General features: G+C 45.7%; 1 protein-coding gene and 1 long non-coding RNA gene across 3 annotated transcripts in view; one reads left to right on the forward strand and one right to left on the reverse strand.

Annotated features, from left to right (window-relative positions):
• Positions 1–16,061: 16,061 nt before the first annotated feature.
• On the reverse strand, positions 16,062–69,906 carry Ak4 (adenylate kinase 4). Its single transcript, XM_038333157.1, has 5 exons — positions 69,668–69,906; positions 35,580–35,699; positions 20,777–20,949; positions 17,939–18,057; positions 16,062–17,393 (listed from the first exon to the last, which is right to left on the reverse strand). The coding sequence occupies exons 1-5, from the start codon at positions 69,750–69,752 to the stop codon at positions 17,279–17,281; spliced, it is 612 nt and encodes a 203-aa protein (XP_038189085.1). The 5' UTR covers positions 69,753–69,906; the 3' UTR covers positions 16,062–17,278.
• A 69,836-nt stretch (positions 69,907–139,742) lies between these two features.
• LOC119817787 overlaps positions 139,743–144,179 on the forward strand; it is a 14,251-nt gene continuing 9,814 nt past the window's right edge. The window contains exons 1-2 of one of the 2 annotated variants that reach the window (XR_005285942.2): positions 139,743–139,880; positions 141,059–141,400. This is a non-coding gene — a long non-coding RNA (uncharacterized LOC119817787). Of the gene's footprint in view, positions 139,881–140,104; positions 140,416–141,058; positions 141,401–144,179 lie in introns of those variants that run through there. The other variant, XR_005285943.2, reaches the window with a different exon arrangement.

Consider the following 144,179-nt stretch of genomic DNA (forward strand, 5'->3'; position numbering starts at 1 on the left):
CTAAGTACTCTGTCTTTGTCTTTTGGGAGCAGCACAATCCTAGCCACCCCTGCCTACCTGCTCAACCTCTGCTTCCTCATCTGTGAAGTAAAAGTAGTGAGAAGTTCTTGTAGTAATTTACTGCACTAGGTGTACTGGATTATGGGCTCAGATTTATAACAGTAGCCTTTTATAATGCCATGCCCCTTAGAGAGGCAGTGGCAGCCTGTATGCCATTTTTTGTTTTCAATTAATAAATAAATGTGCGTGTGTGTGTGTGTTTGTGATCACATGGGAAGGCCTAGATCTGGGATAAGGGTTACATCCTCCAAGCTCCATGCTATAATTCTTCCTTTCTTCTATTATGCCTAAACATCCCCATTACTCCAGCCTGGTCTACAAGAGCTAGTTCCAGGACAGGCTCTAAAAGCCACAGAGAAACCCTGTCTCGAAAAACCAAAAAAAAAAAAAAAAAAAAAAACATCCCCATTACTACCCACCCCCTTCCAGAAGATTGTAGCACGAATAATAAAAACTCAGAGACAGATATTGGAGTTCAACCTCAAAATCAGAAAAGCAAAGCAACTAGCCATTGGCTGTTACCTTTACCTCAGACTGAAAATGGGCAATCCCTGCCTCCACGAATCCTCAGATTGAGACTGCAAGTGAGGCCTGTCTCCTCCCATTTTATATTTCTCTCTAGTTCTGGGGTTAAAGGTGTGTGTACCACTGCCTGGCCTCTACAGTTAATTAGTGCGGCTTCTGGGATTAAAGGTGTGTACCACCATTGCCTGGCCTGTATGACTGACTAGTGTGTCTGTTTTGCACCGATCTTCAGGGAAGCTTTATTTATTAAAACACAAATAATAATATACCACTATAAAGGATTCCAGGATAAGAACTATATCCTAATGTCACTCACTGCCAGTGCCTCTGAAGTCACTGGGATCAATAGCATCACATCTTCTGGATGAATGTAATGCCAATAGGAAACTATAAGGAACAAGCTGAATACAATCCCACCCAAATCTGCTTTTCAAGACGATGTTCTCCAAGCTCACAAGATTAAAGGGTGTGGTGATTTGAACGAGAATGGCCTCCATACATTCATATATTTGAATGCTTGGTCACCCTATCCACCCAACCCTTCCCTCACAGTTAGCAGAACTGTTTGGGAGGGATCGGGAGGAGTGGCCTTGTTGGAAGAGGTGTGCCACTGGGGTGCCCTTTGAGGTTTCAAAAGTAATGTGGGATGTCTTTCTGTATATATGTTGCTTTTATTGGTTGATGTTTTGGACTATGCCAGGGAAGAATATAGCTAGGCTGGAAGAGATAGAGATAGATAGATAGATAGATAGATAGATAGATAGATAGATAGATAGACAGATAGATAGAGAGGGAGAGGGAGGAAGTAGGCAGAGTCAAAGAGAAGCCATGTAGCTGCTGAAGGAGGCAAGTGCCATGGAGCTGCCCAAGAAACAAGAGGTAACAAACCACAAGCCTCGTAGTAAAATATAAAATAATAAAAATGGGTTAATTTAAGATGTAAGAGTTACTTAATAAGAAACCTGAGCTAATAGGCCAAAAAGTATTATAATTAATATAGTTGTTTCTGTGTGATTATTCGGGTCTGAGCAGTCAGGAAGCAAGTGAGTGGTCTCCTATTACACAAAAGACTCACACCATCCCCAGTTAGCTCTTTCTCTACATCTCTGACTCATGATTGTTATCTCAACATGTAAGCTCTCAGTTACTACTCCAAAACTATGCCTGTCTGTCTGCCTTCCTGCCTGACATCATATTCCTTTCTATGATGGCCATGAACTTGAACCTTCTGGAAACGTGCATCCCCAACTAAATGTTAGTATAAGCTGCCTTGGTCATAGTGTATCTTCACAGCAGTAGAAAAGTTACCAAGACAAAGAGTGACGAGCATATAAAGCTCCACACCCAGGACAGCCTAAACAGTGGTAGCAGGTGTGCAGAGAGTGTCGCTTCATAAAGAAATTCAAACAGCTGAGCGCTCCTTAGAGACTGGCATAAACATTCAACAGAACTTTGAACTGAACAAAATAAGATAGATCATGAGATCGTTAATAAATTTGTTGATTTGAAGCAAGCTGTTGTATTGTTAGGGGATCGATTAGAAATACTAAAGGAACAGATAAAATTAAAATGTGATTGGAAGGTTACAGCCTATTGTATTACACCTTTAAAGTTTAATGAAAGCAAGTATGACCTGCAAAAGGTTAAGATGCATTTGATGGCTCACCCTAATCCTTCTCAAATGGTTTATGATTTACAGGAAGAAATTTTTGACTTACTTACACAAGATTATAAAAACAAAAAGATAGAGAAGAAGCTGTATTTACTGTAGGAATCCATAATTTTCAGCATAAACGGAAGGAGGGTCTGTAGGGAGGAACTCCTACCAAAGACTCTGGGGCTTTGCTAGCCTGCTAGCCTAGACTAATTGGTGAGCTCTGAGCCAATGAGGAACCCTGTCTCAGAAGGTATGGATAGTTTTCCTGAGAATGACACCCAGGATTGCCCTCTGACCTCCACGCGCACACACCGGCACATATGTGCATACATTTTAGGTCCGGAGAGTTGACACAGGGATTAAAAGCACATGTGGCTCTCCCTGAGGGCCCACATAGCCACTCACAACTATCTGTAACTCCCATCCCAGGGAATTTGATGTCCTCTTTTAACCTCCACTGGCAGCGAGCACACATGTGATGCATAAACATGCATGCAGGCAAAACACATACACATAATATAATCAAATAAATCCTTTTTTAAAAGTCATGCAAGGCATTCTTTGCTATGATATAGCACATGGGGCTTTTTCATGATGTTGATTTTGTTATTAATAGCACAGATTATTGACCGAGAAATGGATTACATCTATAGTAAGAAAAGCGGCACCAAAATATTGAGCTCACTTTCTTGGTGAAAGACTTAAAGGCATCCTGTTATATTTCTCTACATGGTGTGAACTTTATATACTAATCTGTATTCCTTTTAACATCACATAGACAGCTTTTCACTTAGTAAAAAAATTTTTTTTAATTCAATTATACAATAATTGATACACCAGCACATTAGATGACTACAAAATAACTAAAAATGGGGAGGAAAAATGATAATGTAGCAGAAATTCCTGTTCTATAATGACAACATCAAAAGAGAATATAAGTAACCTCAAGTATTTCATGAAGTTAGTGACATAACCCAGCACTGCAGGACCGGCTGAGCATACGTGATGCATGAAGCTTAATCCCAGCACCAAACAAATACAGTTCCTTAAAGTAGAAATAATTAATCTAAAATTCCTTTTTTGACAACATTGCAAAAAACTAGAAATTAATAGCAAAGTTGAAATAAAAAAATAGTCCCTCTCCCATGGAAACTATTCTGGCTAGAACCCTCATTGTTTCGGAGGTTATTGCCTGTTCTTTGAAATGGTTAATATGGTTACTTTGGAATTACTAATTATTTACTAAAAATCGTAATGACTTCAACGAAACAGATTGCCTTCATTTGTTAAAAGTCCCTCAAAATAATTCCTCCATATTAAAAAAGTTTACAAATGTCATAAGAAAGTTAAATTATGATCTACATAAGGAAGGCAAAAACACCCTGCTGGAGGCTTATAAGGAAGCAAGCTCCCCATGCACTTTCTATGCACGTGTTTCCCACAGACAGAAGGTGTGTTGTTATTTTCTAGTGTTTTGTCTCGGAGGGACCACATGAAATGAAAAAAATAAAAATAAAAAACTACCAGGACAGGCTCTAAAAAAGCTGCAGAGAAACCCTGTCTTGAAAAACCAAAAATAAAAATAAAAATAAAAATAAAAATAAAATAAAAAACTACCTTCATGAGCTCAACCAAAAAAACATAAGCAGGCTTTTGTGACTAACGTTTCAATGCTGCGGTGACAAAAGCAAGTGTGTATTCTCTTAAATATTTCCATAATTATGAAAAACTATAAAACGTCAGCACTGGGAGCATGTTGTCGTATAGTTGAAAATGAAACAAATTTTCATGCTTTGAATATTTTATCCCAAAGACAGTTTTAAAGATCTTTTGCTTTACAAGATTCAACATTAAATGTTGCAGGAACACTTCTGCAACCTCAGCTATCAAGAGGGGATGATGGGAGAATGGCGAGCTCCAAGGTGTCCTGGGTAATTTAGGCAAATTTTGGAGGGAAAAAGAAGCTAAAGTAGAAGAGAAAAGAATAAAGTCCCAAATCCTACAGCGTGGATTGAGTACACCTTCTGGAAGAAACCTCAAACGAGCCATTCGTGTGTTCCTGCTCAGTGTGCTCGGCTTCTACAGAGTCCAGCACACACTGTGACCACTGCTAGATCCTTCTCAAAGGGCAAGCTTTCTCTCACTGCCTCATCACGGACCCCACAGATGCCAGGCCAAAGTGGTCAAAAAAAAAAGGAATTCAGATTACCATTTTCTTCTCTCCAGTCCCTCTATGTAACCTTTGTCTAATTCATGATACCACAGTCCACATTCCTAAAACTGTGCAGGCAGACACATTCATTTTTATTTAAGGAATTTAAAATTAGATAACATGCTTAAATCTTCATAACTTGAGCCTTACCTTTCATATTCATTAAAACACTGTAAGACTATTCAGACCTGGCTATTGAGATGGTTCAGTGGTTAACAGCACTGGCTGCTCTTCCTGAGGTCCTGAGTTCAGTTCCCAACAATCACATGGTGACTCACAACCATCTATAATAAGATCTGGTGCCTTCTTCTGGTTTGTGGTGATTCGTGCTTGCAGGCTAAATAAACAAACAAACAAACAAACCTTTTTTTAAAAAGAAAAAAAAAGCACTGGCTACTCTTTCAGAGGTTCCAAATTCAAACGCCTTGCAAGCAACCACATGGTAACTCACAACCATCTGTATAGCTCCAGTTCCTAGGGATCTGATGCCATCTTCCAGCCTTCAAGGCACGTATGTGGTACACAGACATACGTGGAGGCAAAATATTCATATACATAAAATAACTACTATTTATTAATATTATTCAGACATAGATCTAGCAAAATGTCTGCTCTTCCAGCTGACTCAAGTCCAGTCCCCAGAGCCAGATCAGGCAGTTCACAACTGCCTGCAACTCCAGCCCCAGGGGATCCCATAGCCTCTTTTGGCCTCAAAGGGCACCTGCATCCATGTGCACACACCAGTACATGGTCACATACACATAATAAATAAATAGATTATTTTTTACAATATTATTCAGGCCAAGTATAGTGGCACACACCTTTAATCCCGGCACTTGAGAGGCAGAGGCAGGCAGATCTCTTGAGTTTAAGGCCAGCCTGGGCTATAAAGCAAGTTCCAGGATAGCAAGGGCTACACAGAGAAACCCTGTCTCAAAAGAAAGAGAAAGAAAGAAAGAAAGAAAGAAAGAAAGAAAGAAAGAAAGAAAGAAAGAAGGAAGGAAGGAAGGAAGGAAGGAAGGAAAGAAAAAACCCACTAAACTATTCAAACACAATTTACTGGAGATCTGTGTGTTTATTGAAAGAGAAGGGCTGGACTGATTACACTGACCAAAGGAAAATCAAGCCCAGGTATTATATTATTCAAACATTTTCAATATAGCATCATATCCTTATTTCCATAGTTAGCAACTATCTGCCCTATTAAGTATTATCAAGTAGGACCTCTGATATACCAGAGAGCAGGACAGTTGAGTCCCAGCACTTCTTTCTGTGGGCTCTAGCTGCTTGCAAACTTGCAATTTGCATGAAAGACTCATGTTTCCACAAGAATTGGCATCATTGAGTTGGAAAGATCATCATGTTTCTGTATGCCTCATCACCTTCTGGGTACTATCCAGCAGAGCATACTGGCAAAAACTAGCGCACCATCAGTTGCCGCTAAGGGCAGAGTGACACTAGCCACGGTGTGGGTGGAGAAACAGAGATTCAGATCTCAGTGAGGATACAAGATAGGAGCCAGGCCTCTCCCAGAAGCACATCCATTTCCAGGCATACCCCACTCATCCCACTCATGGCCTCCCACACTGCTAGCTGTGGGAGACACCCCAGTACCTTAAACCATCACTGAACGGCTCCATCACACCAAGGTGTAGCAACCAAGGAGATTTCACAGGCAGCTCCACTCCTGTGACAAAAGATTGGACCAGTATTCCAGCTCTGACCACAGCTATGAACCTCCACGAAGATTCGTGGTGTCTGCACGTTTCAAAAGTCTGGACCAATGGCTACAAGATTGCTGTATAATCACGGGCTGTATAAACCTGATAAATCTGAATTCAATCCCTGGGACTCACAATAGGAGGAGAAAACTGACTCTTGAAAAATGTCCACCAACCTCCACATATGCACTGTGGCTTATGAACAGCCAACCCCCCCCCCCCCCCCCCGCCACACACACACAAATAAAATGTTTTTTTTTTTCTTTTTTCTTTTTTTGGTTTTTCGAGACAGGGTTTCCCTGTAGTTTCTAGAGCCTGTCCTGGAGCTAGCTCTTGTAGACCAGGCTAAAATGTTTTTTAAAAACAGTTTTAGCCAAAAAATTGAAACAAACAATTATGGGGGAAATTTTAGCTATTGGCTCTAGGTAAATAGATTCAGGAATGTTTTAAATCTGTAGATTAAAAAACAAACAAACAAAAAGAACTAAACATTAATTTTGGAAAAAAAAATGTTTTAGATTGAAAAAGGTATAAACTGCCAGGGATGGTGATGGTGCCTTTAATCCCAGCACTCTAGAGACAGAGGCAGGCGGCTCTCTAAGGAGTTCTAGGCTCTCAGGTCAGTTGTGGTAACAAAGTGATACTCTCCAAAAATAAAAGCAAAAAATAGTAATTTTATTTCCTGTTATGATACTGGGTACTGACTACTAACCTCCTCACCATCACCCTTTTTAAAAATGTTATTTTGAGACAGGGTAAGGCTATATTACCAGGCTGGCTTTGTCCTCACTACGTGGCCCAGACAGGCTTTGAACTTTCAAACCTCCAGAGCAGTTGAGATTATAGTTGTGTGCAACTACCTGCAGGTTTCTCAATCTCTTAAAAAAACTGTTACAGTTTCTATATTTAAATGAATAAAATGCCTGAATTTGCCGATGGTGGTGGTGCACATCTTTAATCCCAGCACTTGGAAAGCAGAGGTGGGCAGACCTCTGTGATTCTGAGGCCATCCTGGTCTACAAAGTGACTTCCAGGATAGCCAAGGCTGTTACACAGAGAAACCTTGCCTCAAAAAACAAAAACAAAAAAAGCATAGATTTGCTTTTTAAAATGTCTACCCTGTATCAAGAAATACAACAAAGGTGCTTTAATCTAGAATAGGAACAACATGATCAAATTCCATCCTAGCTTGATTTTTTTTCTTTTCTTTGCCTAAGTAAGTCAGAAAACAGGAGTTTATTTTCAATTTTGGACTTGTACATTTTTTTCAAAATAGAGCATATTCACGGTGCTGCCTGTAAATAAACAGAAGCATTTGCAGCTTAAAAGATGCTGACCCTATAAATTTGACGCTGGGTAGACTTCCATGTCGCAGGTATTTCCTATGCGACCTTACTCTGGGTGGTGGGAGCCACGTCAGGTGTCCCTCCTTATGAAGCCCAGCACTTTGGGGCCTCAATCCACTTCCATATATCAAAATGGAAAATCTAATTTCTTACGGCTTTCATTGTCCTTGTATACTCTGCCCGTGTTTCGGAATTATTTTAGTTGCAACTGCTGTATACCTGGGTTTTTGCTTGTTGTTTTGTTTTGTTTTTTGAGACAGGGTTTCTCTGTAGCTTTGGACCTTGTTTAGACTTCTTTTTTATAGTTTCAGGAAGTTTTCCTGTCCCCCCCCCCCCTGCCCCTTTCCAGATTTCTCTTTGGAAGCACTTTCAGAATTGGAACACTGAGAATCCCTTGGGTTCTCTGAATCACCAAAGACGATGAAGATTGTGTCTGTCTGTGGCCTATCTTTTCTTAACTTTAGATTTGGGGAGTGGCTCCCCACACGAGTCACATCTTGGCAAATGGTTTGCTAGCTGCATCTACCTCTGCTCTTGACTCTCACACAGCTTCTTGACTTGAGATCACTCGCTCAAAGCCACCACGGTGCTCATCACGCTGAGAGGCTGGTTCCTCGTGAAGAACCAGGGGGCATTATGCTCCTACCTCCACTGGCCCCTGAGAGAAATTCTGCAATCGACAGCAAAACTCTCATCTTTAGGAAAGAAACCTCCACCATGACGACTGCTCTTCCTTCCCTTTGCTTCCACACTGACACCGTTTTGTCTTTTCTAGGTCTGGTCCCACTAACTGTCTCCCTTGCTCACAAACCATCCTGGCACAAAGGGAGCTGATTCTCTTGTCTTTCACTTCGGCATGAACTAGTTGGTCTTTGTCTGTTCTTTCTCCAGTTTTTTTTTTTCTTTCCCACACCATTTCTACTGGTCTGCGACCGCTTTCCTTTTGTCTCTTCAATTAATGAAACTCTGTATACAGCACAGTTCTCGCTGTGCTCGCTCCATTCAGCTCCCAGCTTCGCTGATGCTTGTCATCGGGTAGTAACAGAGTCCCAAGTGAGGCCTTAGTGTGAGTCGAATGTCTGGAGACTACTTATCCATAGCCCTGACTATTGAAGGTCAGCGAGCTGGAGGTTTCTGTCCTTCAGTACTAACTATCCCACCGCTGTTTTGCCTGTGTATGAATTGCTTGGACTGTGCGCAGGACCCCAGAATTTTCCGTTTCTTGAAGAATGTTTTAACGCTAAGCATTCTGAGTTCAAGTGATATATAGGCTCAGGGGTTTTAAACCTATTTTTTGCTTGTTTTTAAAAGATACATTTATTATGCATACAGTGTTTTGCTTGTATTCCTGCAGGTCAGAAGAGGGCCCCAGATCTCATTACAGATGGTTATAGGCCACCATGTGGTTGCTGGGAATTGAACTCAGGACCTCTGGAAAAGCAACCAGTGCTCTTAACCTGTGAGCCATCTCTCCAGCCCAGTTTCGTTTTTCAAGACAGGATTTCTTTGTGTAACAGTCCTGGCTGTCCTGCAACTCACTTTGTAGACTAGGCTGGCCTCTTACTCAGAGTTCCGCCTGCCTCTGTCTCCCAAGTGCTGGGATTAAAGGTGTGTACCACCACCGCCCAGCTTTTAAACCTATTTTTTATAAGGGATATGGCATTATGAATTTGAATGTTAATTTTGATTCATGGGTTTTTCTTCTTCTGGAGGATTCGATTTTAAGTGTGTTGGGTCTTCTCCATCCCCTATAGCTGTTTTGTTTTGTTTTTTTCTGAACATTTCACCTTTTTATTATTTTAAACCTATGAGTTTTCGTTTCCCATGTCCATGTCTTCTTTGTATGCCTTGTTGAATTTGGACTCCCTTGTAACCCGTGTAAGTTACTTCTTAGGACCTTTGTCTCACTCTGTGTTGCTGTATCACCTCTCATTTACAGCTTCTTCATCGTGTCCTGCTCAGGACTGCATTTCTGATTTGTGGTGCTTTTGTCTGTTGTTGCTTCCCTGGTTGGTTCGTTACTGGGGTGGTGGAGTACAATTTCCTTTCTGGACTAAAGTTGGGTCTTGGATGGTCCTTATAAGCTATAGAATCCTATTTTAGACTACCGATTTATTTCCTCTTAAAAGTAATTTTGTAGGGCTGGAGAGATGGCTCAGCGGTTAAGAGCACTGACTGCTCTCTCAGAGGACCCAGGTTCAATTCCCAGCACCCACATGGCAGCTCACAACTGTCTGTAACTCCTGTTCCAGGGGATCTGACAACTTCACACCAATGAACATAAAATAAAGTTAAATAAATCATAATAAGTTATTTTTAAAAATTGTAGAGTCTTGGAAAGATGGCTCAGAGGTAAAGACAACACTTGCTGCCAAGCTCAAGCTTGATTTCAATCACCCACATGATGGAATAAGAGAACTCTAAGACAATCCTGCTGACTTGTCTTCAGACTTCTACACTTGAACAGAGGCACACACACACACACACACACATACACACACACACACACATTCATTTTAATGTGCGGCTAGTGGATGCTTTTTCTGCTTTTTCAAAATGTTGTTGGAGTTTCCTGCACCAGGTGTTTCTACTGCAAGGATGAAGCCTTACTCAACAGCACCCTCTCCTGTTGGTGCACTGAAATATTTATTTTTTATAGTGCTGTTCATTAACTTCAGATCTATGTGGTCCCAGGTCCTTGAACATGCTATGGAAACAAAGCTACAAACAAAGCTACATCCTTAGGTCCCTCAAATACACTTCTTAATGAACAGTATCTTTAAGTTTGGTGTCTTAAGATTCCATGGAATCTTTGTTCTATGGGTTTTTATATAAATCCTATTTAACTGTTTCTACAAGGGCTCCAGAGCTGGTACTCATCTCTGATATTTATTTCCCCATCCAAATAAAAATTTGCAGTATTGTGTCCTAGCTATATATGAGTTAAATACAATTTTATCCTTTTGTTGGCTTTATTTTTTTTAAGGATGTATGGACTCAGATTTAAGTAGCTATTGTTTTCAGAGTCCTCATTTTCTTGCCCACACTTGTACATACCAATATTAATTTTTAGGCAAGACTTTCATGTGGAAATTACATTATAGGTCTAGTTTATTGGGTTCGAACTAAAGAAACTATTTTTTTTTTCTTCAGATAAGACCAGGGTCAGGGAGATGGCTCTGAGAGTAAAGGTGCTTGTTACCAAGTGAGTTCGATCTTTAGAAACACAAATGGTGGGGTGGGGGGAAGAGACCAACTCCACTCACAATATACATAATGGTGTGTGTGTGTTGTGTGTGTTTGTAGGGGAAAAGATCAAAACAAGTAAATGAGAAAATAAGGGGGAAATTTAAATGGAGAAAATGGCTTTCTCAGGTCTAAGCAATTTCATCCTTCCTTCTTCTCACTCACAGAGTATTGTGGAAAGGACTTATGACCCATGTATCCACGGTTGTTATGTTTGTCCTGCAGTCACGATGAGTCATGTGAAATGGTATACTTAATGGTGTTACAATCAATGGACTGTTGGTATATATAGACCATCTCCAGAGACAGTGGCTGCTCTAGCTTCATAGAGCTGCATTTGGCATCCATCTCTATTCCTGATTACTCCTTGTCGGGCAATTGTGTTCTCTCCAGATTCATAGCCTTAGATGGCGGGATAGAGAATGTCAGCACCTGATCAGATATGAGAGAATCCTCCATGGAGGCTTTCCTGGCTTGTTAAAGGGACTACCCCCAGGACCCTGGTCGGGAGAGAAGCCTGACAGAGAACCTAATTGCTTAGTTCCTCGTCAGTTGATTTCTTACCATCTTGACCAGGACCCAGAGTACCAGGATAACGGGAGTCAGAAAGAGGAAAAAGAGCTGAGCGGTGGTCAGTGAAGTCCCTTAAACCACTGACTGACCGAGTGGACAGGCTTGACCAAATCCACCAGTCTCGGGTCATCATGAGAAACTGCTGCGTGGCCCACTGCCTGGCATCAGACAGCCCACCGTATCTCCCATGGCATCCACATCTATGCTCACACTTAGTCACCAAGACGACTCTCGTTCCTTTATCGTCCTCTCTAAAGTCTCAAATTGGTCCACAAGGATCTGCTGCTACTTGGCCAAGTTAAAATCTGAAATGGCAAATACGGGCAAACTACAGGTCTGAGGCAAGCGAACAAGTGGGCAACGACAAGCCACAGGAAGGGAGTGGCAGCAACAGGTTAGCAGCAGTGGTTCCCTTTTGTCGGAGGTCATCATTCCACTGTCTCGTGCTCCTCCCCATTTTCTCACCTCGCTCCTCACTTCCTCCTGGGAGTGGTTTCCTTTTTCTGCTCCTGATAGTCTAATCATCCCCTTAACTGAAGTCACTTCTCAGTTCAGACCTGAGGTGGGGTGACTTTCTGCCATGCAAACTGGACATAATTTCTGGCAGGCATCTTATGCTGTCTCTCACCAGCCAAGTGCAAGGCCTGCCTTCCCCAGCAAGCCTTACCTGTCTCACATGTGGTCTCTGCCTCTCGCGCACACCCAAACCTCCCCGCACACTCTACCGCATCTGCCTAGACGTTCTGGCAAAACTCAGCTCAAACATTAACCATCCCTTGGCTTCTCCTTAGCTAAGAGTTCTCTCAATGAATAGGTTAATTGTAATCACGCATGCTCTCCAGACAACTGGGAGAGTCAGGGGTGAAGATTTATATTTGTATCCTTAGACTTTAATGAAGTTTGACAAGATAATCAGCAACAACTGGATGGCAAATCGCACTCCTGTGCCCAGCTCCCTTAGTCCTCTTAGGTTATGCCATCCTACAGTAATAAACCCAATCCAGAGCCAGCAAGATAGCTCAAAAGGCAAAAGTACTTGCCATCAAATCCCTAGGACCCACATTGCAAGGGAGAACTGGCTCTCACACATTGTCCTCTGACATCACTGCAATGCAACAAGTATTTTAGAAACTAAATTAAAAGTCTCTATAGTTTTTAAAAACCAATTTTGGGGCTGGAGAGATGGCTCAGAGGTTAAGAACACTGGCTGCTCTTCCAGAGGTCCCGAGTTCAGTTCCCAGCAACCACATGGTGGCTCACAACCATCTGTACTGAGATCTGGCGCCCTCCTCTGGCAGAATGTTGTATACATAATAAATAAATAAACCTTTTTTTAAAAAAAAAAGCGATTTTATTTTCAGATACTACTCGCCCAGTATGGATGGGGTGCATCATTGCTCTGAGTTTTCCCTTTTAAGAGTCCCAAGGCATTGTTCACCTCACTACGGTTTCTGACTCTTCCATAGTCAGCTCTGAAGTGGCACAATCTGTCTACCCTCAGTGACGTCAGTGAGGCAAGTGTCCAAGTATGAAGAAGTCCAGAGAGAAGGGCTGTGAACTCCTCCACCAATGAGGGAGCGTGGGTGTCTCAGCCATCTGACAACCTGCCACATAGCCATCCCATTCAGATGGCCTTCCCCTGCCCTTCCTAAGGACATGCATGGGTTTAGAACTTGCTTCCAGCTGGTTTCAGCTACTGGAAGGCCCCCAAGAGGAGAAGGCCATACCAGGGTTGCGAAAGGCCAGTAGGTACTTCTTTCATGGCCCAAGCTCCCACCAGACAACATTACAAAGGGCTCTGGCTCCAGCTTCTGTAAGAACAGAACTAACGCCGGGCAGTGGTGGCGCATGCCTTTAATCCCAGCACTCGGGAGGCAGAGGCAGGCGGATCTCTGTGAGTTCGAGGCCAGCCTGGTCTACAAGAGCTAGTTCCAGGACAGGCTCTAAAAAAAGCTGCAGAGAAACCCTGTCTCGAAAAACCAAAAAAAAAAAAAAAAAAAAAAAAAAAAAAAAAAAAGAACAGAACTAACGAGTAAAGGGCAGGTCAAACAAGGAACATGAGGGAACATTAACAAGCCAATAGCAGGAAAACGAACAGGACCAGAAGCATAGCTTGCCACCGCTACTTGGTTTAGGTTACACTCATTGTTTGTCTCGTTTACACATTAGGGGCAACTGTGGCTAACAGAAAAGCCATCGCGTGGCGTAAACAGCCGAGAGCAAACTCCTGAAAACTTTGTGTATAAACAGCCACAAACACTAAAGGAACTGAATGCATCAAGCAGAAAAACGTTTATTTCTATCAAATTGAACACAAATCGATCTTCAAGCAAGATAACAACAAAATAAAAGCCAAATAATACAATGAATACTTGGGATAGCATATAAAGAACACATTCAGATACTCTGAATTAAGCATATATGCCAAAATCAGGGACACCAACTGTCACACTAAAGAAAAACAGGCCTGGCGGCTCCTGGGAGACTTGAGCCGTTTTCCACTGGCCAGTGAAGCGAAGACAGGTGGCACTGGGTTAGAAGAAGACAGCCGTGAACTTTGGGAGATGACAGTGAAATGCCATCATAGCGCAACAGAGTCCCCAGAGATCTGCCCACCTCAAAAACAATAAACTCAGCCGGGCGGCGGTGGCGCACGCCTTTAATCCCAGCACTCGGGAGGCAGAGGCAGGCGGATCTCTGTGAGTTCGAGGCCAGCCTGGTCTACAAGAGCTAGTTCCAGGACAGGCTCTTAAAAAAGCTGCAGAGAAACCCTGTCTCGAAAAACCAAAAAAAAAAAAAACAATAAACTCAGTAGTACACATTCTCAAGCTAGAAAAGCTTTGAGCCCTAACATCGCTTGCAGTTTCCAAAGACAAAATTTTCTTCCCTTCTGATCCCAGAGAGGTAAGGACCCTTTCAAAAGCTCAAAACAAGGATCTTGTGCAGGACACTTGTGCTTCCTATAGTTTTCTGTCACTAGAGATACAGTCGATATGAACGCTATCTGGGCCTGTCTCCTTCACACACAACTACATACAGAATGGCCAAACCGTGGCGTGCCCAGGCCCAGGTGATGGCATTTATTCTGCCAAGAAGTGTGCAGTTTACCACACCAGAAATAAGGAATAGCATTTATGGATAACTTTCAGGTTTTAACAGATGGCAGGTTTTCTTCATATGGGATTTTCTTCATGGCTTCTGATACCTGAATTGAGGCCAGTCAGCCTGGGTCCAAACCCAGCCTTGTAATTAGAGGACTCTTCTGGCAAGTTCCTTTGCCTAAGCCACTCCAATGATGTCTGCCGCTCTTCCTGAGCCCACAAGCAGAACGGGGGTGCTTAGGGTGAGACAGACAGCTAACATCCAATAAGTCTGTGGTTTCTGAAGCAGGAAAACCTGGGGGTGGGTCATAGCTGTACTGTTCACTTGTATCAAGAGCCTGGGCAAGACTTCCTTAAACTGGACTCCTTGTTCATAGGAAGGATTGGTTGTGTCTAACTCATGGGATGCTGGGAAGAATCACCAAGATGCTTTTAGAGGCCCTGAGAGTACATAATCCACTCAGAAGGCCTCTTTCATAGCACCTTTATGTCATATTACTAGAGGAACCAACATGCAGGGTTCCCCCAAGCTCTAAGCAAAAGAGTGGTGGGAGGCAAAGTGAATGAAGAGCTGGGTGGAGCCTGCAAATTAAGGTCAGACTGGAATCTCAGAAACCACCCAGACTCTTGGCTTCTATCTGAGGGAAAGGCATGCATGGATGGGAAGGACAAGATGCTTCTTTCATTCTAACTGTCAAGGTATTTTCGGTATCAATGCTCTTTTGACAAAGTCATTTTAAAGAAGAACAGGCAAGTCTGGTGCAGAAAACCAGATGTCCTTTTTTTCGGCCAATGAACATGAAAATCAGCAAAGACCTGGGAAAAGACGTTTTTTGCCTCTTCCTGGTCTCACCAGCAGACAGACACTCCTGACCCCTAAGTGTCCCAGTGCTACCTACCATAGACTACTGAGCTTGAAATGCAAACTGAAAAAGATCAAAAAACAGAGTTGCAGGCAGCGACCTGCTCACACCTCAATCTTTAAAAGAGGTGAAGAAATAAGTTGGAAGTTATTTTTCCCCCCCTCCGAGTTACCCGAAATTCCTTTAAGTTTCTACTTCCCTTGGTTTGTGGAAACAATCTCAGGATGATCCTTCTCTAGACAGTTTCTCATGCCCGACCTGCCTCCCCTGGACTTTGGATGACCAAGTGTCATCCAAATGCAAGCTTCCAAAGTAGTCGGCATCAACATGACAGCACCCACATGGTCACAGGCCTGAGCCAGGCATTTCCACTTGAGAGCATGCGGAGGGATGCTGCTCTGCAATCCTATTAAGGCAGCTGAAGAACACGCACAGGGGAGGGCACTGAGAGGAGCCAGAGTCCAGGCAGTACAGTAAGGAAGACAGACTCATCAGCACACAGAACAGACAGCAGTGAACGGACCGGGGATCCACAGACACCTTCCGAATGTGTCAACACCACTAAAGTGCTACGCCCGCCCCAAACCCTGTCCCCACAGACTATGAGATGTCACACTAAATCACCAGTAAGAAAGGACACTCCCTGGGGACAGGCAGGGGGCAGGGCACCTTAAGGCAGCAGGAAGAAATGTCACCTCTCTTCCCAGAGAAGAGTAAGAATTATACAAGGTGGCCAACAAGTCTGGACACCAGGGAAGTCTTTTAACAAATGTTTTATTGACATGATGATCGACAGAATATTAGCATCTTCATTTCTGGGCTTTGTGGCCGCCTACAGACTGCATCTTTGGAATAGGAAGAAACCAAAAATCTGTGTTCCCACAGTGGTAAAGCTGTCTTACTCAGTGCAGGTGCAATGTGCATCCAGTGCAAGATGCTCCAAGCCCCCAGGCTTGCTCCCTTTACTGACTTCTTGCCATCTGCTTGGATCACTCCAAAAAAAAACCACCATTGTCAGCATTATATTTAGCAGCACGTTCAATATCCCACCTTGCCTTGAATAAAGAAGCCAAAACGAAACCATCTCATTAGTCCAGTGATTTCCACATGATTACTACTTCTACACAGAAGAGACGATCATCTCACATTTCCTTAAGTGAACATTCCCCTTGGTGTTTTGTTTGTTTGTTTTTTCTTTTTTTTTGGAAAATTCCCCAAAACTTTAGGGAATTATTTTTAATCGTTTTTAAACAAGAAAAGGTACAGAGTGGGTTCAAGACAGTCAGAGCAGCTGTCTCACAAGGTGAGCTCTCTGCCTGGCTCAGTTCCCATGGTTCTCAGTCTGTAGAGAGAGGAGATTAGAGGGATAAAGGCAGAGACTATCATGTTACCGAACAGTTTATGAAGAGAGCGAGCAGATGAGAGAGGGTGCAGTCAGCAGAAACTAGGACGTCTGAGATCAGAGGGTGAAACAGTCACCGTGGAGAAGCAGTGGCCGTGGAGAAGCAGTCGCTGAGCGCGATTAGCATCGATTCAATTATCATCAAGGAGGGTATGGCGGAGGACAAGCCAGGACCTCAGCTCTCCAAGTTCTCAGGCTGACAGGGCTGTGGTCCAATAGCCTGTGGAAGGCGCACGAACCAGAGATTCCACCACCATCGCGTGCAAAAAGATTACAGCAGCAGCGCATGGCTGCAACCCATCTAGAGTATGGGCTCAACACCGGTGGAAATCCAGTCTGGGCTCACTTCTGCCCCTGCAGGGCTAGGGCTCTATGTTCTTTCCAAAGGCAGGAGGAGGAGGGTTTCTTCATGGATGCTTTCTACCCACTAGGTTTTCCTCATTACTTCATTCACTTAAACTAGAAAAGATGCTGCAAGCTATCTCAGCTAGCTTCTAATTTGGCCAGGGCACCAGGACTACACGCATGATTGAGTGAACGGCCGCGTCTTCTTGGCTCTTCCAAGGGCAGGCTCAGTATGCTTCTTTGGATTGAATAGGTGCAATCTTGTTTGAGAAGAGTGTGTAAACGTAGGGCCATATTTTGTTCGTCTCCGTCCCAGAGAACTGGTGGAGCACTCCGCGGCTCCTGGAAGGCAAGCCAAATAAACACGGTTTAAGTTGTTAAACATCACAGGGCAGGCAAAGAGCCGAGGTTAAAGCAGGCACCATCCCCTGGTCTGTTTATAGTTTGACAGTCACCCTCGTCTACCTGAATCACTTACTTACATGAAAGAATGTCAAAGTATCTAAGGCAATTAAATAAGATATTGAGGGCTGGGGTGGGGGGTGCGTTCAAGTACAAAGATGGAACACCTGCATAGTATTCATAAAGCCTCAACTCCAGCTGCCAACCCCCCCAACCCTCCTCATCCCCACCCCCAAAATTAGAAGTCCAGACATAATACAGAGATAACTGGGTTTAAGCCCTCACGTTCTAACGGGTTCCTGAATAAAGATGCTGGACCTCACCTCCCACAGACCACTCCACTACTTCCTCACCTTCTGGGAGGTGTGGACCTTCAGACACATCTAGCTGGAAGAAGCATTACCTCGCTCAGCCCAGAGATCCTCCCATCAGGCCTATGACTTTCTGGCAGAACCCTTCCATGGACACACTAGGCACACACTCACTTGTACAGTTCGATGACGGGTTTTGCCGCATCCTTGTACCGTCGCAGCTTCGCAGCAACTGCTTCGGGTTTATCATCTTCTTGTTGGACAAGAGGCTCACCAGTGATGTCATCAACCCCCTAAAACATCAGAGTGGCCATTTCCAAGGTCAGAACTTTCTTGTACAAGACCACATGATCAAAGTGAACTCCAATCACATCCACAACCCCAGGCCTGGGGCTTCACTATGCTGGCCTCATGTCCTGAGAAGGGCACTAAATCTTCCTTGACTATTCCCATCTTTATAAACACATGCCGGTGCTACAGCTAAATGGTACTTTTAACACTATGTCTAAATTCTGGGAATCCTCCCTAAACATAACTACATAATGCCATGCCGGCCCCACTAAATATTCCTCAAACTTTCTTTTTTCCTTCTAAATTCTGGCTTCTTATGGTGTGTGGAGGGGGGTCTGAGACTCAAGACTCAAACTGGGGAGCGAGCAAGGTGGCTCACAAGTGAAGGTACTTGATGCCAAGCTTCATGAACCTGGACCCAGAAGGAGACTCCTGCAAATTGACCTTAGTCATCCACACTTGTGCCACGGCACCACACAAGTATGTATCTGTATGAACATGGACACAAACAAGTAACTGTGATAAAGGGGGCAAAAAACAGGGAAAAAAATTGGTTCTGTATCATCTCTGTCAGCTTTCACACTGCTAAGGAGCAGTCTCTGAAGCCAATGACACACCCTGAGGTTTATCAATAGGCCTAATTTAAATACCCAGGACCATGGGGTATTTTAATTAGGGGACAAGCATTTTAAGAAATGAGACATTTACATATATAAAAATTTCAGTGGATGTGGTTGCACATGCCTTTCATGCTAGCAGAGGCAGGTGGCTCTGTCTGTAAGTTCAAGGCCCACCTGATCTACATCGTTAGCTCCAGAAGAGCCAGGGATACACAAGCAAATTTCCTTTTTGGTACTTTGAATCCCCTAGGAAGCACAGCGACCTAAACACAGCACAGTAGGAGCATCGAAATTCTGCTCCCAAGCCCATGTCGTCCTCTCTAGGGAAAGCTGCAGAGTGAATCTGTCAAAGGCAGGCTAGGGAGGATCTACAAGGCTACAGCAACTCACAGGGATACCAAGAAGCTGCCCGGGAATTTAAAACACGCTGTAATCCTGCTGCAGCCGGGGGCCACACTGATGACACATGACAGTACACACCATTATCACAGGTGGAGTGTCAGCATGGCAGAAACGCGGAGGCTGTGACTGATCTGCTTTATGGATGGCCACAATGCTTAAAGTAGCAGCAAACACAGTGCTGCTTCCAGAAGAAAGAGAAGGACACCCGGGCAGCAACCTCCCTCTACCCTGGGGAGACACCAGTGGCTGGTAGAGTTGGCCATTCACTTCCACAGCTGTCTCTGGAAACAGCATTCACTGTAGTCAGGGCTTTGGAAAGGAACACTCTAGTAAGCAAAGCTTTTCAGATAGTGTAAGAATTGATGAGCATGTCTGAATAAGGCCAGGGGAGCCTTCGAGATAGGCTTCTGTTTTTCTGTCTATGCTTTCAAACTCCTTTCTTCTCTCCCCTTTTATTTTCCTATCGCCATATCTTGGGGTACACTTCAAAGGCACCCTGTCTACCCAGCCACTCAGAAGGTTAGGACCAGCCTAGTCAAAACAATGAACCTGGGTCTATGGAATAAGTGAAAGACTGAATGAGCAAGCCAGTTAGCTAGGGTGGGGTTCTCTAATGCTCGTCATAAATAAACTGGCACCATTAAGGACAATACTGGCACAATGGTGATCAGCAGTGGTGATACCACCTTAAAGTGGCTTTTCACTGTTTCCATCTGCATTCACGGCTTTTTCCATATAAAGATTTGATACCATGCTACCTATTCCAGTCCAGAGATAACAGGCAGAATTCATGCATTAGTTCAATCAGTCATTATCAGGGAGTCAAGAGGAAAAAAATCAACAGAAAGATAATCACAAGTAGCCTGAACCAGACATGGGACGCACACCCAGAATCTCTCAAGCCTTTGGAAGACTAAGGCTAGAGAACTTTGAGTCAGAAGCAGCCTGGGCTACCTATGGGGGGTGGGAGGGTTAATCAGGAAACAGAGGTGTACCACTGTGGTAGGATTCTTGATAAGCGTACACAAGGGGCTCAGGGGTTCTATGACCCCCAACATGGAAGGGCAGAGAAAACTCCATAGTTATTCTTCTGACCAATTCTGTAAACCTAAGACCACACGGACACAGTCCTACAGATGAACATTCCTTTTATTTGCTTTTTTGAGCAACTGCAGACACTGGAACAAGCGCCATTCTCACAAATGTACATTGTCGTGTGGCTCTACAAGGGAGAGCCCCAGCACTGAGTCTGAGGTCAGTCTAGTCTACATAGTGAGATCCAGGACAGCCAGACCTACATAACAAAGACCCTGTGTCTCAGTCAACCAACCAACCAACAACCATCAATAGCTAGGTGTAGGAGCACACACCTTTAATCCCAGCACTCAGAAGGCAGAAGCAAGCAGATCTCTGTGAGTTCCAGGACAGCCACGACTGTTACACAGAACACTGTCTCAAAAAGCCCCACCCCAAAAGATAAACAAATAGATGTCAATAGTTTAATAAAAGTCATGAAATAAAAAGAGGAGGAGGCCACTTCCCCAGGTCACCAGCAAGGCTGCCTTGCTAAGTCTTTAGTCCTAGCTCTCCCCTTGACTACGACTGAATCTCATCTTTGTCTATGCTTCTTGGCTATATAGATTTTATTTTCCCTGAACAGGATGCTCAAGTCCCCTACCCAGCACGCAGTCTATCTTACCAGCACTTGAGGAGGGTTGAAGTCCAAGTTATAGACTCTCCCGCTAGAAGGGTGAATCCATCTTTGGCTCAGACGATCTTTAAGTGTTTCAAAAGGGATATTCAGACTAATCACTAGGTCCACATCACAGATTCTGTCCAAGGCTTCTGCCTGTACTAACGTCCTCGGGAACCCTAAAGGCCAAAACAAAAGATCAATTGCAAGACACCGTCCATTGAGTATGGGGAATATTAAAATCTACACAATCCAAAAGGAGCTAACTAATAATTTGTAACTACCTCTGTAAACATGTTCTTTCATAGCCCAGATCACATGCGCGGTCTACGAGTCATATGATTCAGAGCAGACAGCACTGAACTGAATGAAAGCCACTAGCCCACCTGGGGCTAAACTTTGCCTTGAACAACCAACCCCATGTGCTGTTGAACAAGTTGTACTTTCTTCATTTCTTCTTCTGCTACAGGGAGAGTACAGACTCCTCCTATCTGGTGCCTTCTAGCTTACAGTCTGTTACCACAAGTAACTGCAGGTCTGTCTTTGAAATCCTGACTCCACAGGCGCCTTTACCCAGATAATCACCTGGCACTTTACGTGCCGTGTAACCTAACAATTCCATATGGCGCTCTTGAAATATGCCGGGAAAATGGTTGCAAACTCTCATGATTCCAGTATTTGGGAGGCTACACCAAAGAGGGTCGTGAATTCCAGGCCAGTTTGGGAAATAAGGGAGACCCTGTCTCAAAAAGAAAAGAATTTTTTTACCTAAAATATCTAAGCCTGACTAAACATGGTAGTACACACCTTTAAACCCAACACTGGGATTGGCAGAACTTTAAGGGTAGCATGGTCCTATAGCAAGTTTCAAGCCAGCCAAGGCTTTATAGGGAGACGATCTTTAGCTAAGCTGATTGCAAAAATAACTAGTCCTTTGAAAATGATTTAAATGCTGCAAAAATTATAGATCTGTCTGCTTTTCTAAGTGTGGAAAAATAACAAAATATAAATCTGGGCTCGTGGGCATTGTCTTTTTTGTTTTTAATAATAAAGTATGAGTCTCAGTCATAGCGTTGGCAGTGGCTATGGGACAGGGAAGGCTAGCTTGCCTTTTTTAGTTCATGCCCACTAAACAACAGTGGTTAGAGGGGACAGACCTTGAAGAGACTCATCAGGACAAGTGTGGTATCCTAGACCAAAGGCCCTGGAAATATTCTGAGCCTCCACAGACATCTGTCACGGGTACTGAAGAGCAAGCTGTCGCTTTGAGTAGACGTAAAGGCAAGGCTTTGTAAATGCTGTTTAACTACTTCCAAGATTTTCAAAATGGAATTCTTAGCCTCGGCTTTATATTCAGCTTTAGGGTTCAGACCAGGTCTTAGGGCCTGGAGGTGATAGGTGGTAGGTGGTGCCTTCTTCATACTGGTCTACATCACTCTCTCAAGCTGGTCTGAGCACAGCAAGTCATTTGGATGTGATTCTAACATCGCAGGCTGCCGAGAACACAGTGAGGGAGAGCATGGTGAGCCTGGCTCTATAACCACTGGCGGCACATGTGATTTTGAAATGAACAAGTTGAAAAAGAGTACAGTGTGAAGACCTATGGGCCAGGAATGTCTGTGTGAACGAGCTATTCATAGATGCTAGGAGCCGTGCAGTCTAGTTTCCAGCCAACATATGAATGCTTGTCCAGCGGGTCTCCAGGTGAGGCAAAAGCCCACATATAGGGACAGTCTCAGTCAGCAAGGACCAGTGGCCTTCGGGACAGCCCAAAATACTGCTGGGACCATGCAGCCTGCGTGCTCTCTTCTCTCTTGTAATACTGATGGTTCTCTTGTGATACTGATGGTTCTCTCGGCTGTTCTACTGTCATTTTGTCAATCATGGAACAAATATGATCATTTCTGGGAACCCCAGTTTTTTCTCGAATATTTCCCTTAAAATTCTTCGGGAGCTGACGTTTCTCGGGTTTCTTGTCTGGGGGTGCCAGCTGTCTCTTCAGACCCTGGGAACTGTTCTGATTCAGTGCTGACAGGATCGGAAGCAGATCACCCCTATTTCTGTAAATATGTTTTGAACGATATTATTCTTGAACATGTGTGCCCTATGTTTATCACCCTTAGTTTTGTAAAGACAGGATGTACCCGGTTCAGTGTTGGGCCAAGCTAGCAAAATGATGTGTTGTTCTGGGTTTAAAGATGTTTTGATGTAAAAACTGAGGAAAACATATGTGGCATATTTGTTTTTGCCGGAGGTTAATGTTGAAGGATGGCGGAAAACCGAGTTTGTTAGTATGGGAAAATATGTTTGTTTCTGATATGTAAGTAAAGATGGCTGGAGCTATTTGGGGCCAGCCGCTTGTGTGAAACCCATCTGGTGGAAAGACACTCCGCTTCTTCACCGACGCCCCTTCCCCAGCTCAGGATCTGAACCCAGGCTGCACCTGGACCACAGCAGATAGAGACAGAGGGAGGGAGATTAAAGAAATGCATGCATTTTGTTTCTCTGTTCTATATAGCTAGCATTTGATATTTATTTGACCCCAGTTCCCTTCTAGATAGAGATCGACTCTGGGAGCTGAATGAGACTCAAACTCCTAGAACAATGACTGAATTGTTAGGATATTGGTTTGTGAAAAGACCCCCTATATAAATTCCAAGTTAAAATATGAACCATGAAAAATCTTCAAATAGAAAAATCCGTATCAGTCAGGTGGTGGTAACTCATGCCTTTAATCCCAGTGCTGGGAAGGCAGAAGCAGGCAGATCTGTGTGAGTTCTAGGACAACCAGGAGTGTTACAGAGAAACCCTGTCTGGGGTGGGAGGGGGGAAGAGAGGAGAGAGGAAGGGAGGGAAGAAGAAAAACCCATATTTAAGAGAAGACATTTCTGGGGGTGTGGAGAGCAACTCAGCAAGAGGGAGGCTGTGAGATCCTGGACTCAAAACTTGTGTTTGCACACGCATACACACACGAGGGAGAGAGTGATGGGAGAAACAGAAGGAGGGAGAAAGGGAAAGGAGGGAAAGACAGACAGGCAGAAAATATGAATCTGACTGAACAGGCTACTACTCACAATGGTGAGCCCAGAGAACCGCGGACCCAGCGCGGTACTTACCCCACTAAACTCAAGATGCTGACAGACCCTTATGAGACTTGGGTGGTGCCTATTTCTGAAGTGCCCAGAACTCAGGAGATGCCACCTGGGCAGAATGGTGAACGTGGATGGGCTGCAAGTGCACACTTGGTCAACAGGTGGCAGCATTTACAACTTTTCCATGCATAGAGAATTACAACCGGGCAGGGAGGGACGCTGACCCTGTGGTCAATGTCTAGGAGGAGCTGGGGGGAGAGGGGGCTGATGTGATTCTCAGGTCAGTTTGGTGATAGAATAAGGCCAGGCCTCAGAGATAATATCAGGGAAAGGGAGAGAAGATTACCTGCGAATGTTTGGGGGGACAGGATGCTAGCTGCACCAACAGGCCTGTCCCTCAAACCCTCAAAGATTTGTGCAGGGCAGTGAGAAGTGGCTAAATTCCTTCTGGCCGCTGGGATTTGGCATCTGGTACCCCTAACCATGCCACAAGCCTGAGGCGGGCAGCTAGAGCAGGATGCCACGGCAGCAGCTAGGGGCAGAGGCGACAGCAATGGAATCAGGCTGCATCTGTTTTTCTAACTTGGAGTGCAGGGACAGGGAGGTGCACAGCCAGGCTCCACTGCCGTTCTCAGGAAAAACAGGACCTCTGCCTGGTGGAAACAACTGGACAGGTCTGCAAGGCCACTAGATGTAGCGATCCTGTTCCTCTCTGAGAGAGAACCATCACAGCTGGGCTCAGTTCCACTACTCTGAGAGAGTTTCCCAGTAGAAATGTATGTCAACCAACATCTGCCCGGGCTGGCTGGCACCTTGAGACTGGTCCCTCCCCCCCCCCCCCCCCATCAAGTCTATAGTTATTTCCGCCCATCCCAACGGGGGGGGAGGGGCTACTCCCAGTTATGAGCCATAGGGACCAGCTACGGCAGGAGGCAGGTGGCATTCTCCCAGTCTTACCTAGCAGGGAGTGTAAACTGTTCACACTAGCCCAGAAATCCTTAGGAACCACAGGGAAGCTTATGTCACAGAGGGGGCCCTTTTCTCCTCCCCTGTGTGACTATCCCGTGTTTACCTAGGCAACCTCTGGAGCCCTTCTCATTCCACCCTTAGGAATAGCGAAAAGAAGAAGTAGTAGCTTAGAAAGCCAGCAAAAGGGCTGTGGGCTCTGCTGCGCTGAGCACTCTAGAACCCTACCCCCAGGACTCTAGAACCCCACCTCCCCCCACAGCACTCTAGAACCCCCACACACACCCCCGGCTCACTGCAAGGGTCCTGGGAGACATGGAGAACTCTGGACTAACATCCTATCCTGCATGTCTGATATTTACATGGTGATTCCTAACAGTAGCAGCGTTACAACTGTGAAGTAGTGACTAGGGCTGGGGTCACCACATGAGGAACTGCATTAAAGGGTCGCAGCCCGAGGAAGGCTGAGAAGCACCACTCTAGAACCTCAAGTACTGGGATACAAGAGATGTGCCCTAAGGGGCCCTGCCCTTAAGAGCTGATGAGGAAATGGCTGAGCAAAGAACTGAGAGAGACCAATGCTGGAGTGTGTTGGGCGTTGGCGGGGGAGGCTTTCAAATTCAGAAACTGTAAGCTAGACAGCACAAACCTATATCCCAGCCCATGAGAGGGTCCTGGTTCACTTAGGATGGAGAGGATTTATCATTTGGTTTACATGTTCCCATTATTAAAGGCAGGAGAATCTCTGAGTTTTGAGGCCAGCCTGGTCTACAGAGAAAGTTTCAGGCCAGCCAGGACTACACAGAGAAACCCAGTGTGTGCTGTGTGTGTGAGGGTGGGGGTGGGTGTGGGGGTGGTATTTTTTTTTTTTTTTAAAAAATATCCCATTATTGAGAGCTCCCAGGGCAGGAATCATGGAAAGATGCTTACTGACTTGCTCCCAGGACCACATTCAGCCGTCTTTCCTAGATTTCCCAGAACCACCTGCCCACAGCAATCAACAGCTGTGAAATTCCCACACAGACATTCTCCTCGGCCAGTCTGAGGGACGCCGTTACTCGGATGAGATCCCCTTCTTAGCCATTGTGTCAGGCTAACAAACAAACCAGCACACAGAAGCAGGAGGACCAGAGGTGTATGTCATGAAGCCAGGTTATGAGACCCTCAGAAAGTCTGCCTCTTCAAAGGGACCTTGTCATAGAAAGGCGAATTCTTGGAAACTGAGATCTCCTGAGATCCTCTGGGAAGGGTCTCTGCAGTTTAACCTTAGTCCTTGGCCGTTATTTCTATCTATACGCACGTTGGTTTGCCAGGGTGTGTGTGTGTGTGTGTGTGTGTGTGTGTGTGTGTGTGTATCCCATGCTTGGCGGGTGCCTGCAGAGGCCATAAAAACTCTTGGATACCCTGGAGTTAAGAGATGACTGTGAACTGTCTTGTGGGCGCTGGATACTGAATCCAAGTCCTCTGCTCTTAACCACAGAGCCATCTATCCAGCCCCAAATCTTTGTTCTTAAACCAGTTACTCTAATACCAAACCCCCTTTCCCCAAGGAAAGATGCCCCTGTGAGGAAGCAGGAGCTGCCATCTGTAAGCCCTTGTATAAAGGTTCCTCTGTTTAAGAACCCTCTGTTCTCTGTGCACAGACATGTTGGGGACAAACTGGTCCCACTGTATCTCAAGACAAGGGGACAAAAGATGTCACCACAGGCCCATTCATTCCTGCACTTAGGAAACCAGCTGGCCGAACATCCCATGAGGCCTCAGTCACTGGCTGCAGGTGAGGTCTTCCTGAGACAGAATGTTCAGAAGCCTTAGCTATGTAAAAGACGACTGTAGATGCTGACGACCCCTCTATGCTGACGACCCCTCTATAAACACAGACACGGTGTCTGCCTACACTGTGGGGGGAGGGCAGGGAGCTGAGAAACCAAATAGGCAAATAAACATGATGCCATGTGATTCTGACAAGAACGAACCAGACATAGTGACAGCCCGATAACCCCAGCTATCAGGAGGTGGAAGCAAGATTAGGAGTTTAAAGTCACCCTTGGCTACATGAGAAAATCCAAAGCCTGTCTGGGCTATATGAGACTGAGACTCTCAAAAAAATCTGAGTGTTGGGGGGAAGAACCAGAGCACAAATAATATTAATAACATTAACACATGCCTACAATTTAACCAAACATACGTCCAGAACCCCTTAAGAGTTCCATGCTTGTGGGCCAAGTGTGCTTGCACATGGTAGCACATGTCCTTAATCCCAGCACTTGGGGAGGCAGAGGCGAGCGGATCCTCTTGGTCTACAGATCCAGTTCCGGGATAGCCAGGACTGTTCCAGAAAAACCCTGTCTCAAACCAACAAATTATTTCCATGTTTGTAACTAATGTTTATAAAACCTATACCAAAATCAGGCCTCTTTTATGGATGGGAAAAAATAAATCAAAAGTAGGTTGGTTGTCAGATGGTGGTGGTGCGCGGCTTTAATCCCAGCAGGGGCAAAGGCAGGTGGAACTCTGTGAATTCGAGGCCAGCCTGGTCCTCAAAGTGAGTTTCAGGGCAGCCAGGTATAAACAGAGAAACCTTATCTCGAAAAACCAAGAGAAAAAGGGGAAGAGGGGAAAAAAAAAAATCAAACACACAGAGCTGCGTTAGTTACTCGGAAGGCTGGCTAAGGCAGGGCAATAGAGGCCAACCTGAGCAACTTCACAAGTATTGGGGAAAGAGCGTGTAGCTCAGTGGTATGGTACCTCCTGAGCATCATACAGACTGGCTGTGAAGAAGAGTGACTGCCATCCCAGCACTCGAGACAGAAGGAGTCAAGGCCAGCCTCCACTGTAGAGGAAATTGGGAACCAACCCAGGATAGAGAAACACCTATATCAAAAAGAGGGTCAGGGGATAAAGAGAAAAAAAAATCCAATGTCTCTTCATGCCCCCGTTGAATGGAACTCAACAGTTATTGCCATTTAGAAAACCACTAGCTGGTCTCACTAAAACTAGACTCACACCCAGTGAAGCTCTGTGCTTTACCTCAGCATACTATGTAAATGGAAATAAAATTATTTATTTTATTCATAAAATTATGATGATATTTAAAGGTAGAATTTTGAGGACCAAAGTGATGGTTCCGTAGTTAAGAGCACTCCATGTTCTTCCAGAAGACCTAGCTCCCAGTATCCACGTTCGACAGCCTCCTCAAGCACAGGCTCATACATGACATACACTTAAACATACAAACGAACTTAAAAGATTTTTAAAAAAAAAAAAAAAAAAAAAAAAGTAGAACCAAACAGGACTTGGCAAAAATGATCTGATCGAGTCAGGTGGCGGTGGTGGCACACACCTTTAGCTCCAGCACTCGGAGCACAGAGACAGGCAGCTCTCAAGTTCAATACAGAGTGAGGTGCAGGACAGTCAGGGCTGCAGAGAAACCCTGTCTCAAAACCCCCTCCCCCAAAATTATCTGATCGGTTTTTATACATAAACTCAAAGGTGTAACCGTCTGGGTGACAATATCGTGGCTTCCTACCTGGTCACAAAAATAACCACGAAATCAACCAAACCCAACAAACAAAATCTGATGGCTGGGATTTGTATGACCAGGGTTCCCTAAAGGTTCATTCATGACTTTGAACAGCTGGTCCCTCGCTGACAGTTATTTGGGGAAGTTATGGAGCTTTTAGGAGGCAGAGCCTTGCTGGAGGAAGGCTTCACCTTTCTTGACGCCAATTCCATTTAGCTCCTGAACACGGATGTCACCTCGTCTAACAGGTCAGCAGCATATACATCTTGCACCCCTGCTGTGTCAGAGAGCTTAAGTGTGCATTTATGCTCTGTGGGTGCACACGTGTTCTTGTATGCACACGCTCTAGTGGCTCACACACATAGGCTGTAGCACACCGGCACTCTATTCATTGTGGGTTCCAGGTGCTGGGGTACAAAAGAGCTCCACAATAGCCTGGAACGGAGTATCACAAAGGTTTATTTATCTGGCAATAAACTCACAGAAAAGATTAGCTATCTGCAATCCTTTGCATGTGCTGGGAACTGGAACCGAATCCACAGCCACGGGGACTGCACAAGCTTCTCATCTGCATGCCGAAAAGTGGGCTGGTATCTTAAAGGAGCCCCCACAGCATCCAGATCACACTGACGTCATCAGGCTTTGCGTGCATTCACCAAAGGAGTCATCTCACCATTTCCTTCCTCAACACGTTTTCTTTCTGCTTTACTGTCCCCAGACAAGAGCAGAACACACCTGTATTCGTATACTTTAGAAATATGCAGAACCGCCTTATTAAACACGTGGAAGTATTCATACGCTCTCAAAGCAGGGCTGTCCTCTATTTACCCAATGGCACCTCCTCAGTAACCACCTAACCACATTATCACACATCTAGAATCACACACTATCACAGGGCGACGGGAAAACTGCTCCAGGAACTCACTAAAAGATGTGAGGAGACGGGGCGTACTGTTCGTTCTTAGGAGTCATCTGTGGCCCAGTGGGGAATGGCACTCTCAGAGGTTGGCCTCGCAAAAAAAAAAAAAAAAAAAAAATACAGAGGAGAGGAGGTCCAAGCCAGTCTAATCTACTAAAAACAACTCTGCCAAGGCAGGGTAGAACTATCAGCCCCAGGACCGCTGCTCCGCTTTCTCCACATGCCTCTCCTTCCAAGGCCTGAGTGGGTGGACAGGCATGCCGGGATGTCTCAGGTCTGAGATCACTCTCCAGGAACACAAGCAGCCATGGCAAGCAGTGCATTCAAACAGCCTGTCTTCTGGGCAGAAGAGTGAATGCATTAAAAACAGAATTCCCTTTGGAATAAGCGAGTTTGTACTGCTCACGAGGAAATACAGTCTGTTTAATACAACTTCGGCTTCTTAAAATTTGAGTCTCGTCCCATATGTGGGGTTGCAAAAAGTCTGGCAACAGAACAAGTTTCTGAATTCAAAGTCAAGTGTGTAAGGAACCAGGCAACGTGTGATCTCACTGCTGCCCTTCACGTTTCACACTGCACAGGCCAGGACGCTCAAGGCCAGCAGCTGAAACACTCAGCTGTCAGATGCAGGGCTGCTGGAATGGAACTTAAGTCATCAGCTACGTAATGAGTTTAAGGTCAGCCTAAGCTACATGAGGCCCTCTATCAAGACAGGGGAAGGGGAAAGAACGTTACTTTTCAGATACCAAGTGTGCCAACACACCCAGCAAAATGCAGTGTTTTTTACCACAAACACAGGTCTCCATTCTAAGAAACATGATGATGCTGTTTGTAATATGACATACCCCTAGTCCTACCACACAGGAGGCAGAGGCAGGAGGCTCTCTGTGAGTTAGAGACCAGCCTGGTCTAGAGAGTTCCAGATCAACTAAGGCTACACAGACCCTGCCCCTCAAATAAACAAATGTGTGATTATTACCAGCAAAGGTTTGTCTGTATACCTATTTTAGAATTTCATGCCTGTGATGGTCAAAGGACAACTTAAAGGATTTAGTTCTGTTCTCTACCGTTGGGTCCAAGAGATCAAACTCAAATAGCTAGCTAGCCTATGTATCAGGGACCTATACCTGATAACACACTCAAAGAGCTTTACACACCTATTTTACAAACTTACATGCCAAAGGTAATATAAAATCTCAAGCAAAAAGGTGTCAGTTATCTTTATCTTGAATTAAAAGACTTAAAAAATATTTTTCAAACTGCCAAGAGTGTTTTCCTTGAAAACTAATGCTATGATTTGAATGAGCCGAGCACAGTTCCCAAAGGTCCATGTCCTGAGACTTTGTAACCAGGAAGACAAGGTGGGATCATGAGACAGCTTGATGGGAAGACACAGAGGTGTGTGTACCTTCCTTGGAAGTGATTACCATGGTTCTTGAGGATTCCAGTTAATTCCCATGAGACTTGTACAACATCAAGGAGTGTAGCACCCTACCAACTCTGGCTTCCTGAACTACATCATGAAACCTCAGGCCCTGTGTATATGGGCTGTTACTGAGATGCAATCGATCAGGATATGATGCAGGCGAGGGGGCCCTTGCTGCGCTGTTCCCCACACCTCAGACACTGACATCCCCAGCTAGTGATGTTGTTTGAGATGATACACATGTGCATGCACACACGCACAGAGAACCTTCCCTCACTTCCATTTTGCTGTCTTGCTTTGTGTCTTACTGCTCAGTTACTGCCATGTCTTCCCCGCCATTACGGACTCTGGAGCCCTACGGAGTCTTTCTTCCACGGGCTGCTTTTGGTCAGGGAACTTTATCAAAGCAACAGAAATGTAACTAATACACCCCCACACACAACTTCTAACTAAATAAAACCTTTTGTTTATGCACTACTCATCTTAATCATTGCTTTATCAATGAAAGTTGACCAATGCACCAAATAAAAGTCTTTTGAAAACCAACCCCAGTAGCTCATATCTGTAATCCCAGCATTTGGGAGGCTACAGAGAGGATTACCATGAGTCTGAAGTCATCTAAGCGACACAGTGAGACTCTGCTTCAAAGAGAAAAACAAAATGGGTGTTTCTTTTCCAAGCGCAGTGAAAGGTAGAACGCTGAACATGACAAGGATGGCGCTGGCCAGGAAGAACACAACACCACCCCCCACCCGACTTGGTGTTCCCTTGGCCTGCATCCACCGCACCGATTTCCGCCCACAGTTAGCAGGATGCCTCTCTGCAGCCATATGGACCAAGACGATGAATCATCTGTCATCCAGAATTCCTTCTAAGACAGGCCTCTACACATCCAATCACCTTTAGCACACTCAGCCAGCACGCTCTCGGCTAAGCACGACCACGTTCCCTGCAACATAAGGGGTCTAAAGTAGAACGTGGGGACCAGCAGCCCTTACGCCCGCGCTGTGCCAAATGGACAGATTCCAGAGCTTTGAAGAAAAATCAAAACTGAATACGACCAGATGGGTTTTCAGAAAGAAAAATGAAAACCGAATCAGTTGGGAGACTGACGCACTTCACTAAAAACAGGCCAGCGCTGCAAAGGGACCAGCTCTTCTCTGAAGGAACAGCTAAGACAAAAGCAAGTGGGAAGAGTCCCTGACTGCCTGAGATTCTACAACTCTGCAAGGCGGAATTTTGAATGCTTTTCTTTTTCATTTTTCACAGGGTTTCTGGCCTCCTTGAGATCCACCTGCCTCTGCCTCCCAGTACTGAGATCAAAGGCGTGCACCACCACCATCACCAGCTTTAAAGCTGTTTTTGAACTTCCTACTTCATGTAGTAACCTACGAAAAATCCCAGGCCCTGTAAACTAGCCACGACAATTACTAATAAAACCTGATGGCATTTACTTAAATGCCACTCCTAAGCATTTTGCTTCCAGTCATTCATTTCGTCCTTAAACTCTTTCCTAATCCATCTTCCACAACAAATCAAATGCACAGAAAAGTACGGTGACCCGCCCAAGGTGACACACCGCCAAGGGGGGGGAAGAGCTAAGATTCAAGAGGAGCAGTCTGGCCCCAATACCCTTTAGCTGCCTTCTGAGAGGACTTTAATGGACGTATGAGCTCTAAAAGTACATGAATTTTACTTTGCAAGGCTTGAGGCTTTATGATTGAAGAAACTAAAGTGAATTACCGACAGGTACCAGCAAACCTAGAGCTCATCCCAAATACACAAAAACTGCTTGGGAAATGGGTATAGTGGTGCACCCTAAAGTGCCACTGCTGGGGGTAAAGCGTCACTCAGCTGTGAACCCCACGAGACTTGCCAGGCGAATGACGCCAACTGATGCAATAGTGGTACCCCAGTTACGGGGGTGAGAACCAGCTGCTTTCTGGTTGGCTCTGGGGTTCGATCTACAGGAAGGAACTTACGTCTGGCACCGTCGACTTGTTCAAAAGCCTAGTGGGGCAGTGACTGCTGTTTCGCTAAGTGGGCATGGTGTGTTTTGTCTGTCAAACTGACTCTTAAAATATTGATGTTTAGGACCACAGGCTAGTGCTGCCATCAGGTTTGGTCAAAGAAGCTCCTGTTTGCCATGTTTGACACCTAAAGTAGAAGCCGTGAGCTGTTCAAAGTGCTAAGAATAAGTGACTATTTAGTATTCATCCTAAACAGAGCATCCGTGTAACCAGCCTACCCACACCCATAACCACATCCACAGAGGCTCAGAAAACACCACAGAACTGCAGTGTGCCCTGGCTGCTTTTATGTCAACTTGACACAAGCTAGAACCGCCTGACTGGAAGGAACCTCAGTCAGGAAACCGTATCCATGCGGGCTGTAAGCAAGCCTGTAGATCATTTTCCTAATGACTGACACAAGGGCACCCAGGCCATAGGCATGGTGCCATCCGCATCAGCTCCTGACTCCAGGTTCCTACCCTGACTTGTTTCTGTAATGAACTGGTACGTGGAAGTGTAAACAAATTGCTTTTCATCATGGTGTTCAATCACAGCAACGGAAACACTAATTAAAACGGGGTAAGAAGTGTAAGGGCGAGAAGAAAGGGCTGTGGATTGTGCTGCCTTCTAGGCATAACATGGCCTTTGCACCTCTGAACTCTTGGCAGTTGCCATTACTTACACAAGACCTGCCTAAAACTGGGTCCTCTGGAACCTGTCCTGGAGAGGTTGACAAGGCTCTGTGACTCCCTGAGAACTCCCAGGCAGTGTAGTGGGACTGCTTCAGGGGGAAAGACATTTTTCTTCCGTGGTACAGTGCCTGGGAAGTTGCCCAGTCTCCTATAAATAAGCCCTCACCCATACTCCTTAATTAAACTCACTGGGGCACACACACACACACACACACACACACACACACAAATAAAACAGAAAAAGAGAATGGGGACTAGGTGGGAAAGGGGAGATGGAGTGAGACAACGGATGAAGAGCAGATAAGATCAAAACATGTTATGTACAAAATTTCATAATGAAACTCATATAAATAATATATACCAGTAAAGGTATTTGAATTCTCCCTCCTAATATTAAGATGCTTTTCTTGGTTATTTGGTCATAGTGACACACAATTTGTATAACACTCAGAAAATCAAAGGGACTTTGCCTGTCCCTTGAAAGCTCAGAAAACACTAGGCTAAGCCATGCCCCACTTATTCTGGAGTGACCCTCCCACTCAAATCCATATTTTCCAAACCACATTTTTCTACCTAGGGAACATCCATCGTCTTCCTTATATCTTATGTGTGTGAATGTTTGCTTGCATATTCACATGTAAACCATGAACACGCCTGATGCCCCAAGGCTTGGAATTACAGGCTCCAGAGGGCTCGCTACCATGTGTGTGCTGGGAACCAAACCCAGGTCCTCTGCAAGAGCAAATGCTCTTAACCACTGAGCCCTCTCCAGACCCCCATTCACCTCCCAAAAAATTGACCATTCTTTCATTCTCGGAGAACCATAAAACATGTGTTTTCTCTTACAGTATTTGTAGCTAATTTTTTTTAAATGTTTCTTTACACAGCTTACTCCTTTCCTGAGACAGCTATTAGCACCTTTTAAAAAAAGGTGTCTTAAACTATTTACCAAAAGGGAGGTCAAATAAACATCTTTGAAGACACATCCCTGGGTAAAAATTCAGAATGGAATGTAGGTGGTTATTTTAATCTTTGCTCTTTGGGTGCCCACTACCCAGCTCCCAAATAAATACATGGCCACTTATTATTACTTATGAACACTCGGCCTTAGCTTGGCTTGTTTCTAGCTAGTTTTTCTTAATTTAAATTATCCCATCTATCTTTTGTCTCTGGGCTTTTACCTTTCTCCATTATATATATATATATATATATATATACACACACACACACACACACACACACACACACACACACACACACACCTTTCTTCTTACTCCTTAGCTGGCTGGGTGGCTAGCTCCTGCTGTTTTCTCGACTTCTCCCATCTTGTTCTCCTATTTAGTCTCGCCGCCTGCCAGCCCCACCTATTTCTCCTGCCTAGTAATTGGCCATTTAGCGCTTTAATAGACCAATCAGGTATTTTAGACAGGCAAAGTAGCACAGCTTCAGAGTTACAAATGCAACAAAGAAAGAGACATATCTTTGCATCGAGGAACAAATATTCTACAACGTAAGTGAATAACACATCTTTAGTATTTCACAACAATGGAATGGCTGGACCATAAAAATACTATACTGCCTCACAAAGGCCCCACTCTGTGATCCTGTGGCCTAGAACCTGTAAGCCCGGAGTGGCTTACAGCCTGCTGTAATCACCTGCCGCAGCCTTCCAAGTGCAGAGATAACAGGTATCCCCTGGCTAAGGCTACCAATTTTTTTTTTGGGGGGGGGGGGAGGGTTCAACACAGGGTTTCTCTGTAGCTTTGGAGCCTATCCTGGAACTAGCTCTGTAGGCTAGGCTGGTCTCGAGCTCAGAGATCCACCTGCCTCTGCCTCCCAAATGCTGGGATTAAAGGCATGCACCCCCCACTGCCTGGCTAAGGCTACCACTTTTATAATCACCTTCCTGTTAATCAGTCAAGTGAAAAACAAGAAACTCAGAGTTGGAATTTGTACAACCCCAGTGAATGAAAATGCCTCTTAATTTAAGATGGTACCCAGTATAACCTTGTCATGCTTCTCTTGAGTCAAAGCTTTCAAGCTAATGGTCACCAGGCAGAAAATTAAGATGATATCACACTGAGTTCCCATGTTGTCAAATTATATATTATCATAAACTGTAAAAACTTACGAGAGTAATCAAGAGTACTGAAATCCAGCCTGCCCACTACCCACTCACCGTCTAGCAGCCAGTGTTCGGTGCTCCGGGTCTCCAGTTCTGACACCATGAGGCGTGTGATCACATGATCTGGCACCAAAAGACCTTTTTCTAGGTACTGCTTTGCCGTGTCGCCAACTTCTGTTTAAAGAGGGGATGAAAAAGAAGCACTCAAGAAGGTTGCCAAGATGGGTGGACTGGCACAAGCCTGTGATCCCAGCGCTGAGGAGGTAGAGGCAGGAGGGTCAGAAGCTCGTTATCCCAGCACCTGGAAGGCAGAGGCAGGTGGATTCGTGAGTTCCAGACACCTGCCTAGTCTATGTAGTGAGTTCCAGGACAGCCAGAATGGCACAGGAAGACACTGTCTTGAAAAAAAAGAAAGCCCAAACCTACACACCCTACCCGACTCCCCCCTATAAAAACAGGTATTCATCAGGCAGTGCGAGAAGTCTGAAGAAGGCTCAACCATTCCCTGGGAGACCAGAGGGAAAGAAACCATTTCATTTAGCATGTGACTTTATTCACAACACCGGGGAAATAGAGGCAGGTATATTTCTGGGAATGAGGCAAATTCCAGGCCAGTTAGACCTGTCTCCCAAAAAAAAAAAAAAAAACAAAAACCCACAGAGGAAGGCATGACAGCCCACACCTGTTATCCCAATACTGAGCAGACCAAGGTGGAAGGATCAAGGGTTTAAATAAAATGAGGCTACGTTAGAAAGACCCGTCTCCAGAACTTTAACGCACACTGCACACGTATACACATTCACGCACGCGCGCGCGTGCTTCTTTTCCCGGGTCACAATAATCAGATGACATCTAGTGACAGCACAGCAGTAATGGTGAACTTAATGGGGATATTAATGAACTGCCAAGTTTGTAAAAGGATGTGAATCTTAAAACACACTTCAGAGAAAAACAATTTCTTGTATATAGGAGCCTTTACATAAGACTGGCAAAGGACAGGGTGTTAAACCTACGTATTTCTAAAAACTGAACATTTTCTACAAAAATGAAGTCCTTTGCTGACCAGGGACCTGAACCACTGAGAGCCACATATGCAGGGGCATTAAGTTCTTACATAACACAAAACCAGGTAGGCGACATGGCTCAGTGGTAAAAGCTGCCCGCTGCCAAACCTGATTACCTGGGACTTCAACACCTTGGGACCCACGGGGTAGAGAGAACAGACACCAGCAAATTACCTCCTCCCTCCACGCATGCCATTGCACACACCTGCACACTAGGATGGATGTCAGATGACTGAGCAGGTGAGCAGACAGGTAGGTAGATATCTAAGAATATTAACAGTGGGGGGAAATGCCAGAGAAGTATGGATAAAGAGATAAACAGAATGAGTGGAGTATCTCAGAATATTATAGGAAAGTGCCTGGGAAGCATTTTAGCCCCATTCTCCCCTTGAATTCGCATAGATCCATTGCATCCCCAGCTTGAGTCTGTATTTCTATCCTCAAGTAAAGCACTGAACCACAGGCTGTGGAAATCTTGACATCACTCAATCCATAATTTAGGGAAGCTAAAAATGCAGGTCCACATGAGCTATCCAGCCCCAGTTGATACGGCTCAGGGAACATCCTGGAAGAAGGGAAACAAAGATTAGAGCCACGGGACCAGAAGTCTGCTGTAAGATTGTGCCTTCCAACATGACAACTATAGCCATGTAATCAATAATATAGCTAATCAACACAGACGGGGAAAACTCTTGGAGCTCCACACATAGAGTTACAGACTGATGAGAGAGAGAGAGAGAGAATTAAATATTCTCCAACTATTTCTCCAATGCCAAGTGGTCAGCCCTAAAAGCAAATACATAACAAACAACACAAAAACAGACTCGATGGGTTCTATGTATATATGCGCTCATTCTTTTCTTCTTCCCCCTTTTTAAAGGAGACAGGCAGTCTCTATGTGGCCCTGCCTGGCCATCCTGTAACTCGCTACAGAGCCCAAGTTGGCCTCAAATAGAACTCAGATCTGCCTGTCTGCCTCCTGAAAGCACCACTACTCCTGACTATGTATTTGTGTGCACGCGTATATATGACAATAGTAAAAAAGCCAGGAATTTAAGGGGGGGGGGTGGAATATAGGAGGTATTAGAGGTGAGAGAAGATGAAAGAAATGATTGAATCATATTTTAATTAAAAATAAAACACAGGCCCAAACCAGATACGGTGATACGGTGGCATATGCCTAACCACAGCTGTTGGAGGGTTAAGGCAAGAAGATTACAACTTGGAGGCTATCTGGGCTACAGAGACTCTGTCTCCAAGACAACCAACTGCAGCACGGTCAAGGCATCCCAAGCCTAGAGGTCAGGTAACATGCCAGCAGAAGAACCTATACTCAGCCGTACGCAAGGATGCACTTTGTAAGGTTTGTAGCTATGGGCGCCTGAGACGGCTCAGTAGGTGAAGGCACTTGCTGCCAGGCTTAACCAGTTGAGGACCTGAGGGTCCCTAGGACCGAAATGGTGGAAGAAAAGAACTGATTCCCACAGCTGTCCTCAGACACACCTCGCCACGGCAGGTATACACATGTATGCACAGATACAAATTTTGAAGGAATCATTTGTATAACTGAGAACTATGTGGTGGGTGACACTCTGAGTATACAGCTGTGAGGAAGAGTTCCGGCTTACTGACGGCAGCGGAGAAATTTATTTCCTGGAGAACAATGACATGGTTAGCTGAGGACCTGACCACAGCACTATGCTTCAGGTGACCCACGTGCTGTCCTAATGTCCTCACAAACCTCCAAGCATTGGCATGATTCACACACCATAAAATTTACACTTTATGGCAAACCACGCTAGTGTTGAACAACTGTTACCAGTGCTGAACTAAGACTTTAGTTCCAGTTGCTACTGCTCTTTGCAACACACCCATGGCCTTGTATCTGAAAGGTGAGCACTCCACCTCCCACTCCACTGCTGGTGGACACTGGCACTAGAGCCTAATTTCAGAAAGATCCTAATCCCAGAAATAAGTTCTATGCCTGTGAGCAACCCCAATTCCCTCACTCCAGTACTGCCTCCCTCTAAAGTAACTACTTTCTGACTGTTTACACACTCACACACACAAGTGTGCACACCCAGTGAGAAGGAAGCAAGTAGGGGGAGGGGAAGAAGCAGAAAGACAAAAAAGACAGACTGAGACTTGGTTCAATATTGTACCTTCAGTGTTCATGAAAACTTGGTGCATGTTATGAATGAATGAAAACCCTGGGGATTGGGAAAAGTAAATTCTACTATAGCAGAACGGAGCTATTAACCCAAAGGCACAGCTGAGGCAGGTGTATCCTGAGTTCCAGGCCAGGGAGGAGAAGTGATAGGGCTGGAGATCAAATAAAGTAGGTAGAATGTTTGCTCAGCATAAACAAGGCCCTAGGTACCATATCAGTGGGGCATAGAACCAAGTGTGGTGGTGCATGCGAGAAGCACTGAAGAAGTTCGAGGTCATCCTTGGCTATGCAAGGAATTGCAGGCCAGTCTGGGCTACATGAGACCCTCTCAAACCAAACAGCTACTGTCACACATCCCAGATAGCATCTTGTTCAAAGGGGCTAAGGCACTGGGAACGATCAGCGGTTGGCTAGGTGACGGACATGTGTTAATACTGGCAGTGCTGGGGTGAACCCAGAGCTTCACACACACAGGCAAGTGCACAATCACTGAGCAATCACTAACGAGGGGGAACAGAGCAGGTGCATGGGGAGCTACATTGCAGGTGTTGGAGGCACCCGCCATACGTGGAAATACTTCAGGCACTCATGATGGAGAGCAGACCAGCAAGATATGGGACCGCATGTAGGTGACTCTGAAGGGCATGGCATTTAAAGCAGCTTTAGAATGGTCACTCCCAGACCAAAGGCCAGCTACTTCGATCGAGGGGCTCGGTGTCAACTCAAGGCGTTGGTAGGACCCTCCATGGAAAACAAACAACCTCAAGATGGCATGGGTAGTGCCTTCAACAGAGGTGTATGCCACAGAACAGGGCAATATGACATTGGAATGGTTAAGTTGTGAGAGCCCTAAGCCCAAGAGAAAAGCCCAAGAAAGAGAAGCAAGGGGAGGAGCCCTTCATCTGTCCCTTGAGTACCTTGGTTTGATCCAAACGAAGCTTAAAATAACCCCCATGGAAGATTTCCAGCACTCAGTGAGTCCGATGTGTAACTGAGAGCAGCAAACTTTCCCAACTGTTTCAGACAGTGTGGCCTCCCTCTGAAGGAGACAGGCAGCATGTCCACTACGCTGACACAACACACGAAAAAGACTCGCAACCACGAGACCCAGCATATAAAGGAAGGAAGTGCACGAGATGAGAGCATCTTGTCACAAGACACAGGTTACTCCAAGGACTGTCCCTGCACCTGCCCTAGCCAGGGAAAGCTAATGGCAACATGTTACAGAGCGGATCCAATTTCCCAGGGACTCCAAAGATGGTACTCTCCTATCCCACCCTCCTCCCTCCACTGTTTCTCCCTCTCCTCTACACAAACACTGGGTGGGGGGGGGGGATGCCACAGCTAGAAGATGGGGTACCTCTAAGTCACAAAGACTGGCCTCTAACTAGAAACCCATGTGCGTCATTCAATCTCCCATGTGCTGGGATTCGAGATGTGTTTCACCTTCCTGGCACATCTTTTTTTAGACTTAAAATCTACAGAGCTTAAGCCAAGTGGCTCATCCTTCCAAACTCATACTTCCAAGAAAGTTTCATCAGCTCCTAAGATCCCCTGGTCATGGTGTTTTAACCACAGCGACAGAGAGGCGACCAAGGCAATGTTTATCTGTGTTTTATTGGCAAGATTCCAACATAGGGAAGCCTTGTGCTTTTCTTCCTACAGAATCTGGCAGTTACACAAAATGTTTGGTAATGTTCTCTCTCTCAGGCTAGAAAACACATTAACTGCCGTCTTCTCTCTGTCTTTGCTCTGACCAAGTGAGAGCAAGTTGAATTCAGAAGACAAGCTAGTCAAATGTCTTCCATGCAGCAACTTCCCACGATGCCTGGCTGGGTCACTAAAGGCAAACTTTCTGTGCCCATTCAATGCCTCTGAGAAAAAGACCTGGCAAGGAACCAATTTCTTCCCAAGGCTGCACAGCCTGTGAGTACCAAACACTGTGTGGAAGGGACAAGATTAGAAGAAATCAGAGTCCCCCAAACTGTAGCTTTGTGATCCTAAAGACTAAGTTCTTTCTCTTTCCGTGTGCAAGAATACTTAGGTACTTACTTAAAAAATACTGTGTCCTCCCTATAAACTGTTTGTCCTTCATATTACTTTGCTAAATCTCTTCCAAGAAAATACTTAGCCGGGTATGGTGACACATGCCTTTATACCCAGCACTAGGAGGCAAAGGCTGGAGGATCTCTGAGTTAAAAGCCAGCCTGGTCTCATAGCAAGTTCCAGGTCAGCCAAGGATACATAAAGACCCTGTCTCAAAAACCTGGAACACTTCAAAGGGAGGTCACAAGGAGGAAAATGCTCATCATAGAATATTTTAGAAGATCTTGGGTAAAGGTGTGTGATTCATGGAATCCAAGTAATGGAGAAAACTGACTCATATAACTGTCCTCTGACTGCCACAGTACCCAAGTGCATTCAGGGCCAACCAAAATGATGCTAGGCTGAAGAGAAGTTCAGCAGGGCTTGCCCATGTTAAAATAAAATAACATAGCAGCATGTATCTGTAATCTCAGAGCTGAGAAAGAGGTGACCAGAGGCTCCCTAGAGTTTGCTGTCCAGCTGGTTTAATATAATGAACCAACCCTAGGTCCTAGTGAGAAATTCTGCCTCAAACAAGGTGGACTACACCCACATTTGCCCCCAACCATCCCTGCACAACACACAGAAAGGATGCATGTCAAGGACTGAGGATGTAGCTCCATCTGCACAGTGCTTGCCTGCCCAGCATGTAGAGCCCTAAGTTCTATCTCCCAGGACTGTATAAACTAGACATGGTGGTGCATACCTGGAGAACCAGTTTGAAAAGTGGAGGAAGGTCATACATACTTCAGTTACAGAGTTTCAGGCTAGCCAGGGCTATATGAGACCCCTGACTTTAAGGATGTCCAAGGCTAGGGAAATGGTTCAGTGGACACAGCGCTTGCCACGCAAGTATGAGGATCAGAGTTCAGATCCAAGTGTTCACACAAATGATCAGATGTGGTGGCCAGCCTGTGACTCCGGTGCTCAGAAAGAGACAAGGTATCCTTGGAGAATTTGGCTAAACTAACGCTCACCGGGAGGCTCTGGGTTCAGTTAAGAGGTCTGACTCAATAAAGATGGCTAGAAATCAAGGAAGACTCCTTCAAGCCCCTACACATGAGGAGGCACACATATTTCCTACACACACACACACACACACACACACACACACACACACACGAGTCAAGCTGGACATGGGTGACTCATACCTCCAATTCCATCACTCAGAAGGCTGAGGCAGGTGGATCATCATGTGCTTAAGGGCAGTCTGGACTACAAAATAAGACCCCGTGTCAAAAACAAGGCAAGAAACGAGACCAAGTCCTTTAGAGGTAGAAATTATTGCAGAAATTCCTAAATATTAGTCATTGTGGCACTCAACTAAAATGAGTCTTCATCAACTCCTGGCTGAGCCTAGTCCCTAGGGCAACTAGAAGGATGTCCAATTGGGTAAGTGGATGGACAGTCCAGGCTGCACCACACCCCCACCTCAGTCCCACATATGTCTGCATGCCTATCTGCCACTGCCTGTGGTCTGCACCCTTGTCAGCCACTACTGTACACCTGCCATGGCCACAGTGACAGGAAATGTTATGACTGGCCAACAAACCCCAAGGGTCCTCCTCTCCAGCAGGGGATTACAGGTGCATGGCCACCACAGCCAGCTCTTCACGCAGTTGCTGGGAATCCAAACTCAGGTCCTCCTGCTTACATAACAAACACTTGACATTCACCCAAATCCATTGTCAACTTACATCGACAGCTCTGAAGTTCAGAGATGCCACATCTGCCCACAAAATGAAATATTTTCTACATGACAAAGCTTTAAATGCTACCTTCCAACCCAATTCTCTGGCAAGCTCTGAGATTACTGATTTAAGCATTAAGTGCATTCTGTGGGTCTCACAAAGACTATTTTGGGTCTGTACAAACTGATGTGGCCACATCATCACTACGGGTTACACTGCCCCTTTTGAAGTCTGACCACAAGGAGCTCTTCTTGAAGCTGACATCCTTCAACACCCACAAAATGTCTGTCTCCAGTCTTAGAGATTCCAAACTCCTAGGACTCCTATGGATCATCCTAAAGAAACACCTAGCCCTCTCAAACTAACATGTAGTTGCCCAGGGTTCTATCCAAGAGCACAGAGAAAATCCAGCTGCCTCTCTCTAGCCTGTGCCTCTTTCTTGGTGTCTGCAAAACACAGATAAGGTTTATCTACAAAACTCTAAGCCTGGAGACTTTCGAGCTTTCCTAAGGAACATGACAGAGGTAGATTTATAACTTACAATTTTTAAAACTTGGAACTCAAAAATTTAATCCTCTTCATTTTTATTTTAGGACATCATTAAGTTGTCCTAAAGATCCCTGTGGGGCCAAGTCATGCCTCCACACCTCCTCATAGGCTTAGATGACATCATTTAGCTCTTTTTGAGGGATGGGAGTGGAAAGAGGAAGACCACTGGTTGGAACCTGTTTCCTGTGTGGTAAAATATTCAGTTATCTGAGTCCGTGCAATCATTTATCCCTGGTCCAAACCAGAGCAATGATAAAAGAAATTTTGTTTTTTAGCCTACATTTTAGCCAAAATGTATGAAATCACTGTATCACTTAAGATGAAAAGGGGAAGAATTTGTAATGTGATTCACATCCCACCAAAGTCTTTTCGAAGACTGGGATGGTTTACAATGACCAAAGGAACATGTTGTGGACTATTATTTTAAGATGTGTTGCATCTGTTTCTGCTGTGGAACACTTGTTTAATAATGTAAAGATGTGTTGTACCTTTTAAGCTCCATGTGTTTAGCTCTGTGAAGCTTTGCCTGTCTAAAACACTTGAATGGTCCAAAAAATAGCTAACAGCAAGGCAGGAGAAAGGATAGGTGGGGCTGGCAGGAAGAGAATAAATAGGAGGAGAAATCTGGGCGAAAGAGAAGGAGCAAAAGATCAAGTAAAGGAAGATACTAGGGGCCAGCCATCCAGCCACATAGCCAATAGCCAGCCACGGAGTAAGTGTGAATTTAAGATATACAGGAGTAGGGCTGGAGAGATGGCTCAGAGGTTAAGAGCACTGGCTGCTCTTCCAGAAGTCCTGAGTTCAATTCCTAGCAGCCACATGATGGCTCACAACCATCTATAGTGAGATCTGGTGCCCCCTTCTATATTTATATGTATGTATTTGTTAAGGGCGGTGGTGGCAAACGCTTTTAATTCCAGCACTTGAGAGGCTGAGGCAGGCAGATCTCTGTGAGTTCGAGGCCAGCCTGGTCTACAAGAGCTAGTTCCAGGACAGGCTCCAAAGCCACAGAGAAACCCTGTCTCAAAAAAACCAAAATAATAATACTCTGTGTGTCATTTATTTGGGAGTTGGGTGGCAGGCCTCCAAAGAGTGAAAGAACCAAAGAATAAAAAACAGCTACAGAACCAAACATGACCCAAGAGTCCTCCAGCAGCTGAGAGCAGCAGGCATCTGGGTCCAGGATTCTGATTCCAACTCTGCCCGAACGACCGAGTAGACCGTCACTCATTAGGCCCTCAGATTCTCACAGCTGCCTGATACGCTGATTGTGGAAATTTAGACCCTTGGACGTTGTGTAAAAGTTACAGGGTAACAATCCACTCTCACCCAAATACTCCTCAAACTACACCAGCTCTCTTTCATCCCCTGAGGTTCCCACGATGTGAGAAGGATTATAATGACTAAAGAGTCTGTTTCTATGGGCAGATGAGGCACCAGACACTGGAGCACTCTGGATTCATGGAGTGGAGTTAGAATTCAGGCAGCAGCATGCCTGGTGTCAATTTAAGGTTCTTTCAATTGTACTTGGCCTGGAGAGTTTAGGGTCGGTGCTTTGCTTCCCCCCACCCCCACTTCTCTCCAATCAGAATGAGTATTTTCATGCACTTGAAATCAACATTTTGTAGTCTGGGCCCATAAATGTGTTGGCAAAGGGTCTGTTCCTCTAACAGACAAGGCATGGGGACACAGGGACAACAGCCGTGATTCTGGACAGGGGAATGTGAGCGTGACTGAGGGGAACACCCATCACGAGAAGATCTGCTGTAGAGCCCCTCACAGCACATCAATCATCTGACCCCTCCCATGGACTTGAAGAACACAACAGTACAAGCCCTCATTTAAAAAAAAAAAAAAACCTTAATAAATCATAAAGATGATGGAATTCCATAAGCCAGGCCAATGCAGATATCTACATCCTGAGTATTTTCTTGGCCCAGGACCAGAGCATGTGTACTTCAGGAAACACCCACACCATGTGCATCTGGGGCGGTCGGCACCACACACTGCAGCACACACAGCCAAGAAAACCAGATGCAGCAGAAGACCACAATTAAACAGACAGGGACGAGCACTCTGGGAGCCAGTCAGAACTTGAAGCCGTGTAGGCTCAGAGGATTGAAGCATCTTTTCAGGCTCAGGCCCTGGTACCCACCATACTAGGCACAACAGTCCTGAGAAATGGGATTCTACTCCCTTCCTTCCTGGCGCTCTTGATTTTCTCGGCAAAAAACAAAGACTAGTCTCCCTGTAACTTGATCCCAGCCCGAGGATTGCCCCCCATTCAGAGGACAGAGAAGAATTTCATTTTTAATCTGATCCATTCGATGGCAGTAGGCTGACGAACAGTTGGCGGGGCCACCTCCTGAGCGGAAAGGATCTTGGCTGTGGATCTGCCAAAGGAGCCACTGTTCTCCACGCCATCTGCGCAGGTGGTACAAGCTGCCACACAGCTGCCGGCGCACAGCTTTGCCCCTTTCTGTTCCTCAGTGTTCTCATAATAACCTGAGAACTAAAATCACAAGCCAAAGAAAGACGTGCCCAGCACATAGCCTCTCAAAGCAGGCTGGGAGGGCAGGCAAAAGCTGAGGTTGAGGACTTCCCAGAGGGTTTCCTCGGCCACTGAGGGACACTGACAAGCCAACTTGCCATCAGTCTTCAACAAAAGCACCTGGTACAGAAACAGTCACTGGGCACTAAGTACTTGGCTCGAGAGAGGGCTCTGCAGTTAGGAGCTGCTGAGAGCTGCTGTCACCCTTGCAGAAGACCGGGGTTCAGTTCCCAGCACTCATGTCGGGCACCTCAAATAAGTCCAACTCCAGGAAATCTGATGCCCTATTCCGGCTTCTATAGGTACTCACCTACATGTGGCACACAGCCAAACAGATATACACATAGATAAAATAAATGTAAAACTTTTCAAAATCAGTAAACTTTTTTTTTTGTTGGTTTTTCGAGAAAGGGTTTCCCTGTAGTTTCTAGAGCCTGTCCTGGAACTAGCTCTTGTAGACCAGGCTGACCTCGAACTCAGAGATCCGCCTGCCTCTGCCTCCCGAGTGCTGGGATTAAAGGCGTGCAAAATCAGTAAACTTAAGAACAAAACACAGTGGTTGTTCCTCTATAAGGAAGGCTACTATTTGATTTTTCAAGCTAAAAGATATTAGCAGGGCATGGTGGCACATATGGGTAAGGCGTGTGGGTTACAACATGTTTGAGGTCACCCCACCAGCAAGATCTTATCCCTGAAAAAAAAGTTTTACATAAAAACCTATAAACTTTATATTATGCTTGATTTCCTTCCTTTTTTCTTTCTTTCTTGTTTTGTTTTGCTGAGACAGAGTTCCGATTGTGCTGTGTCGTCCTGGAGGGTCTTGCACCATGTGGTAGTCCATGTACGTAGTTCATGACGTGTAGTGTCAAACTCAGCCCGTCAAATGCTGCCATCTTAGTTTCCAAGTGAAGCTTCTTCTACTGGGGTAAGAACGTGATGCCTGGGCCATTCTGGGTTACAGGCATGGTTTTAAGAGTGTTTTCCTGTGGGCTGGTGGTGGTACGTGCCTTTAATCCCACCACTCAGGAGGCAGCTGCAGGTACATCTCTGAGTTCGAGTCTACAGAGTGGGAGTTCCAGGACAGCCAGGGCCACATAGAGAAAAAATGGTTCAGAGAAAAAAAAAAAGAAAAAAAAAAATCAGTTCCTACCCCTGGCTACAGTTTCCTTTTCTTCCTTGTGAGAGCTAGGCTGCAGTTACACTACTGTTCCTCGTTCACAGATTCAAAAGTCGAGATGTTTGCCAACACTTGGCTTCCACATAATGGGATCCCAGAGTCCATACTGCAGACACGTCACTAGAGCGAAGCCTTCGAAGGCCTTCCCTGCCAACATCCTCAAGCATCTAACACTCTCCAGTTCCGGTCTGTAGTCTTGTTCACCCAAGCAACCCTTTCCTGTGCAAAGAGGAAGAGCTTCGTCTCAGGGAACCAGATGTCCCATCATGTTTTTTAGTTATTATTTTCCGTGTGTGAGGGTTTTGCCTGTCCATTACGTCCATGCACGGCTTTTGTGCCTAGTGCCCAAAGAGGCTAGAAGAGAGCATGGGAGCTCCAGGAACCGAAGTGACAGCTGTGAGACACGTGGGTGCCGCGAACTGAACCTGGGTTCTCTGCAAGCGCAGACAGTGCTAACCACTGAGCCACCTGTCCAGCCTCCTTCATCTTTTTACAAAACAAGACCTTGTATGTGCCTTAGGCTGCCCGAAAACTAGCTAGTGATCCTCCTGCCTCAGCCTCCCAAGTGCTGGAAAAGGCACGCGCCACCATGCCTGGGCCCGGGAATGTTTTTCAATGGTGAGAATGAAGAGCAAGAAAAGGAAGCAAGAATGAGATGCACCTGTGGTGATGACAGTGGCAGTGAATACAACTAACAAGCCAAGATCTTCCTCCAGCAAGGAGAAAGGCAAGCCTTGAGCTAGCAAATGTAGCTTACACCCTTAGATCTCTGGGACCCATGGGGTAGAAGTAGAGGACTGGGTCTCACAATTCACACACACACACAACACACACACACACAAAATATAAAAACAAATGACAACCAAAAACGCCCTCAGTATTTATAATGGTCCTCCCTTTCTTAGAGACCCTTATGGGGAGGATAGCTCTATTCTAAAATTTTAATCAAGTTTTTAAAAATACCAAGTGTCCAAGCTCCTTCTACTTCCTCTAGTCTGGTTGTTCAAGGAACAGAATCGATGGGTGTTTGAACCAGCAGACAGAGGCAGGGTTTATCTGGGGCATCTGAGAGATGGGGAAAGGCTCTGGGTAATAAAAGCAGCAGGTACGGGAAGCCTGGAAGCGGGACGCACAAAAGGCAGAGCCTCAAGCAGGGCAGAGCAAGACGTGCGGACCTCTAGGGCAGGACAGGCAATGTCTGGACAGTGTAAAGTAGCCGACAGCGGTGACTAAAACCCTACCCCAGAGTGATGCTAACAGGCTCAGACCCCCGGTGCCCCAACCCTTCGGTACAAACACTTCCCTATCAAGGTGCTTCGAGGGGCGGAAGTTACGAGTGCCCGACACAGGATGAAGTCACGCAGGAAAGAAAGTCTGGAAAGCAGAAGTGAATTTCCAGGCAAGCAGGAAATCTGAAGAAAGGGGGGAGGGCGGGAGACTAAAGCAGTGGTTTTCAACCTTCCTGATGCGTGACTTTAGTACAGCTCCTCATGGTGTGCTCACCCCAAACCAGAACATTTCTCGTTGCTACTTCCCAACTGTAATTTTGCTGCTGTTATGAATTATAGCACCCGTGTTTTCCGATGGCAACCCCTGTGAAAAGGTCATTTGGTCCCCAAAGGGGTCTCATCCCAGGACTAATGCTACCTCACGGGGATAGGCCCGAGCTGTGGGAGGAGGGGTCTGAATCCTGTCTTTCCTTTGGGCTCCATGCTAAAGAATTCTTCGGTGGCTAATGCCTTTAATCTCAGCACTCAGGAGAGAGAGGCAGGCGGATCTCTGTGAGTCTGAGGCCAGCCTGGTCTACAGGAGCTAGTTCCAAGACAGGCTCCAAAGCTACAGAAAAACCCTATCTCAAAAAAAACAAAAAAGAAGAAAGAATTCTTCCATGAGTTACATCCCTGACCCTTCACTAAGTTGACTAAGTCAGTCATATCCTTGAACTAGCTCAGCAGCTAGTGTTATCCTCCTGCCTCAGACACCCAAATAGCTAATATTAGTCATGTATCACCATGTTTTTTTAAAGATTTATTTCCATTACTTTTTAATCATGTGAGGGATAATTTTAATTATGAGGAGGGGATGTGCATGTGAGTGTCAGGTGCTGATGTTAAATCCCCCTAGAGCTGGTAATAGGATACAGGCAGGTGTGATCCACTCGAGGTGGTTACAGGGAACTGAACTCAGGTCCGGGAACTGAACTCAGGTCCTGTGCTCTTAACCACGGAGTCAGCCTGACTTGCATCTTTTCAGTGTTAACAGACAGCGCTGAGGACCGGAAAATTAGTCAATTCTCTGTTAGGACCAGGCTGCGTCACCAATTGCATCCATTCCCTTCATAGCCTCCCCAGAATGACACAACATGTGACCAGGATTTGTGCTGTGATTTAACAATCTCGAAAAATCTCAGACTGCACTGGCCTCGGAGCACTAGGTGCTCTTGCTGAGGGCACGGCACGGGTGCGCCTGCTTTTCGTCCCACCCGGCTCCCGCACAGCTAGCTTAGCCCCGGAAATAACAACACGGAAACTGTATTCATTTAAACACTGCCTGGCCCATTATTTCTTGCCTCTTATTGGCTAACTCTCACATCTTGATTAACCCATTTCCATTAAATCTGTGTAGCACCACAAGGCTGTGGCTTACCAGGAAAAAATCTAACCAACGTCCTTCTTGGGCCAGAGATTCATGGCATCTGCCTGACTCAGCTTTCTTCCTCCCAGAATTCTGTTTGGTCTACTCCACCCACCTAAGGACTGGTCTATCAAAAGGCCAAGGCAGTTTCTTTATTAACCAATAAAAGTAACACATAGACAGTTGACCCTCCTATACAACCCGGGTTTGATCCCAACACCCACAGTGGCTCACAAACACCTAAACATCAGTTCCAAAGGAACCCAATGCCCTCTTCTGGCTTTCTCAGGCACCAGGCATGCAAGTGGCACACAGACACACACGCATGCAGACAAAACACCCATATGCATGAAATAAAATTAAACTAAAAAAAAAAAGTTACCATCCAGCCTGCTCTCTGGGGAACCCTCCTTTCTCATGGTTATATTCCAACAGGTTCCTAGACATCCAAAGGTGATTCCCTCAATGGCCTAGAAGGTCCCAGCCCCTCAACTTCAACCCGTGAGCTTACTCTAAACAAGTCTCTGGTCTCCAAACCCCCATTGCTCTTTCAAATGGCCCATACCTGAAGCTGAATGTGCTAGCAGGGAGCCTAATTTTAGAGAGACTTCAGAATGTTCACACTTATTCCACTGCCAGAGAGAGGAGAAAAACAACGCAGGCGCACTTTCAGAATTGCCCGGGCTGCTCTCCAAAGGGTGCATAAAGAGAATGATGTATTTGCAACAATGACTTCCCTCCCTTTTTCCTTATTATAAACCAGGCCACCTAAGAGCCTCCAGAGATGCCTACAACCCAGGCAGTATACACTCCTCACCAGCCAAGGCAGCGACTGAATAAAGCAGCCAATAAAAATAAGTTGTTTTAAAGCCACTCCACTTCAAAGGTATAAATAGACTCCCCTGCTTTGCAGCTTAAAATATCAAACAAGCCCCACAGTCGTCCTCTGATCTCCACACACGTGCTGTGGCATGCACATACATGTGCAAACGTGCACAAAGTTTAATTTTTTCATTCTATGAGGCCTGAAGATAAGGCTCGATGGTTAAGAGCACTGGTTGCTTTTTAGATGATTTGGGTCCAATTCCCAGCACCCGGCTGGAAGCTAACAAACTTCTGTAACTCCAGCTCCAGGGGATCCAATGGCTTCTTCTTGTCCCTAGGGCATTGTGGCACCTATAGTACAAATATACACAGAGGCAAAACACTCAAACACAAACGCTACCACTTTTTAATGCCCATTTTGATGATTATTTTTAGTCTATTTTTTCCTTGTCTTTTGTATGACCTTCTAAGGGCAACTACACTTATGTCGTGTAGATTATCAGTAAGATAAACCTGTGAAATAAACCTGAAAGCTATCGAGTTGGGCATAGTAGTGCACACCCACAATCCTAGCAACCTGGAGAGGCTGAAGCAGAAGAGGAATGGGCTCTAGGCCAGTCTGGTAAGCAAGAACTTCCAGAGAAGAGGACAATATATGGTGGTCACAATGAGCCCACGACAGCAGGATCCTAAGAGGGAGCAGCCATGATGGAGTCCTAAACAGACTGCACCACCTAACACTCGGGCCTTTCCTAGGAAAGTGTTGAGGGGCTGGTTCAACACACCCTCTTACGGCCTCCCTTCAGTGGCTACTTGTTGCTAGACAGATTCAAGAGATAAAAGTGCCAGCCATGGTATGGTGACTGCAGCTGGAGTTAAAGCTAGTCTAGGATACGTAGTTGAGCTCCAGGTCTCTAAAACAATAAGTTAACAGCGGCAGAACCAGAACCAAAAAAAAAAAAAAAAAAAATCCTATGGTCCAGAAACACGCTTGCCAGCTCCAGTGAGTTCCTGGCCTTTGTCCCTAGAACATCCTGCAGCACAGCAGTTGCAGCTAGAGCTCAGCCACCACCTGTGACTGCCTTTCACCCTCACCGCAGAGAGGGGAATGCAGCTGCAGGCAGCAGCCTGGGCTCGGCTCGGGTCGGCTCCTCTGCACATGGGCCGGGGTACACGGTGCTGCAGCATGACATTCAAAACACCTCTAGCGCAAGACAAGGATTCACAGCCTCCTGCCCTTAGCCCCCGCTGGCCAGACAGATGGGGATGATGGCATATACTACAATTTTCCTCTGAGGTCTGGGTAACAAATTCACTCTCTAGCCCAGGCAGACCTTGAGTTCAGGTTTATCTCCAACTCCAGCAATCCTGAGCTTCCATCACAACTGGGCCCACTACAGATGCCAGATGCACACTCAGCAGGCCCACTGGTGGAAATATTTCTCAGTACGAAAAGAAATGCCAAAAGCTAAAATAAAAAGCCCCAAAAATTGTAACTCAAAGCAGGGCTTAACCTTGCACATCTTCAACTCAGTTCTCAGGTTTGTTAGGTCTGCTCTTTACTTAAAAAGTTTAACCTGTGGAGTCTTTGAGGAGGTTCAGTCCTTGCCCCCAGATCCCCCATGGTGGAAGGAGAGAGACCTTCCAAAAGTTCTTCCCTGACCTCCTCCATACACGAGCTCATGCATGCTCCCTAACCCAGGCTGTCCCGAAACTCCCCATTTTCCTCTTGACTCAACCCCTCAAGTGCTGGGACCTCCCGACCTCAAACTGCCATTCTGAGTTGGATGCAGTGTATGCACCTACAGAACCAGCTACCTGCCCCACGGGCTGACATGTAAGGATCTCTGGATCCCTGAAGTTCAAAGGAATTGTGTACTGTACTAACTTGTGCCTACGCTACGTTCCAAGGGTGTCACTGGATCTGAAGAGCCTCCTACTTCCATGTGCCCCAGCCTGGGCATGGTAAAAAGACTCTCCCGAGTGGTGGTGGTACATGATACATGCCTTTAATTCCAGCATTGAGGGAGGCAGAGGCAGGCAGATCTCTCTATGAGTTCAAGACCAGCCTGTGAGTGAGCCAGAGCTACACAGAGAAACTCTGTCTTAAAAAATAATAATTAAATAAACAAAACTATTGGCATTTTGCTCATTTGTTAAACTACTACCTATGTCACTGGAGGGTTTTTATTTATTTATTTATTAGATAAGGTCTTACTCTGTAGTCCAAGCTATCCTGGACTACATTTATTACTACTGGATTATATTATATAAGCTGGGTAGGACTCTTACTCACAGCAATCCTCCTGCTTCGGCTTCCCAAGTGTTCGGACTGCAGGCATGAGCTACCAATCTGGCTTTAAAACAAGAAAACCTGTTTCTTTTTTTTTTTTTTTTTGGTTTTGAGACAGGGTTTCTCTGCAGCTTTTTTTTTTTTTAGAGCCTGTCCTGGAACTAGCTCTTGTAGACCAGGCTGGCCTCGAACTCACAGAGATCCGCCTGCCTCTGCCTCCCGAGTGCTGGGATTAAAGGCGTGCGCCACCACCGCCCGGCTAGAAAACCTGTTTCAAAGATGCTTAGCAGTTAAGAAGTACTGCTCTTACAGGACCCAAGTCCAGTTCCCAGTTCTCAAGTCAGGCAGATCACAACTGCCTCTTAACTCCAGCTTCAAAGGACTTCTTCTGGCCTTCTCGGGTGCCTGCACTCATACGCACATACCCTACCTAACACAGACATACATGTACACCTAATTTTTAAACAAATCGTTTTTTAAAAAAACTTATTGGGGCCAGAGAGCTAGCTCAGTAGTTAAGAGCCTCTTCTAATCTAACAAAAATCAGATCTCAGGATTCACATCAGACAGTTCCCAACTGCCTGTCCCTCCAGATACATGGGAGCCAACGCCTGCTCTTCGGACCTCTGCAGGCACCCACACATGCACATACATGTGCACACAAAGACGGACACACATGCGTGTGAGTGCGAGCACATGCAAGCACAAATTAAAAATGAAATATTAAAAAGAAAAGCGTGAGACTGGAGAGACGGCGCTGTACTCTTCAAGATCAGGATTCAATTCCCAACACCCACATGGAGGCTCACAAATACTTTGGAGCCTGTCCTGGAACTTGCTCTTGCAGATCAGGCTGGCCTTGAACTCACAGAGATCCGCCTACCTCTGCCTCCCAAGTGCTGGGATTAAAGGCATGCGCCACCACCGCCCGACACTTGCTGTAGTTTTAGAGCTTGTCCTGGACCAGTTCGGCTAAACCTTTTTTTTTGATGATGTCAAGTTATTAAGATTTCTCAGTATCCCCCACATTTCTATCAGCAGTGCCCGACTTGCCCCACTCTAGTCTAAGCCCTGCCAACACTCCAAGAACTCCTCCAACGTAGCTCTGACATCCTGTATCTGTAGGTCAACACTCAAAGGTTGGCAGCCTCGCCTAAGGTCACAGAGCTGGGGTGGGCCCACTGAGAGCCCAAGGTCAGAGATGGGGTGGATATCACTGAGTGAGTGCTCTACATCATATCGGTTAGCTTAAATACCGCAAATACCGTTTTGGAATTTAGAGGGTTAACAATACAGGGCTGGGGAGATTTCTAGTAGTAAAGTGTTTGTCAGGTAAGCTTGAGAACAGGTCAATACACAGTATCCACATTAAAAGAAAAAGTCACAATGGTGGCTTGTGCTTGCAATCCCAGCAGTAGAGAGACAGGCAGATCCCTGGGGCTCTGAGGTAACTGAGGAGTTTCAAGAAAGTGAGATCCTCAAAAGATGAGGAGGAGAGCTAGAGATAGGACTCAGTGGTTCACTGGTTGCTCCTGCAGAACGTGGGGTACCATTCCCAGCACCCACCCATATGGTGGTTCACTGCCTTTGATTCATTAAAGAACATCCAGCATCCTTGTCTGACCTCTAAGGGACCCAGGTACACATGTGGCGCTCATACATGCAGGCACTCACCTATACTCAACAAAGTTAAAAAAAAGAACCAAGTGGGGTGGCACACACCTTTAATCCCAGCACTCGGGAGGCAGAGGCAGGTGGGTCTGAGTTCGAGGCCAGCCTGGTCTACAGAGTGAGTCCCAGGACAGCAAGGGCTGCACAGAGAAACCCTGTATGGAAAAGCAAAGAGATGGGTGAAGCCTGAAGTGGAGAATGACCCCCAAGGCTGACTTTTGACCCCCGTACACAATACATGGGTTGAAACTCACAAGCACACATACACATACCAAAAAGAGTAATAATACATGTAATACATGGAAAACAATGCAAATGAACTACTATTACAGATAACTGGGTAAATAAAATCTCCAGGTGTTTGTTGCTGATCAATGCTCGGCGGTACTGAAGCTGGGAGAGAGGGGATACCCAGCACCTAACAGATTCCACACGACCAAACTAACTCCTGACCTGGCCAAGGGGTTGGAAGGATTTCCAGCCCCGAATCAATGGGCAGAACAAAATGAGTACCCTGAAAAATTGGAGTTGTCTGACATTCGGGTTCTGACGACACGCTCCCACACTCACACACACACTCGCTCACACACTCACACACACACTCTCTCTCTCTCACACACACACACACAGAGGCGCACGTGCGCTCAGATGCTATGAGCTTTAGCAGGGAGGGAAGGGCAATGAAACAGTGCCTCACTACGGATCTCTATGAGCAGACCCGGGACTCACTCTGCAGACTAGGACTGGACTTGCATTTATTGATCCTTCTACTCCTGCTTCCTGAGTACAAGAATGCAGTTGTGGTTATACCGGGAGCTTTTTTACAAGGCTAAGCAGGACAGGATAGTCTTCAGAATGCCTGAAATAACATGAAAATTGAGAGAAAGTGGAAGACAATGGGAAGCCCTCAACAGCTAAAACAGTTCCATTCAGCCACTGGCGGCAGCTGGTGGTGGCCATCAAAATGGAGTCATGGCAAAAAAAAAAAAAAAAAAAAAAAAAAAAAATTTAAACGGTGGCTCACATTTCACATTTGTAATCCCAGCACTCAGTGGCAGGAGTTGTTCAAGGCCCTAGGCAGCATAGGGAGTCCCCAGTCTATAGAGGCAAACCATGTCTCAGAAAAGGAAGGCCTTTAGTTGATGCCAGTCTGGTCTACATAGTGAGACCCTGTATTAAAAACCAAAAGAAAAATAACCTAGGAGCCAGGTAGATAAAATAACTCGGTCAGAAGTGCTCGCCACAAGCTTGAGGCCTTCAATTCAATCCCACTACACATAAAAAAAAAGGTTGTATGATGACATATGCTTGCATTCATTGCGCTAAAGACAGAGACAATCGGATTCCTGAGGCTCCCTGGCCGGCCAGCCTAACCAATTGGTGAATCCCGGATCCCAGTGACACCCTATCTTAAAGAAAAACAAAAACAGCTGAATGGCTTCCAAGGAGCAACGCCCAAATTTGACCCCCCTAGAAAGCGCACGCATGGACACACACAGGCACACACACACACACACACATACATACATACATACATACACAGGGATACTGGTAAACTGTCCTGTGCTGTGTGAGCTCACTGGGACGATAGCTCTGAAGAGAAGCTGTCCTCCCCTCCACTCCAGGCCCACTTTAAATCCAAGGCTCCTTTTCTGAAGATAGTCTAGTCCCCCTAACTCTATAACAGGAAGGACAAGAACATTACAACAGCCCACAGGTAAAAACACCATGTGTGTTGAGAACGGCCAGAAGGCGAACCATTTCCACCAGATGTTACTAGCATCTAGTCCATGATAAAGTGGGCACAGTGGGCAAGGAGGTCAGCAGTTCAGCCATGGGAAGCTCAGCCATGGAGGGAAGGCTCAATTGAGAACGCCAACTGACTGCCTGGGTTTCCCCAGTCGATCTCTGCTGGACCTTGGTGAGTCTCTGATTTGACGATGCTTGCTCAATGGGCAAACCAGGCATCTCCACTGCATAACGAGTTTGAGCTCCTGATCTTGTTAGCTGCCTGCTACTTCTTTGTTCCTTGTTAGTTATTCCGTAGCTCGCTACATTTTTCAGGAACTCACTCATTCAAAATCAAAAAGCACAGCTTTTCTCCTGACTGCACAGAACACATAACCACTCCCACATACTACACACACCACACACACACACACACGAGGAAGGACGGATGGATAAATGAAAAGGAAGGAGTGAGGGGAAAGAGTGAGCGAGCATGCGAGCCAGGTCAGTCCAGCTATATAATCACAGGAAAGTAGGGCTCTTCTTCTCAGAGGTGCCTTGAAACTATTCAATATCTGAAGGGCCAGTGGATGTCATTTATGTGACACTGAAGACAGAAGCTGGACAAACGGATGGCAGCTTCCTGATGATCATTTCAAGGACTTGGCTTTCATCTCTGTATGAGGGGCGATAAAAGAAAGATCTCCCAACAATTAGACTTATGCAGCAATGGAAGAGCCACTCTCGATGCCTAGGGGGTGAGCTGTCAGCTGCCACAGAAGGGAGCAAGCTAAAATGGCCACTTGGGCAGAATGACCCAAAATCCCTTTCAATTCTAAGACATTTTAAGAAATTGAATACTTAAAACTTACCGGGTTCATTGCTATGCGTAACGTTTAGTCCCAAAGAACTCTGGAAAACCAAAACAGAACTCTGTGGAAAGAGATTTTGTCCTTCCTCCAAGCTGCAGTCATTTCCCTAAAACTAAGGGGCAGGAACTGACGCAAATGAAAAACCAACCTTTCTTTTGGAAAAAGAGAAAGCAAGCCCTAAGATGTTATCCATACTTACCATGTAAGGAAGAACCTGGAACTATACCACAGATTCTGTCTACACTGGCTGCTCTCTTTAAGACTAGTATCAAGGGCTGGAGAGATGGCTCAGCGGTTAAGAGCATTGCCTGCCCTTCCAAAGGTCCTGAGTTCAATTCCCAGCAACCACATGGTGGCTCACAACCATCTGTAATGAGGCCTGCAGGAAGAATACTGTATACATAATTAAAAAAAATAAATATAAAAAAAAAAAGACTAGTATCAAAAAAAAAAAAAAAAAAAAAAGAACGAACTGAATAAAGACTGATGAGCCCGTTTTAACACGGGAGGGATCTGAATTGGCAGTTTTCCAGTGGGGAAAGACAGGCGTCAGCGCAGGGACAGGCGTCCCACAAACCGGAACTACTTTACACCACTAGAGGAGCCAAAGCTCAGTCAGACAAAACTCAGGCTGGCACAGTGGAGAGGATCCCTGCTGCTGGTAACAAGATGAAATGCAGCAACCCCAGCATTTGGGAGGCAGAGGCAGAAGATCCGAAGCTGGAGCCTACGAGCAGGACTCAAAGATCAGAGGCTAGAAGGTGGGAGATGGGTACGGGTCACCTGCCAATGGGCACAGGGTCTCTCTGAGATTGGGTGATAATGGTGGCTTTACCACTCTGTAAAATAAATACACTGACTCCTATGTTTGTGGAAGTGCTTTTCTTCAGGATTCTTGTTGCTGATTTGTTTTGTTTTCTGTTGTAGCAAATGTGGGTCTCACACAGTCCATGTTGACCTTGAACCCACAATCTCCTCTTGCTTCAGTCCCCCAAAGGCTGACATTACAGGTGTAGGATTCTGCAGTCAGCTAATCTGTGTGGACTGTTTGGTAGAGAGCAAACAGAGGGCCTAATGCGATGCCCCCACCCTTTGATTTATTCTGAGAGTCTGAGAACTCCCCTAGTAGCCCAGGCTGGCCTTGAAGTCACAATCCTTCTGCCTCAACCTCTGAAGAAGCTGGGATTGCAGCCAATGCACACTGAGCTTGACTTGTTCAGTTATTTTTGTTTTGTGGTAGTGGGTAACTGGAACACGTGGCCTTGAAAGTGTCTCGACTTATGTGTGGATGTCAGAAGCTGGTTCTCTGCTTTCATCTCATTTTGAAGTAGGGTCTCCCTTGCTTCTTGTGCATGTACAGTCTCGAGCTTCTAAGTGAGTTTCCCACCTGTCTATAGGAGGGCTGGAATTACAGGTGCACGCGGCTTTTCGCTTCGGTTGCTTGTTGTGTTCTGGGAACTGAACTCAAGTCATCAAACTTGAATGAGAAGCACTTTTACCCGGTGAGCCCATCTGAACATTTTTAAAGGGCCAAGTTTACTGCATGCAAATTTTACCTCAGTAAAGCTACTTTATTACATATTAGCAGCAACAGAAATGCCTTCTCCAGTAATAAATCTGATCACTCAAAAGACCCTGAGCCTACAGTCCTCCGTCCATACCATGAACAGAACGGACCAGGTTCCTCGCTTTTCCATTTAAGGTCACTCCCCCTGCACCCCAAAAAGGAACACCAGATCGCTGCCCCGCCTGGAGCTCAGTTCAAACATCTCCTCAGAGAACTGCCTTCGGTCTGATCTCACTGTAGCTCTGTGGTAGAGTGCCTGCCCACCTCGCACGGAGCGGCCTTCCAGTGAGCAGTCATCACGGTGGAATACTACCTTCCTGAAACACTTACACAGGAGGTAAAACATAAGAAAGTCACACTTCGCCCTGTTGAGCTTATGCCCAAAATCTCTCAACTCAACTGCCATTAATTAACTTTACTATTTAATCTGTGAGAGACTTATGGCTGAAGTCATTAATAATCAAAGGGAGCCTGTCACTGGGAGGAGAAAATGAATGCCCAACGGAAGGTACAGATGGTACGAAGAAGTCCCAGAAAAGAGCTACCCGCGGCAGGAACAGTGTGGACAAGCTTCAAAGGCAAGGCTGAAAACAGATCCGGAGAATGAAAGGCGCACCAGGGAAGGTTACATCTGAGCTATGCCCCTCTCCTCCCGCCCACCGGTCTCTGGCTTCAACACTCCACCCACACACGCACACGTCATGGGAACATCTTGAGAGCCACAACCTGAACCCTGAGCCCTAAGTGCCTCAAGGTCAGAACAAGCTTTGCGTGCATGCCTCCCCATGCCTAACCCTGGTACGGAGCTGCTGGCAAGTGCCTAATGAAGGAACGCTGGGCTCCGGCAATACTCCAGGCCTCACACTGTCACAATGAAGCCTCACTGCTACCTCCTGGCCACCACAGATGGTTTCTATTTTAGACGTTTTCGGTCCTTTTTGGGATTGGGGGCGGCGGTTCCTTCTTCATGAATGTGTTGTTCAAAACTGTTTTGAGGGTAAACCTAGTCTAGCCTAGCTAACTTGTTCCTGTAACAATCACCCAGACTAGGCTGGAATTCTCAATCCTCCTGCCTCCGTTTCCTGAGTGCTAGTATCCGGAGTATGCGCCGCCCTGCCCTCCCAACTTCAATTGGCTTTTGCACCTCAACACACCTGTGAAGAGCTGAGCTGCTAGGATTTTTCTGCCACCTGCCATGCTTCTATCAAATGTGTCCCCTACATCCTACACCTAAAGATTTAAGATAACTGCAATGGTAATATTAAAAGGTGAAACTTTTAAAGGTATTATTAGCTCAAGGGGCCACCCGATCTCCCTTGAGAATGGGGTTACTTCCCCTATGACAAAAGGTACAAAGGCTGGAGGTATAGCTCAGTTATAGTTTACAACATAGTTCATCGGCAGTTACAGCATCAGGGTAAGAGAAGCAATTTACGAGCTGGGCATAGTGACAAAAGCCTGTCATCCCAGCACTCAGCAGGAAGCTGAGGCAGAAGGATAGAGCATTGGCTATAAAGCTTACCTGGGGGCTACCTGGTCAGACAACACATCAAAAACCAAAGTGGAGGGGTGGTCGGCATGACGGCTCAGAAGGTAAAGACACTTGCTGCCAAGCCCGATGACTTATGACCGCTCCATTAACAGTCCCCACAGTAGACGTGACCCCACAAATTGTCCTGTGAATGACTGCACAACCACCCCGCATGAACATGCATAACAAATGTTCAAACACAGCAGACAGCAGCAACGAAGTGTTTCTACACAGCACTTAACCTTCTCTCCCGCCCCCTCCGCCCCCCATTCATCCCGATAGCACATGATCAGAGCTCAGGGAGCCAGCACAGAATCAAAGATAGAGCCTGGAAACCGCCAGTCTTCAGGAGTATGCGAAATGACCAGACAAGGTGGCATGCCCCTGCGCCCCGGCGATTCCAGCAAGTCAGGAGGACGAGGCAGGAAGATCAAATTCACAGCCAGTCTGGGCTACACACTGAGTCACAGGCCAGGCCAGTCAATCAGGACTTCAAAGACCCTGTTTCTGTCTCTCCGCTCCAAGAAATGTCGAAAGGAATTCCTGTTGCTTTAAAGGACAGTGTGAAACGCTTTGTGTCAGCAGGCAAACAGATTAAGATACGCTATCTCAAAAGGCATTTCTAACCAGGTAAGAGGTGGAAGGATCTGATCTCCCCAAGTTCCAGGACAGCCTGGGTTACAGACAGTTTCAGACTTGCCCAGGCGATGTGGCAAGACCGGGAACTTGAGGCAAACACGTGCTGCTAGAACCCCCAGTGCCAGGAAGGCAACGTGACAGGATGCGCCAGAGTCCGGCTCAGGAGTCCCAGGTTTGAATGTCAGCTTATCTAGCTGTCTGACCTAGGGCAGATTGCTCAATCTCTGGGGCCATTTACTTACTTCAGAATTATACAGCAGGAACTGCTACTGTGTAGACAGGCGTGTGGGTTATAACTGATAGGACCAGAAGAGGCAGTCCCGAGCCTGGCAGATGCTGCAAACTGAAGGCCAAGGCCCAAGAATTACAATGTGCCACAGGGTCCCTGGTCAGTGATGCAAATCAGAAATTTAAGAAGCGATGTCTATTAAAGTGCTACGTGTAGAAAATAGTTAATCTTCAGCTGCTTCCGGACCTGATGATCGGGATTCACAATGCACTATTTCCACACGGGGCGAATGCTTGGTGCCCGGCCATTTCCTAAGTACGAAAGTTCTCGGGCTTTGGAGGTGAGGCTGTTAAAATGTAACATCAACCATCCAAAAATGAACTTCACGGTGCTAGACAAATGAGACCTTTTGTACTGTGTCTGAAAGGCCAAACAAACTAAATGTCAATGTGCGCCGGGAGGGGGGAGGAGGGGGCACATGTAAATACTCTTTAGCACCTACCTATGTTGGGGGGAAAAAAGACCAAACTCAGTTTGGTAAAGGAAGCCCGTGTTTGAATGCCTGACTGCTGGAGAAAGCCCAAAAACTTCACAAGGAAAACAGCTTCAACTTACAAATCAGAGAGCAATACAGCAGAATACAGCACCATTTTGGCAAAAAGATAGCCAGACTTTCATAAACTGTCTATTTCTAATAGTTTGAACCCCAGTTTACCAGCTTCATGATCATTAGCCATCACTTGAATTCTAGAAAGTTCATAAAGTTTCATAAACTACATTACACTCGTTTTTAAAGTGTGTGTGTATGTGTGCATGCGCGCTTGTGTGAGGAGCATGCCCCAATGGGAGGCAGGTGTCAGATCCCCTAGAGGTGAAATTAAAACCAGTTGTGAACTACCCATGAATACTGTAGAATTCAACTCAGGTCCTCTACAAAAGTACTGTGTGCTCCTAACTGCTGAGCCATCTCTCCAGCCCCCGATACATTATTTTTATGAGTATCTTAAAGCACAAGCGATGGGAGCTGGAGCAAGACGCATGGAGCAAATGCAACAGCCTCACGTAAGACTTGGTGCAGCTCAGCAGCCATGCTTAGCTTTGGCCTGTGCGAAACACCATAAGGATAAAATAACCCTTTGCTTTGACAGTAGGGATGTTAACGCAGACTAAAATGATGCTCTACAAAGGTGTGTCACAAACTCCAGTGAACAGTTCTAGAGGGAGTCCCCAGCTATGTTATCACAATTAAGACCATCTCCTCACCCGATAACGGCTGTCATCTGTCAAATTCAGTTCAGGAAACACTGTGTGCTGGCTAGTTCTAAGTCAACTTGATACAGCTAGAGTCATAGGAGAGGAAGCAGCCTCAACTGAGAAAACGCCTCCAGAGGATCTGGCTGTAGGCAAGCCTGTCGGGCATGTTCTTAATTAGTGATCGGCGTGGGAGGGTCCAGTCCACTGTGGGTGGGGCCACCCCAGGCTGGTGGCCCTGGGTTCTATGAGAAAGCAGGCTGAGCAAGCCATAAGGAGCATGCCAGTAAGCAGCCCTGCTGCATCAGCTCCTGCCTCCAGGTGCCTGCTCTGTTTGAGCTCCCTTCCTGACTTCCTTTGAGGCTAGATGAGGAAAAGCGATGTGGAAATGTAAGTCAAATAAACCCTTTCCGCGCCGAGGTGCTTTTGGTAACGGCATTTCACCCCAGCAATAGTAACCCTGACTAGAACCCGCTTCCTCGAAAGTGCTCCCCAACAAGGGCTGGCAAGATGGCTCGGTGGGTAAGGAGCTTGCCACACAAGCCTAGCAATCTGAGTTTGAGCCCCAGAACCCACATAAACTTGGAGGGGAAAAAAAACTAATCATGAAAGTTGTCCTCTGACCTACACACACACACACACACACACACACACACACGGGGGGGGGGGGGGGGGGGGGGAGGAAGAGGGAGGGAGAAAAAATAATAATAAGTAATTTTTAAAAGGAGTCCCAATACTCACAAGACTGATACAGCAAGACGGGAGGAGTCTGAGACCATCCTAGACTAACTACACTGTGAGAATAGGCCAGCCTGGGCTACAGAGCAAGCAAGACCCAGTTAAGGTGCCCCTCCCCACCCCAGCCATCCTTTCCCTGTGTCCTGCAGAGCCAGGCATGCACTCCTGCTTCCCTTGCAGCTGTGCAGCCCTTTCAGAGAACCCACCTTACTTCCCTACTTTGTGCCTCACAAGCCACACTGCCCAGACCCTAAGACTCACTGCCAGACACCATAGTATTCAACGCCACCTGCTTGCCCACTAGGAGACCCCAACCCCAATCCCCAATACCAGAATACTAGTTATATCCACGGGTCTCAAGGTGCAGCCTGAGCATCTCGGAGCATCCAGGAGACACTTCCAGGGGCCATGAGGTCCTGCATCAACTACTTACTGTGTGAAGTAAGCCTTCAGACACTGCAACACAAATTGAAAGCGGCAAAGACACTCTTGTGCTCTTCCACGAAGACATTAAAGACTGGAGCTGGGTCTGGAAGCCAAGCATTCAAGAGGCTGAGAGAGATGAATCAACAATTCAAGGCCAGAATGGGCTACGTGAGCAGACCCTGTCTCAAAGAAAACCAAAGTTGTGAAAGATTTGAGAAAATTATGGGCTACGTGAGCAGATCCTGTCTCAAAAAAAAAAAAAAAACCCAAAGTTGTGAAAGATTTGAGAAAATTAAGAAACTCAAAGGAAGGAAAAAAGGGAAAAAGGAAACAACTGAGATTGCACAAGACAAAGAAGATTTAATGACTCTTTGAAATGTACACTGTTAAACTGGATCTTAGAAAACACACTGGTGGATAAGCAAATGGAATTCAGAGAATATCGGAAAATTAGGTGATGACGTCAATGCTAATTCTACTGAGTTATTTGCTTAGAATAACCCACGGAAACAATTTAAACAATATACCTCAGCTGGTCCATAGTTTGCCTAGCATGCAGACGCTCTGGCTTCAATCCCAAGCAACACAGAAAACTGGGCAAGGGACTGGAGAGATGGTTCAGTAGTTAAGAGCACTGGCTGCTCTTCCAGAGGACCTGAGTTCATTTCCCAGCACCTACGTGACAGTTCACACCTGTCTGGAACTCCAGTCCCAGAGCTTGACTTCCTCACACAGACATGCATGCAGGCAAAACACCAATAAACATTAAAAAAGAAAACAAAACAAAACAAAAACAAAAAACAAAAAAAAAAAACAAAACAACAACAACAAAAAAACCTGGGCATGGTGGCCCTCGCCTAAAATACCAGCACTGAGGAGTGAGGAGGTTGCAGCAAGACCAGAAGTTCAAGACTATGGGTTTGGGAGAGGGCTCAGTGGGTCACCAAGTGCCTGCTGAGCCGAGGTACAAAAGCCTTGAGTTCAGACGTCCAGAACCCAGGCTAGACTCAATATGCTGTCTGACTTTTCTGTTTACACAGGGCACAGGATCAAACCAAGGGCTTCCTGCACGCTAGGCAGGTTGCCTACCAAGTGAGCTAGATCTATAGCCCGAGAGACTGTCCGGCCCTTCACTGACTTGGTCCTGGGTCTCACCAAATGGGGAAAGCAGAATGTTGCATACCCTAGAAATCCTGGGCTGCACCAGGAAAAGTTAACCATTTCAAGTAACTTTAGATGTAATACCGATCTGACTCAGGTCTCCAAACCCATCCACCCTCAAGTCTCAGGGAATTTCACTCTTACATAAGCTGCACATTTATACTTAATGAGTACCCAAAAGCCTGAGCCCTTTGAACGAGGTCATCTTTTCAGAGGATCAGCTCAGAGCCTCATCTGAAAAGCTAGTCCATCTGTAAAACCCTGGCAAGAGCTGCAGTTAATAGTAATTAATTAAGAACAGAAACAGGTTCCTTCTTGAACATCTTTTCTTTAGTCAAGTCCAACATGCTTCCAAATGGAACTTCTCCAATTCTTTTACCCTTGAGATACTAGACTCCAATATTAAAAGGAGCCTTTTTTTTTTTCTAACACCACTATCTGAGCCTTAAAACAGGATCTTTATATCCTTCAGATAAAACCTAGCAAAGAAGGCTATCACAAAGTATCAGAGTTCTGGAGGGTTTTTTGTTGTTCCTTCTGAGACACATTTGCCCATGGGGCCCTAGCCCAGGTTAATCTGGACCTATGTACTTCAACCTTCTATATATATTACAGATGTGCACACCAAGGCAATGTACAGCGTTAGGACTCAGACCCACCAGTACTTTGTCAGTGATGGGCAAGCACCCTACCCACTGAACTACATCCCCGCCACAAATAGAATGCTTTGATGGGATTCATTCTATAGTGGACCAGCTTTGTATGTGCAAGCATGCATAAGCGCTTAAACACATACACGCGTGGGTGGTATGAGTGGAGGAGGGGGGAGCTAACACTCCCCGTGAGAGAATGCAGGGCTCACATCCTTGCAACTTAAGGCAAGCCTTTGCTATTTCTTCACAGTGTGCGCTAAGGCGAAAGACCTGGAGGCGGGTCCTCAGAGAAGGTATTTGATAAGCCTCAGCCTGCACAGCTCCAGGCAGTCCAGGAAAGGCCAAGGGAAAAGCAACTATCGCAAAGATAATCTCAAGTCCTTTGTAGGCTTCACTCCCAACCACAACCCAAAACTCATCCAACTGCAGCAGCCTGTGTAAATGCCTGGTAGAGCACGCACACAATCTTAGAGCTGGACTTGTACCTTTAGGACAGACGGGATGAACCCTTTTTTGCTGCATTACATTTTTGCCAGACCCCAATTTCAGGGTTTACTATCAGGAGAAGGTAGAGTAAGAGGCTCACACCAGGAAGCTGCTCCAACTGGCAAGTGCCTTCAATCCTGGACCTGGTAGCTGGGTAGTTCAATAGTTCAGCTTCAGCCTAGGGTACTTGGGGAAGTTAAAGGCCAAAGCCTTTGACGTAGAGCCTCATCTCGATAGACAGATCGATGGATGGGGGGGATGGATGGATAGATAGATAGATAGACAGATAGATAGATAGATGATAGATGGGGATAGATAGATAGAGACAGACAGACAGACAGATAACTTTTTAGGGAAAAGAAAGCTAAAGGTACATCATTTTTCTTAAGCAATGTTGATTACCCTCAGGCACACTACCCCAGTAGATACAGGCGAGTGGATGGAGCACGACAGTTACAGGCCTTCAGGACTCGACTAACAACTGATACAATCAACGTGGTACCTGCAGAGGAAGAAGATGGATCCCTGCAGGCCAAACAAGAAGACTTCCTTCTCCAGAGCACTGAGGTCAGATAGGCCCTTCCTGCAGGGCAGCATTCTGCCAGCCAGACTGTGACTGCAGGAGGCAAGCCCTGTAGGCAAGAGCCTGCCCCAATAAATCCAGGCTGTAGCACATGGCCTGAGCAGCTCTCCAACTGGAAATCGCTGCTGACTCCCTGGGGGTCGCTTTGTATGTGTTTATTCATCATCTTCAGACTTCAACTGTAAACGTACATTCAGAAGGGTTCTGGCTTCCCTGGGAAGTTTAAAAAGCAAGCAGCAGGCGGGTGGCAGGAAATAAAAATCCTGCACAATCCTGTTCTTACAAGACAGAGTGGCCCCTAAGACTCTCAAGGAGACTTCTAGAGAGTGTGTGACATCCACACAACGCCACTAGGAGCACAAGCCACTTTCAAAACAAATTGCAGTCTTTTTTATCACTTCTTGCCTGGTCAAGTTTTTTAATTAGTAATGGGAGAGATTAAAAGAGGGTGGGGCGGATGATTCTCCAAAACATTTAAGTCACTTTTACTATGTGAGAAAAGGGTTAGAGGAATGAAGGCATTTAAAAATAGAAACCTGCGGGTAGTGATTGATGGTGCACGCCTTTTAATCCCAGCACTTGGAAGGCTGAATCTCTATGAGTTCAAGGCCAGCCTGGTCAACAGAATTCCAGGACAGCCAGGGCTACACAGAGAAAACCCTGTCTCGAGGGAGGAGGAAAAAAAACTATAGAAATAAAACTTCAGAACAGAGGAAAATTAACTGGTATTTTGAAAACGGAGAACAGAGGGCAGAGTGTGGTGGAACACACCTTAATCCCAGTCTTAAACAGGCAGAGGTAGGTGGATCTGAGTCCAAGCCAGTCTGGTCTACATAGTGAGACACTGTCTTAAAATTAAAATAAAAACTAAAAGAATGATAGGGGATGGAGAAGTGGTTCTGTGGTTAGGAGCACTGGATGCTCAAGAGGACCTGCATCCGGCTTCCGGTATCCCATACCATGTCTACACCATTTTAACTCTAGTTTCGGGGGACCTGATGCCCTCTTTTGACCGCTGTAGAGACGACACATGAAAATGGTTCACATACAGACGTAATATTCATACATATAACACTTTTTTAAAAGTGAGAAAAGACAACCAGGTATAAAGTTAGTAGAGAAAGATATCTCCTCTCTTAAAGTTCTTTTGTTTGTATGTATGTTTTTCGACAGAGAGTTTCTCTATAGCTCTGGATCCTGTCCTGGAACTTAGCTCTGTAGACCAGGCTGGCCTCTTAAACTCAAGAGATCCAGCTGCCTCTGCCTCCCAAGTGTTGGGATTAAAGGTGTGGACCGCCCAGCACCCCCACCCGGCTCTTAAAGCTCTTTTTAAAGTGAAAAGGAGGCCAGGTGTGGAGGAGGCACAGGCCTTTAAACTCAGCCCTCAGGAGGTAGAGGTAGATAGATAGATCTATGTTTGAGGCTGGACTGATCTCCATAGCTAGTTTCCAGCATCCAGGCTACGTTAATAAAGTGATCACATAATTTCAGACTTAATGATGATGAGCAATCACAAGTCTTTGCCCCCATGTGCAGCAGCCAGGACAGCAGAGCCTGGGAGGACAGAGCACCAGGAGGCTGTCTTCCTTCTCACCCAGGGAGGAGCATCATCAAGGGATGCATCTCCTCAATCAGGCTGCCCTGACCAGCAAGCTGCCAGATTTCGCCACCTGCCTCAGTATGAAGACCATCAGCTACATGCATTTGACTCTGAAATCAAATGCATGGCCTTTGAGTGAGGCCAGTCGGCCTCTAAACCACCAATAAGGGTGGCCACTGGTACTGCCCATTAAAAAAGAGCCACTAGTCCAGCCACAAAGGCTCGCTGTAAAAACTCTTTCAATTCCAGAAGTCCAGAGGATGCTATGAAATGGGCTGGAATTACGCTAGCCTTGTCTCAGTTAGCCTCTATAGAAGTCCAACACTACACACAAAACCGTCAGGTTGCCCCCGTCCAAACTGTATTCCAAATTCTGAAAGAGTGCTTTAGAAGAGGTGAGAGGCAAATACTGGAGTACATTAAACAGGAAGACCTGGAGGCTCGTAGCTCAGGAGTACAGTCTAGCTAGCATTCACATCCGCATGAAGTTCGATCCTCAGGGGAGAAAAAGACTCCGAGGGAAGGGGTGCGCCCATAACCCCAGTTGAGACAGAAGACCGCCTAGTAACTTAAGGCCCTATCGTAAATCTAAGGGCTGGTGAGAAGGCTCCAAGTATAAAGGCACTTGACACCTAGGCTGAGGACCTAAGCGCCACAGGCACAATGGTAGGACCACACTCACGTACAAGATTTTAAATTTTAACTAAAACCGGTTTGAGTGTCGTTCAGGGTGTGGTAACTGCCTAGCCTATTCGAAGGCCCGAGTTCAATCAATCATCAGTGATGGGGCCAAAGGGGCTGCACGCGAGGGTAACAAAATACAATGTGGCACACTATCTCAGACACAGGTTAAGAGGGAAGGTGCCCCGAGAATTCAAATAAAGACTGAATTTTATAACCTGCTTCAGCGGAATAACAGCCTTCCAGATGCTTAAAGTGGTTCATTTCCATCTGCTTTCCAGCCTTGTTCTCCACCCACCTGCTCGTACGTACAGACGCTTTTGAAATGCAGATTTACGAACAATTAGTCCATAAGGAGCAATAACCACTTGGACACAGGTGAGAACAGAGCTAGGGAAGGACCTCAGCTTCATAAGGGAGTTGCTAATTACGCTCATTCTGCATCCTAGAAGGGTAGGCGCCCCGCAGTTCCTCGCTAGTGCTTTGCCTCCTTAAGCTTATCCCTTTGGAACCGGGAGCCGAAGAGAAGAGGGGAGAGGGGAGAGAATTTGCAAGACTAGGGAGAGATGGGGCAATCTAGATCGCCAAACTTCACCGCACCCGCGAGGGACAGTCTCTAAAGGCCATTGGCAGCAAATAGGCTGAACTTAAAAATGCACTTTATCAGAACGAGTCTCCGGGTCTCCAGGCGGGCCGAGTAGAGCTTGAGGAGGAGGGGAGTTGGCGGGGACAGTTTGCCGCGGACGCCTGCCAGCGACCACAGGCCTTTCACCGCCGGCAGCGCTTGGCTCCAGGCCGGAATGAGCGCAGGGGGCCGTGGGGGTGCGCGCCCGAGCAGTCCCCAGAGCGCCAGCGGCCCGCGACTCCACAAGGTGGGCGGCGCGCGGTCACCAGCTCCTGGCGGCTCGCAGGACCGCAACAGGGGACCCAGGGTCCCTGCGCAGGGGGAAGACGGTCCGTGAGAGGCCGGTGAGGGATCCGGCCGGGCGGCTCGCGTTCCCTCGGCCTGGAGCGCGAGGTCATCCCCCACGCTGCGAGCGACCGGTGCAGTCGGAGGAGCTGCCGGCCAGCCTCGGCCTCCTCCGGGCGCGGTTAAGCCGCGCGGGCGGGCGGCTGGCTGCTATGCGCCGCGGCACGTACGAGCCAGCACGGGCACACGCGGGCGGGCGGGCGGGGGCAAGGGCGCCGGCGCCGACGAGGACCCGTGCCCGCGACCCGCCCGGCTCCCGGCCCTACACCCCCGCCGAGCTCGTCTCCACCATCGCCTACCCTGCCCCAGCCCCTCACCCGTGCTGGCCTCTGAGGTTTCTCCCGCAAGAAGTGGCCGCTCGAAAGATGCTGGAGGCCAAAGTTCTGGGCGATCCTCTGGCATACGGTGCCCTTACCCGAGCCTGGCGGCCCGAGGTGACCGCGCGCAGGAGTTTGGAAGCCATGGCTTTGGAGAGATGGGGTGGCGTGGACGGCAGCCCGCGCACTTGGCCCGACAGCCCCTACCTCGGCACCCTCCGCACGCGGGGATTTGCCTGCCACCCCTATAGGCAAAGGAGAGAGGCTTTTAGACGGCCCCGCCCCTCAGCCCCGCCCTCCGCCACCTCCTCGCCCCGGGCCACAGCCGGTGCAGTTGTGATGCGGGGCCCCCGCCCAGCGAGCTCGGCCCTCTGGGGTCAGAGGTCATTTTAACCCACCCGGGTCTCTCCCCCGATCCCAACCCAGGCGCGCGGTCCTGGGGAGGCCCCGCGGGTCCCTGCACGTGGGCTGAGCGCGAGCCGCTCGCCGACCCGCATCTTGGTGACTGGTCGCATCCCCAGAGTGGCCATCGCCTGAAACTAGGCAGGGGGGACCTCCGCCCCGAGCAGCCGGAGACACACCTCGGCGGGGAAAGGAGCGCGGCCAGACTTAGGCAGGGATCCGCGGGCGCTCGCCGTCTCTGCCCGGCGGGCTGGCGCGCGGACGGGACTCGCTTCTTACGTAAGCCGGGAGCCGGCTCCCCGCTACAGCCACCGCGCCCCCTCCTCTCCCCTCCCGTCGCGTTCCGGGGCCAGGCTGAGGCTGCGGGGGCGAACGGAGATGGAGACGCCCAGTGAGAAAGGAACTGCCTGGGGACCCAGTCTATTGTCAAGGGGAGGGAAAAAACACAACTTGTTGAGCGCCTACTCTGGGTGATATTATTATGCAACCTTTGCAGGTACGGATGGAGAAAGCTTGATATACGAATCATTCATTCATATACTTTTACAATGTTATACGTTTTAATCCATGTAGGGGAGTCGAACCACCTGAGACTATCCCTAAAACCACGGTAGCTTACACCAGTATTTACAGCAGGTCCTGGAAAGAGAATAAAAAGTTGTGGGTGGACCTGGAAAAAAAAAAAAAAAAAAAGAGGAAACACCAAAGCCGGATGGTGGCGGCGGGCTGCACTCCCCTGCACTCAGGAGGCAGAGACAGGAGGGATCTCTGAGTTCAAGCCAGCCTGGTTTTACAGAGCGATTTCCAGGACAGGTAGGGCTACACAAGAAAACCCTGTCTCGAAAAACCAAAAAGAAAAGGGGGGGGGGGAACCTATTGTGCGCCTAACGCTGTTTTGTGTGTTTGGGATACAACAATGACAATTCCTGCCCCCATAATTACAGCCGCAGTTCTGAACCCTTGGCGGACTCCAAAACCCAGCGCTCTGGAAATGAGAAATAAAAGGATGCTTTTCACTTGTGCTCTGATTCCAGGAGTTCTGTGCCCAGGAAGCACTATTCCCAACTCTCGTCCACTCAAACAGAAGCTTTCTTTTCCTCGCCCCTCACATATGCAGCTCATACTGCCGCTTGCCTCTGCCTTTGGTTTTAGTCAGGGTTTCCCTTTGTAGCCCAGGTTGGTCTTGAACTCACCATGCTGTTACCACAGCTTTCTTAACACCAGGATTAGAGGAGATCACCAGGCCCTTCTGCCTCCTCAATTCTGTTTCCAAGTTACATTGTAGAACCCAGCCTTAACAAGCTCAATAGAGGCCTAAGTCTCTGTAGTTTACCCTAAGGCAGTACCTGGTCCCAAACAGGAATACAAACTGAGACCACCCAGGCACCACCCAGAAACAGACTATTCAAAGGAAATTCCTAACATTCCAACTATTGTAGATAGGATCACCTGCCAGCATACACCCATTGCTTTTCACCAGGACACCCCTAGACAAACATCAGCCAACTAGGGGTCCTGAACCTTAGAAATCCCTCACCCCCATCTTTGGGCTACCCACAAAAAACCCAACCCTAACTGAGCTCAGGGCTCTCCAACCACTCCAATACGATGACACACAGAGAATTCAAGTTTGCAAACTTGTCTAAGAATAAAGGCTCAGCTGGGTGGTAGTGGCACATGCCTTTAAACCTCAGCACTCTGGAGGCTGAGGCAGGCAGTTCTCTGTGAGTTTGAGGTCAGCCTGGTCTACAAGAGCTAGTTCCAGGATAGGCTCGAAAGCTTCAGAGAAACCCTGTCTCAAAAAAATCAAAACCAAAAAAAAATAAATAAATAATAATAATAAAGGCTCTTTGCTTTTGCACACAGGACTCTGTGATCTGGGCATAACATTATGAAAGCCCTCAGTTTCCACCCAAGTACTGGATAATCACCGGCAAACCTGTCTTTACTTCCTCTGCAGTTACTAGTAACCCTGCTAAACTAAAGGCCCCCTTTTCCGTTACTGCCCACTTTGGTGGGTCACACCTCGCTTCCTAAGGCTCCAGCCATCCTCGCAAGAAATCCTTTGCGAGTTCTCATCAGTGCTCTCTGTAACTCAGAAATGGTGAGGGCAGCACTCTGGGGACAACCATGGGAAAAGCCCATGATTTTCTGGCTGTTGTGTGTCTCTTCCTGGAGGCAGGAGACGGCATCTTGCCAGCCCAGATCCCCTCATTGCCATTCCACACACAACCCTGGCAAGACAACACACCTCAGGCCACCAACCCCTCTGCCAACATTGTTCCCACAGACTCATTTCCTGAAATATCCCAGCGTGCTATAGGCCTTGTTCTGAGAGCTCCTTCAGTGATCTTTTTGCTGAAGAACAAAGGAAAGCCCAAAGCTGGGCTGTGAGGGGGCTTTAAATCTCTCATGTTCCTGCCATATGCGCTTGTAAGAAATAGCTGCTCGTTCTTTACGGGGATTGTCAGACCAGAGCGCACATCAGAGCCACCTGGAGAGCTTGTGAAAACACGTGGCCTCAGTCACAGGAAGTGGCCAGCTTATAAAGTGCTCACCACAAAGCATGAAGACCTGAGTTCAGTCCCCAGCACCCTGGTATAAAAGGCTGGATACAGTGCTGGGAGGTGAAGACAGGGGGTCCCTGGGGCTTATTGGCAAGGCCCTCTAGCCAGATTGGGGAGTTCCAGGTTCAGCGAGTGATGGGGAAGTTCCGCCAGTCACATTCTGTTTAGGGTGTGTCCCCCTGGGGCCAAGAAGAACAGATAAAAAAAGATCCTGTAGCTAGCCTAGGTCTCTTTGTTCCCTGCCCTCCTGGTTTTTTTTTTTTTTTTTTTTTTTTGGATCCTTGGTTGTGTAAATTTCCTTTCTCCCCAATTATTAAATCTTTTTGAATTGAGCTGCTCTGGTAATTCTAACTACTGATCAACCACACCCCTTAAATGAGTGACCCTATCTCAAAATATAAGGGTGAAGCCGGGCGGTGGTGGCGCACGCCTTTAAATCCCAGCACTTGGGAGGCAGAGGCAGGCGGATCTCTGTGAGTTCGAGGCCAGCCTGGTCTACAGGAGCTAGTTCCAGGACAGGCTCCAAAGCTACAGAGAAACCCTGTCTCGAAAAAAAACAAAAATAAAATAAAATATAAGGGGGGAGGAGCACCTTCTCCTTGGTCCCCCATTCAACTCTGATAGTTGCCACAGTGATAATGGTGCTAGTGGCGAGGAATTTAGCTGCCTGTCTCCAGGGAACCCTGAAAAGACAACTGGACAACAGAAGTGCTTTTTTTGGAGAAACCAATTTGAAGCTGTTCCCTTTGACATGGTTTGAAGAAACACAAACCTGATTTATTTCCTGGTGGCTAACAACTTAATCCTAGCACTGGAAGAGGCAAATGAATCTCTTGAGTTCAAGGCCCCTGGTCTAGAGTGTCTTCTGGGACAGCCAGGGCTACATGCTACATGGTGAGTCTCTCTCTCTCTCTCTCTCTCTCTCTCTCCTCTCTCCTCTCTCTCTCTCTCTTGTCTCTCTCTCTCTCTCTGTCTCTCTCCTCTCCTTCCCCCCTCTCTCCCTCTCCCTCCCTCTCCCCTCCCCCTCTCCTTTCCCCTCCCCCTCTGTGTGTGTGTGTGTGTGTGTGTGTGTGTGTGTGTGTGTGTGAGAGAGAGAGAGAGAGAGAGAGAGAGATCCCAGTATAGGGTACGAAGAGATGTCTTAATACTGGCAGCTTTTTGAAGACCCAGGTTCCATTCCCTAAACCCACATGGCAGCTCACAACCATCTGTAACTCCAGTTCCAAGGGATCTGGCCTCCTCAGGTACCAGGAATGCATTGGTACACAGACATGCATGCAGGAAAAACACCCATCCACATAAAGTTTAAATAAAACTGTAAAACCCAATAGGAAATTTACTTTTTGTTGTTTTTTGCGATGGGGTTTCTATATAGCCCTGGATAGCCTGGGCTAAGTATGTACATCATGCTGGTGTGAAAATCACAAAGATCCACCTGCTATTGCTTCCATGAGCTATGATAAATATTGGATTTGTACTTATGTTGTTAAAGTTGAAAGAGTGGGTGGGTATAGTGGTGCACACCTTTGATCCTGGCATCAGAGAGGCAAAGACATGCAGATCTCTGAGTTCATGGACAGTCAGGGGTATATAGTGAGACTCTTGTCTCCAAAACAAAGAAGGGAGGGTGGCAGGTAAAACTCTTTAAATATTTTTTAAAATTTTATATGTATATGTGTGTACGTGTATATGTAACATGTGTGCAGGAACCCTCAGATGCCAAAAGAGTATATTGTATTCTCCAGGAATTAGAACTAAAGGCAATTGTGAGCTATTTGATGTGGGTGCTAGAAACCAAATCCAGGTCCTCTGTATAATGGTTTGACCTGTCCCTTTAGGAGTAGGAGACAAGCCTGCCCCCAACTGAGGCAAGCAGGTCTTCCTTGGCTTCCAACCTGAGTCCCTTCCTTTCCATCTCTCTCCCAAAGGGGCAGCTTCTGCCTCTCTCCCTTCTCCCCATATCTCCCCTGCCTCGTGTTCTCTCTCTCTCTCTCTCTCTCTCTCTCTCTCTCTCTCTCTCTCTCTCTCTTTCTGCCTCTCTCTGCTCTTCTCCCCTTCTCCCCTTTCCTTTTCCCCTCCATAACCCATTAAATAAATACCCACTTTCTCTGTATGGTGCGTCTTTGTCTCTCACCTGCCTAACGGCTCCCTGCCTGGGACTGGCTGCCTTCATGGCCCACTGTAGAAGGAGCGGCGGACTGCGTTCCGCCACCCGGCTAGCTTTGCCCAAAATAATTACACGGAAACTGTATTTTTTAAATCACTGCCTGGCCCATAGTTTCAGCCTCTTATTGGCTAATTCTCACATCTTCCTTTAAACCCATATTTAGTAATCTGTGTAGCACCACGAGGTGTGACTTACCAGGAGAGATCTTAACCTGCGTCCATCTCAGAGAGGAGAAACATGGAGAGTCACTATGGCGACTGCCTGAAGCATCTCCCCCCTCTTTCCCAGAATTTCTGTTCTGTCTATTCCGCCTACCTAATTTTCTGTTCTCTTAAAGGGCCAAGGCAGTTTTCTTTATTAATTAACCAATGAAAGTAACATAGACAGATAACTTCCTCCATCAGCCCACCATGGTCTCGGGACCCGCTGCTTTGCTTTCACCATGTGGGAACTGCAGCATTTTATTTTTACTATAACATTTGGTACTTGTGACTTGGCCAGGCTTCTCATCACATTCCCTCTGGCCCACAGGCAGGCCGGCTGAGGACGCATGGAACTCTGGGCTTGGGAACAAGGCTTCTTTACTACAGTTCTGCGTTCTATCTGCCTGAACACCAACCTCTACGCACACTAGCAGCTTTGGGTGTTGAGTTTTTCCCCCTTCCAGTCAGCCAACCATAGCCTTCACAGCTTTGGTTGAGCCCTTCACTGACCATTCATCTCTGGTTGCTTTCCATAGCTAAAAAACGCGATTAGACTACCCAGAGTTGGTCCTCCCTGCTAACACTGCACATGCTGTGTGGTGCATTCGATTTGGGGCCCGAGGTCCCTCGGATTATATTTCTCCTTTCTTTTTCTTTTCTTTTTCTTTTGGACAACCCATAAGGGGTTCCTACCATGAGAGACTGCTCAGAGTGGCCTCTAACCTCTCTGGCTTCCGAGTCACCTAGACCGAAGCCAGTCACACTTTAACACCCTGGCTCTAGAGAGGAGATGCCCTTCCATAGGCCCTGTGGTATTCCTTAACAGTTTTCACGTTTTCAGCTATGAAGTAAACCCTCAAGCTATCAGCCACCCCACCCACCTGTGAATGCTCTGCTGGTGTTCCACCAGCTCTGCTTTCCTCAAACTGTCCTTGACACCACTATGCTGATTCCACAGAAAACTGACAAGAATGGCCCATTTTCAATTTCCAGTGCCTTTGTCCCCATCAGGGGCTTGTGGTTGTGGCGGCTTGGCAACACGACAGATCATTGCCTCTAGGTTTCTCTTGTTACTTATGTTTAAAACTTCTGTGGCTCAAAAAAAAAAAAGTGGCTTTTCTATACAACATATGACTGCTGCACTTTAACTAAGGTCAGGTGACTTCACCACCATCTTAACTGAGAGACAGGTCAGGTGACAAGTCCCACCATCTTTAATCTTTACTGAGGTATTCCCTGCCTCATTCCCCGGTGCTGACTCTGTTAAGATGACAGCCAATACAGTCACAGTATGGACCCAGCTCTCCAGGCAGATTCTGTACTTTCCCTACCCAGTAACAGCCCTCAACCGCTCAGAGATCTGGAGAATATGGCATTTTAAATATTTTAATTATTAAAAAACCTTTTCAAATGAAAGAGACAGGTTGGTTCCTAGCAGCAGCACTCTATTCCTCCAAAGGAGACAGAGACAAATGGGCCCAGAACATGTCCATCTGCAATCGTTTCAACTTGCCAAGCACGGATCACTGGGGAAAACTTACCTTTCATCTAAACTGAAGATCTCCAGACACTAGACAGATTCGCTGGAAGTTGACAGTTCTAAGTTCTAGCTGCTCAGTCAAGGTAGGCTGTCTTCTTACAGATTTTCTTAGCCCACAAGATCTTGCTGGAGCCTGGCAGGCCCTATGCTAAAATAACAAAAGGCAAATACGACCATCAGTGACCCAAGGAGGACCCTAAGGAGTAGTTCTAGGTGCCAACCAAGTAAGTTCTCTGTTGTTTTTTAATCAATAACTCAAGTAAAATTTTATCCTTCTCAAAGAGCTCCGATGCAGTTTGACAGCTGAGAGGTTTTGTTGGTTTAAAAGGACAACCTCACCAAACAAATTTTAGCAAAATACAAATACAAGTTATTAAGGTGTGAGGACAAGAGCACGCTATCAAATTTCTCTCTAATGCTGCCTTCATAGTCTTAAAAATAGTTTTCTTTTTTTTTTTTTTAAATAGTTTTCATTGTGCAAAAACTATCTGCCACATGCTTGTCATGGCTGGGTCCTACAGTAGCCGCTGATTTTGAGGTTGTGTTATGAGTCCTGGGGATACTCCTCATTTCCTTTCTCTAACATCATAGCTGAACTTTGCTGACCTTGAAAGCTAGAGAGCAAGTTAGTAGGTCAAAGACACCCGAAGGAGAACATCCAGATTCCAGGTTCCCAGCTTTACATTAAAATTACCTTTCTGGAGAAAACCTTCATTTGCCTGTCTTGTCAGGAACTTGCATTAGAAACTACAATTGTCTTCTTGCTCCAGAAGACACCTACCTGTCCCCCACAGGCTCTCTTCACTGTGCTGTCAACTTTTCCCCTCTAATCTCAACAGGCACATCAATCTTTCCCTCTCTAACACATTGAACAGTGTCTGAAGCCACAGGCTCTGTGTCCTCTTGATTGATAAGATCTCAGTCTTACCTTTTGTTTGGTTAATCCCACCGATGGTGAATAAGACCAGTTTAAAGCCCAAATTTGTAGCAAGTTTTCTCTGCCTAAATCCATACCCAAGTCCTGGGAAATATCCCAGAATCAAGTATGGCAAGGGTTAAGAAGGAAAACCCTTAATTCATTGCATTTCCCATCAGGTCCAACCAAGGGTAAGCATACATCCTGACATAGTTCCTACCTGTGAACCTCCCGCCTATTGTGATCATTGCACATCCAGTATAGATGAGCCAAACAAACTTGTTTAGGTGGGTGAAAACATGTAGCTTGTTATCTCCATAAACAACAGCCTCAGCATTTTAGGAACTATCTGTCCTTGGGCAAGGGGCTTACAGATCAGATCCTGTTTTATTTCATGGATCTTTAAGGCATGGTAATTAAAACTCAAAATATAACTTTGACTCTCACACTCCCCCTTTGAGTCATATCCTGAGTCAAATCCTTGACTCTGGGTTGGCTACCTGTTTATATTGGTATATAATAACCATATATAATAATCAGCTTAATGATATCCTGAGAGAAATTATCATTTGGTAAGATATTAGTGATGTAAAAAGCCAATAGCAATTAGCAGAAGCAGAAAGGCCAAAGGCCCTTTGATAGCTGACAAGTTACTATCTATAAAGAACCTGTAAATGAGAATGAGGTGGTTGTGGGAGGTCCTTCTGTCTTTATGGTTAATAAATAAAGAATTGCTTTGAGACTATGGCAGGGAAGAAAAGAACTAGGCTGGACAGCTAGGCTGTTTGCTGGAGAAAGAAGGGCAGAGTCAGAGAGAAGTCACGGAGCTCCCAGAGACAGATGCTGGAAATTTTACCCGGCAAGTCACAGCCATGTGGTGATATACAGATTAATAGAAATGGGTTAAATTAATATAAGAGTTAGCCAAAAAAAGAAAAGAAAAGAAAGAGTTAGCCAATAAGAAGCTAAAACTAATGGGCCAAGCAGTGATTTAATTACTACAATTTCTGTGTGATTATTCGGGTCTAAGCTAACAGATTGACGGCTCCTTACAACAATTGGTGTGCCAATGTGGTCGACTAAAACTCACATAAAACCTGAGAAAGTTTAAAAAGGAATTTTACACACTAAAGAACAGAGTTAAGCAGGTTTGTTAGCAGCATTTTCTTTGGTTGGGCTCTGTTTGCTAGAAGCAAGCAAAGGTATGGCTCATTTAAGAGAAGTTTTCCTGATTCAGCAATAGCAAGAAAAAAGCTATGTATTGAAATGCCTGCTTTCTGGGCCACACTGCGAGCACAACTGACTCTTTCTGGAGGTCCGGCTGTGGAGTAGTACTTGAATGGGGTTTGTAGGCCCAGGTGCTGGTATGCCCACTTGGGAAATTAGCTGAGACCATGCCCGCAGCTCAGCGCCCCCCACCCCCCACCAGCCTGGGCAGGTAGTGGGATCAGGACTCTGCATGGCACATTAGCTCAGATAAAAGGGTTTATGTGCTTCATGCTCATTCTCAGAGTTAAAGTGCTCAGTGCGGCTCCTACCTGGCAGCCCCCAGAGCTGGCCTTAATGGTAATGGTACCTCTACCACTTTTAAAGTGGAGAGAGGTGGAGACAACATCCAGAGCAGCTGCAACCAAGCTGTTTACCATTTTATTTTATTTTTTTTTAAAGATTTATTTATTTATCTATTTATTTATTGTGTATATACCATTCTGCCTCCGTATATGCCCACATGCTAGAAGAGGGCATCAGATCTCATTACAGATGGCTGTGAGCCACCATGTGGTTGGCTGGAAATTGAACTCATGACCTCTGAAAGAGCAGCCAGTGCTCTTAACCACTGAGCCATCTCTCCAGCCCCCCCCTGGTTTACCATTTTAAAGCTCTTCAAGACAAAGAATTACAGATAACTCATTAAGGACAGATTCAGACATAAAGAGCACTAAATGGGTCACAGTGTTGGGTAAATGTAGGTAGGCTTGGGAAAGAGAAGAAAAAGAGTATAGACAGTTGGAAAAGATTATAAAGCAATACCTTAAACAAAAATAGAAATATATAATAATATATATATATATACAGTATCACAAAAAGTAACCTTAAATTTGTATCAATATACAAAAATCCATAGCAATGTGAAATATTTGAGACTAGTAGTTGTTTTTTAGATTAAAAGTAGATTCAACAATCTACCATTTATTATATTACCCCTTGTTTGGGAAAAGAATCATTGAATGTAACCTTCTTTGTTAATTCCCCCTCCACATCATGACCAATCACAATTTGCAACCAACCCCCCCCAAACAATGATAAATATCTACCAATGACCAGAAACCACCCACCCCACCTCTTGAGAATGTGGGCACCGTATTCTCTAGACTGCTTCCTGTTGTATAGAGAAAATGGCATCTCGTGTAGGGGAAGCTGAGAAAATTGGGATAATGCTCAAATTCTGGGAGAGTTAGTTGTGTAATTTTTTTTAGTCTCCGTATGATGGAACAGTATAGAGCTTATCTGAAGTCTTTGCTAGAATAGTCTGTGAGGCTGGACCATCTCAACCTATCAGCTTTGAAGTGTTCTGGATGTAGATTTTGAGGAAACTGTAACTGAGACATCCTGAGAAGCTGATCATTTGGGCTACATGTCTTTATTTAGGTCTGGTCTTTTTGTTCTGAAAACATACAACTTTTAAAATGTAACATGTGTCTGTTTTAACACAAGTATGGAATGTGTTGTGTGCACAAGTCAGCTAAAGATGATTGTGTTTGTAAGTTTGAGCAGGTAAAAGATATCCGTCAACTTTATAAGTCCATTTGGGCTGAATAATCAAACTGGTAGGAGGACTCCATAGCCAAGAAGATTAATCAAGTCTTATCCAGTCTCAGAGCTGTTCCCATGAGAGGGTCAGTGTACATGTGACCTGTCCTGTAGTCTTCCTTCCTCACGTCTTTAGCCAAGATCCTCAGGAGGTCTCCCCTGGTCAAAATCTGATCTTTATTAATTTTGAAGGAATCCAAAGCTTTTTGTTTCTTATGGAAACAAAAGTACAACCTTTCCCCCAACACAACACATTTCCCAACTTTAATTCTGAAGTCAAGACATCCCTAAAGTACAGAGGATGGAATTGGGATAGTCCTATCTTATATGTGATACCGCAAGACAATGACCTGAGCAGTCTGGCAAAGGGCTTGGAAGTAGCTCTCAGCCTATGAGTCTTGACCCTTTGGGGATTGAAATCCTTTTTTACAAGGGTAGCCTAGGACCCATCTGCATGTTGGATGTTTGCATTGTGATCCATAACAGTGGCAAAAACTGCAGTTGTGAAATAGCAATAGGAATACTTAGGAGGTCACCACAACATGGGATCTTATTGAAGGCTCAAAGCATTGGTAAGGTTGAGAAACACTGGCTCAGAGAATGCTTCTCCTTACCTACGGTCTACTCATGCTTGAAAGTGTATATTTAACCTCCTTATCTTGCTAACTTGGTTAAATTTAAGCTGAGTTCATAAACAGGAGTCATATAAGAAATTGTTATGTTCTGTAATGGTTATACTATAAAAGGACCAGGAAATTTCCCAGTATGAAGCCACCCTGCGCTATGCAAGGGGCTCCAGACCTGCCAGAGCTATGTAGCAAGACCCTGACTTTATAATAACTTACTATTATCAGATACAAGGAATTCAAATTCAGAAATAGTTTAAATACATCTGTCAGGAAGCTTTACATTCAGAGTAAAAGAGGGTAAATTTCTGTTTAGTTTTTTTGGTTTTTTTTTTTTTTTTTTTTTAGTTTTTGTTTGTTTGAGGCAGGGTCTCATATAGTTCAGGCTGGCCTCAAACATACTTTATATGGAAAGATGACCTTGTAACTTTGATCCTCCTGCCTAGCCTCCCACATGCTTGTATTACATGCATATACCACCACACCCAGCCAGCCAATGAATGTAGAGGAAGAGCAAATTGACTCAATAAAAACCACAAACATAATTGTCTCATCTCTCTTGGATGAAGCCCATTCATTTACGTCTATGGTCTCAAACACCTAGGCTGTGTTTTGATGAATTTTTCCAAAGGTTCATATGTGAAGGCTTGGTTCCACAAGGTGGGAGTCTCTGTGAGGTGTTGTGGCCTTTCAAGAGGTGGGACCTTGTTGAAGGTTCTTATGTCACTGGGAACTCTACATTCAAAAGTGACTCTCTTTTCTGTCCAAACACCACACTCCCTCCAGCAGTTACCAATTTTACACTTGGATTTCCAGAAACTATAGGTCAACGTAAACCTCTCTTCCTTCAGAAGTGGGCCAGTGTCAGTCATCTCATTAAGTAACACAAAGTTTACTCTTACACAGACCAACTGTCCAAATGTTAGAGAAAACTAGAGTATTTCATGCTTAGATAGCCAACGAGTAGGCACCGATGATTACACAGGCGCTTACACTCTGGCCCGCTGTGACAGTTTGCCACTCAGTTTGTGTCTCACCAGCTCTGATCCACTTTCTTTCTTGCTCCGATCTGGCCCTTTCAGACCCTGGGTATTCCCATTATCAGACTAAAGAGGGGCCTACTGACCAAGCATGGAGGTGCCACACCCAGGAAGATCCTAGCATTTGTGAGACTGAGACAGGGAAGGTTGGTGCACACCTAAAGGTGTTCTAGCATGGGACAGACTGAGGCAGGAAAATGACGCCAAGTTCAAGGCCAGCATGGTCTATAGAGCAAGTTACAGGTCAGCCAAGGCAGAGGCTGTTTGAAAAACCAATCAGAACAAACAAATCACTAGAGCCTAGAGAGATTGCTCAACAGTTAATAGTATTTGTAGTGGGTTATTTTGTTTATGTTTTTAACAAATGTAGTTTGCCAGAAGATCAGAGTGCAGAGCTAAACTATTAGAGGCCAGGGGAGTAGTGGGCAGGCACCTTTAATCCCAGGATTCCATTGACAGGGGCAGAGGAGTTTCTGTTATTTCAAGGCCACCCTGGGCTACACAAGATTGAATCTTGTCTAAACGAGAAACAGCTCACACAAAGGTGATCCCAGCACTTGGGATCCCACGCCTTTAATCCCAGCACTAGGGAGGTGGAGACAGGAGTGATGTGGCTGGGTGGAGAGAGGACTACAAGGCAGAAGGTAGCAAGAGATGAGTGTAGTATGAGGCCTGGTAGAGACAGTTGCAGTCTGAGGATTGCCCCTGCAGTCAGAGGACAAAGTCTGAGGAGACAGACTGAGGACAGGATAGCCCATTTGGTCTGAGTGTTGGTAGAGGTAAAAGAACTCTCTAGTGGCTGGCCTCTCTGCTTCTCTGACATTCAGCATTAACTCCTCTATCTGACTCTGGGTTTTTATTATTAAGACCAACTAGAACTTGTGTTACAGGTATTGGCTGCTCATCCAGAAAATATGGATTTGATTCCCAGCACCCACATTGTAGCTCACAACTGTAATGGTTTAAATAAAGTGCTGTGCCGGGCGGTGGTGGCGCACGCCTTTAATCCCACAACTCGGGAGGCAGAGGCAGGCGGATCTCTGAGTTCGAGGCCAGCCTGGTCTACAAGAGCTAGCTCCAGGACAGGCTCTAGAAACTACAGGGAAACCCTGTCTCGAAAAACCAAAAATAAATAAATAAATAAATAAATAAATAAATAAATAAATAAATAAAGTGCTGTGATTCTCCCCAGGGGTGCGCAGCAGCAGAAATGATGCAGGTCTCTGAGTGGTGGCAATGGGCAGCAGGCCACAAGACCACAGCAGGCCATGCTGCAAGTCCCCAAGTGGTGGGCAATGGGCAGTGGGCCATGAGACCATGCCACAAGTCCCTGAAGACGGCTGGTCCCAGGCAAGAGACAGAGACATGGATAGGCACGCCATGCAGAGTGAGGTTGGATATTTATTTAGTGGGTTGTGGAGGAGAAAGGGAGAAGAAGAAGAAGAAGAAGAAGAAGAAGAAAGAAGAGAAGAAGAAGAGAGAGAGAGAGAGAGAGAGAGGAGGAGAGAGAGAGAGAGAGAGAGAGAGAGAGAGAAACAGAAGGGGGAAGGGGTTGGAAGTGGGGAGAAGGGAGAGATAGAAGTTGCCTCTTCAAGAGGGAGACAGAAAGGGACTCAGGCTGGAAACTGAAGATTAGCTTGCCTCAGTGGATGGGGGAGTGGGTGGGGCTTGTCTCTTAAAGGGACAGAGCAGATTGTTACATTCCCATCTTTTTTTTTTATAATAAAAAGGCGGGAGTTTAGGCACAATAGTTTAAAGGAATTGGGGTGGCAGATTCTCAAGACCTGCTTCCTGCTTATTGAGTGCGTCATCTCGGGGTGGAACCTGAGAAAGCTGTGTGCTGGTCCACATCCTGGGGGTAGCTGGTTTCTTTGTTCCTGTCTGGTGTGGTGTAGTATGGAACTGTCTGGTGTCTCTTATACCTGTTTAAGGAATTGGCAGAACAGAGGAAAAAGTTAAGGAAAAAAAATATGACCAGGGAATTGAGAGGGGTGTATCTGACCTGTTTAAGGTGAATCCTTCAATTTGGCTTCCTGGAACTCACAAGAATTTTTTGGGTTTGTGAAACCAGAAATTTTAGACATAAACAATAGCATATTTATGTCAGAATGACTGTGACAGGATTTTTGCACAATGAAAAGTATTTTTAAGACTATGGAAGGCAGCATGAGAGAAAAATTTGATAACTTGTATTTGTCCTCACACTTTTATAACTTGCAGGTCTTGTATTTGTATTTTACTGAAATTTTTTTTGGTGAGGTTGTCCTTTTAAACTGACAAAACCTCTCAGCTATCAAACTGCAGCAGAGATCTTTGAGAAGGATAAAATTTTACTTGAGTTATTGATTAAAAACGACAGAAAACTTACTTAGTTGGCACCTAGAGCTACTCCTCAGGGTCCTCCATGGTCTCTGAAGGTTGTATTTGCCTTTTGCTGTTTAGCATAGGGCCTGCCAGGCTCCAGAAGATCCTGTGGGCTGAGAAATCTGTAGGAAGACAAGCCTACCTTGATCTGAGCAGTTAGGCTGTCGATTCCAGCAATTCTGTCCACGTCTGGAGATCTTTAGTTTAGATGAAAGGAGTTTTTCCCAGTGGTCATTGCTTGGCAGTTGAAGCAAATTGTGATGGACGTTGTTCTGTGCCCATTTGTCTTCTGTCTTCTTTGGAGGAAATAGAGTGCTGCTACTAGGAGCCAACTTGTTTTTTTTTTTTTTTTTTTTTATGAAAAGTTTTTTTTAATAATTAAATATATTTAAATGCCATATTCCCCAGATCTCTGAGCAGTTGAGGGCTGTTTACTGGGTAGAGATGAGTTATAACTACAGTATAGAATCTGCCTGAGAGCTGGGTCCGAGCTTGATTGTACTGGCTCTTACGTAACAGGTAAGATTTTCCACTCGTACAAAGACAGAAAGAAGAAAACTGCATGCAATAGAAGGTTAACAACACAACTGACAATAGTAGAGAACATCTTATATATTTTAAATGAGGGTTGGATTAAGTATACCGTATTTTTGTAAGAGACTTAAAGTACATACCAGTTTAAAACATGAGACTTATTGATTTGTAGTCTGGAATAAGATACAATGAACAGATAATTATAAACATTTAACAGTAAACGCAGGTATATTTAAGTTACATGTATGAACACACACACACACACACACACACACACAGTGAACAGGAATTGGGTGAATTGGATGCTCTTGGTGGGCCCTATCAAAGGCATTCCACTGCACAAAACACACATGCAACAGAGTCAACAAGAGGAATTTAGAGACAAAATCATAACTAAACTGGGGGACCAGGCAGGGTATATACCTCAGTAAAGATGGTGGAGCTTGGTCACCTGACCTGGCTCTCAGTTAAGACGGTGATGAGATCACTTGGCCTCAGTCAAAATTCCTGTAAGGTCACCTGTGTAACAGAGTTAACACCAGGGAACCAGGCAGGGAGTACCTCAGTAAAGATGGCAGAACGTGGTCACTTAACCTGGCTCTCAGTTAAGATGGTGGCGAAGTCACCTGATCTCAGTCAAAATGGCGGTGGTCATGTGTGGTGTGGAAAAGCCACAATTTTTGAGCTGCAGGGTTTTAAGTTTAATAATAGAGAGACCTATAGATGTGATACTCCCTGTCGCTGAGCCACCATACCACAAGCCCTGGAGGGAAGCAAAAGACTGGAATTGAAAACAGCTGCCTTGCAGATTTGACCAATCTTGTTGGCAGCAGTAGTGGTGGCAGGGACAGTTTGATGAAACTCCTTCCATTTGCCTGTGTGCTGACAGTAGTTGGAAAGCTCCCATAAAAGTGGAGCCAGCGGGACACCGGCAAAGTGAGGGTAGGAGCTGAAGAAGTAGGGCATTAAAGCCTGGGGTTTTAGGGCCTCTAAAAGGCATCCTGTGGGGAGGGCTAGATTGACGGACATGGATGGCTTGCTACCCATAGCTGAAACCATGAAAACCTGCAAAAATCGCAACACCACAAGGCCTATAGGAAGATGTCTACCCTCTATAGGCAGGGTGTGAATCAATGGTGAACACCACAGGGCTTGTGGGAGAGCATCCTCTGCCTACAGGCGGGGTGCTAAAGCCTGACTGGCTCTGGTCAGGGCAGAGTTAGGGTCAGAACATGTGCCCCTTGTAGCTCTAACAAGCAGGGCTGAGCCACCAATTCTCAATAAACTAATAAAAAGAGTGGAAAGCAAACTAATACTAAAAAACAGATTGAGATTTATTCAATGTGGCTACATCAGGAAGAGAGACAATGGGGAGTCCTAATGTGTGGTTTAGGTTTAAGGTAAAAGGCAAGAGGTATGTATAACGAAGCAGTCATGATTGTGCTGGTATATTCACCAGAGAAGACTACTCAAACATGGGTTAAAGCCAATAGAATGTCTTTATTAGCCAGTCAATGGCTACACTGGAAGTTCAGAATCCCAGTGTAGACCAGGGCCTTTCTCAGAGTGAGCTTTTAAGCACAAAATGCATGTCCTGAGTTGACACACTTCAGCTAACAAGAACAGTTAGCCAGAAGCAGAACTACAGAAGCCAGAAAGCAAGCTTAGTACATTTACAGATGTTCCAGACTGTGGGCTTTGATGGATTCGGCCTTTGTTTTCATTTTGGCATGTGGTTCGGTTTACATGCTGAGTTTTACAGCCTGAATGGCCCTTCCATCATGGAGTCAGTCCTGCTAAGGCCTGGGGCCCTGTGACAGTGGTGAAGGTGTGGTCCTGCCCATCTCTGACCCACCATTACAGCTCCATTCCTCTGTAAGGTGGTTCGATAGGTGCAAATCTCTTTGAAGGAGAAAAATTGCACTTCTGGTTGGCCCACACTAAAGGTTTTTTTTTTCTTTCACAGGATGAGATTCCAGGGGGAATTTTAATGCCTTGATGTCTATTAGTTCAATAATCTGATAGTCAAATGGAGGCACACACAGTTAGCTCTGTCATGCACGCTCATTCCTGCTAGACAGGGATGTTGGAGAATATTATTTTAAGGTGTGTTGCTTTTGTTTATGCTTCATTTGTTTAACTCTGTGAAGCTGTGTTTCTTTGCCCACCTAAAACACCTGGTGGTCTAATGAAGAGCTGAATGACCAATAGCGAGGCGCTGGGGCTGGCAGGCAGAAAGTATAAGTAGAAGGAGAAATGAGGAAGAGGAGGAGCAAAAGAACAAGGAGAGGAGGACTTCAGGGGCCAGCCAGTCATGGAATAAGAGTGCAAGTAAGAAAGATAAAAGCCCAGAGGGAAAAGGTAGACAGGATAATTTAATATAAGAAAAGCAGGCAAGAAACAAGTCAAGCTAAGGCCAGGCATTTATAACTAAGAATAAGCCTCCGTGTGATTCATTCAGGAGCTGGGTGGCAGGTCCTCCCAAAAAGCCAAAACATCACACAACACAGGGTGCTTATAGTTTCAGAGGTGCTGTTTACCCCCAAATCCTTGCAGCGTTTACCCTCGAGATAATCTGGGGTGTGAAGTCTTGTGAAATGCATTCTTTGATTTCATTTCTAAGTCCTCTAATAAAAATTTAAAAAAATCCAGACATGGTAGGACACACTTTCAATTCCAGCATTTAGAGGGCAAATGCAGGAAGACCTCTATGAGTTCCAGGCCAGCCAGGGATGTACATGAACTGAGACACACAGTGAAACGCTCTCTTAAAAGCACACACACAAAAAATGTAATAAATTAAAAACTTTGCCTGAACTACTGAATGAGTTCAAAATAAGTCTGAGTAAAATCCTATCTCCAAAAAGCAGAAGTGGGAGCAGGGGCTGCCTAGAATGGGAAATACCAAAGCTTCAATCCCCAGTTCAGGAAACAGAACGTAAGAACCCTACCTGTATCCATGCTTGATATCAAAAGCCTGGATTCCTAGCACTGGGCAAGTGAAGGAGGGTGGTCAGGAATTCAAGGTCATCCTGAACTTTGCAAAGCTTTGTAACAAATGTCAAACAAACAAACAAACCACCACCCAACAACAAAAAACTCCACCCCTTGAGAAGAAATCCTATGAAGAAGTCTGTTCAGCTTGGCAGACAGTAGCCTGCTGTCCCATGCAACAGAGAGCAAAGTCTCACCCCAACCTCTTCCATTTGCCTGTTTGACTTAGGAAGTTTGCTTAACCTTTCCAACCTTAGTTTCTTTACCTATAAAAAGCAGACAAATGTTCTCACCTCTCCCCACTTGGGACAGTGGGCCCCATGAAGAATCATGTTAAAGCTAGGAGTAGCAGTGTACTTATCAATTCAGAGCCATTGTGAGTTCCAGGCCAGGCTTAGGTACAAAGCAAAACCCTGTCCTGGAAAAAAAAAAATAATCCTAGCAATCCGGAGGCAGCAACAATAGGATCACTATGAATTCAAAGCCAACCTCCGCTACTTAAATGTGTTCCAGGCCAGCCTGGGCTACAAAGTGAGCAGAAGAGTCACATTAACATCTAATGTTTACTGTGTGCTACCCACATGATAAGGTCAGAGTTAACCCCTTAGAAAGTCAACACACAATCCAATCAAAGTGCTGTGCTATCTCTGTTTTACAGGTCACAGGGACAGATAAACAATCACTGGATCGTCAATGATTATACAGTGAGTCAAGAGAGGATCCAAGCCAAGCAGTCTGGCTCCAAGTCCCTACTCTCATATCCTAGGGACCTAATTTCCTTGGCATCCCACGTCCCAGGCCATTGATGAGGCTGACATATGACTGCCAAAAATAACTTGGATGAATGAATCAAAACCTTCTTATGGAGGGATGTAGTTCATTACTTGTCTAGCATGCTCAAGACTAGAATGGGGCCAGTCAGGCTCACTGGGTAAAGGTGCTCACCACCAAACCTGACCAACCCACTCTGATGCCCAAGACTCACATGGTGGAAGAAGAGACTCTCAAAAATTGTCCTCTGAACTCCACATCACTACAGGGGCATAGACACCCTTCTCCCTTCCCTCACATGACATGAGTAAATAAATGAGAAAAAGGATTTTGAGCTAGGTGTGATGGTATATATACTCTAGAGACAGAGGCAGGTGGACCTCTGTGAGTTCGAGGCCAGCCTGGTTAACATGGCCAGTCCCAGGACAATAAGAGACTATATCTCAAAGAGACTCTATTTCAAAAATCCAAAATTAAATACATAGTTTTAAAAAAAGTGCAAAGGACAGTGATACACAACTGTAAGTGATCTTCTGGTAAACTGCCCTGGCGTTATTTATTCCTTTTTTTGGGTCCAGGCGTTACCCCAACTCCTGGCATCTATATATCCAAGGAGTCTGGACTGTTTGGTGCAAAGTTCCATTCCAAGGCCCCTCTTCTGGGAGTTGCCACAGTCCAGACTTCACCTCTGAAAAAGCCCGCCAAACGGTGACCCCTCCCTAGAGAGGGTCAAGAACTCTCCCACAAGCTATTTAAACTGCCCCCCAGAAAACAAGCATGTGGTCTTCCCGGTTCTCCTTTCCCCTCTTTGTGGTTTCACATTCTTCCTCCCTGGGGGGCCTGAAGGGCCACCCAGGAGCACTGGCATCCATTAAACCTGGTCCTTTTTCTAATTTTGTTTGATTTGGTCTGATTTGGATTATTGCATCAGTAGAGAGGCGTATCAGGCCATAAAAACTTTACACTTGTGTCTTCTTGGATGTGGCTAATCTCTTCAGATTGATGTTTTCCTTCTAGTGCCTTCTGTAGAGCTAATAGTTATAAATTCCTTAAATTTGTTTTTTACCATGGAAAGCCAATTAAGGCTGATAGTTTTACTGGGTATAGTAGTTTGGGCTGGCAATATATCATCTTTCAGAGATTGTAGAATGTCCAGACTCTTCTGGCTTTCAGAATCTCCATTGAAAAGTCAGGTGTTAGTCTAATGACCCTGTCTTTATATGTGACTTCATTTTCCCCAAGCTTTTAATATTTTTTGTTCTGTACATGTATGTGTCCAAGGGAGTTTCTTTCCTGGTCTTGTCTATTTGGTGTTCTGTATTCTTCTTGCACCTTGATAGCAAATATTTAGGTTTGGAAGTTTTTTTTTTGTTTTTTTGGTTTTTTGAGATGGTTTCTCTGTGGCTTTGGAGCCTGTCCTGGAACTAGCTCTTGTAGACCAGGCTGGTCTTGAACTCACAGAAATCCGCCTGCCTCTGCCTCCCGAGTGCTGGGATTAAAGGCGTGCGCCACCATCGCCCGGCTGGAAGTTTTATTCTATGATTTTGTTAAAGCTATTTTCTTTTTTTTTCTTTTTTATTTTTTTAAAAAATATTTATTTATTTATTATGTATACAATATTCTGTGTGCATGTATGCCTGCAGGCCAGAAGAGGGCACCAGACCTCATTACAGATGGTTGTGAGCCACCATGTGGTTGCCGGGAATTGAACTCAGGACCTTTGGAAGAGCAGGCAATGCCCTTAACCACTGAGCCATCTCTCCAGCCCTATTTTTTATTTTTTTATTTGTTTATTATGTATACAGTATTCTTCCTGCAGGCCTCATTACAGATGGTTGTGAGCCACCATGTGGTTGCTGGGAATTGAACTCAGGACCTTTGAAAGAGCAGGCAATGCTCTTAACTACTGAGCCATCTTTCCAGCCCGTTAAAGCTATTTTCTATAGCTTGACCTGGATTTCTTCTCCTTCCTCTACACCTATTATTCATAGGTTTGGTCTCTTCATAGTGTTGCAGACTTCCTGAATGGTTTTTGCCCTGATTTTTTTGTTTATATTTAACATATCCTTTGACCAATTGATTAATGTCTTCTATTTTGCCTTCAAGACCTGATATTTTCCTTCTACTTCATTCAGTCTGTTGGTGAGGCTCGTCTCTAAGCTTTTTGTGTGACTTCCTGCTTTATTCATTTCGAGTTTTACTGAAGTCTGACTTTTCTTTTGCCATTCTATCCCTCTGTAAAATTCTATCTTCATCAATTGTTTGTGTTTTCATGGTCTTCATTCAGGCATTTTTTCATAGCTTCTTTAAGGTCATTGAACATATTCATATTTGTTGTTTTGAAGTCCTTGTCTTGAGTGTCAGTTAAATCGATCTCTCGGGGAATATTATAATAGGTATTGTTTCTGGAGGAGGCATATTGTCTTCGTTCTTTTTGATTGTGTTTTTGAGATGGGATCTTGGCATGGATAGCTGGTTTTGACTTTGTTGAGTGTCAGGGACCAGTCTTAACAAAAATACCACTTTCCCAGGGTAGGGGGGTGGGAATTTAGAGATATTAGTAAAGAATACGAAGACGCACTTAAAAATAATAAAACAGAAAAGCATAAGATAGTGTTGGGAGGGAGTTCCAGTGAATACTGAAATTGCCCACATTTAATTTCCAATTGCTTAAAATACTCCTGAATCCAAAAGGTAGGAGTAAGACAAAAAACTACATTAACATGATACAAGGAAATGAACAGACCAGTTGAAGGTCATGGGCTACACCCATAGTTTAACATTCCATTGCTAGAACAAAACAAGTCACAGGCTCACACCCTAGACCAAAACATTCTGTAGGCAAACCACTCTCTGGGTGGAATCCAGTGTTATCTCCTTAAAGGAACTGGAAATTTAGTTGGATCCTCAGACTTTTGTTTGAGGTAGAAACATATCTACTTCTCTATTCCTGAAATACAAGGTCTGGCTATTAGCCACACCGGTTGACAATAACCTTGAGAGACCAGAACTCTCTAATCTGAATCTAGGTGGACCTTTGTTTAATGTAGAAATAACAATAATCTTGAAGGAATAGAGGCAAGTTCTAACTCTCTGACCTTTGGTCAATGTGGAAATAGGCTCACATTTTGGGGCCTCCACAGTTGAGAAGATGTTCGGGTCTTTGCTGTTACTGTTATGATTCTGCCACAGCATGGCTGACACTTCCAGGTTCTAGGGCCATGCATGTGCAGACAAGCCCTCAGGCAGAAGTGCCTAATGGCTCCAGGGATCTTAAAGGGTCCCACGTGACCCACGTGCAGCATGGTTCATCATCTGTGTGTGACACAGCTGCCTGTGTCCTTGCATACATGCATGAGTGTTAACACCTGCATATGACATAGCCACCTCATCCCCCTGTGCACATGCACTGGGCAGCCTTTAAAAGCTGGACTGCCATCTTTAGCCTTCTCCCTCTCTCTCTGCACACCGACCTCACCAGGCCTATACACCCCCCCCCCACACACACACCCAATAAACTCCTAAGCAGGTTTGTTGCATGTTCCATGTTTCCTTCTCACTCACGCCAGGTAATTTCAGTTACCTCAATCTGTCAGGTTGTAGATCAGCTGAATGATGCTTGGCCTTCAGTCTTGGGGACACTCTGGGTTTCAGGGTTCAAACTGTAACTGGTTTCAGTAAGTAGGGTGGATGAAGTTCTGGTTAAGACTCTGGGTTTAGACTTAAAGTAGTCTGAACCAGATTGACACACTGGGAGGATTTGGGAGGGGTTGGCAATATGGGAGCACCTGGGGGAAGAGGACTGACTATGGAGATCTCAAGTAGAGTTTGGGGTCCAGCTCCATTTGGTTCTAGTCCCAGACCCAGTGGTTGGTGGGCTGGCTGGAAATATGAAGGGGGAATGAGAAAACTGCCTCTGTGAATCCCCTACGTTAGGTTTTGGGTGAAACTCAAGGCTCAGAACCCCACCTCCCTTAAAAAAAGATAAGGTCTCAGCTAGGGCTCTAGCTGGCCTAGAATTTATTATGTAGGATAGCCTGGCCTCAAACTCACCGAGATCTACATGCCTCTGCCTCCCAAGTGCTGAGATTACAGGCCTGCCCCAATACACTGGCTTTCACACTCTGTCACTATTCCTGTTTGCTTCATTTCCATGAAGTTCCTCTGCACACACAAAGTGAACTGGTCCAGTACCAAGTGAACCTCAACCCCTCGGCTCCTCTCCTTCTTCCATCTCTCTTTTCTGCTGTCTGATTATTCTGTAGTGAGGAGCTGCGGGCTGCGTTCCCGCCGCCCAGCTTTCTGCCTCCTGGCTAGCTTAACACGCGAAATAACATCACACAAATTGTATTCTTTTAAACACTGCCTGGCCCATTATTTTCAGCCTCTTACTCACATCTTGATTAACCCATATCTAATAATCTGTGTAGCACCACGAAGCGGTGCCTTACCATTTAGTTTCTAGCATACGTCCATCTTGGGCTGGAGCTTCATCGCGTCTGGCTTCTCTCTGAGGAGAGGCATGGCAGTCTGTCTAACTTAGGAGAGGCGTAGTGTCTGACTGAGCCATCTACCTCACTTCCTTCTTCCTGTTCTGTCTACTCCACCCACCTAAGGGGCGGTCTATCAAATGAGCCAGGCAGTTTCTTTATTATCCAATGAAATCAACTCAAACAGAAGACTCTCCCACATCATTTCCCCTTTTTTCTGTTTAAACAATAAAAAGAAAGGCTTTAACTTTAACATAGTAAAATTACATATAACAAGTTATCAAGTAAGAATTACAGTTACAGTATTTATATCTACTTTATCTTTTATCATAACTAAGGAAAACTATAACTATCTATCTATTCTTCAACTCCATCAAAGACTCCAAAAGAACACAATATTACCTAGGTGAACAAGAAGTAAGCTATTTTCAAAACTCTAGAAATGACAGAGACATCTTGCTGCCTGGACAGTCACCCAAAGTTCTTTTGTATTGTAGGGGCATCTATCTTCAGCCTATAGGCCCACAGTATCCAACAGACTTTCCCATGAAGCAGGAAATTTCAAAGACAGTTCAGTCACTATCTGCTGTGTCCTACAGAATGACTACTCTTTCATGAATCAGGAACTACTACTACTCGAAGACTCTTTCATGAATCAGGAACCCAGAGAGATCATCTCACCTATAGGCAAGTTCAGCAGTCCTCTCTCTGAGGGTTCTCTGTGTTCAGTTTATGCAATAGTCCAGGCAAAAGCAGTTTCTTGCCCAAATGGCTATCAAACTCAATAAGGATCCTCTTCGATGCCCATCATCTTCTTGAAGTAGATTGGTGCTTCCAGGAGCAGACATGTCTCATTGTCATGAACAGTCCTAAGTTATTAAAACATCTAAAATGCGATATTCTGTAGTCTTTGAAAGATATGAAGAATGCCTATGTAACTTAAAATATCTCTATATAGCTAGAAAATCTAACTAACATAACTACAGGTTTAATATTATTGATAACTATCCATTAACAACCTATATACATTACATTTTTAAATGAACTACACAATCACAATACATTAATCAGTATCAAAAATACACATACATATAACAAAATAGACCTTAAATTTCTATCAATAAGGCAAAATTTATACCAATGTAAATTATTCATATCTATATCATCTCCCCCTTTAAATGTAAAAGAACATTTATAAACAATATTTGGGAATATGGACGTAGTTATTTCTCTCCAAACTGCTTCCTGCTGAATGGGGACGCTGTTAATCAGATCTTTCATGGTGTAACCTGTGTGCCAGGTTCATCTCAGTCATCAGTTGGGTGAAGTAATTTTCTGAAGGTGTTCACAGCAACCTTTCAGGAGGGCGTGGTCTATCATACCATATTGGGATAGAAGCAATCCACACGGTCTCATTTTCTGTAAAAACAAAAGAAACTCCTTTCCAAAGCATCATATCCTTAGATCCAAATTCTGAAGTCAAGGTATTTTCAAAATATCTATCTTGGATTAGTTCAGCAGCATTTGTAAACAAATATCTTTTAGCAGCTATTGCTTCTTCCTCAGCATTCAAACAATTCAAAGAGAGTATAATAGTATACAGTATCAAGATTCTCTGTGTATTTTCCATCTTTGTGCGGCTTTATTTTAACCTCTATTTCGTTTATTTTTAATTTTATTTTTTGAGACAGGTTCTCTGTATATCTTTGTCCTGGAATAACTCTGTAGACCAGGCTGTCCTTGAACTCTCAGAAATCCGTCTGTCTCTGCCTCCCCAGTGCTGGGATTAAAGGTGTGTGCTACAACACCTTGAACTCACAGAGATCTTTCCGTCTCTGCCTCCCAGGCATTCGGATTAAAGGTGTGTACCACCACAACAAACTACTTCCTTTTTTTCTTTTTCTTTTTTACTTTTAAGAACTTTAACCTTTAGCTTGCATGTATTTTTAACACATAGTAAACCATTTAGACATTTTCTTCGACTTTGAATCTTTCTTTTACTGTATATCTCTCTTTTTGTGACCACATGAGACTTTAATTTACGAAACAATATCCGTAGGACTAAAGCCGTGACTTTGGTGGCTGGACCCAGCCTATTCCTTAGCTTTCATGAGATTCCAGCCTTGTGGCTGAGGTACCGACCAGAGCCATGTTTATCACCACAACTCTGTGGCGGCTCAAGGTCCCTGCCAGCAAGCAAGCTGCAGCAGTGTTAAACAACAATCAAAAGCTCCATAGTCAGGACCTCCTGCTTGAAAGAGTAAGAGTTTGCCCTGGCAGGACGGCCCAGAAAGCTGGCATTTTAAAACAGCACAGCTTTTTTCCTGCTATGGCTGAAAACCGAAAAGCATGCAGTTAATTTTCATCAAGTGTTTCATAGCCGAACCTCTTAAAAGAGCTGCGATGTTTTGCAGTTGAAGCTGAGTCAGGAAGCCTTTCTTAGATGAGAGTGCTTGCTTGCCAGACCCGAAAAATAGAGCTTTACTCTATTCTTTCCCAAGCTTTCTCAAGCTTTCTGCGGATTCGGTTATCCACGTGGGCGCCATTCTGTAGTGAGGAGCTGCGGGCTGCGTTCCCGCCGCCCAGCTTTCTGCCTCCTGGCTAGCTTAACACGCGAAATAACATCACACAAATTGTATTCTTTTAAACACTGCCTGGCCCATTATTTTCAGCCTCTTACTCACATCTTGATTAACCCATATCTAATAATCTGTGTAGCACCACGAAGTGGTGCCTTACCATTTAGTTTCTAGCATACGTCCATCTTGGGCTGGAGCTCCTCGCGTCTGGCTTCTCTCTGAGGAGAGGCATGGCAGTCTGTCTAACTTAGGAGAGGCGTAGTGTCTGACTGAGCCATCTACCTCACTTCCTTCTTCCTGTTCTGTCTACTCCACCCACCTAAGGGGCGGTCTATCAAATGAGCCAGGCAGTTTCTTTATTATCCAATGAAATCAACTCAAACAGAAGACTCTCCCACATCATGATTATGCACCCAGCTCAAAACTCTCACACCATCCTTCCTTAGCCCTTGCCCTTCTAAAAAGAATTGTATTCAATATCTCTTACCGAAATGGCCATTGAGTCGTTTAATCCATCACCACATTTATTGAAGGCCTTCTTGGTCCAATCCTAGGAATATAGCCAGCTAGTGCATTTTGGCAGGGGTGACAGACAATATTAAAAAATTAAAATATTAAAAAATCAAGTATACATTTATGTTCTGATGAGAAATGCACTTGAATAATGAGCTAGTAAGAGATTATTAGAGTGTTAACAAGACTCTCTCCAAACCAAAATCAACACGAACAACTGAAAGGGTGTGTGGTGTGGCATACCTGCAATCCCAGCCCTTGGGAAGCAGAGGAAGGTAGATCACTGCGGGTGTAAGGTCAGTCTGGTGCACATATCAAACTCCAGGCGAGATAGGGCTACCTAGTAAGACCTTCTCTCCAAAACAAAGCAAGCAAACAAAAAGGATACAAGGCGTTGCCAATCAGCAACCCTAGAACCCAAGAGGTAGAGGTGAGAACATCAGGAGTTTGCTGTCATCCTCCAATATGTAGTGAGTTTGAGTTCAGCCTGGGTTACTGAGAACTTACCTCAAAACAAATAAATAAAAAGCAAACTGTAGTTCGCACAGTGCACACTTGGAAGATTGAGAAGTCCTCTACTGATGCGTTACGTCTAAAACCCATTCCAACACCCAGGATCCCCCTTCAGCCTCCCACCAGGTTTCCCTGGTGACTTTGCATCATCACACACCTAAAAGGGAAGGGGGAAGGAGGCTCCAGTCCTCTGCCTGAGCTGAATAAATCTCCGATACCAAAAGGTCTGCAGTGGCAGCAGGAAAGCCCAGGAGACCAAGCTCTGGAGCCCCACTCTGGGCCTCTGTGGACCAGGAAGGGGAAAAGTGGGAAAAGTGACTCCTGTTACTTGGCTCTGAGTCAAAAGAGCTGCTAGCTGGAGTGGAATTTTTTTCATGGCAAAGGAAGAGGAAAAATCAGATCACATTTCCCACTGACAGAGCCTATTTGTTCAGGAAGATCTTGGGGCCCTAGCTGCTCTTAACAGGAAGGTATTCATTAAGTTCTGCCTTGATTATGACTGGCTGAAGCACTGCCCCCAACACTCCTGTTTCTCTTCTCGTCATGGTGCAGAGCCTCCAGCGAGCTGGGCAAGCCTTCCGTCCCAACCACACCCCAGCTCTTCGTTCTTCTTTTTGTCTTCAAGTTTGAAGTCATTTCTCTCAAAATTACAAATGCCCTGGGGGAGCTCTGGGTATGGCCATCATGGGACAAAGTGAAGAACTCTTGATACAGCAAGGAAAGTTATTCCTTGTAGAAGAATTGGATGTTCCTCTTACACTTCATAAAACCCTGCAGCTTCTGGGGAAGGGGACTTAGGGACCCATAGAAGCTATCCTGCTATCCTCTACCAAGACATTTGGATAGGAATAATTCATATAAAATGGATTCAAAGAGGCTTAGTATAAAAACACAGAATCATATACTTGAATGAGTGTAAAAGTCACATACCCCAGCTCCCTGGGAGTGGCTGATAATACTTGACTCGTGGCTCTATCATCTCACGTAACTCATAACATTTCTCAGAGGGAGGGGCTGCATTTCCCCTGGTTACAGATGAAGAAATGGGCATAATAACTTCCCTGAAGTCAGCCTGGGAGGAAGTTATTATGACTGGGCCATCAAGCATGAGCCCCCATGCTTCTTGTCCCGGCTCCACAGTCTCTCTGAATAGCCTCCCTGAAATGTGAGCGCAGTCTCTGCTTGGACACCTGCATCAATGAGGACCTACAGCTTTTAGAGGCAGTCTGTTGATTGGCAGTTATGAGAACAATTTCGGTAAATGCTGGTTGTTTTCTGCCATTGAACACATTCACAACTTTAAATGACAAGTGTCTCTAATATCTAGGTCTCTGTTACCATGTTTCTGCCTTTCAGCTGGCCCTTCCAACATTTTCACCTCCTATTCCCCTTTCCTGATGAGCTATCCTGTTGGTCAAAAACCCAACTCAATCGCTTTGGCCAGAACTTCAAACCACACCTCTTCAGAGGTGGACTCTGTGAGAGCAGAGGCAGTGACGCCCCAGGCCACCAAACTCTTAGTCCCGGCATAAAGTATGCACTTGAAGCATTTGCTGAATGTGTATTTCATAGATGAAGAAGGTTCCGTAGGGAACAGAGCGACACTGCCCCCTCCCCGCTCAGGACGCTGTCACAGTTGGCTGATGCTCTCTTGCTCAGTGATAGATTTATGGATGGCCCGACGCTGACAGCTCACTGCCGAATCAGCAGGTACAGTGGGCAGAGTGACAAACAGGATGATAGATAGATATCAACTTCAGGCCTCCGCATGCTCAAGCACACCCCAAACAAACATGCATATGTGCACACTTGCACACGACACATCCATACACATGAAAATGGAAACGAACAAATAATAGTGACCCACAGACACGCAGGACCTCCTCATCCTGATGTTGAAAAAGGGATAGTTTTCATCTCTCTGCTGTAGAGGCAGTGTGCACAGGAGAATGAGTATAATCATTGGCCAGTATGTACCAAGGCAAGGATCTCAGCTCTGTAAAATACACTCAGGCTGTGTAGCCTTTCCACCAATCACCTCTCTCCCCTTTCATTGTCAGTATCTGTAAAGTAGGGATAAAAACACCTTTGCCCCTGGGATGCTTTGAGGTTTAAAAGAGATAGTGGGAGCTGGGGAGATGGCTCACTCAGAAAGTACCTGCTGAACTGGCCTGAGGACCCGAGTTTAGATCCTAAGCACCCACACAAAATATGGGTTTGGGGGCATGTCTGTAACCCTGGTACTGGGAGTGTAGGACAGAATCAGGAGGATGCAGGGGCTTGATGGACAGTCACCCCAGCCAGTCAGTGAGCTCTGGCTTCACTAAGCAAGCATGTTAAAAATAAGGTAGAGAGTACTCAAGGAAGGTACCCTATATCAACCTCTGGTCTTCGCACTAATATATACACATTATGTGTACACACATACACAAAAATGTGCTCACACATACATTACACACACACACAAAATTGATAGTGGATATGAGATTCCTAAAACATGAAAAACTCTTAATAAATTGTTAATTTATTCCAAGAAAATTAATTACTGCTGAGGCTAGTGAGGCGCTCAATGGATAAAGTGATTGCCAAGAAAGTCTAACCACCTAAGTTCAATCCCCAGAACTCATGTGAAAATGAAGAGAGAGAACCAACTCCACAGTTTTCCTCTGATTTCCACATACAAACGGCGACATGTGCACTGGCACACTTGTATCATGCACACAACATAATAAACATAAATACAATAAATGGTTAAACTAAATGTATGACTACCATCATAAGTTCATATGCATGCAGTTTAAGCAGTCAAGAGTACACCGTGCAATCAGGTCCTTTGCAAGAGCAACAAGTGCTCTCAACCACTGAGCCATCTTCTCCAACTCCCTAAGTTTTTAAAAAGCATTTGCGATAAAGCCTAATTCATAATAAGCATTATAAACTAAGCACTTCTCTTGTCTATAAGAAAACATCTATAAAAATAGCAGGAGGATGCCTGAGGAAGAGCAACCATGCCAGGGGCAGAGCACGCAGCACATAGTCTTCCACTATGATGCCACAGAGAGAATCAAGCAAGGTAGGTACCAACGTGATGGCTCCAGGCCAGGCTCCCTCTGGGTTTCAGAAAGACACCTCCAAAGCAACAAAACACTAGCAATCAGAGATTGCACCCATCTGCTCACTCAGTAAGCACTGGGAACACGTCACATATTCCAGGGACTGTGATAAGACCCTGCCAGCACAGCTAAGAGAGACACAGTGGCTGCCCAGGAGCTGTTCACAGGCCAATAGAGAAAGGTGAGAAGGCAAATATTAACAAGATAGTGGGACCAGGGAACAGATAGTATGTACATAACATAGTGGAGGGCCGGTGTGATGGCCCAACAGGTTCAGTCCTTGCTGAAAAAGCCCAGAGACCTGAATGTGATTCCTAGAAACCATGTGAAAGGTGAAAGGAAAGAACTGTTTGCACAAAGTTGTTCTCTGGTTTCTGCATATGTACCCCTCCTCCATATGTACCCCTTCCCCACACCAAGCTCCCATCAATGACAGAGAATAGGGAGATGATGGGTGGATAGGCTGACAGACAGATAGATAGATAGATAGATAGATAGATAGATAGATAGATAGATAGATAGATGGATGATGGATGGATAGATAGATGATAGATAGATAGATAGATAGATAGATGATAGATAGATAGATGATGGATGGATAGATAGATGATAGATAGATAGATAGATAGATAGATAGATAGATAGATAGATAGATAGATAGATAGATGATGGATGGATAGATAGATGATAAATAGATAGATAGATGATGGATGGATAGATGATAGATAGATAGATAGATAGATAGATAGATAGATAGATAGATAGATAGATAGACAGATAGATACAAAGGATGGGAGAATTTAACAAAGAAATTAATCTCTTGACTTTAAAGACATATTTGAATAATAGGCAAGATATTAGCCTAAAAAGCAATGAGCTGGAGCCAGGGAGATGACTGAGTAGTTACGCATGCTTAAAGCTCTTTGCTGTTTACTTGTTCGTTTTTTTGAGACAGGTCCTAATGCTAGCCCTGGCTATCCTGGAACTTGTTTTATATATCAGGCTGGCATAAAATTCATAGAGATTCTCCTGCCTCTGCTTCTACCTCCAGAGTGTTAGGATTAAAGATGTGTGTCACTATGCTCACCATCAGAGTGCCAACTGCTTGTGGTGGTTTGAAAGAAAATGGACCCCCAATGGGAGTGTCACTAATGGGAGGTGTGGCATTTTTGGAGTAGATGTGCCCTTGTTGGAGAAAGTGTGTCACTGTGGAAATGGGCTTTGAGGTCTCTTATGCTCAAGCTACATCCAGTGAGGCAGACCATTTCCTGTTGCCTTTGAGTCAAGATGTAGGACTCTTAGCTACTTCTCCAGCACCATGTCTGCCTATACACACCACTATGTTGCACCATGATGATAATGGACTGAACCTCTGAAACTGTAAGCCACCCAATTAAAAGTTTTCCTTTATAAGAGTTGCTGTGGTCATAGTGTCTCTTCACAGCAATAGAGCCCCTAAGAATTTGGTACCAGAATTAGAGTATTACTATAATAGGCCTGACCATGTTTTTGTTTGGAGGAATATGGACTTTGGTGCTTTGGGTTTGGAAAGCAATTGAATGCTTTAAGCACTGTTTAATGGGTTATCCTAGTAGGAGCATGGAAGGCAATTGTATTGAGAGTGATTTGAACTATGGGGGACTGGCTCAAGAGCTTTCAAATGAGAGTAATTTTAGTATATGGCCTAGAAATCATTCTTTGGATATTTTTGTAAAGAATGTGGTTGCTTTTTGCCTTTCTCCAAAAGTCTGCCTGAGGCTAAAGTGAAGAGTTTTGTATTAATTCCCTTGGCAAAGGAAATCTCAAAACAAGCTAGTACAGACTCTGTTGTATAGCTACTAGTATTAACTCTAATGAAGATTTATAAACAAATGGAGAAAACTGAGTAAGAAAAGGAGCACCAAAAAGTGGAATGGAGCCAAATTCTGTGTTCAAGTAGATAAACATTAAGAAATGGAATAAAGGGAGTGTTAACCTCAGGGCAAGATCCCACCCAGCTATATTTCCATTTTGTTAAAAGCTTAGAGCCAGTTGTGGTAATACACACCTTTAATTCCAGTACTCAGGGCAGAGACTGGCAGATCTCTGAATTTAAGACCAGCCTGGTCTATAGAACAAGTTTTAGGACAACCAAGCTTAGGCAGTAAAAAAGACAGAAATCTGTTGAAGGTGTAATTGTACAAGGGGACCATCTTCCAGCCCCAGAAAACAGCAGAACTTGGCAGCTTCAACCACTGATCTGACTTTAGAGTTGAAGGTAGAAAAAAATGGGTTATTGAATTTGCCTCCATGTCTAAAGAAAGCCACTGATGCCAGGCATGTGTTAGGGTTGTCCTTGAATGGAGTCCTAGTAGAAAGGCCATTGTGTGAAGCTGTGAAGTTGGAGTCTGGACTTCCTTGGAGTCCAAGAGATTAGAGATGCCAGAGTCATGGGATACCTGCTAAAGAGAACTACTAACGGGGAGTGGAACCAGCCCAAGAGAAAGAAATGTGTTGCAATAAACAAAGTTGAATGGAGTTGGAGATCTGAAGAGCGTTTTGACATCAGACATGGAAGTGCAGAGTTTGGAGTTTGCCTATCTGGTTTTTGGTCTTGCTTTAGTCCATCATTTCCTTGCTATGCTCCTTCTTTCCATTTGGAATGGCAATGTATATACTATGTCATTATATGTTGGAAGTACGTGATCTGCTTTTTTATTTTGATTTTGTAGGGGATTAAAGTTAAGAGATTGCATGGATCTCAGAAGAGACTTTGAACTTTAGACTTTTAAATAAGTTTGAGTCTGTTATAGACTATGGGGACAGTTAACCTGAATGCATTTTTGTATTATGATATGGCTACAAGCCTTTACTCCTCAACTTGCTCCTGTTCATTATAAATCCTTATAAGCATGAACACTAGCAAGCACATAACAGATTCTATACTGGGCTGTTTTGAGATTTCTTCTGCCAAAGGAATTAGTCCAGATCTCTTCACTTTAGCCTCAGGCAGGCTCTTCAGACAAGGGCAAAAGGCAGCCACATTACTCACACAAATATCACAAAACTGATCTCTAGGCCATATACTAACATTCTTCTCCTTTGAAACCTCTTGATCCAGGCACTCACAGTTCAAATAACATTCAGCACCACTGTCTTCCATGCTCCTACGAGGATGGCTCATTAGTATTCAACTGCTTTTCTAATCCATAATCCCCAAATCCAGATTCCTGCAAACAACAGTATGGTCAGGTATTGGGGATATTCAGTCACACTGTGAAACCCAAGTTTGCATTTGTGTTAATTCAATAAAATTAACCTTGGGTCAGAAGACTGAGTTAGCAACTAGTTGACAGAGAGTAATCATAGAGCATCAGAGGGCATTCAGAAGAGATAGAAAGACACAAGAAGTAGTATGGAGGGATTTGGAATGGTGCAGCTTTTTCTAGTTTGGCGGAGCAGAATCATGGGTCTTTTGGAGATGCCAACAAAGAGATAGGGTTTCTACCCAGCTTCTCTGAGCTAGCAGGTTTTCACCCCAGCCTTTGAATCTTGGATCTTATTTATAAACAGAATGATAGAGATTTAGTTAAAGCTACCTTTAGTGGCATTGACAGAACTGGGGCCTAAGGGAACATAATTCCAGCCAGGCTGCTGCCTGAGCAGCCAGGCCGCTGCTAGAGAAACAGATCAGTAACTGTGGAGCTGCAATTGTTGGCTGAAATACCAGTAGATTAAGGTGTAGCCACAGTGCTGAAGTTAAAACAACAGTCAGGCCTATTACAGCAATACTCCACTCCTGGTACCAACTTCTGTCTTAGGGTTTCTATTGCTGTGAAGAGACACCATGACCATAGCAACTCTTATGAAGGAAAACATTTAATTGAGGAAACACTTACAATTTCAGAGTTTTAACCATTATCACAGTGGGGATCATAGTGGTTGGGAGTATGGTGGCATGCAGGCAGACATGGTGCTAGAGAATTCTACATCTTCATCCAAAGGTAGCAGGAACTGTCTCATTGGGCATGGCTTGAGCATATATGAGACTTCAAAGCCCGCCTCCACAGTGACACACTTCCTTCAACAAGACCACGTCTACTCCAACAGACCACACCTCCCAATAGTGGCATTTCCTTTGGGTCTATTTTCCTTCAGACCATAACAGTATGCCTTTGTTGTCCTACCTACTGCCATGAAAGGAAGCTGCACCAGTGCTATGCCCCTGAATTTCCCTATCACAGAACTGTGGGACAAGAGAAATCTCCTGTCCTAATTGTCCAGTCACAGACATTTTCTTTTTTTTCCCCAAAGTTATTTATTTATATTTTATGTACTAGTGAATTGCATGTACACCTGAAGGCCAGAAGAGGGTGCCAGACCTCATTATAGATGGTTGTGAGCCACCATGTGAGTGCTGGGAATCGAACTTAGATCCTCTGGAAGAGCAGTCAGTGCTCTTAACGCTAAGCCATCTCTCCAGCCCCCACCCCAAGACATTTTCTTATAAGAACAAAAGAAGACAAATACAAGAGCTTTGTAAAGTTGCCTGAGAAAGTGTTTGCAATAAAGGTTGCAAAGGTGGCTCCTCGGATAAAGGTGCTTGCTGCCAAGTCATGGGTTCCATCCCCAGGATTCACATGATAAAAATACAGGACTGATACAAGTTGCCCTCTGACTTTTACATGTATGACACAGGCACTATAATATGTATCTGCCCACCCCCATATACGCCCACAAAATGAATAAATAAGTATAAAACTTTAAAAATATTTATTATTTTATTTTCTATGGGAATGTTTTGCCTGAAGATATGTACGTGCACTCTGTACCCACAGAGCTCAGAAGAGGGAGTTGGATCCCCTGGAACTGGAGACATGGATGGTTGTGAGCCACCATGTGGGTGCTGAGTGCTGAACCAGGATCTTCACCACCACCCATCACTCCAGACCCCTAAAACGCTTTTAAGGCATTTTTAATAAAACCTAATTCTCAATAAGCACTATAATATAAGCACATCTGGACATTTTTTTCAACTGTCTACTTTAAGCCTTCAGTGAAATAAATGAAAAGATTTCTTCAGAATCCAAAAGAGCCTTCAGGCACTCTTGCACGATCAGCCGATACTCCTCACCATCATCATTTCTGCAGTCACCTGCTTACACTGGGGGGTGGGGTGGGCAGAGTTAACGTGAGAGCGGATGCAGCTATACGCTCAGCACCCTTCCTCTCACCATCCCTCCGCATATTCACCCTGCCAGCGTCCTACTACTGCAGCCTCTTTACAGTCTCTCCCCTCCCTGCAAAACCATACTGCATGGCTCACACTCTAGTGACTCCTTTGTGTTTACTTAGGGGAATTCCTAGTTTATACAGAGCTATTTATAAGATGCAGTTTTTTAAATGTGTCTTCGGTTTTCCTTATAAAGGGACTCAATGAGTCATAAAGCAGTAGGCTGGGGAAAAACAGCTAATTACACATGAAAGGAACAAATTCATTCTTAAAACAAACATTTCTCTTTCCTTTGGTTTTTTTTGTTTTGTTTTGTTTTGTTTTTTGCTTTTGTTGTTGTTTTGAGTCAGGGCTGCTCTATGAAGGCCTGGCTATCATTGGAACTCACTATGTAGACCAGGCTGGTCTAACCTTAAACTCACGGAGGTCCACTGGTCTCTGCCACAGAGGACAGGATTAAAGGTGTTGTGCCGCCATGTCTAGAACCCCAATATCTGTCTCTGGATTTTTATTATTCATGCTACGTGCAGAAAGTCTATCCCATTCAGCCAATGAAGTAAAGAAGGTTAACCAGAAACAGAGACCAAGCTTAAGCCATCCCTTCAAGTCTATCTCTATATCCTTCTCCTAGGAAGCTTTGTGTCCCAGTACTGGGTTAGGGATTCCTATGCTTTGGTCTGTCCCACAGAAGCCAGCATGCCAAAGAGCTAGGAAAATATTTCTACCAGGAGCAGCATGTTCAAAAGTCTCAAGTGGAAAAAAATATCCTGAATCTAGGCATGGTGGCAGACACCTATAATCCTAGCAGTTGAAAAGTGAAGGCAGAAGATTCAGGAGTCCAAGACTATAGTAAGTTCAAAGCTAGCTTGGGATACATACAATTCTGTCTCACTTTTTTGTTTTGTTTTGTTTTTTTATTATTTTTTCTTTTTTCTTTTTCTTTTTTTTTTTTTTTTTTTTTTTTTTTTTTTTTTTTTTTTTTTTTGGTTTTTCGAGACAGGGTTTCTCTGCAGCTTTTTTAGAGCCTGTCCTGGAACTAGCTCTTGTAGACCAGGCTGGCCTCGAACTCACAGAGATCCGCCTGCCTCTGCCTCCCGAGTGCTGGGATTAAAGGTGTGCGCCACCACCGCCCGGCCTGTTTTTTTATTTTTTGAGACAGGGTTTCTCTGTAGCTTTGGAGCCTGTGCTGGAACTAGCTCTTGTAGACCAGACTGCCCTTGTACATTGTTAAATAAGTTGCATAGGTATATTACCTTAAAGTAGACTAGAAACATTATCTAGTATAACAAAAATAACCTTAAATTTGTATATATATATATATATATATATATATATATATATATAAATTCATACCAATATAAAATATTTGAGACTAGTAGTTGCTTTTATAGTTTAAAAGTAGATTCAGTAATCTACTCTTTTATTTTATCATTTTTATTTTAAAAGTAGATTCAATAATCTACCCTTTCCTATACACCTATTCTTTTGGGGAAAAAGATCCCTGAATCTACCTCCTTCATTTGGTTTCTTTCCTCACCATTACCAATAACAACTTGTAACCACCACCCCCCTAAACAATGACAGACATCCATAACCTACCAAATAACCAAGAATGACCTACCTCACCTCTTGGGAATGGGGGCTTCATGTTCTCTAGCTGCTTTCTGTTGCCTGGGGATGATAGCATCTTTAGGGGACCCTAAGGAAATTGGAATAATGGTCAAGTCCTGGGAGAGCTAGCTGTATTATTTTTTTTAAATCTCTGTGTGATAGGAAGGTACAGGGCTTATCTTGGCTGGATATTTTGTGAGGCTGGACCATCTTAGCTATCAGGTTTGATGTTGCTCTGGATGCAGAATTTTGAGGAAACTGTAACAAATGCAGTCTGAGAGGCTGGATCACTTAGACTACTTGTCTTTATTGGTGCCTAGTGCCTGGTTATTTTTTTTCTGAAAACACACAAACGTTTAAAGATAACACACATACACACACATACACACAGAGAGAATATATATATACGCATATATATAAATATAATATATATACAGTCCATAAATATATATGTATAGATGTATCAACATATTTATGGACTGTGTGATGTTCACAAGTCAGCTAAAGATGACTTTTGTCTTATGTTTGAGCAGGTTAAATGCATCTGTAACCGTTATGAGTTTGTTTGAACTGTATAACCAAACCTCTACCCATGCCATATGAAAGAATGGCATGTCATAATAAGTCAGGAGGAATCAGCAGCCAACAAGATTCATCCAAGTCTCAGAGCTGCTCTAAGGGATCAGCACATACATCACCTGTAGTCTTTCTTGGATTCTTTTCTCATGTCTGTAGTCAAGATTTTTCAGGAGGTCTCCCCCAATCAAATCTGATCTTCATTAATTTTTGAGAGCCGTAACTTTTTGTTTCCTGTGGGAAAAATGCATAATCTCTTCCCCAATGCAACATATTTCTTGACTTCCATCTGAAGTTAAGACATTTAAAAAATATATAGGTTAGTTTATTTCAGCAGTTTTTCCCCACAATCCAATATCTCTCAGCAGCTGTCAGATTTTGTTCATTAGCACTTAAAGAGATTCAAAGCCAACAAAGCACCATACAGCATCCAGATGCCCTATGTATTTCCCATCCTTACGTTGCTTATTCTTTTTACATTACTTTATTTTTTCTTTAAATCCTTTATTATTTTTAAATTATGTATTTTTCTATGACTGTCTATACCCATTTTCTTTTTCTCTTCAGCATCTAAGCTCATTTTTAAGCATATTATATCTGTTCAGAGGTTTTTCCATCTGGATCTGACTTTCTGTGTGTCTGCAGCCTCCTCAGACCATGTGAGACAAATCTTAAGCTGCTATGCTACCACCAGGCGACTCTACTGAGCACATGACACTGGTGGCTGAATCCACCCTCCTCAGTTCCCTGAGAGCCTAGTCTCAGGTCAGTTGGTACCCACCCCAGCGCTGGGGATGCTGTGTCCACCTGTAGCAGGCATCTGTGCCCAGTGCCAGCTGCTGAAGTGCTCAGCTGCACAACAAGGCTTTTAAAAGAGCCACACCTCTGCCAAGCCTACCAAGAGACCAAGGTCACCAGGAAGCCGCTTGTTCAGAATTCTTTTTATTTCTTCTAGTTTCCTCAAGCCTTAGTGGATATATATGGCTGGATGTTGGGTGCCATATGTAATAATGAGTTTTTTTCTGTTCTGCCAGCCAGCTCCCAAATAATGACACAGAGACTTATTAATTATGAAAGCTTGGCCGATAGCTTAGGCTTGTCCTACTAGCTCTTTTTTTTTCCAAGACAGGGTTTCTCTGTGGCTTTGGAGCCAGTCCTGGAACTAGCTCTTGTAGACCAAGCTGGCTTTGAACTCACAGAGATCCACCTGCTTCTGCCTCCCGAGTGCTGGGATTAAAGGCATGTGCCACCACTGCCCGGCCTACCACTAGCTCTTATAACTTAAATTAAGCCATTTATACTAATCTACATTCTATCATGTGGTGCTACCTCTCGTCTATCTTGCACCTCCTCTTTCCTCTGTGTTTCCTGGTGTCTCCCAGGTGCACCTAGATTTCTATTCCTCTCTCTCTGTCCAGAAGTCCCACCTATACCTTCTACCTAGATTTGCCATTCAGCTTTTTATTACACCAATCACAACAATACACCTTCACACAGTGTACAAATATCCCACAATAGTCTGTAATTCCAGTCCTGGGGGATCAGACACCCTCTTCTGGCCTTCATGAGTACTGCATGCGTATCGTGTAAAGACATGCATACACAGGCAAAATGCCCATGCATATAACAAATTTTAAAAATGAATAACGAATGAAGCTTACGGGCTAAGGAGAAGGCTCAGTGGGTGAAGCCCTTGAAGCATGGGAACCTAGGTTCAGATCCCCATAAGCTATGAGAAGTTGAACACGGTGGCATGTCTCTATCATTCCAGTACTTCTATGAAGAGAGGGGAGGTGGAGACAGGAGAACCCCCAGAGGCTTACGGGACAGTTAGCCCAGTGTACGACATGGTGAACAATGAGACATCCTATTGCAGTGACACCTGAGGTTTTCCTCTGACCTCCATGTGTGTGCCGTGAAACATACACACCCACACATCCACAACATACATTCAAGGGGAGAGGGGAGGAGAAAAGAGAAAGACAGCTCTATATGAATTAGGCATTTTAGAGTCAAACCAATGCATACTAAATGTCCTCAATGTAGTAGCTATCATCTTACAGCCTTTGGCTGGCGGTTACCACCAGCAGCCTGAAGACCTGCACTGGGTTCCAGCACTGCAGACTGATGAAAGGTCATACCCCCTGGTAGGAAGAGCTCTGTGGGTCAGGTCCCAGCGCACACCTTAACACATTGATTCTGCTGGTAGACCATGTGCAGGTGACTCTGCTCCATCATCATCGCTCTGTGCTCATAGGCAAAGTACTTTGTGTCTCCAGTCTCCTCCAGGTGAAATGAGGACAAGGCCTGCACCGTCACTACTGTCACAGGGTTAGGAGATCTGATATCTATCTGCCCCTTAGCAAGCGCAGAGGCACTGGAGGGTATCTACATGTCATCTGCAGAACTGGAGTGAAGCGGGTCCACCGTTTTCGTGGATATAGGCATGCCCCTGACTTGTTAGCCACCTTCCCATGCCCAGGAACCTAGCTTGGCTCATTACTGTTTATTCAAACAGCTTCCCTATCTCATAACTGACATTTAGTCTCTCCAGAAGGTGCATTCTAACCAAGGAGGCAGATACTGTTGGGGACTGTGGACCCCCAGACCCTGAATTTCCTGTGACCCTCTTGCCTGTCGGAGTAAACAGCTTGTTATGCTTCTAGCTGCTCTGAGCAAAACAACTTGTTTTACTGTGTTTGCAGCTGCTCTGAGCACGAGATCCTCAGGAGTTCCTGATGGCAAAGGAGTGGTTTCTGGTGGGTTTGGCTGGGGTATGGCTATCAGTTAAGGATCTCTATATAAGCTGCCCCTGAACACAATAAAGGGGGCATTTTTGGCATTCTTGTTTCAAGGATGACCCATGTGTCTGTCTGTCTCTGTGTGTGTGTGTTTAAATCTCCAGGCCCCTTTCCCAGCTCACAAGCAAACTGCCATAGTGCAGGTGCTACAAGATACTAGCTCTTGGAAGTTGAAAAAAAGAATACATATATACATATATTTAAATTATTTTATGAGGGCTGGAGAGATGGCTCAGAGGTTAAGAGCATTGCCTGCTCTACCAAAGGTCCTGAGTTCAATTCCCAGCAACCACATGGTGGCTCACAACCATCTGTAATGGGGTCTGGTGCCCTCTTCTGGCCTGCAAGCATACACACAGACAGAATATTGTATACATAATCAATAAATATTTAAAAAAAATAAATTATTTTATGAATACAGAACTTAAACAGCTCTATCCCGTATAAATGAGATTCAGTCCAACTTGGCATTGAGACATCACCATAAGAGAGTCATGAGGAGAAGTTCAGTCTGAAGTCTCCTGAGCCTAGGGATGGCCATGAAGAGAAGTGTAAGAAACCCAATCTACCAATAGTTCTCTCAAAAGGAAGAACATGGTGGCTTATGGCTGTAGTTCCAGCACTCAGGAGGCTGAGGCAAGTGGGTTGCTGTTAATTGGAAGCCAGCCTGAGCTACAAAATGAATTGACCAGCCTGGACCACACAGTGAAACCTTGTCTCAGAAAAACAAAAACAAAAACAAACAAACAAAAAAAGGAAGACAGGGTGAGCTAGCACTCCTGGCAAACCAGAAGGAGGCTTACTTTGTCTTTCTCAGTCTCCCGTGTGTTTCCTGAGAAATATAATAAGTGGGATTAGCCATGTCTGTAAGACCCTTTTCAGTACTGGCAGTAGAACTCTCCAGCACTTCGGGGGGGACTTTCTAGGAATACATGCAGGTACCAGAGAGCCTTTGCTTCATCTATAGGCAAACTTCATTCACACTTTTTTTTGTGTGTCCCAGGGTTTGGTGCTCTGCACTCCAGGACCCGTTTTAGTTTTCTGTTTGTTCATCTCTCTCTCTCTCTCTCTCTCTCTCTCTCTCTCTCTCTCTCTCTCTCTCTCTCTGTGTGTGTGTGTGTGTGTGTGTGTGTTTCATAGGCTCTCACTAAATTGCACAGGCTGGTCTTGCACTTCAGAGTGAATTCCAAACTTTCAATCCTCCTGCATCAGCCTCCTGAGTGTCTGGGGTAACAGACCCACTCCACCAGCAGAGCATCTACACTAGTCTTCACTTGCCCCTCCTTCTCCACCTCTAATGCAGTGGTGCATGCTGATATATGCTAGCTAAGACTCGAGTGATGGCTGATTGCTCAGTGATGTGGAATGTCCTTCTTTAAGTGTTGCTTTTATTGGTTAGTGAATAAAGCTGTTTTGGCCAATGACACACGGGAGACTGAGAAAGACAAAGTAAGCAAAGTTAAACCAGGCAGGAAATAGAGAGTAGGTGGAGTCAGGGGGATACCATGTAGCTATTGAAGGATGAAGACTCTGCCAGAACCTTTCCAGTAAGCCACAGCCTCATGGTGACACACAGATTTATTAAAATGGGTTAATTTAAGATGTAAGAGCTAGCTAGGAATATGCTTGAGCCATTGGCCAAGCAGTGTTGTAATTAATATAGTTTCTGTTTGATTATTTAGGTCTGGGTGGCTGGGAAACAAATGAGCAGTCTCCATTTACATCTTAGGTAAACCAGGGAGGTGAAGCCATGTGTTTTGTGACTACAAGAAGAATGTATGAATGAAAAAAACAAACTCCATTTCCAGGCTGTAATGGATTAAGTAAAATGCTGCAGGTCTCTGAGTGGTGGCAGTGGGTCCCCAAAGTGGTGGCAGGCAGTGGGCATCAGGTCCTTAGACCATGGCAGGCCACAAAGGCAGCCAGGTCCCAGGCAGCAAGCCATGTGGTGGGTAAGGGACTAAGATGGATAGGGACACCATGCAGAGTGAAGTTGGATATTTATTTAGTGGGTTATGGAAGAGAAGGGGAGAAGGGGGAAGAGCAGAGAGAGAGGCGGGGGGGAGAAAGAGGGAAGGGGAGAATGGAGAGACAGAAGCTGCTTCTGAGAGAGAGAGAGAAAGAGAAAGAGAAAAAGAGAAAGAGAGACAGAAAAGAAAGGAATCAGGCTGGAAGCTGAAGATCAGCTTGCCTTGGCAGACAGAATAGGGAGTGGGCATGGCTTGTCTCTTAAAGGGACAGAGCAGACCATTACACAGGCCCCTACCCCTTTACCCCTTTCCTCTACAGTTGATTACACAGTGTCTGGATCAGGAAAAAACTCCTTAGGTGGAGAGGGACTGGTCACTTTTGGAGTTCCTCACAAGCAAACTTTTATATGAAGAATGCAATGGTAGTTTTATATATATATATTTGGGAATCAGCCCTGGAAATCCTAATAGTGAAGAGCAGACTCAAGTCAGAGCCATGGGTAACCAAAGCTTGGCTCTACTGAGGAACTCTGGAAGCAGTGTAGCTATCCCACAGAAGAGAGAGAAGCTGGAGGACTTAGCCACCAAAACCCATTAGAAGAGCCACTCTCCCAGGGCACATTTACAGCCTGAAGCATTCAGTAAAGACATTGTGACCAGAGAATCCCCTGAGGTCAAAAGAGCCAGATGACCTGGCCAACAGCATCAGAGGGAAAGAGGTGAGCATCAAGGCAGAAAGAACATTCAGGACTCTTCCTTCTCACCTTTCCCAGGACCTACAGCCCACAAGGCAACCAGAGCTAGCACCGCCCTGAAGACCCATGCAGTTCTGAGAGCCTGAGGTCAGGAGCCACAGCTAAGGCTAGCAAGGAGCCCTCAATTCTCCATAGCTCCTGAACTGGAGCTCAAAGGCCAGAAACAAAGTTCCTGCAAGGCTGACAAGCCGCTTGCCTCCTGAGTCTCACTTGCCTTATCTGTGACATGGTTTAGCCAAGATAAGAGATGACAAAGTGTTTGGTTAGTGCTGTGAAAATAGAAGATCCTATCCTTGTATTGTCTGCATTCCCTGGGCCCCAGCCATGCTTTGGTCAGTCCACTCATTGTTTGTGTTCCCATACACAGCACTGTGCTGGCTCAGAGACAGAACTCGATACACGCTTGCTGGGTGAATGAGGAATAATGAGAAGGTGCACCCTCAAGGTACATGCAAGCCATTGGAGAACAGAGAGGATGCTAGGCTTGGGGTGGGCTCAAGAGTATCCTTCTCATCAACATTGAGAAACCACGTATCAGTGGTATTAAAAGATATTCCTTAGTATAAATTAATTTAGAGCATTTATTTCCACAAGACTAGGAGTACATGCCCCCAAGTTTGAGGCATATTCCAGACCAATAATGTCTACAATTTCAATGTCTACCAATGCCCAAATATCAGTGGGACTCAGAAGACACTGCCATGCACTTGGGCTCCCCTCCAGCTAATGCTGCATCTCTACTGGCTGGGTGGTTCTTCCCTGGCCACCCAGTAACCACTGAGAGGCCTAGAGTTTTCACTGTCTACCTAGATGAAGTCATGCAGCCTTGGTGTTCCCGGTATGGCACTGAATTACAAACTTTGGCAATCAGGACCCTTAGAAATTCTGCTTTAGACCTTAAGACTTGAGGTTGATCCCAGATCCTTAAGTAACCCTCCTTTTTTTTTTCACCTATCAAATGGGAATAATATTTCACAAGATTATTCTACATATACAAAAAAGCTAAACACTCTCTCATTAGAGAATAAACCAGTCTCCTGGGCATAAAAAAGCTGGATAACATTTTTTTACTTCGTTTTATGGATCAGAAGTTATGACCTAGATGAGGTAAATAAACAATAAATATCAATATCAGACTGATAAATAATCACTATCAAATCACTGATCTGATAAACACATTAGTGTGTGTGTGTATGTGTGTGCGTGCATGCATGTACACAGCGTCTATGTTGAGGCCACAGGACAACTTGCAGGAATCAGGTCTTTCCTCCTGCCATGGGGGTCCTGAGGATTGAAGTCAGGTCATCAAGCTTGGTTGCAAGCAGCTTTACCCACTGAGCCATCTTGACGACCCTACAGTTAGGGGTTTTTGTTTGTTTGTTTTTATTATTTTATTTGCTTGTTTGGTTTGGTTTTTGGAGACATGGTTTCTCTGTAGCTTTGGAGCCTGTTCTAAAACTCCCTCTGTAGACCAGACTGGCCTCAAACTCACAGAGATCTGCCTGTCTCTGTCTCCCGAGGGCTAGGATTAACCGCCCGACCAAGTTTAAATTCTTACGTTTTCATTTTAAATCCAAGGTTGTTTCTTTTCTCCGAGTAATGAGTTTATAATAATCTCTTCCTAACTCACTGTGGAAGTTCTTCTTCCTAGACAACAGAAAGATCCCTCAGATGGTGACTCACCAAGTGAGGTGCAGCAGATACAGCCAGGTGCAGTGGTAAACACCGGATCCCAGCACTGAGAGGCAGAGGCATGAGGAATGCTGGGAGTTTGAGGTCAGCCTGCCACGCAGTGTGTTTCAGGCCTGTCTAGGCTATAATGTGAAAACCAAAAGTAGGAGACAAGATGGTAGAGAAAAATATATGCATATATGCACACATACATACATATACACACATGCATATTGGGTTTATTTTTGAGACAAGGTCTCACTATATGTAGCTCTGGCTGTTCTGGAATGGCTTCACTCGGTAGATCATGCTGGCCTCTAACTTACAGAAATCTGCCTGCCTCTACCTCTGAAGTGCTGGGATTAAAAGCCTGTGCCACCATACCTTGCTAATACAATTTTAAAATATTCATGTTTTATTTTAGAGGTATGTTTTATCTGTATATATGTACCACATGTGTGCTTGGAGCCTCCAGAGGCCAGGCCAGAAGGAAACATTGGCTTACAGATGGTTGTGAGCCACTACGTGAGTAGTTAGAAACCAAAGTCAGGTCCTCTGCTGGAGCCGCCAAGGCACTTAACCATTGAACCATCTCTCTGGCCCTGAGTAGTAAATATTTCAAACAGAAGCTTAAAGTTGAGACACTGATACCAATCTCTTTGGATCTCAAAAAAAAAACAAAACCTATTTCCTCAACTTCTGGGCCAGCGAACTGGGGGTAAGATTTCAGTATTCATCAGAAGAGGAAGACATCGTTCAGCCCATAACAGCTTGTATCCATTAAATATTTTAATTTTAAAAATGAAATTTCTTGGAGTGCTAGGGTTAGAGGCTCATGCCATCACACCTTGGCATGAGGCTGAGCACTTTCCCGTGGGTTGTGGAATCAGTTCAGGCCACCAGCTTTATGCAGCAAGCACTTTGGGAAAACCAGACAAGTCACCTTTCCCATCTTTAAATATGTTCTCTTGTCTGTTTTTTAAAATTTTAAATTTGTATTTATGTAATGTGTGTGGTATGCAGATGCCCAAAGATGCCTGAAGAAGTCAGATGGATGTTGCCTAGGAGGACGGGCATGGGTTTATTTTCTCTGCCAATTAAAGAATTAAGAGGAAGGAAAGAAACGTTACCAAGAGTTTCGGGGAGTCCCGGTAGAGCCATTGTATGATAGCTGGGAAATAAGAACCCTCTCTGGGGGTTCATTAGTCAGATGATTTAAGAAAATGAAAACGGAAGCTCCAGGACAGAGAGCAGACTCTAGAGAAGCTTGGGGACCATTTGTTAGTGTTTAGGAGGAAAACCCAGGGCCAGGAGGTGTAACTCCCAAGGCTGCCTGTAAGGAAGGAGACTGGAGAAGAGAAGGAACCACAGCCGTGCTGCTTGGGATAAGAGGCAGGGAAGTCAGCCACCTGGCAGCAGGCAGCCACACAGCTCGGAGGGGAGCTCAGAAAAGGAGTAAGGAAGCCCAGAGTCTCAGCTGGAGAGTTTAAAGCATCATTAGGTTTTGGCCAGCATCTGAAAGAAGGCAGAAATGAAGATAAAGAAATAAATATGCTTTTCTGAGTCAGGTCTCAGAAAGATGGAGAGATGGCTCAGTGGTTAAGAGCATTGCCTACTCTTCCAAAGGTCTTGAGTTCAATTCCCGGCAACCATATGGTGGCTCACAACCATCTGTAATGAAGTCTGGTGCCCTCTTCTGGCCTTCAGACGTACACACAGACAGAATATTGTATACATTAACAAATTAATAATAATAATAATAATAATAACAATAATAATAATGATAATAATAAAAAGAAAGATGGGTAGACATGGCCAAACCACTCTCTAGATCCCTGACCTGCTCCAGTGGATTAACTGTTAAGGGAGGAGACAAGGACATGTGCCCACCTAGAGGTAGATCCTATCCTTTGCAGGATCCTCAGGAGTTAGGGTTGGGGCTGGGGCATGTTGTGAGCCATCTGGTTTTGGGGAACTAAACCCCAGTCTTCTGGAAGAACAGCAAGTGCCTCAACCACTGAGTCAACTTTCCAGATCCCTTAAATATTTTTTTGTTGGTGTTTGTTTTTTGTTTTTGACACAGGGTCTCGATACATATCCCTGGCTGGCCTGGAACTGGCTATGTAGACCAGGCTGGCTTCAAACACTCAAAGATTTACTGCCTCTACCTCCCAAGTGCTGGGATTAAAGGTGTGCGCCACCACACCTGGCATGTTTGATTTCTTAAGAGTACGTTAAAGCTACACATTTTAGAAAGATTTAAGGGGGGCTTTTAATTTTGGTTGGTTTGGTTTGGTTCTTTGAGACATAGTCTCATTCTCTAGGCCCAGCTGGTCTCCCATCTCAGCCTCTTACATGCTAAGATTACAGGCATGCGCCACCACTTCCAGCTATAGAAGTATTATACATTAAATTAGTTTGGCTGAGTTTTATACTTCACTGGTAAATTCTCTTTGAAGAGAAGAGTAAGAATATGGTACTACGACGCACTGAAGTAAGTGGCTTGAGAGAATGACTGTCACGGAGGATCGCTCTGGACTCAGTGAGGCTGCCAGGTATCAAACAACATATCCAGAGTCATCCCCAACAAGACTGTGACCCGAGCCTGGGAGACGGCTCAGCAGATAGAAGACACCTGCCAACAGACCTGAGTCTGAGTCCTAACACCCACACCATGACAGAGAGGGCCAGCTCTGGTCTCCACACCGTGCCATGGCACATGCACACCTACACACTAAATAAATAAACCGAAGATAAAAAGACTGTGGTAAAATAGGACGCACAGCACTGTCTCTTTCAACTTTGTGCCCCCCTCCCCGCCTCCACAACTTGACATCTAATAGGTGCTCAACCAATGTGGGTGTCTCAATGCCACCCAGAAGCCATGCCATGTCTGTTTTGGGCTTTGTTGCACATCCTTCTCTGTTCTAAGCCACTCAGATTCTCTCTCAGCCTGGGTACCAACATATTTATTATCTCTTGACTTACATTCTTGGTGGCTGTCACACAATATCACTCTCATGATCACCACACTGGACTCTACAGACCAGTTTTCTTTTCTTACTAGACTTCAGAACCCCTGCAGACAAGAAAAGCGTTCACCACACAGCAGGGATTGAGAGAGTGTTGCCTCCAAACTGTGTCTCCCATTCACACCCATAGCCTGACACCCCCCCCCCCCCCGTCAGAGAGAACAGACATTCTGTCATGATAGCCTCTGCCCACAAAGAGCGCCACATAAAACACAGCTTGAGGGGTTGGAGAGATGGCTCACAGAGATCCACCGGCCTCTGCCTCCACAGACCCTGAATTTCCTGTGCCGCCCTTGCCTGCGGGAGTAAACGGCTTGCAGCTGCTCTGGCCAAGAGACCCTCAGGAGTTCCTGATGGCAGGGGAGTGGTTTCTGGTGGCTTGCAGCTGAAGGATCCCGAGAGCTAGGGCGTGGCCATTGGTCAGGGAAGGCAATAGATAAGCTGTCCTGGAACACAATAAAGTTGGCATTCTTGGGGAATTCAAGAATGACCCGTGTGTCGTCTGTCTGTGTGTCTCTCTCTGTATGTTTCAGTCTCCAGCCCCTTGCCCGGCTCGTGAACCGTACAGTACCGTAGTGTGCATAGCACATAGCGCATAGTGTAGCGTAGTAGAGCAGGCATAGTAATAGTACAGACACGTACACCCAAGGGCTCGGATTAAAGGCGTGTATCACCAGGCCCAGCCAGGAGTTGGTTCTTGCTTTCCACCTTATTGAGCCAGGGTCTCTCATTGTTCATACTTCTGGCCTTCAGGCTTCAGGTATCTGGCTATAGGAGGGCTGGGGTTACAAACACATCCCACTAGATCAAACTTTACACATGAGCTCCAGGGATTCAACTCAGGTGGCCATTTGGCTGCGTCTCTAGCTCTATTACCCACTGAATCCTCTCCCTAGCTCCCTATCCTTCTAACCCTGAGCACGTGGACACCTCTAATGGGTTCCCAATATTCTCATCTCTCTGTTTCCTTTAGTGGGCAGAACACTCCTCTTGCAATCGTGTTTATTATTTTTCTTTTGAAAGTGTTTTGATACCGACACAATAAACTTAACTTGACTGTATAACCAATTGGGAAATTATAGTATATTCTAAACCGAGGATTTGAATTAATGAGTCTCTGAAAAACAGAGTTGATCATATTATCATTACAGTCTAGCTTTTGATTTGCAGGCAAATGGATGGAACTAGGAAAAAAAACCCCAAGTGATGTAACCCAGACCCAGAAAGATAAACATGGTATGTACTAACTCATAAGAGATATTAGATGTAAAGCAAAGGATAACCAGGCTACAACCCATAGTCCCAGAGAAGCAAGGTAGCAAGGAGGGCCCTAAGAGACAGAAATGGATCACCCTAAGAAACAGATAAGATTTCCTTGGTAAACTTGGGGGTAGGGAAAGGGGAAAGGAGATAAGAACATGAGGGAATGGGATGGTCGAATTGGGGGAAGGACAGAAAAGGAGAGCAATGAAAGAGATATCTTGATAGAGGAAGCCATTATGGGGTTGGGGAGAAACCTGGGGCTAGGGAAACTCCTAGGGATCCACAAGGATGATGCCAGCTACAACTCCTACCAATAGTGGAGAAGGTGCCTGAACTGGCCTTCTCCTGTAATTAGACTGGCGAGTACCCTAATTGTCATCATAGAACTTTTATCCAGTAATTGTTGGAAGCAGATGCAGAGATCCATAGCCAAGCACTGGGTCAAGCTCCTGGAGTCCAGTTGAGGAGAGGGAGGAGGGGGTCACATGAGCAAAGGGTTCAAGATCATGATGGGGAAACCCACAGAGACAGAGTGGGAGCTCATGGACTCTAGATGGACAGCTGGGAGCCTGCATGGGATTGAATGAGGCCTTCTGAATGTGGGTGACAATTGTGTGGCTTGTCTTTTCGTAGGGGCCCTGGCAGTGGGACCAGGACTTATTCTGAGTGCATGTGCTGGCATTTTAGAGCCCATTCCCTATGGTAGGATGCCTTGTTCAGCCTTGAAGCAGTGGGAAAGGTCTTGGTCATACCTCAGCTGAAAGTGCCAGGCTTTGTTGACTCCCCATGGGAGGCCTTACCCTCTCTAAGGAGTGGATGGGGGTACGGGTGGAGGGAGCTTTGTGGCAGGAAGAGGAAGAGAGGGAGGGGGAAATGAGGTTGATATGTAAAATGAATAAAAAATAAAAATTAATATAAATAAATAAAATAGTCTAGCTTCTGGTGTTTTCTCAGTTTGGGCACTATCGGGAGGCCTGCAGATTTAACAACGGTAGTAGTGACTGAGTTCAGAAACGACAGACTGAAGCCATAGCTGCAAGAAAGCTCACAACATTAGCAAGCCTGTAACATACATTGAGGCCTTGATCAGACTGTACATGTAGCTACAGAATCACAGCCAGCAACGACAGAGACAGCAGAGAAGAAATCCGATTAACAGCAGAGGAGCCCACGCTGTGCATTATGGTAGCTGGATTCTCTCTCTAAGAAACTCCAAAGACTGGCTGCAAATTCACCTTGGGAAGTTCAGGACAAGAAGGAAGTTGGGATACATATTAATTTTCTGGATCACTTTTAAAAGGTCTTGAATGGTACCTAATTTTAACCAGTCTCCTTTTCATGTGTGTGTGCGCATGTGTGTGATTTTTTTTGTGTGTGTGTGATACTGGGGATTCTACCTAGGGTCTTAGCATATTCTCAGGAAGTTTTCTTTCACTGAACCATATCTCCAGTCACACACCTGAGAGAGAGAGAGAGAGAGAGAGAGAGAGAGAGAGAGAGAGAGAGAGAGAGAGAGAGAGAGAGAAGAGAAGAGAAGAGAAGAGAAGAGAAGAGAAGAGAAGAGAAGAGAAGAGAAGAGAAGAGAAGAGAAGAGAAGGAAGAAAGGAGAAAGTACCTGAGAGAATTAAAAACAATGTTGGGAGCCAGACCTGGTGGCACACCCTCTCCCCTTGATTCTAGCGCTTGGAAGGTGGAGGCAAGTAGATCTCTCTGAGTTCAAGGAAGGTCTGACCTACAAAAAAATTTCCAAGATACCCAGGCGGGCACACAGAGACCCTGCCTCAAACAATAACAGCAAAACAACGCTAAGTCAGCAGGATGGCTTAGTGGGTGAAGCGCTTGCCACACAGCTGGATGAAGAATCTGGTGTCCCCAGTGTAAAGGCAGAAGAGATTGTTATGGTTTTGGTCCCTGTCCCTTTAAGAGACAAGCCACGCCCACTCCCTCCCCCATCCGCTGAGGCAGGCTGACCTTCAGCTTCCGGCCTGAGCTCGCTCTCTTTTCCATCTTCCTCTCAGAGAGGCAGCTTCGCTTCTGCCTCTCTCCCCACTTCTCTGCTTCCCTCCTCCTCCTCCTCCTCCTCCTCCTCCTCCTCCTCCTCCTCCTCCTCCTCCTCCTCCTCCTCCTTCTCTCTCTCTCTCTCTCTCTCTCTCTCTCCTCTCTTCCCCCTTCATAACTCCCCTGAATAAATATTCAACCTCACTCTGTAAGTCATGTTTACCCATGTCTCTGTCTTCTGCCCGCCCGCCATGTGTCTCCCTGCCTGGGACCAGCCACTGCTCGGGGACTGGCTGCTCCCAGAGCTCACTGCCTGCCACCACATGGGCCGCCGCCACTGCTCAGGCCACCGCTCTAAGACCGGCAGCCTTCTCTGCCTGGGACTGGCTGCTCGCAGGGCCCGCTGTCTGCTGCCACATGGCCTGCTACCACCATTTGGGACTTTATAGCATTTGCTGCTTGCCTACAGCTGCTGCCTGGGACTCCGTAGCATTTTTTTTTAAAGAACAACAGAGATCCAACTCCACAAACTGTCCTCTGACCTCCCCTGGTTCACTATAGCATGGATGTACTGGTGTATGCAATAATAATAAGCAAAAGCTATTTGAAATAAGAAATGAAGGTGGACAATTCGTGCCTATTGAGTGCTCACCATACACCAGGTAATAGTTCTGCACTTCACATTATTGTCTAAAACTCAGGCATCTCTGTGCCTGGAGAGGTGGTTCAGGAGTTAACAGCACTGGCTGCTCTTCCCGAGGATCCAGGTTTGGTTCCCAGCACACACATGGCAGCTGACAGCTGTCTGTAACTCCAGTTCAACAGGATCCATTGCCTTCTTCTGACTTCCAAGGGCTCTACAAGCATGTACACAGAACATGTAGGCAAAGCACCCAAACACATAAAAAACAAATGAACCTAAATAATAATACTAAAATTCAGGCATTTCAACCTGCCTGCAGACCACATAGTCCCAGAATACCAATAAATACAGCAGCCTCATTCATTCGTAGATTGTAATGTCATACCACGATGACAAGACATTGAACACCCCTGGAATCATTGGAATAATCCTTTCAGTAATTATCTCCATTTTGGGAAAAGAATCAGGTGAAACTTTTTTTTTTCCTATTAAATGAGGTCATGTGGACCAGGCAGATGGCTCAGGAGGTAAAGGTACTTTCTCCAAGCCTGATAACCTGAGTTCATTCCTGGATCTTCCTGGTGGAAGGAGACAACCAATTCCCTAAAGTTATCCTCTGGCTTGCACGTGAACATCATGACAGACAAACACAGAAATATACACTAAATACATGTACAATTTGTTGCTGTTGTTTGAGACATGGTTTCACTGTGTAGCCTTGGCTATCCTGGGACTCACTCTGTAAACCAGGCTGGCCCCAAACTCACAGAAATCCTCCTGTCTCTGCCTCCCAAGTGCTGGAATTAGAGGTGTGCACTGCCACTCCCTGGCACAAGTACAAAATTAACTCATGTGTGTGCTCACGTGCCGCCGCATACAAGTGAAGGTCAGAGAACGACTTGCTGGAGTTGTTTTTTTTCCTCTACCCTGTGGGTCCCCAGGATCGAACTCAGGTTACCAGACTTGGATGCAAGTGCCTTTGCCCACTTAGCCAGCCTGCAGGCGAATAATTCATAAACACAAAAAAACAAATAAATCTTTAAAATAAAAAACCTCATCTTCTTTTGGCTTTTTGGCTTTTTGCTTTGAAACTGGTCACACTCTGTAGACTTGCCTAGTCTGGGACTCGTTACTGTAGACCAGGCTGTCTATAGCAGCCTTGGCTTCGTTGACTCTAACTCATTACTAATTTTACAGCTTAACGTTCAAATTTTCAATTTCCAGAAGATAAATGTGCACAGCCAGTTGTAGGGGCACGTGGGAGGTGGGAACAGGAGCTGCAGAGAGAGCCGAACACTAGAATGGACTACGTGAGACCAACTTGAAGAATCTAAACAAGGGGGCTGGAGAGATGGCTCAGAGGTTGAGAGCACTGACTGCTCTTTCACAGGTCCTGAGTTCAATTCCCAACAACCGCGTGGTGACTCACTGTTGGGGGCTGCAGACCCCCGGCCCCTTGACTTTCTTTGCCTGCCTCAGACCCTTTGCCTGCTGGAGTGAACGGAGTAAACAGATTGTTTTCCTGTGCCCACAGCTGCTCTGAGCATGAGACCCTTATGAGTTCCTGATGGCAGGGGAATGAATTCTGGTGGGTTTTACAGCTGGAAATCCCAAGAGCTGGGGCGTGTCTATCAGTTGCTTCCCTGGAGCACAATAAAGTTGGCATTTTTGTTTCAAGGATGACTCATGTCCCCGTGTCTCTGTCTGTGTGTGCGTGTGTTTTTAAGTCTCCAGCCAGGTTCCTGGTTCGCGTACCATCTAGCAGTTACAACTCACAACCATCTGTAATGAGATCTGGTGCCCTCTTATGGTGGACAGGCATATGTGCAGGTAGAACACTGTATATAAAACAAACAAACCTTTATCCTTAAAACAAAGAAGAAAAATCTAAGTAAGGGAGCCGGAGAAATGGCTCAGTGTTTGAGCATACATACCGCTCTTTCATAAGACCTGAGTTATCCTCATCTGGCAGTTTACAACTGCCTGCAGCTCCAATTCCAGGGGAATCAGATGCCTCTGAGCTTCATGAACACCTGCAGTAATAAGGACATATCCATGCACACGTGCGTAATTTAAAAGTAGTCATGCTGGGTGGTGGTGGTGAACATCTTTAATCCCTGCACTCGGGAATCAGAGGCAGGTGGGTCTCTCTGAGTTTGAGGCCACCCTGGTGTACAAAGCAAGTTCCAGAACAGTCAGGGCTATACAGAGAAACCCTGTCTTGACCACCCCCAAAAACACACACACAAAAGCTAATGTACTAATACACACAAAATAAGTAAAATGCAATAAAAATATAAAAGCTAATGAGGGACTGGGGAGAGGGCTCAGCAGTTAAGGTGACTGCTGTTTCAGAGGACCTGGCTGGGTCCCCAGCACCCCCATGGCTGTACATGAGTGAATGACAGTCCCAGGGCAGCAAACATCCTCTTTCAGTCTCTGTGGGCTCCAGGCAAAATATCTGTACACGTAAAATAAAAATAAACAGATCTTTGTAAAAGCTAATGTGGTTCTCAGATAACATAACCTTGTATGTAAGAAACTATAAATAATCTATGAAAAGGGGGCTAGGAGTAGCTAAGTGATGGGACATCTGAAGAGCATGCACAAGGTCCTGGGTTCAAACCCAACACACACAAAACTCCAAACCTACCAAAAAGAAATCCATTAGAACTAAGAAGTATGTTTCATGAAGTTGCAAGATACCAAATTACCAATTGCCAAGATGCCCACCTCCTGAGTGGGTGTGACTCCAATTGCAAACCACTGTGCCCAACTTGTTTGGCACTTTCAAAAAACTTAAACCCATATTTATTGCACTTAGGAATTCAACTTCTAGATATATCCCTGAGAACTCTATGTCCACATAAAGGCTTGCTTTAAAACACTCTCAGCAGCATTCTTCATTGTAACCCACAAACGAGAAGGAATCTCTGTGTCAAGTTGATGAAAACCTTGTTTAGCTCTGAGGAGGCTATTATCACAACACAGCCTTGTAAAGGCTGGAAAGAGTCAGGGCCTGTGAGATGGTGCAGCAGGTAGGGCACTTGCCACAAAACCTGGCAACCTGAGTGCATCCCCTGGAGCCCACATGGTGAAAGCAAAGAGCTGACCCTGGCTGTGGGTTGTCCTCTGACCCTCTGACCTATCACACCATGATAGGCACACACACACACACACACACACACACACACAGTAAATAACTAAATGTCAAAATAAAATGGAAAGAATCAGGCACAAAAAAACTATGTGCTTTATGGATCCATTTCTATGACAACTCTAGGTAGGAAGGGCTAACTCTGTAGAGACAGTCAGCTCAGTGGTTCCCTAGGGCTGGGGTAGGAGCAGGGATGGAAATAGGAAGGAGGGAGTCTCTCTGCTGATGAAGATGTTCTAAAACTGAATTATAGCGGCGGCTGTATATTCAGATAGTTGATAAAATTCAAGGTTACATTTAAAATGGGTGTGGCTCAGTCAGTGGTAGAGCTTCTTTCTCTTCAGCGCCTGCAAGGCCCTAGGTTCCACCCCCAACAAAGATGTCTAAAACAAAAATGACAGTGTCACGTCTGCCGGTCCTGTCCCGGTTCACACCTCTGAAGGCCCCCGGAGCCTGAGATCCTCCAGGCGCTTCTCCCTACGCCTGGGAGGAGAGCAGAGCGAGTGGGCTAGTTCGCAGCTCTAGTCCTGGGAAGATACTATTTCTCCAGGTGGAGGATAGACAGAGACAACAGGAGCCCGCTTAGAAAAATCATGTATGAAAGGGTGAAGGCCTTAAATGTATGACCTAAGTATTCATTATCCCCTTTCTCTCTTTCCTCTTCCTCCTCCTCTTCTTCCTCTTTTCCTTCCCCCTTTCCCCTACTCTCCCCAGCTCTTTCACACCCTCCTCTGCCACTCAGTTCCTTTCCTCTCCTGTAATCCAGGCCGGCCTCAAACTCACCACGAGTTAGCCAAGGATGACCTTGAACCTCTTACCTCCCTGCCTCCACCTCTGGATTGCTGGGATTACAGGCTTATCCCACCAAGGTCAGTTTATGAAGTTCTAGAGGTTGAATTCAGAGCCTTATCTTGTGTGCCAAGCAGTTACTGTTGCTCCATCCACGGAGCAATATTCCCATGATGTTCATTGCTCTCTTATCAAATATTCTGATCTTTACCACAGTAAGTGTGGTGGCTGCAGAACAGTGAATACTGCTGGCTGGTCTTTGTCTTTTGGACTTTTTTTTTCCTGAGACAGTGTTTCTCTGTAGCTTTGGAGCCTGTCCTGGAACTAGCTCTTGTAGACCACGCTGGCATTAAACTCACAGAGATCCACCTACCTCTGCCTCCCAAGTGCTGGGATTAAATGCGTGTGTCACCACCCACCCCCCCAGCTTTTTAAAATTTTTTAATTTTATATACTAGCCCAAGTTCCCCCTCCCTCCCCTTCTCCCGTCCCCACACCTCCTCATTCCACTCCCCATCCACTCCTCAGAGGAGGTAAGCTCTCCCTTGGGGAGTCAATGAAGTCTGGTATACCAAGTTGAGGCAGGACAAGCCCCTTCCCCTTGCATCAAGACTGAACAACGAATCCCACCATAGGAAATGGGCTCCAAAAAGTCAGTTCATGCACCGAGGATCCCTGGTCCCACTGCCAAGGCAAGCCACTCAACTGTCACCCACATTCAGAGGGCTTAGTTCGGACCCATGCAGGATCCCCAGCTGTCAGTTCAGAGTCCGTGAGCTCCCACTAGCTCGGGTCAGCTGTCTCCGTGGTTTTCCCAATTATTATCTTGACCCGCCCCCTTGTGAAGTTTCTGTTCTTGCAGCATGAAGCAAACTACAGATGGATGGATAAATGGTTGGATGGACAGAAGAATGGATGGATACAAAGAGGAATGAATGGATGAAACAGTGAATGGATTGGGGATGGGTGGATGGATGAACACACAAACAGATGATTGAGAGAGAGAGAAAAAGAGATAGACAGACAGACAGACAGACAGGAAGGGTAGGATAAATTAGACAAAATACTAAGAAAATAAATAAAATAGTGGCAGCACACGTGTGCATGTATGCGGGCGCGTGTAAACACACACACACACATACACACACACACACACTCAGAGGTTGGCTACATAGAGAAATACTGTCTCAAAAACATAACAAAACAAGAAGGATGACAGTAATGAATGATTAAAACCACAAGAGGGAGCCAGTCATGCAAAGACCAGAAGGAGGAGCGGTTTAGATTTTTTTTTTTTTTTTAACTGCCTTGAGCACTTGAAGGCCTCCTCCTCTTCACAACACTTAGATTTTCAGGAACAATAAAACTCTCTCAACCATTTCAATTGTGTCGGGTTTATTGACAAAACCATAATCCCAGTTAAGTCCAGCTCTCCACTTTACTATTCATTCCTACACCCTTTGCAGCTGGTGATAGCTGGCGCGCACACACACACACACACACACACACACACACACACACTCAGAGGTTGGCTGGGCTCGCTTTGACCATGTCATACCTGTACCGTTTCCCAGCAACACCCTGTATTTCTCAGATCTCTTCTTCACTTTCTTACAGGCACAATGAATTTCACTTCTCTCTTCTCCCCATCCACTCCTTGCCTGATGACTTTGCCACTTTCCTCATTGAAAAGCCAAAACTAAGGAAAGAACACCTTCTGCTGGGTGTGGTGCTGGAATCCCATAACCCCAGTGCTGGCGAGGTGGAGGCAGAAGGACTCCACCTAGGCTACAAAGCCAGACCTTGTATAAACTAACTAACTAGTAAGCGTGACTCAGTCTTACCATGCTTATGAATCCATACAGGCTCACCATCTCCAGCTCTGCCCCCAAAACACCAGAAATGGTAGATTCCAGCCTCCTTAAAAACCCCAAACCAGCAAGCCCAGTCTCTCTGTCACCAAGGTTTCCTCTACCAGACCATTCCCCAGTGTAATGACAATGCTGTCACTCCAACCATTCAAAAGCAAAGAAGAGGCACCTCTGGCTCTGCTCCCCTCACTGATCACCATCTTATTGTCCTACAACTGTCCCAGCCAACCAGGGGTCTGAGTTACCTCTTCCATTCTCTCTGGAGTTCTCCTCGCACGTGACCTGGGAGCTTGAATAAGACCAGCTTGGGTGATGTGAAGACATCCTGCCAGAAAGAAAGAGAGAGAGAGAGAGAGAGAGAGAGAGAGAGAGAGAGAGAGAGAGAGAGAGAGAGAGAGAGAGAGAGAGAGAGAGAGAGAGAAAGGAGAGAGGGAGGGAGGGAGGGAGGAAGGGGGGAGGGAAGGAAGGAAAGAAAGAAAGAAAGAAAAGAAAAGAATACTTTCCGTTTAGCTTGTGTGACACCATCAACTGATATTGGTCTTTTAATCACCCACCCCTTCCCACAAAATAAAACAAGACAAAACCTTCCAGTGAAGAAAAAAATAATGAAGCAACTGGAAGTTAGAGAACACGTGTCAGAGTAACCCTGAGTGACAGCAGCTGGATGACACCTGTATCTGAAGAATTCCAGGTGAGTTTGCCTTCTTTCCCCTCCATCTACACCATTTCCCTCATTTTCCATCTTTGTTTTCCTCCGGAGTCTGCCATCACCCAGCTTACTGAAGCAGGCTGTTGGAGTGAGCATCAGACAGACCTGTTCATCCTTTAGGGGAAAGGCCAGTGAGGTGCACTGGGTGCCTTCATTGTATCCGTTCTCTCTTAGCTCTGAAGTAAGCAAGACCACAAAGAACCTCACTCAAACTAGGAATCATACTGGACCTTGCCAAACAAAATCCACCTGTTTTTAAGATGAAAGTCGCTGCTTGTCTGTGCTAATTGAAATATACATAGACAATTTATGTTTATGTTTGCTTATTTGTGAGTATATGTTACATGGTAGTATTCGCATAGGGTGTACACATGTATGTACGTGTGTGGATGTGTGTGCATGTGCTTAGGCGTGCATCTGAGGCGGCCAGAGGTGACACTGGGTACTTTCCTTGGCCACTCCCCACCTTATTTTTTGAGGCAGCATTTCCCACTGAACCTGAAACGTATCCATTTACACGCATGACACACCCTTACACCCCCAGGGTCACAGATTCACACTCATACCGCTGTGCGGGTTCTGGGATGTGAACTCAAGTCCTGCCTTTGAGGCAAATATCAGCCTTCTCCCCAGCCCTGCTGGTGGTAATTTTGTGGCTATTCCTTTTTATCAGTAACATAGCCTTGAATGCCATCGCTTGTCCTCAGGTAGCTTTGAAAACCTGGCTACAGCAGCTGTTGACCTCCAGGGGGACAACTATGACTCAGGAAAGTGAGGTGGCTGTGTCCCCACCCACAGGCGAGGTCTGTCCTATTGGACAGAGCACCCTATGAGGTACATGTTTGACAATTGTCCCATTTAGTGGTTAAGAGAGGAAATCTCACTGGACAGCACAGATTAGTGTTTAGGAAAGCACAGGTCAGTACCTGACTTAGGATATTAATTTGGTCAGCTGACCAGTCCATACATATGTTAAATATTGTCAGTGCACATGCATGCTCGCCCATGTGTGCACACGTGCAGGTCAGAGGACACTGGGCGTCCTCTGTCACTCTCCATCTTAGTTCCCTGAGAGTCTCTCCCTGAACCTGGAGCTATACTTTCTTGTTGCTGAAGTCAACGAAACCTCAAAGACTACACATACGCCTTCGTCTGTCTTCTATTGCTGTGATACAGACCACCACCAAGAGCAGCTTGCAGGGAGGGTTATTTCGCTTACACATCCCGAGCCACAGTCCATTGAGGGAAGCCTGAAGGGAGGAGCTGATGCAGAGGCCATGGAGGAATGTTGCTTATTGGCTTGCTCCTCCTGGCTTGCTCGGTTTGCTTTCTTATACATGCTGGAATGACCTACCCAGGGTTGGCACCACCCACAGTGGATCTGGCCCTCACACGCCAATCATTAACCTAGAAAATACCCCACAGGGTTGCCTACAGGCCAGTCTTCTGGGGGTGTTTTCTCAATTGAAGTTCCTTCTTCTTAGATGAGTCTAGCTTGCGTCAAGTTGACAAACAAAACATACAAAAGTAAACAGATGAGCTGAACATCCTATACATTCAAGTAGGCACTTGAAGATTAAAACTCAAATATTTCAAACACAGAAGACTCTAGACTGGTACTCTGCAGGTCCTCCAACATGAAAATGAGATGTATCTGTATCATGTAATGGTTTCATAGTCTTTTGACTAGACTCCAGTGTCCTTTTCTGTTATTAGAAAACAACCACGACTCTTGGCACCGATATTGCTCCAGTGTGACATTACAGATGGTGCCACACCATAGTAAGAGCAGCTATGACACCATTTAAAACCAGCACGTCACAGCCTATATGGGAAGAGCATCCAGGCAGTTGGTGTGGTCCTTCTGTCTGTGTGTTGCTTTTATTGGTTAATGAATAAAGAGCTACTTAGAGCCTATGGCAGGGAAGAACAGAACTAGGCAGGGAAAAGCTAGGCTGTATGCTGGGGGAAAGAAGAGCAGAGGAGTCAGGAGATGCCATGTAGCTTCCCCACCCTCCCACTCCCGCCAGACAGATGCTGGAACTTTAGCCGGTAAGCTACAGCCACGTGGCGATACACAGATTAATAGAAATTGGTTAAATTAATATGTAAGAGTCAGCCAACAAGAAGCTAGAGCTAATGGGCCAAGCAGTGATTTAATTAATGTGGTTCCTGTGTGGTTATTTCAGTTCTGGGAGGCCGAGATGAACAGGCAGCCTGCTCCTACATACCTAACATCAACACTGTCAGATATTCAGCATGCGGTTATTTGATGGTTGGATAGGTGGCAATGAGCAGGAGGCACCGAGAAGGACAGACCGCAGAGAGCAGGAAATACAGGGCACCTGGACAGGCCATCGCTGAGCCTTGGCTTGACTGTTGCAGCTGTCGGGAAGAAGTCATTGTGCTGACTGGACAGGACCCATGACTGTTCACATCCAGTGGGAATAGAGGGTCCCTCTGGGTTTGGACTAAACCTCAGTACAGAGCTCTGGCTGCAAGTCACAAACCACTTGGTTCCATCTCTTCTCTCTACCAACTGTACCTTTATCCCAACTTCCTCTCCAAGTGAAGTTGAAATAGTCTAAGCCAGAGGGTCTGCAGTAACAAAGCATTGCCCCCCACTCCATGAAGGCTTCCCACTTTCTAGCTTTTAAAAAAGTGAAATATATAAGAAAATATCAGTCAGGCCTAATGGATTCTGTCTATAGTCCCATGAAGTGGGAAGAACAAGAGTTCAAAGTCATTCTCAGTTAAGAAACTTGAGGCCCTATCTGAACAAGAAAACCAGTGCAGGCTGGAGAGATGGCTCAGTGGTTTAACACAGGCATTGCTCTTGCAGAGGACCCGAGTGCAGGTCCCATCTCTGGCTGCTCATAACCTGTAATTCAGCTCCAGAGGATCCGATTCCTCTGACCTCCATGGGCATTTGCGTGTGCACGTGCACACGCGCGCGCGCACGCGCGCGCGAGCACACACACACACACACACCCTTAAAAAGGTGAATATAATCAAGCTATGTTGTAAGCACGTTTGAGAATGTCACGATGAGACCCATCATTCATAACTAATATGTATAATCAAACATGTTTTAAAACAGAAAATATCAAAATGTGTTATACATACTCAGGATAAGTCAGCGTTGTGAGATGTTGGTTTCAGTTGTGATGAGGTATTCCCTGGGTCAAAAATTAAACAATGAAAGCCACTTGTGCACTGATTTACAGTGACCAGGGTTGGGAACATACTACTCACAGAGGACAGACTGGGCATGTGATGTGGCTCAGGAGTAAAACAATCTCTACCCTCCTGGGTGATGGGGGAGGGGAGGGAGAGAGAGAGAGAGACAGACACACCCACACCCACAGACACACACACACACCCACAGAGAGAGGGGGGGGGAGAGACAGACAGACAGACAGATGAGAGAGAGAGACAGACAGACAGACAGAGAGAAGAGAGAGAGAGAGAGAGAGAGAGAGAGAGAGAGAGAGAGAGAGAGAGAGAGAGAACAAGCAGAGGACGTTTGGAAACGTCCGTTTTCACTGTACCTTGGCTGGCAAACAAGCAAGAGGAATGCTAGGTCCTCTATGGGAGGCGCTGTCACCATCAATGAAGAGCCTGAGATTTGCCTGTGAATTAAATTACCACACTAGTGCCATACGCTTTCCTAAGCACCTTCCCAGATGAGATTCCACTTGAGCTCTCGTCAATCGCAGCAGAAAAGAGAAGGAGCAGTGTCTGTGGTGCCTCCTGCATGTTTTAATGGAGGGAAAAAATAAAACGAATTTTACTTAAAAAATATTACTATTATTATTATTACTTGTAAGTTTGTATACAAGTGTTTTGCCTGTGCTCCATGCTCATGCAATGCCCACGGAGGCCAACAGAGGGAGTCAGACCCCCAGGACTGGAGTTACTAATGGTTACCACCATCTCTCCAGCCCCAGGGTTGATTTTTTTTTTTTTTTTTTTTTTTTTTTTTTTTTGGTTTTTTCGAGACAGGATTTCCCTGTAGTTTCTAGAGCCTGTCCTGGAACTAGCTCTTGTAGACCAGGCTGGCCTCGAACTCAGAGATCCGCCTGCCTCTGCCTCCCAAGTGCTGGGATTAAAGGCGTGTGCCACCGCCGCCCGGCTCAGGGTTGATTTTTTTGGAGCATCTTTGTAGTAGGCTTGGGGAGACTCAGGGTTCAGAGGACAAGAACTGAGAGACCAGAACACTATCTTCAATAGCCTGGCCTTGGGTGCTGAAAACACCTTACTTACATAGTTTACAGTTCTGCCTATTTAGTTGGCTGTGATAAACACTATGCACAAAAGCAACTTGGGGAGGAAAGGGTAATTACATATTTATTTTTAAACTTTCTTTTTACTTATTCTTTGTGTCTTTCACATCATGCATCTCTAACTCATTCATTCACTTCCCTGTCCCTTCATACCCATCCTCTGCCTTTGCAACCTCCCCCACAAAATAAAACAAAATCAAATTTAAGAGGAAAAAAAGAAAGAAAACTCTCATCATGGAAGCTATAGTGTGACCCAATGAGTCACATAGTTTACCCTTTTATCCACATATCTTTACTTGGAGTTACTCATAGAAAAGTGTCACTGGTCTGGTTCGAGGCCTCTGGTTTCTACCACACCATCAATACTGGGACCTTGTGGGTTTCCTCTTGGATATCCTGCTGTTGGCCTGTGTCATGGAGATCCTGCAACTTTGGGTCTGCAGGTCAGGCCCTTTCACATGCTCCAGTAGATCACAGATGGGGTGGATGTTGAGGTGGGCCAACTCATAATCCTGGTCCTGGGCTGGGATAGTTGTGGAGTTGGTCAGCCTGCCAGCTCTCCACCCCCTCCTCACGACCAGAGTGAGCTCTCTGGCATTGCCCTGGCTAGTTCACCCCTTGCTGCCCTGAGCAAGGGGCAGGACCAGTTCTCCTGCTTTCATGCCCTCAGGGTTGGTTCTCCCACACCTACACATACATGGCCAGCTCCACTGTGCTGCCTAGGTGAGGTGCAGTGGCCACTCTCCAGAGTGCTGCAGCAGGTGAGGGGCGGGGACAGCTCTCCCACCCTTATGGCCTCTGGGCTCCTACCTGCCACAGGTGGCAAGGGGCGGGGAAGATCTCTCCCCCACCCACACCACCATATGGCAGATGAGGGGCCCACCAGATCTCCTATGCTCATGTTCTTGGGGCCCACTCACCACCCTCATCCCCTCAACCCCCATCAACTACCCCTAGGTAGCTCTAGCAGGCAGCCCAGGTGAGGTGCAGGTTGGTAAATGGGAGGGTCAGCCCCCTTGTCAACTGGAGGCGGTAGGGGTGAGAGAAGAGGGCATCTTTCCCTTGCACCCACCACCACCCCCCTGACAGGGGTCTCATGCCCTCGTGCTGGCTTACCTGCATCCCTATCTACAGGGTCAATTCTACTGTGCTGCTCAGGCAAGGGACAGGGCTCCTTTTCCGGAGTGCTGCAGCTGGTAAAGGGGGGGGGGGTCAACTTTCCCTCACCCATGCCACCACATGGCAGATGAGAGGGTACGAACTGCTCTCCCATTCTCACGCCCTCGGGGCCAGCTGGCCCATGCTCCTGAGAATAGGGTCAGCTCTATTGCGCTGCTCAGGTGAGGTACAGGATTCTCTCCTGAGTGCTTCAGTGGTGAGGAGCAGGACCAGTTCTCCCTAGTGTTGCAGCCAGTGAGGGGCAGGGAGAACTCTGTACAGCCCTATCCTTTGGGCCTTTGGTGGTATCAGGAGCCAAGGACATCAACAGAGACCGTGGCTGAAACAGGACCATGATCCCAGACATGGGTCTCAGCAGCAGCCAGGCCCAGACATCACCATGGCCCTGGGTGGCAAGCAAGCCATCCACCTCAGCCCACTCCTTGCCACTTTTTGCCTCTTCAGATTTGCCTCTGTCCATGAGCCATTCTCTCTCTCTCTCTCTCTCTCTCTCTCTCTCTCTCTCTCTCTCTCTCTCTCTCCCTCCCTCCCTCCCCCCTTCCCTCCCTCCCTCCCTCCCCTCCTTCCCTCCCCATAATAGTGTCCAGCTGCCCACTGCAGACTGCCCCAGGCATGCCCGTGGTTCTCCTTCTCCTGCCCAGTTCGTCACGGTGCTGGGAATGCTTTCTTCTTGGAGCCCAGGGCACACAGCCCCGGGCATTCCTGTGGGTCTCCTTGTCCTGCTTGGTCCATCAAGGTGCTGGGCAGGACCGTGCTTTCTCCTCAGAGCCCAGGACACACCCCCAAAGGGTATTTTTTTTTTTATCTTACAAATTTAACACTCTAACATGAAGGGAAGGCAAGGCAGGACAGCAGAGGCCATGGAAGAGTGCTGCTTTCTGGACTGTTCCTTGTGGCTTGCTCTCTTTGCTTTTTTATACAACCCTGGGCCACTTTCCCAGGGACGGCACTGCTCACAGCAGCCTTGGCTCTCCAACATCAACTATTAATATAGAAAAGGCCCCAAAGTTTTGCCTACAGACCAATCTGATGGGAGACTTTTCTCAGTTGGGGTTCCTTCTTCCCAGATGACCAGAGCTTGTGTCACGTTGACAAAAAGCAAACAAACCAACAAACAAAAAAGGAAGGAAGGGAAACCGGCACACTGCTCTATCGGTGAGACTCCCAGATTTATTTGGGCTCTAAAACTATCTCTTTCAAAGGTAATTTCTGTCTTGAGAAACAAATGCTTTCAGGGAGACCTGAAAAAACCATAAACATAGGTATGTATATTTTTTTCTTGCTCAAACTGTGTGCCAGTCACACACTGTTCATTTTAATACTCCTTTATTTCCTCAGACAGGGTCTCATGTAACCCAAGCTGGTCTCAACCTCGTTTTGTAGCTGAGAAGAACCTTCAACTCCTGAGTCTCTCATTTCTGCCTCCCAAATGCTGGAATTACAGGTGTGGGCTATCGCCAGCCAACCACGTATTTCTTGAAGAATTTGAACAAATATGTGTATTATTAACTTGCCAGATTTCCCAATAGACGAAGCTCAGTGTCTTGTCCATTGCTGAATTCCCCATGGTGAACAATGACTCCATATTTTTTTAATAAAGCAGCCCTGGATTAGGCACTCTTGCAGAGCAAAGTCCTTATCTTCATCATTCTTGTTTCTTAGCACCTGACTCGGGGCCGCCAACGAGTGCCTTAGAAGATGGTTCTTGATTAAACTGTTTTAATTAATTAACAACCAGAAGGGCTTCCTATTAACTACATTTCTCCAACAGTCCTTCAAAGATACAAGCTGGCATACTTCCCACGGGGTGAAAGAAACCCGCCAAGAAATTGCTTCTTAAAACTGCAGAATCACGCCAACCAGACTGAGTTTCAAAGGTAATGGTCTTCATTGGTATGAGAGGGTAACTTCTCACTGTTTCAGAGAAGGAAGCACTTGGCATATGCTCCTACAGGCTTTGTTATTGTGTGAATAGTAATAAGTCTAGATCTTAATTACATCTCAGGTAGATCACCACAAAGCGGGAGGCAGTATTTTGTTTGGTTTTTCCAGCCCACCTATTTGTCTAGTCCCTTGTATACATCTCTCCAAGGTTACAATATGAATGTCTCGAGGGTGGGAGCTAGTATGGATTATTTTACGTCACAGAACTTTTCACTAGTAGTAAGTATGTTGAAGCTTCCTTCTGTTTGAGACAGAGTCTTCCTACTGCAATATTGCTCTGGGTAGCCTGGAACTTGAGATCCCCCTGCCTCTGCCTCCCAAGTGCTGGGATTATAGCATGAGCCACTCCTGGACTACCCATCCTTTAGTGAAGATTATGTTCCAAATACCAAGGTTAGTGTCATCCATGTAATTTCATTAAACTTCATTCCTAAAAATTCTCCTAATTTAAGGTAGGTGTTATGCTCATCGTATGGATAAAGAAGTGAAAACCACAACTGAGAAGAAATTTGCTCAAGAAGACACAACAGATTGTCAGAGCTGAACTCGGCACTGGCTTGTGGTGCTTTGAAAGAGAAGTGTCAGTTGAGTGTGGTGGTGGCACACACCTCTATTCCCAGCACCGGGGAGGCAGAGGCAGGTAGGAGTTCTGTGTCGAGGTCAGCCTGGTGAGTTCCAGGACATCCAAAGCAGCACAGAGAAGTCTCGTCTCAAAAAACAGAGGGGGGGAGAGAGAGAGAGAGAGAGAGAGAGAGAGAGAGAGAGAGAGAGAGAGAGAGAGAGAGAGAGAGAGAGAGAGAGAGAGAGAGAGAGAGACACCCATGGTCTCAGACATTTGAACATCTCATCTCCAATCTCCAGTTGCTGGTCCTGTTTGGGGAGGTTTGGGTGTTGCACCCTTGCTGGAAGAACTGTGTCGCTTGGTGCTTGCTGTTGAGGATGTGAGCTCCCAGTTTCCTGCATCTGCTACCACATCTGTGTATTGTTGGGCCTCCCCTCCACGATGGACTCTTGTCCCTCTGGAACCACAATCGCATAGAGACCCTTCCTTCTGTAGGTTGCCCTGATCATGGTGTTTTATCACAGCGCATGGTGATTAACCTCAGGAACACCAAAGTAGCCAATGAATGACACCGAAGTTCATGCCCTCACTAGGACACCAGCGATGATTATTTTTCAAGTATAAATTTGACAACTAGAAGGAGCTTATTGGGATTCCTGTGAGTCAGTAGCTATGTATATCGTGAGGACTGCTTGATGTATGAGGACCCACATACTGATGGCAAGAGACATGGGGGTGTTTCCTATAATTACTTTCTTGGAGTTCTCATCCATTTTTTTTTCTCTTTAGTTTTATAGTTAAAGCAACAGATGAGAGGCAGAGGCAGGTGGATCTCTGTGATTTTGAGGCCAGCCTGGTCTACAAGAGCTAGTTCCAGGACAGGCTCCAAAACCACAGAGAAACCCTGTCTCAAACAAAAACAAACAAACAAAAAACCAAGATGATTTAGTTATATAATTGGGTGTCTTCCCACCTCAAAAAGAGCTGCTGGTGCTGGGCGGTGGTGGCGCACGCCTTTAGTCTCAGCATTCGGGAGGCAGAGGCAGGCGGATATCTGAATTCGAGGCAAGCCTGGTCTACAAGAGCTAGATCCAGGACAGGCTCTAGAAACTACAGGGAAACCCTGTCTCGAAAAACAAAAAAAAAAAAAAAAAAAAAAAAAAAAGCTGCTGGTGGCTGGTGTTATAGCTAAGTTATGACCATCCTGCTGTTATCTGGAGTGGCACATTGGGGCCTTTAGCTATTATTTGTCCTATTCACAGATACATATAAACTCAGCTATGCAACAGAATCTTGCAGATCCAGATATATATGCTCTTCACTTTAAAAATACATAATGCTCTTTGGAGCTTAAATAGAATTGTATGAAGCATTTGTTTTCCAATCTGTTGAATGGGCACCCTGTCCTGATGCTAGAATCACTTCAACAGCCCTTTTTGGCCTGTTTACCACAAGGTACCGGATCTTGGGATTCTGTGACTCAGGGGTGCCCATCAGGGGCAGTGTTTCGCTAGCATACATAAGGCCCTGGGTTATGGAGCCTACGATTTGATTCTAGGCTCAATACGATTAAATCACTGCTCAAAGTTCACCAAGCATTTGTAGTCTAGTCCATGAAAGCGGAGCAGCAAGAGTTAGCATAACTAATTCATTTATTTGAATCAGAAAGAATTTAAAGGAGAGGAGCCAAATATAGTAAAAGTAAGATGGGGAAAAGCAGTTAGTTAAAAAGTTGAGAGAACAAAGTATGTTTTGCTTGGATGTGTAACTAAAGGAGCCCGCCAAGAACGGCTGGCAAAGGTGTAAGATCCATAAAACGTCTCCAGTGTCCAACCTTCCCAGGAAGCATGCAAGGAATTTCCTAGCCTGGTCAGGATGGGATTATGGGAAAGGTCTGCTTCGGGCCTCCCTTGGCTTTCACGGTCAGAAAACAGTGATGACTGGAGACAGCTGTGGTTCTCAAAGCTTGTCCCCAGTATCGGAAAATGCAGTCATTGTCCCGAATACCGACGTTGAACGGCACCATGAAATAAATGTTACAAGGGCACAATGGCACAAGGAGGAGACCTGTCAGCTCTCAACAGAACAGAAACGCTTCGCTGCAAACATGTAGCCACGTTCAATGACAAGGCAAGGTCCCCAGCAGAAGGGGAAGGGAAGGCCAGCTCACACGTATTTGAGTCAAAGCTCAAGAAAGAAGGTCGGAAAGAGGTCATGAACCCCGCGACAGTCCTGAAGGATCAGCACTTCTGAGAGTTCTCCATCTTTAAATTCTAGGCACACAGCGTTACAAACGGGACCACAGCTGCACAGACCATGCTCCCCTCTAACCACTCAGATCTCAGATGCGCCTCAATCTAAACTGGGGTCTAATATGATATAGCTGGTCTGGCGCTGCGCTGTGTCTCTCCTCCCAGTCAATGCTCCCGTCCACTTCTGCTTTCAATCCGAAGAGAGGCACTCAGAGAAGAGAAACAAAAGTGAAAGCTCCAGGAACCAGACCAGTAACCTAAAGCACCGAATTCTGTCCCCGAGAGACCTGGCAGAGGTCCAGGCATTTCTCCTTTCAGCAGCCATGAACTCGGGACACCTTTCACGTCCTGTGAATGGGAATTAACACGGTAAAACACGAAATCTGCCCAGAGCTCTGCAACTGTCTTCTCAACCCTTCCTGGCACTCAACAACCATTTATTTAAAAATTCTACCTCAATAAATCCAGTCGTCATGCATGCCCCCCCAAAACCCCCCAAAACGAAGTCTGCAACACCACAAATCACACTTAAGCTGAGCGTGCTGCTTTGGGAAAAGAGCGAAAAGGAAGCAAAAAGAAAATCTGAACTGGTCTGATTCGTCCTGCCCTCGCCACGAGATGGTCGCAAGGACCAGCGTCGGAGGGGAGCATGCTGTTTTACAACTTAGGAAACGAAGCGGTCTTTCAATTTTCTCAATTGAATGGAACCCTGGGCCGCTGGAGCCAGGCGAGGGCTGGTAACCGGGTATCTGGCAGAAGGGAGGAGCGAGCACGCGGCCCGCACGGCCGGGTCACTGGACCCTAGCGGGAGGATGCTCTGAGCGCCCCAGCCTCCGACTCCCGGGCCGGGAAAGGCGGGCGCGCACGCGCGCACACGCACCACGGCCTTCGCCGGGAGTTGTGTCTCGTCTCCCTTTTGTTTTTCTCCCTTCCCGGTCATGAGACCCGGAAGTTTTTTTTTTTTTTCAATCCTGTCTCTCTCCCTTTTCCACCCCCCTCCCCAATCTATCACATGGCAGAGCTAGAATAAAAACAGAAAAATGGCGACGGTCACGTTGTGGCGAGCCTTGCTGCGTCATTAGATAATCCTCATGCAAATAGCGGGAAGAACAAAGGAAGGGGGGCCCGGGACCCCCGAGGGCGCAGGTGGGTGCGGGGCGCGCGCGACCGCGGGGGCGGCGTCCTTGTGCGCGCTCCGTGTGCTGCGCTCTCGGCCCCCAGGCTGACGGCGCGCCCGGACCGGCCCGCGGGGCGCGGAGAGCGACTGTGCGGCGCGCGCACGGCGCTCGCACCCGGCCGGCCGGGTGCCCCGTGGCCCGGAGGCGGTGGCGGTGGCGGTGGCGGTGGCGGCGGGGGCGGAGGCTGCGGCCGGACGCCCAGGAGCGCTCGGCGCCAGCTCGGGTAGGCGGCGGACAGCGCGGGGCGGCGGCGCGGGGCCGGGCCGGGAGCTGTGGCGCACTCGCTTTTCCCCACCCCCGCCCGGTGGCTGGGCGCTGGCGCTGTTCCCTCGCCGTCCCGCGGCCGCTGGAAATAGAGCCGGGATGTTGTTTACATGACGGATCCGGCGGGAGGAGTCTGCGAGGAGGAGGCGGAGAGAGGAAGAGAGGAGTCCCCGCGGCGGCGGCGGCGGCGGCGGCGGGCTGGGGTACGGGCGAGCCCCGCGCGGTTCCCGAAGCCAGGAAGCGGGAGCCTAGGGTAGGCAGGCGGAGGGCGCGGGCTGCGGAAAGGCTGTCACTGTGGGGTTTGCGGTTTGTAACCTTTCACGCAGACTCTCGGGGACAGTGAGAAGGTGAGTGAAGAGAGGGTGGGAGAGCCTCGGTTTCCCCTCACGTTCGGGAACGCCCCCACCCCCTTCTTCCATCCCTACTCTTTCCCGCTTCTCCCTGGACTCACCTGTTTATTTCCATCGCTCAGAGCTCTGGGGTTTTTGTTTGTTTGTTTTTAAACGTGGGCCAGAGGGGCTGGGTTTATTATTATTATTAGCAAGATTATTGGGGAGGTGAGAGGGTGTTGCTGAAATCGATGCTGGTCCAGGTCGGTTTTCAGGGAGGGGGGAGGGGACTTGGCGGGGACCCTGGCTCCCGGCCGCAGCTGACCCCGGGGCTCCTCCCCTCCTTCCCGGTGAGGAATCCTTTCCCTCGCTCTGCGTAGCCAGCTGCCACCTTCCCGGAGAAAGACCACACCTTTGCTTCTTCTCGCTTTGGGGGCGAGGTGAGCTTAGAAGCCAGGCACTGACCTGCCCACCAGGGCTTGGCCAGACCTCTATACCCCAGAATTGGTGAAAGGCGCTTCTTTCGCTTCTTTTCACCTGCTGATAGCGTTTGGTACGTCAGCCCTCTAACCTCCTAGAAGTTACAGTTTACGTTAGAATTTCTCTCTTTTTCCACCCTTTTCCCATACCCCCAGCAATAAACTATTGGGCTTCAGTTGAGAAAGAGTGAATGTGCCCCAGCCCCCAGCGGGCCTTTATTTATTTATTTATTTTTAAATTCCACAACGGGTCTTCCACTCAGATCTGCACTTCCCCTGTCTCCTTTACTCTTCCGCTAAACTTAGCCCAGAACCAGGCCTGAGCTTTTATTCCCTGTCGGCCGCACCCTGGCCCCTTGCCGTTCTGTAGAGCCAAATGCCTCCCAAGCAGAAGGCACACCCAACCCCAAGTCTCTTACAGCTGGGAGGGAAAGAAAAGGGATGGGGGGGGGGCCCTTGGGTTCCGGTTTCTAATACCCCAGTAGCATTCGCCTCTCTGAGCCTCCTACGTGTAATTCCTAAATTCTTCCTAACTGCTGTTTCTTCAGCCCCCTTTGCCCCTGTTCTTATAGATGTTTGGTGGGAGTGGATGGAGACAGATAGTCATCCCCCCCTTTCCTAGAGTTCAGCATTTTCGCCTCTGTCTTTTATATGTTTCACATATAAAATATGCAAGTGTAATTGCCTGCTTTTAGAATTCATTTTCTTCCAGGCTAGTGACTAACTGGGACTCCAGTGGGAAGGAGAGGAGAACGGTGAGAGGGGAGCACTCCCGATGAAAAGGGAGCACTTCAAGCGGTTCACCACCTGAGTGTCCCCAGAGTTGCCAGAGAAGACCCTTCTGAAAAAGCCACCTCTCCGTTCCGTGACATCACCACCTCAACCCTTCCAACTTTAGCTTCAGAACAGGAAGAAGGCTCAAAATAGAACTACCTTAGGAATCCAGCGCCTTCACCAGATCAACTTTGAAACCAGCTGCTGGGGGAACCAAGTGAACTTTGACCCTGAGCAAATGGGAAGAGAAAGCTGTTGGAGCACTTAGGAAATGTTTTTCTCCAGGTAGGCTGGGAGACCCGGGCTAGTGAGGAGTGATTTGGTGTGGTATGTGTTTATCGTTCATACGTCTTGGTGTGTTCATTTCGAGGTTCATTTCTGTGGAGAATGCTCTGCAGCCCTGGAGAGCAGCCGGGGTAGAGAAGCTAGGAAGGGGTGCCAAGGAAGACGGTGGCCTTTGAGCATGCACTGACAGCTGGTCTGTGGAAGTTGAGAGACTTAGTGTAAACAATGGTTGTAACTTTCCCGGGGTAACTAACGTCCTAGACAAAGAAGACTCAGTGTCAACTTTTCTCTCCTTTTCCTTGGAAATGAACCCCAGTATCTCTGTTTCTTTTGCAAGACTGGGTTTCTCTGTGTAACCGCTACTGCGCCCCCCCCCCCCCCCCCCCCCCCCCCCCCCCGCTACTGTCACTCTGTAGACCAGGCTAGCCTTGAGCTCAGAGAACTGCCTCTTTTTGCCTCCTGAGTGCTGGGATTAAAGGGTGTCCCACTACGCTGGGCTGGTATCTCCAATCTTAATGTCTCCGTATGCTCATGAATTGCAGTTCGCCTTTCTCCTTACCAAGCAGGCTTTCCAGAAACAGCTGCTTACCAAGGTATTGCAGGAAACGAAAACACTGGAGCACTTGGTATAAACTATATCGAGACTTGTTGGTCGGTGGGGTAACATCTTTCATTCTGATTCGTGTTTCAAAGAATCCAGGTGACTGACAGGATTGTGCCTGCTGCTACAGTAGTCGCTAGCGACCTGACCCAGCATCAGCCATCAGAAATAGAGACTGATGAGCTGAAGTTTTAAACTTGTTTAATTTTTAAAGTCTATACTTAACTCAGGTATTAAAAACTTAAGTATGTTTGGGAAACAAGCATTAGCATATTTGTCTACTTTATAAACTGAATGTACTTTGAAATCTAAATTCAGATTAAATATCTCTTGTAAATTCAGTACTGCAATCAAGGTAGGTTTTAAATGTAAGATACAGTGCAGATTTTTTGAAGACAGTATAGAAAAGAAAGACAGGTTATTAATATGTTCCTTATTTAATTTTCGGGTGTTTGCTTGTTTGGTTGTGTGGTTGGTTTTTCCGAGACAGGGTTTTTCTCTGTATCCATGGCTGTTCTGCAGCTTTCTTTGTAGACCAGGCTGGCCTTGAACTCACAGAGATCCGCCTGCCTCTGCCTCCCAAGTGCTAGGACTAAAGGTGTGCACCATCCAGTCCGACTAATTTTAGTTTTTAAAAATGGGGCTCCAGAGAATTTATAGGCACATATGAAACTTTGTAACTTTTTAAAGTCTTATTTTAACACCTTAACTGTATTCTGTAGATAGTGTGACATCACAGCTGGCAGAGGCCTCTTTGGGACTACTTTGGTCTACAGCGTTCCATCCTTACAGCCATGGATTAATTGCAAAGAGGCTCATCAACTGTCTACTTTCTACTGCTGTGATGCATGGAAAGACTGGGGGACCCAAGCCCATGAGAGTTACTCTATCTCAGAGCTCCCAGTGTCTGCTTTTCAAGAGGTTAAAAAAAAAAAATAAACTGAAATTGGATAGCAGTGCATTGTGGGAAGTTTGGGAGAACCAACGTACCAATGAGCAGCTCCTTGTTTAAAACAGAGTCGTAGAATGTGTCAGAAAATACCAGGTGACATAGTAGCGGTTAGGACACAAGTTGATAATCTTGTCAGTTCTGTTACCTTGATTTTCTTTGCCTTTCCTTTTAATTTAATTTCTGCTCCTGTTTTAGAGCTCCTAGGATTGTCTACTCCTTACCCTTCAAAAACAGCAACCCAGCAAAACCAAGGAATAAAGAGCACTGCTTTGGGGGGTTTTGTTTTGTCTAAAAAAATTCAGCAGTGGCACCGGGAGGGCATTTGTTTGCTTGTTTCTTGAGACAGGGTCTCATTATGTAGCCCTGGCTGGCCTGGTTATCATCAAACTCAGAAATCAACCTGCCTCTGCCTCCTGGGCATGCTGTCTTCTTGTTTTGTAAGTGACAGCTGTCCAGTATGATGCACAGAAAGGGGTCAAATACACAGTTTTGTTGATAGCCAGAGAAACGAAGAGCCAATATTTGCTGAACGTGTGGGCATGACTGATAAGTAAGTGCTATGAAGGGACATGAAAAGAACACTGTGTGACTTCTGAAAGAGTTGACTAGTTACTGCCTACACACAGCGTCACGGGGGTGCAGTGTCCCCACTTAACGAGTGGGATGTCACGGTGGCGCGCCTTACCGCTAGAGATGTGTTCGTCGGGACAGTAGTGAGCATGGTGGACCCGCAGAGAAGTCGTGTGTGATTTTATTTATGGTCTAGCCAAAAGGCTCTAGAATTGGAGATCAGTGTTAAATCTTTGCTATTATCCCCTTTATCTGTGCATTAGGGGGAATTTCAAAACCTAAGACCCGACATTTAAATGGCAGTGCTTCAGTAAAGAGGACACTGTAGACCAGCAGAAAACCATCAGACACTTTAGAGATGGCTAGTGCTGGGTGGTCGTTCTGAAGTTAAGTTCTTTGACAGGACTGGTTTTGTCACCTAGACCAGGATGCCCATAAACTCCAGACCTCCCCGCTGGAACTATCTAGTGCTGGGTTTATGCCTAGCTACAACTGATCCTTTTCTCTGCTTGTAATGAATAACTTTGTAAGAGAAGCTGTTTGGCTGACTAGTTGCTTTTATTATTATTTGTAAATCTTTTTTTTTTTTTAAATTTTAACCTTTATTTTTTTATGTGTATGGATGTTTTGTCTTTTTGCATGTCTGTGTGCCATGC

The sequence above is a fragment of the Arvicola amphibius genome, chromosome 6 (genome assembly GCF_903992535.2).
Source record: "Arvicola amphibius chromosome 6, mArvAmp1.2, whole genome shotgun sequence".
Taxonomy (NCBI): Eukaryota; Metazoa; Chordata; class Mammalia; order Rodentia; family Cricetidae; genus Arvicola; species Arvicola amphibius.

Excerpts from the sequence above, each read along its gene's own strand:
- Ak4 (XM_038333157.1), bottom strand. The coding sequence starts at position 69,752 with ATGCCAGAGGATCGCCCAGAACTTTGGCCTCCAGCATCTTTCGAGCGG. Across the intron at positions 18,058-20,776 it reads TCAACCCTCCTCAAGTGCTG|GGGGTTGATGACATCACTGG; the intron begins GTAAGATAGACT and ends CTGATGTTTTAG. Across the intron at positions 17,394-17,938 it reads CCCGTCATCGAACTGTACAA|GAGCCGCGGAGTGCTCCACC; the intron begins GTGAGTGTGTGC and ends CTTGCCTTCCAG.